Genomic DNA, 144,179 nt, shown 5'->3' with positions numbered 1-144,179 from the left:
AGAATTGAATTGTTCAATGAAAAAAGCGAGGTAATAATCTCTTGTCATTTTTTTTACAACTTTTCACATTTCCCATAGTAAATTGGGGGAGTAAATACCCACAGTAAATTCCCCATAGTAGATTTCCTGAGTAAATTGTTTGCCAATATGGTATATTCTAACCCGGTCTATTTTTAACAACCTTTCTTGCCTTCTGAAGCAAAGAAACAAAAAAGAAACCACTCTAGGACAATATATATATATATATATCTTGAAAGCATTTCCCTTTAGATGAATTACTTAAAATTCAGCCAAGGACAGACACTGTTTTTTAATTGCTATTTTAGAAAACATTTGGACCTACCTGGAAATATTAAATATAAGTCTCATTTATAACACTAACAATAGGTTTTATTTATAATCATGAATAGAGTGTCAACTCAAAGAATGGCTCACATTTACTCCATCTGAGTTTTGTTGTTTCTGTTACTCACCTCACACTTCTGTTAGTTTTTGCTTGCTGTTTTCCAATATAATAATATTAATAAATATCATATCCAAATAGTTCTTAATTATGCTAGCACATTCTTTACTGATGGAGTGTTTAGTCAGAATTTTGTGTGTTTTTTTAAATTTTTATTATTTATTTATTCATGAGAGACAGAGAGAGAGAGAGAGAGAGAGAGAGAGAGAGAGAGAGGCAGAGACATAAGCAGATGGAGATGCAGGAAGCCCAATGTGATAATCAATACCGGGATTTGGGGATCATGCCTTAAGCCAAAGGCAGACGCTCAACTGTTGAGTCACCAGGTGTCCCATAATTTTGTGTTTTTCTTTCCAATCTAGTGAGACACATCTTTCCCTATAGAACATGTTGGCAACAGTGCTATCACACATACAGAAATCTTATACTATTATTACCACATTATATGTTGGTATTACAGCAATGAATTTGTCTGGATAGCTGTAAAATATTTTTCTCTTATTACTATTTGTCATGTCCAGGGCAGAGTCACTGATGTTGGTGACACAGTGCTTAGATTCAGACTGCAAAATTTGGGGATTTTCTGAAAAGTGACTCTCACACTGACAGCTGAGACCCATTGCTAGGAATAGAGAACATCTCCCTGAAGGCTACATAGTTACAGTTGTTCTACATTAAGCCACCACTTACCGAGAATTACCCAATGTAAAGAACAAATCCTTCAAGTGTCTTGTTGTTGCTTCAAAAAGAATGCCAGGCTTTCCTTTACTCATCCACAATTAGTTTTGCTAACTTGAAAAGCATATGACAAGTCGACCGATCTATGAACCAGCTGCCATCTGATAGCTCACCTCTGCAAAATGACAAGGGAGTTGATACCAAGATGCAGATTCATGAAAGACACCCTGAGAAAAATCAATGTGAAATAAAATAAAAGTGGATAAATGAAGTCTGTAATTAAGGACTTAACAGGAAGCATTTACTAGATGGAAAGAGTTCCAAATGAAAAATACTTTGAAAAGATAAGTCACAAAACCTGTGCTTTAAAAAAATGGTAAAAGATAAAGAGGGCAAAGTACTTAGGAATTTCTATTTTACTACTGATAAGGCCACAAATGAGAATGTTCTGCCCAGAATTAATACAAAATTTAGGTGAATATGTTGGGTTACATCTCAGTCCTCTTGGACTCTTGTCTAAGTTTTTCTTTTTGGCAGACCAGGCTATCAAATTTTAGTAGATGAGTGAAAAATCAAATCATATTTCAGATAGTGAAATGATATCAAAGTTCCTGGCCTGTCTAGAATGGGAAAAGGATAAGACCATTAATTATAAAGTGAAACCACTTAGCAACTCAAGAATTGTATTTAGGATGCTGAATGTATAGTTGACAATAGTCATCCCTAAGAGCAGAGATCATATAATTTCATCTAGAAACAAGAAAGTAGATGTGCTTACTATACCTACTTACCATGCAATGTACCTACTTGATAACCTTCCATGTACTTATTTGCTTTTTAGCAGTTCAGTCAATTAGATAAATTTGTATTAAGTACAAATTGTAAAAAAAAAAAAAAAAAGAAAAAAACAAAAAACAAACAAACAAAAAAAAAAGTACAAATTGTGTTCAAGGTACCCTTGAATGTCATGAAAGTAGGTAAACATGGTCACAGTTGACATCACCTGTGTCAGTTGGCCTTAGGTTGCCAAATCTATTTTCTCTCTCCTTGAATCTGGGTTGCCCAGATTCCCCTTCAAGGGAATACTTACTGACTAGCTATGAGATATAGTCATTAGAGAGCTTACTGTGATCATTCTGCCTCAGTTAGAAAGAACCATTATTACCTAAAGTCATTCTTTTTCCTAATTTCAGTACCTGAGCAAGACAGGAGAATAAGAATCTAGTCTTTGTGGCCTAATGCAGGATACTCTGACAGATAAGCCTTACTCTGAAGCTTTCCACATTGGCTGAGACTGTTGGATCTACATGCAGATCAACTTCTTCCTCCACCCAATCCTATTTCCTCTCTTTTTCTTTTATAGATGTTAGTTCATAATAAATAACTTACACTCCAACTACCATCACCGTATCTGCTTCTATGATGCTTGTTCTAGCCAATAAAATGTGGCCACTGTACCAGCTCTGAGACTAGACTTCAAAAAATCTTGCAGACTTTCACTCTGGGAACCCTACCAAGGCATCCCATCAACATGTCATGAGAGGCCAATAAAACAGCAATGAACCATATCAGAGGTCTTCCAAAGCAACAAGAAACCAATCAACCCAGCAGCTCACTGTACACACATAAACAGACGCATTTTAAACTAGAAGAAGAGCCTAGCTGAGCCCAGCCCAAATTGCTAAATAGCAGAATCAGGAGCTAAATAAAAGATTGTTGTTTTAAACCATTAAATCTTTGGGATGATTTTTTATATAGCCAAAGCTATCTTATTATACAAGCATACTTAATATTTCTAAAAAGGCAATTTGTTTGAATTTTGATATTTTTATTATTTTTATAAAGGCCCTATAATAATGAACATGCAATTATCATTTAGTATAGAGTTATTTTCACCTCTAGTCACACAGCTCTGTGCTTATTTTGTGGATGCCTGGAAATCCGGCACTATCTTTCAGCAAAGAAAAAGGCATTTACCTTTAGGCATTTACTAATGATTTATCATGTGCTATTTAATACCTGAAACTCCCTTGTGGCTCTTAGGCCCATTTGGTTTATTGATAGCTTACACCTTGTGTAACCAGTTAGCCTGAATTAATTATGTAAACAGGGTCATGAAAGACCTCACTGGAAACTTTCCAGTTGCTCTCCCCAAATTAGTATTTGTTTTACAAATTTTGGTAATTCAATCTAGAAACAAAATACATCCTTGTGTTCATAGTAAGGCTTAAGGCAGGTGCTTCTGGAAGTTTTGGGGCCCCTAAATCTTGCCTGAACTCTTTTTTTCTGCTCTATAGTATCTTTTGCCCTTATTAAAAGATTTGCATTAATATGCTTTATGGTGACTCTATAAGTCTTTTCAATTAACCGATGTGTTGCACTCTGCAGGCTGTGTGTGAGTGTTTAGGTGCTCTTCAAAAATTAAGAACAAGATTTGTGAAATTTTTCTTAGTATAGATCTAGGGAAACCATAGCTGCACAAGATCAAGATCAAAGTTAAATTTGTTTTTTGTTTTTTTTTTTTGTTTGTTTTTTTTTGCTTTTTGATAAGGGTCTTTGTGTATGTGTGTTTATGTGGTTACATTTTGTTTCAAATTCTGGTTCTGGAGCAGTGTAAAGAAGTTCAATTACAAAAAAGGGAAAAGAGAAAACATGAAAGTCAGCTTCAAACACAAAAAGTAAACATATATTATTCACAAGTATAAGGACAAGAAAATAGAAAATGATTTAACATTATAATCCAATGACAAGTCAAAAGAAAAATAAAACATTTAATAGAATCAACTTCACACATGACAACAATAGAACATGATTAAAGGATATTAGGGCTGTAAACAGAACACATGCCCAAAGTAATATCTTTTAAATACTGGATATGTTGCCTGAATATCCCTTGATAAAAATTCCCTGAAGTTGATGATTTAAGGATTCCTGGTGAAATTCAAACATGTTACTAAAATATGGAAACAGCTTATTAATTAAGCAATATATGCCCCAAGACTATGAGCAAAAATATTATTTTTGTAAATTTCCTAGAGAAGAAAGTTCTTGATAAAGTTGATTGTAGCACAAAAGAGCTATGATTAAGTCAGCAAGAATATTTGAAGGTGTAGTGGAATAAAAGGACTAGAGGGTATGCTAGAGCAAAAAGTCCTAGAAACACAGGAGTAATGACTGAGAAGAGAAACACGGAAGATAATGGTTATTTCGACAAAGGAAGTAGTTACTTAATGTGGATCATGGTTTCTTCATAAATGTACAAGGGTTTACATTTACTCCATGGAGGTGTACTACAACCCCACAGATCTCTTAGAGTATACTACACCTAAAATACTGAGCTGAACACAGTGAAAATACTCAATTGTTTACTGTATCCAACATCCTCCAAGTGCAAAATACTACTAGAGAGTGGCTTAATTCCACTAATATTATGTTACTAAGTATTATGGGTTTATACACTATAAGTTTTAGTTCATGTTTATTGAATTAAATTAGTTCTGTCACCTAATAATGGAGCAGCAAAGGAAATTTTGTTTAAATGAAGGTCCCAGTAAAGTATATCTGAATCAAAGAATCATGGACTTGCAGGGCCACAAGCAGGCCTAAAAGTCATCTCGTCCAACACCTCTTCTAATGCGTGAATTTACGCATTACATTCTATTTGAACACTTAATGATGAGCAGCATATACCTTCTGGAATTAGCTTATTTCATTACCAGTAGGCTCAGAGTTTTAAACTTATAAAACTTTTAAAGCTTTAAAGTTCTACTTTCAGGTCAGCAAAAGCCTACTCTCCTTTAACTTCCACACAAAGCAAGTCTACTGATAGCTCTTTCATATCACAACCATTCAAATATTTCAAGATATAGTATCTTTTTATTTCAGAAAAAAAATATTCCAAGTCTTCCAAATTTGGCTCACCAGTATGGTTCCAACTTCTGTCTCCATTCTTCAGAGGTAGGCTGACCACCATAGAATTATGCGATACCATCAACCTCCCACCCCCTTCTCCCTGTCCTTCATCTTATATTTTACAGTTCACAAGTTTATTTTTTTAAAGATTTTATTTGTTTATTCATGAGAGATGAGAGAGAGAGAGAGAAAGAGAGAGAGAGAGAGAGGCAGAGACACAGGCAGAGGGAGAAGCAGGCTCCACACAGGGAGCCCAACGTGGGACTCGATCCTGGGTCTCCAGGATCATGCCCCGGGCTGAAGGCAGGCGCTAAACCCGCTGAGCCAGCAGGCATCCCCAGTTCACAAGTTTATGTCACAGTCACTGTGAGATTGCTTCAGCATATTGTGAACTAAATCTCCTAAGTCTTTTCAAACAATCTGCTACTAAGGCAAGACCCTTCACCTGCTATGTAGAGGGCATGTGTGAAGAGTTGGTTTATCTCTATTAAATTTCCTCTTGTTAGAGTTTTCCATTGCTCCAGGTATGACAAGACTTCTATGAATCTTGATTCTATCATTCACTGTGATTTCTGCCCTTCTCTGATTTGTGTTATAACCAAACTGAAGGCCTAATCTATATCAGCTCATATCAGAGTGAGCATCAAATAGCCTAAGCAGAGTGGCCTTTCTTGAAGTCTATTTCCTCAATCTTCTCAACGTAATACATACTGAGCCAAGGTAAGATGCCTTGATGTACTGGGCTTGTGACATGGGCGGGGGGTGGGGTGGGGTGGGTGGGGGTGGGACACCACTCTCCGACACAGGTCAAACAGAGTAGAAGGCCTAGTTTTCACTGCTACCACCTCCTGAGACATGGTGTTAGATATTGTTTTAATAAAATAAACCAATCCCAAATGTCTTAGTGTAATACATGAATTTTATTTCTTTCAAGCAAATCCATTGCAGATATTTTTGATCAGGTGTATGGTAGGCAAGCTTATTCTACACAGTGCCCTTAGAATCTAGGCTCTTTCCCTCACACAACTTTTTTCTCAGTCCTTCATGTCTAGGAGTGTGGGTAAGAGAACACCTGAGAGAGGGTGAGGGATTATATGGTGGAGCATGCATGTGGCACAAAGCATTTTCACCAACATTCCTCTGGGCAGAAATCACTTGCCAGGTCTCATCTGTAAACATAGGGATTGGGAAAAATAGTGGTTTTGCTTACAGATGTGGAAAATGGAAAAAAAAATTGAAACTACATCATGAGAGGGGGAACTGGTATTTGTAACTGGGGACACTTTGCTAAGAAATATCCCCTTGGTACCAGAAAGACAAAAATAAATTGATGTAAACAATAATTTAATATTTAAATAGTCATTCCTAAGAAACTTGGGCAGTGTGCCAAAATATTCTTTCCTTTCTCTCTCACATTGTTATTTCTCTTATTTTTCAAAATATTCTTTCCTTTCTATCTCACATTGTTATTTTTCTTATTTTTATTTTTTAACGATTTTATTTATTTATTCATGAGAGACAGAGAGAGAGAGGCAGAGACATAGGAAGAGGGAGAAGCAGGTTCCATGCAGCAAGCTTGATGTGGGAGTTGATTCCCAGACCTGGGATCACTCCCTGAGCTGAAGGCAGATGCTCAACCACTGAGCCACCAGGGGTCCCTCTTTCACATCATTAATGGAGCTGTCCTAACTGCCAACCATCTCAGTATGGCTGCCTGCAGGGCCCAGCGTAACACTCAAGAGAATAGCACCTGGAAAAGGCCATAGAAACTATGTATTGTTGACTGGAATTATTACTTAGTAATAAGCAATGCCAGTCAACACTGTGTCTGGTGACTCGTATTACAAACTTTCTCATTTAAATGGTAAATATTGCAAAGTTGGACCTCTACTTTTTGAATAACTCTTTTTGCCTTATCTCCCATCTTCTCATCCGCATTTAATAATATCTCTTCCATCTTAATATATAGGAAATTAAAAACACTTTTTTCTATAATGGTTTTATTTGTATAATATAAAACCACCAACTTAAGGAAAGTTTTATAAGGGGCATCCAGAATACTATTGCAAAACTAGCTAAAATAATCTAATCAAAAAGTTTAATATGCAAGATTTTAATATATGCACAAATTGCTTAAGTTTTGGTTTATTTCCCTAAACATTTTATTGAAAACTAAAATTATATCCTGCTTTACGAATACATAGTAATGGAGAGAGAAGTTAGCATAACTAAACTTTAGCAAAGATATACTCAATATATGAGATAGTCTAATAAAGTCACATTTTATATTGCATTTTAATAGAATCAGGAAAACTTAAAAAAGATGAATTAGAGCACATGGGAAAACAACAAGGTTTTGACATTTTAGTTATGGAAGCACGGTATTTAGCACTTTAAAATGAGAATCATGGTCTTTGTAACTGGTTGACTATAAGAGTACATAACTTATGAGATAAAGATAGAAGTAACACCGGAGGAGATGGTAGAGTTTATGAATAAAAACTGACAAACCGGGGCATCTGGGTGGCTCAGTCATTTAAGCCTCCAACTCTTGGTTTCAGCTCAGGTCATGATCTCAGAGTCATGAAATCAAGCCCCATATCAGGCTCCATTATGGGTGTGGAGACTGCTTAGAATTCTCTCCTTGTCTCTCTCTCACTCTCTCTCTTTGTCCCTCTCCCCCATTATACACTCTCTCTTAAACAAAACAAAACAAAACAAGACTGATTAATAAATACCATACTCTATTTGTAAAACATAAAAACACAAAGCAAAGATATGAGGTAGAGTAAAATATAAAAGGAAGGACAATCATTAAAATATAAATTCCTCAAGTTAGTATTAAAGACTTGGCCATTTTGAAAATTTCCATAGATAGTGTCAAAAAATTAAACTTACCTTTTCCTCATGTGGGTCATACTGCATGTAGAAAATTTACACAGAAATTTATGAATAACTTAATACTCAATTAATATGTACATTAATAAAATATCCACTGAAAAAACTCCAACATTCATCATCTTCTAATATGTATCATCTGATATCAACATCAATAACAAACGTAATTTTAGTGAAAAAATGAGATGGAAATAGGAATAAAAATTATTGCGCAAAAAATAGAAGAAAAAAAATAAAGAAATAAAAAAATAGAAGAAACAGAAAATGTTAGAGAAAACTACTTACATATTATCTACTTTTGAAAATATACTACAATGGAGTCATAGTCATATTTTCTACCTGGAGATGAAATACTACTGTTAGGGAAATAGGAGATGGAGACATAAGAGACCAAAATCTCTTTTGCAATGACATAGGCCAGTGGAAGAGACGGTGAAAGAGTAGTAGCAATGAGCCTAAAGAACATGCATATTTGTTGCATATTTTTCCCCCAACAGGAGAGACTTTGACATTATAAATAACTTGGTTTTCTTCAGGGACAAAAGCATAAAATCTTGAAAAAATAGCAAATCTCAAGGAAATAAGAAATTCGAGAGGACATGTGGTATTAAAAATAAAAAACTTATAATTCAAAATTTTGTGAATTTAATCTAGTTTCAACAATTTTAAACCATATGTGGTAAACTTACATACATCAGTAAGCAAGTCCACATTCCCAATATTGACATGTAAATTAGAGATGCGTCAATAAATGCTACATAATTTCACTGAAATTTTCCTTGATTTTCCAGCCAGATGAAAAGTAAAAATGATAGTTAGATGGTGAACTGGGCATCCAAAATACAAAAACATCATTAAAATAATTCTGCAAATTAGCACAACTTCTTGTATATCAGTTAACAATATGGTGTACAGAAACCAGGTTAAATAGCATCTTCAACATTTCATTATTAATGTCAAACGGTTAGTTTGCAGTATAACAAGACACCTATTCCAGTGATCTATCATTCATCCCAAGACTGCATTTTGCAATTTGAGTCTAGAAAACCTATTAGAAGAAGTACTGAGACTTTCCTCTCTCTTCATTCACTAAGAAAACAAAAAATCACATTTTTCCCTTCAAGCCAATAATAAATAATAAATTATGTCAATTTATGTGTGATAAGAAACTTCTAATTCTATACAGTAATTTCTATCACCACCACCCTAATTAAAGTGTCCTTTTGTTTTGACTCTATTTTAGTATTTATGTGCCTTACAAACATTACATTTTATGGCATTTTGAAGGAGAACATTACTCTTTATGTGGCACAACCTCTTATAAAAATATAATACCACAAAGAGGATTTAACAACAACAAAAACATGGTACAGAGCTTTTTTGTGGGTTTTCATCTACATAGTAAATGAACTCGTATACTATGGAAAATTTGGCTGTAAGTGTAGTTTTTTCTTTAAAGAATTCTGCTAAAAAACATCAACTTGACCTATTTTATGCTAGTTTTCTACTCTTTCTACAGAATACAGACAACATGCAATTAAGACATATTTAGTAGGTATACTTTAGATTTCACAGAGACTTTTGGAAAAAAATCTTTCCAATTTAGATATGGTAGGCCTTGTATAAGAATAAATCAAGAACTAAATAAAGCTCAGAAAAAATCCTTTATATCCTCTATATCCTCAATGTATCTACTCTTTTGGTGACCTGAATTTATCTATTGTAAAGGACTATGAAAAATAGGTTGGCGACTTTATCATTGGCCTTAAATTAATTGAAAAAAAAAAAAAAGGAAATCCTTGCCATGTTATTTTTCCAACATGACAAAATTTTAGTTTTCTAAATAGCTATCATAATTGAGATAAATACAATACTGTGGGTACAGAGGAGAAGAAATTAAAATTCAAGCAGTTATAGACAATATGCAGAAGTATTACTAAGAAGTTGCATCTAAGTCTGGTAAAGAATGAGTAGATGTCTGTAGAGTGAAAAAAGAAAGAAAGGCCATCCCAAATAGAAAGAAAAGACGTGAGAGGGTATTGTTGCAAAGGAACATAAAAATGCAAAATAACTCATAAGGGCAGAATATTATGTCGGTTTTTTTAAAAAGACTGATTTTGAGAGAGAGAGAGAGAACACTAGCAGGAGGGGCAGAGGGAGAGGGAGACAGACAATCTCATGTAAACTCCATGCTGAGCATGCCTGCGGTGGGGCTAGATCTCACAACCCGGAGAAAAGGACACTGAAATCAAGATCTAAGTGGAAACCAAGAGTTGCATGCTTAACCCATTGCACCACCCAGGCGCCTTGAAGATTATGTTGTAAGTAGAGATCAATACAGGAGTTGTGTGTCATGGTAAGCAGTCTGAGCTTTATTGTATAAGCAAGTTAAAATGCAATTACAAAAACAACTAAATAATTTCATTGTGCATTTACTATGGGCCAACTGGATGAGCAAGTACCTGTCCTTTTTTTTTTAAGTATTTATTTATTTATTTATTTATTTATTTATTTATTTATTTATACATGAGAGGAGAGAGAGAGAGAGAGAGAGAAAGGCAGAGACACAGGCAGAGGAGAAGCAGGCTCCATGTAGGGAACCTGACATGGGACTCAATCCCGGGTCTCCAGGACCACGCCCTGGGCTGAAGGCAGCGCTAAACCACTGAGCCACCCGGGTTGCCCCTACTTAATTTTTAAAACATCCTTTGAGCTAGGTACTGTGAATCTTCTATTCATTAAGAGGAAAAACTGAGGGATAGATAAATTCATTTGCTTGTTTGCAAAGCCCTAAGTTATACCTGAGCAAACAAAATCCAGAGCCTGTGTTCCTCAATGCTGCAATACTCTACCCATCTTAAGAAATCATATTTTTATATGATGATGTGGAAGTATCAATAGTCCAAAGACACTTCCTCATTATAATTACTCAGTAATGTTTAATTGTGTCAATCTAATTTTAGTTTGAAATCTAATGAACAGGATAGGGGAATCTTAAAAATATTGAAAATGCCTCATTAAGTATTCTTTCAAACTGTATTTCTTAGGTTGTTTTTTTTTTTTTTTTTTTTGACATCCTATAGCATTTTTCTGTTACCTTTTATGGTCTTATTTTTTCATATTAGTGTTTCAGATGTAATTGTTAGTCTGAGAGTTTCTATTCCTAGGCTTTGTTGTTTTGTTTTGTTTTGTTTTGTAAAAAAAAAAAAAAAAAATAGTACATCAGCTTTGGTTCAAATGTATGCCTAAAATAAAATGATAAAAGACTTACTATGCTCTGGCTTTTAAGACACTGGAGTCCACGATGTAAAACAAATAAATAGAAAAAGGCTTTGGAATCTTACTCAGCTGAGTTCAAATCCCAGATCTGCTATGTATTCATATCCTGACTAGGATTCCCTTGACTTGGCAAGATCACTAATTCTACTTGATGCCTTTTTCTCTTTTCTTCTTTTTCTTTCTTTTCTTTCCCTTTTCTCTTTCTTCTTTCTTTCTTTTTTTAAATATTTTATTTATTTATTCATGATAGTTACACAGAGAGAGAAAGAGAGAAGGCAGAGACACAGGCAGAGGGAGAAGCAGGCTCTGCTTCCCCTGACGTGGGATTTGATCCCGGGTCTCCAGGATCGCGCCCTGGGCCAAAGGTAGGCGCTAAGCCCCTGGGCCACCCAGGGATCCCTCTTCTTTCCTTTCTTTCTTTCCTTTTTTTCCTTTCTCTCTCTTTCTTTCTTTCTTTTTCTTTCTTTCTTTCTTCTTTTCTTTTTCACTGTAAATAATAATACTTAACTCATATGTTCCTGGTGGGAATTATATAATAGAATATTAAAATGCTTGTATATTGCTATATCTAATAGATCTAAAAATGGTGCTGCCAATGTTATTGTTATTCTTGTTGTTGTTTCTGTTGTTTGCTATCACTAAGAACTGGCCAGCTAGCCATCTTCCAAGGTCACGCATCTTGCTACCTTGGTTACTGATGTTCACTTACTGCCAGATTTCTTATGTGCAAAATCAATTATTTTTCTTTTTTTAAAAATCATCCTCTACTTAAGCTCTACTGTCAGTGAATCTCTATTAACTGGTACAGTCAACTGACCATAGGATATATGTCATCCCTAAATACCTCCAGAGGTGACTCTTATGAGGGATTCTTATGCTCCGTATTTAGTTTTCTTAGCATATTGATAAACTTGAAGCAAAAGATTCTTGAGACTTAAGGTAGAGAGCTTTCTTTCAACTACTCTAGCATACAAACAATACATTTAAGAAACCGCATGTTGAATCTACTTGTTTTTTGTTTTGTTTTGTTTTGTTTGTTGCCAAAGACTGACAAGCTAGAATATATAATGCTACACTATGTTTTCTCTGAAACACTTACTGGTTGTCAGACAGGGTTAATATTTCTCATTAAAATTGAGAAATAGAATTTTCCCTAAGATCAGATCAGATACTGATGACATATAAGGTTGAAAATGAGGAAAGACAAATACTATCCACTTTGCATCCTTACTAAAACTTTGAGCCCTATGATTTTCCTCAGAACATAGGTTTTAAAAGAACATCTAGAATCAACAAATGGAACAAAAAACATGTAAGTATAATTATTACACTTTTCTTTCCAATTTCAAATCTTTTCTTCTCAAAAACCTCCTTCACTTATTGTCATTACTAACCATGCTTAAAATCAATCAGACCTTCCTTGGAGGTCTGATCCTGGAATAAATTTACATATATAGATATTAAAGATATATAAAGGTATTAAACTTGTTCAAAACTTTTTAAAAGTTTTAAACTTTTTCAGGCAGCCCTGGTGGCCCAGCAGTTTAGTGCTGCCTTCAGCCCGGGGTGTGATCCTGGAGGCCCGGGATCGAGTCCCATGTCAGGCTCCCTGCACAGAGCCTGCTTCTCCCTCTGCCTGTGTTGTGTCTCTCTCTCTGTCTGTCATGAACAAATATATAAAATCTTAAAAAAAAGCTTTAAACTTTTCTAAAGTTTTAGGTTTCCTTATAATGTAATGCAAAATGTGTTTATTAATACTATACACACATATATGTTAGACACATGCACATGCATATTCACACAAAATGTGCAATTCTTAAAATCTAAGTTTTTGTTTTTAATTTACCTTTAACTTTATCCCAAATTCCACTTATTTATCTGGTTCTACTTAGCCTCACTTATCTAATTCTTGTCATATGTCTAGTTAATTATACTTACTGTTATTGCAACAATCTTAAACCTGTCAAGTAAATACTTATAACTGCCCTCATAGATTTTAAGAATCAGTAAATTCTTCCAAATGTCAGTTATATATTTCTTCTGTATTTAAGCTATCCTGATAATCATTGACATTCCCATTCTTAATTTGGTTCAACTGCATTTAGTTATACTGCATTATTCACAAGTTATATGTAATGTTCTATACTTTACATTCAAAGGTGCCAATATCCCTCCAGATCAATGGCATCTCCCAGAGTGAATGCTTAGATTTTAAATAAGAATTTAACCAATGCACTTATACACAGAAGGTATGATTCCTATGTCAGGCTAGCAAGATGGCTACCAGGAGCCCTCTGGGGTGGCATTCATTACTTTAGCAAATCTACTGCGGTCACAGCTCTGCCCTTCAGAACTACAGATACATAAACCTGATTTTGTCAGCACATACAGAGTGTGTCCTTCTCTCTGGACCAGATATTGACCAAGCTCATGGGACTGATGTATAAAAGCAGAAAGTCAATTGTTCTGTGGATAGAGTGCAATGGGTTCTTAAACCCTCCTTTTGGCTATTACTCTTTGGTGTTTGTTTTCCACGTTTAATCAAATGATGCCTTCTACCTTACTACAAGTGCAGTTCCTTTCACACCAGAGTCTGCTAGCTGTTATGAAATGGTGAATGGAATCAGAGCATTCCCCAATTTTAGTTTTCACCCTCTTTCAGAATGTTTTCAAAAGTTATGAGCAGAATTCTCTAGAACTTTTACCATATGCTCAATTTTATTTTGACAGAAAGGAAAGGAGACCAGCCCCTTATATTTAAAAACAATAAGAGGAATAAAGCAAACTATTCTTTAAAGTTCTCCAAACCCTAAAAGTTTAATGACTGGCTAAATCTTCACTGGCTTTACTCCTCCACTGAATACATGGTCTCTGCCTTCATAGGTCATTGAACAAAATGTTTCTAAAATACTGCTTTGCTATCCCTAAACTTGATCCCAAATGGTGTTTTCAGATAGCTTATTATCAATTACTTTAATAAGAACCAGGACATCAGATGCTTAATAGTAGATATTTCCCCTACCAGCCATGGTATTCAAACTGCATCTCCCATGATACTTATAAAAACAAAGGTATTGGCTGGCAAATGCCTATATAGGACTACACCAATTCACAAAAGTCTTTCCAAGGACAGAGAACATCTGTGATAAAACCTCAGTCAGTAGGAGATACACCAGATCCCTGATGCTCTGGTGCCAAATCAGAGAGACAAAATTCACCAGTGAATACAATGCCACTTACCTCCCCAGCAAAGAATGCAAACAATTTATACTTCCATTAATTAAAAAAAAAAAAAGCTGTTTATCTCAATTTAGAGACCATCCTTGGAATCTCCTATAGATGGAAAGATCATTTATCTCAGCTTGCCCAGGAAACTCTTATTTTTTTTTTCTGTAATCCTGCCATAATTCTTAATTATACTCAGTTCTTTTAAAATTGTCCCTTTTGGAAATATTTTCCCTGTAAAGTCAATTTCAGGTCATCTTTTCCAGATCTTGTACAATTCTTATCTTTACGCAAGCAGCTCCAGCCATAGTGGCTTTCTGGTAGTCTCTTCTAAGGCATGTTTACTCTCATCATATGGCCTTTGTAAATACTGCATTAAATGACTGTTGTTTCTTGCTCAAAAGTACACATTCTTTAGATCCCAGCTCAATGGTCATTTAGGAAGTCTTCCTTGACTTCACTGAATATCCACCTATTATTCACCTATCACCCAATCATATCTACCTATTATTCACCTCCATTGTGCAATGAACACAGTCATGTCTATTTACATTTTTACATATAGTTATGACCCTTATATATGCTTTTTTTTTATCTCTACTAAACTGAAAGCTCCATAAAAGCAAAAGCTGACAAGTTTTTGAAGACTGTAAGTCTCCAGAACCTACTACCATGTGGTGAATAGTATTATCCTTTAATAGTATCTATTGAATAAACAGGCAAACAAAAGTTTATGAAGAGACATAATGAATTTAGGAACACTTATTCAACCAATTACAAATTAGCTTTCTGCTTTTCATTTATTTTTATTCTACTACAAAAGCACCCAACTGCTTCTAAGAAAACTGAAAGATAAAACATATTAGGACTAATAATGGAGGTCCTTCCACTCTGATTTGTGGAAGGACTTTGTGCTGGTATTCTTTACACTTGTAAGTCCATCTCTGAGGAGAAGAAGAAAAAGCAAATATGGAATTTGAAGGGTGCATGGCACAGTACGCATTCTTCATGTCCTGCCAGCTTGTCCCACATATTCTAAAAGAGCCTGCTAGGAAAAGTTATACTATTCTGAGAACTGAATTTTATTAATAGATACCTATAGACTTATCCTACTTCTTTGCCAATTTCCACTTATGTATTTATACTTGGGATTAAAGTCACCTGGAAATGGTAATTTGAACTCTACAAAAATTCTCTTCTATTTCCATTACTTTTATAAAAAGAGAATATAGGTTTGTACAAGGACTTAGCATAATGACTTTCTTATCAAAAAGGATAATTTTAATTGCATTTCTTATATATATTGCCCAATTTGAAGAAGGAACTCAAAGACAGTTCATGTGTTGAGCCTCATCCAAGTATTCAAGCCCTCGCACTTAATCTGGGATTTCCATACAGGACATTGTAGTATACCTTCTTATTTTGTAATAAAAAATTAAATTTGTTATGAGACCCGAGATTCTCAAATCCATGTGATTTGTGTATTTCATGTTTTAATCAGCTTTACAAGAGAAAGCTAGATAAAAATTCGCTTGTTTTCAAGGAATCAAAACAAAAAGTTAGGTGTATCAAATATTCAGTGACAAGAAGCTTAAGAGAGTAATCATCCATCTCACATTTAAGACAGCTCATTAACAAAAAGGGCAGGCATAAAAGAAGTGGGAATGAGAATGTGGAAAAGGATATAGGCATACAAAGCCTTTACCCGTAAGAAATAGATAGATCCTGTCAAACATTATCCAACCAAAAGGTTGGAGCACTTCAGATGGCAGAAATCTTTTTTTTTTTTTTTTTTATTTATGATAGTCATACAGAGAGAGAGAGAGAGGCAGAGACACAGGCAGAGGGAGAAGCAGGCTCCATGCACCGGGAGCCCGACGTGGGATTCGATCCCGGGTCTCCAGGATCGCGCTCTGGGCCAAAGGCAGGCGCCAAACCGCTGCGCCACCCAGGGATCCCAGATGGCAGAAATCTTAATGCAGAAGTTACCTGATATTTTTAGTGTTTACTTCAGAAGAGAAGGTGTAATGCATCAAGTAAAACACTTAGCAGAATCAGAGTCTTTGTTGACAAGTCCACCAAAGGCATGTACGAATGGGTCAGGATCCCTGGGATCCACGACGTCAGTCAGCAGTGGAACAGCCACGGCCGCCACCAATGCTGCAGCTGACCTGGGGTCCCCCAGCTTGCAGCACAGCAGAGATGACTCTTTAGATCTGAGCCCTCAAGGTCGATTAAGTGATGTTCTAAAGAGAAAACGGCTGCCAAAACGAGGGCCAAGAAGGCCAAAGTATTCACCTCCAAGAGATGATGACAAAGTAGACAATCAAGCTAAAAGCCCTACCACTACTCAGTCACCTAAATCTTCTTTCCTGGCAAGCTTGAATCCAAAAACGTGGGGAAGGTTAAGCGCACAGTCCAACAGCAACAACATCGAACCAGCACGAACTGCGGGAGTCAGTGGTCTTGCCAGGGCCGCCTCCAAGGACACCATATCCAATAACAGAGAAAAAATTAAAGGTTGGATTAAGGAACAGGCGCATAAATTTGTAGAGCATTATTTCAGTTCTGAGAACATGGATGGAAGCAACCCTGCACTGAATGTCCTTCAGAGACTTTGTGCTGCAACTGAACAACTCAACCTCCAGGTGGATGGTGGAGCTGAGTGCCTTGTAGAAATCCGTAGCATAGTCTCAGAGTCCGATGTTTCATCATTTGAAATCCAACATAGTGGATTCGTGAAGCAGCTGTTGCTTTATTTGACATCTAAAAGTGAAAAAGATGCTGTGAGCCGAGAGATCAGATTAAAGAGATTCCTTCACGTATTTTTTTCTTCACCACTTCCTGGAGAAGAGCCCATTGGAAGAGTAGAACCAGTGGGTAATGCGCCTTTGTTGGCATTAGTTCACAAGATGAACAACTGCCTCAGCCAGATGGAACAGTTTCCAGTCAAAGTACATGACTTCCCCAGTGGGAACGGGACAGGAGGCAGCTTTTCTCTCAACAGAGGATCACAGGCTTTAAAATTTTTCAACACACATCAGTTAAAATGCCAGTTACAAAGACATCCAGACTGTGCAAATGTGAAGCAGTGGAAGGGCGGGCCGGTCAAGATTGATCCCCTGGCTTTGGTACAAGCTATTGAGTTAGAGGGTATGGAAGAGTAAGAGAAGATGATGAAGACAGTGATGATGATGGCTCTGATGAGGAAAAAGACGAGTCTCTGGCTGCTCAGTTCTTAAATTCCGGAAACGTAAGGCACAGGCTACAGTTTTATATTGGAGAACATTTGCTACCATATAACATGACTGTATATCAGGCAGTCCGGCAGTTCAGTATTCAGGCTGAGGATGAGCGGGAGTCCACAGATGATGAGAGCAACCCTTTGGGAAGAGCTGGTATTTGGACAAAGACTCATACAATATGGTACAAACCCGTGAGAGAGGATGAAGAAAGTAATAAAGATTGTGTTGGTGGTAAAAGAGGAAGAGCCCAAACAGCTCCAACAAAAACATCTCCTAGAAATGCAAAAAAGCACGATGAGTTATGGCATGATGGAGTATGCCCATCAGTATCCAATCCTTTAGAAGTTTACCTCATCTCCTCGCCACCTGAGAATATAACTTTTGAAGACCCGTCCTTAGATGTGATTCTTCTTCTAAGAGTTTTACACGCCATCAGCCGATACTGGTATTACTTGTATGATAATGCAATGTGCAAGGAGATTATTCCAACTAGTGAATTTATTAACAGTAAATTGACAGCAAAAGCAAATAGGCAGCTTCAAGATCCTTTAGTAATCATGACAGGAAATATCCCAACGTGGCTTACTGAACTAGGAAAAACCTGCCCATTTTTCTTCCCTTTTGATACCCGGCAAATGCTTTTTTCGTAACTGCATTTGATCGGGACTGAGCAATGCAAAGATTACTTGATACCAACCCAGAAATCAACCAGTCGGATTCTCAAGATAGCAGAGTTGCACCTAGATTGGATAGAAAAAAACGTACTGTGAACAGAGAGGAGCTGCTGAAACAAGCGGAGTCTGTAATGCAGGATCTCGGTAGCTCACGGGCCATGTTAGAAATCCAGTATGAAAATGAGGTTGGTACAGGTCTTGGGCCTACACTGGAGTTTTATGCACTTGTATCTCAGGAACTTCAGAGAGCTGACTTGGGTCTCTGGAGAGGTGAAGAAGTGACTCTCAGCAATCCAAAAGGAAGCCAAGAAGGGACCAAGTATATTCAAAACCTCCAGGGTCTGTTTGCGCTTCCTTTTGGTCGGACGGCTAAGCCAGCCCATATCGCAAAGGTTAAAATGAAGTTTCACTTCTTAGGAAAATTAATGGCCAAGGCTATCATGGGTTTCAGATTGGTGGACTTTCCCCTTGGCTTACCCTTTTATAAGTGGATGCTAAGGCAAGAAACTTCATTGACATCGCATGATTTGTTTGACATTGACCCAGTTGTAGCCAGATCAGTGTATCACCTAGAAGACATTGTCAGACAGAAGAAAAGACTTGAGCAAGATAAATCCCAGACCAAAGAGAGTCTACAATATGTGTTAGAAACCCTAACTATGAATGGCTGCTCAGTTGAAGATCTAGGATTGGATTTCACGCTGCCAGGGTTTCCCAACATTGAACTGAAGAAAGGAGGAAAGGACATACCAGTCACCATCCACAATTTAGAGGAGTACCTAAGACTGGTTATATTCTGGGCACTAAATGAAGGCGTTTCCAGGCAATTTGATTCCTTCAGAGATGGATTTGAATCCATCTTTCCACTTAGTCATCTTCAGTACTTCTACCCGGAAGAACTGGATCAGCTCTTGTGCGGCAGTAAAGCAGACACGTGGGATGCGAAGACACTGATGGAGTGCTGCAGGCCGGACCACGGTTATACTCATGACAGTCGGGCTGTGAAGTTCTTGTTTGAGATTCTCAGTAGTTTTGACAATGAGCAGCAGAGGTTGTTTCTCCAGTTTGTGACAGGTAGCCCAAGATTGCCTGTTGGAGGCTTCCGGAGTCTGAATCCACCTCTGACAATTGTCCGGAAGACCTTCGAGTCCACGGAGAACCCCGACGACTTCTTGCCCTCTGTAATGACTTGTGTGAACTACCTTAAGTTGCCGGACTACTCGAGCATTGACATCATGCGTGAGAAACTGTTGATTGCAGCGAGAGAAGGGCAGCAGTCATTCCATCTTTCCTGATCACAACGAGAACTACAGTGTCTGCCTGTTACAGCAAAAGAAAAAAATCATGATTTCTTTTCTAAATGTATCACCTGAGTCAAGGAAACATGTTACGCCTTCTTGTTCCCTCCTGACTACTTGCGTCTAGGTACCCTCCGTTCCCGCCTAGCACATGCCCCATGTGTAGCTCTGACCACCACAGCCACTCTCCAAGTCCAAGAGGATGTGTTTGCTGCCCTCCACCTGAAGCAACCAGTTGCCACCTTCAAGACTCCCTGCTTCTGGGCCAACCTCTTCTATGATGTGCAGTTCAAAGAACTGCTTTCTGATCCCTATGGGAACCTGAGGGACTTCTGCCTTAAGGCTCTTGGACAGAAGGCTGATAAAGGGTTGCTGTCTGGCTGTGGCATTGTTTACTGCAGGACCAGAGAGGCTTGTGAACAGCTGGCAACAGAGCTCAGTTACAGAGGTGTGAATGCCAAGGCTTACCACGCAGGGCTGAAGGCTTCTGAAAGAACACTGGTGCAGAATGAGTGGATGGAGGAGAAGGTGCCTGTCATTGTTGCAACCATTAGTTTTGGGATGGGAGTGGACAAAGCCAATGTCAGGTTTGTCGCCCACTGGAATATTGCCAAGTCTATGGCTGGGTACTATCAAGAGTCTGGCCGGGCAGGCAGAGATGGGAAGCCTTCCTGGTGCCATCTCTATTACTCCAGGAATGACCGGGACCAAGTCAGTTTCCTGATCAGGAAGGAAGTAGCAAAACTCCAGGAAAAGAGAGGGAACAAAGCATCTGATAAAGCTGCTATCTTGGCCTTTGATGCCCTGGTCACCTTCTGTGAAGAATTGGGGTGCCGCCATGCTGCCATTGCCAAGTACTTTGGGGATGCGCCCCCTGCCTGCACCAAGGGCTGTGACCACTGCCGGGACCCTGCAGCCCTGCGGAAGTGACTGGATGCCTTGGAGCACAGCAGCAGCTGGAATAAGACTTGCATCGGGCCTTCCCAGGGGAATGGCTTTGACCCTGAGCTGTATGAGGGAGGCCGTCGGGGCTATGGGGGCTTCAGCAGGTATGATGAAGGTTCTGGAGGCAGTGGGGACGAGGGCAGAGACGAGGCCCACAAGCGGGAATGGAATCTCTTCTACCAGAAACAGATGAGCCTACGCAAGGGCAAGGACCCCAAGATAGAAGAATTTGTACCCCCAGATGAGGACTGTCCCCTGAAAGAGGCTTCTAGCAGGAAGATCCCTAGACTCACTGTGAAGGCCCGTGAGCACTGCCTGGGGCTTCTGGAGGAGGCTCTGAGCAGTAACTGCCAGGCCACAAGTACCACCCATGGCCCTGATCTCCAGGCCAAGGCTGTGGAGCTGGAACATGAGATGTTCCGAAATGCCAAGATGGCCAACCTGTACAAGGCCAGCGTGCTGAAGAAGGTGGCTGAGATCCACAGAGCCTCCAAGGATGGGCAGCTCTACAATGTGGAAAGCAATACCAGGAGTTGCAGTATGCATGCCCAGCCCCCAGAGCCCACTGAGTATGACATCCGGCCAGCCTCCCAGGTGTACTCGCTCAAACCTAAGCGGGTGGGAGCTGGTTTCCCCAGGGGCTCCTGCCCATTTCAGACAGCCACTGAGCTGATGGAGAAGAGTCAGGCCGAGGAGCGAGCCCCCCAGCCTGTGCAGGGAGGTGAGCGAGAGTCCCCAGCCAGCCTTGTGGCCTCCAGGATGAGGACTGCAGCAAGGCCCTCCCTGGGCCCAGAGCAGAGGCTCCTGGAAGCAGTGTTCATTGTGGAGGATCCTCCCCTGAGAGGATGGGGAAAAGCCCCTCCAAGGGTGGTCCCCTTGCCAAGGCCCGGGCCAGTAAGAAGCAGCAACTCCTAGCTGCAGCGGCCCTCAAGGATTCTCAGAACATCACCCGCTTCTGCCTAAGGGCCAAGAGCCCGTCCCCCCTCACCTCAGCCCCAGGGGCGGAAGATGCCGGCCCTGGCCCTTCATGTGAGGGAATGCGGGGACCCCCAGCAGCCCCAGAGAAGTGCGCAGGGGAGGAGGATGGAGCCCTGGGGTGTTTGGCTACGCACCCCAAGACCAAGGAGTGTACCAGGGAGAGGCCAAGAGCCTGCACACTTGGAGACCAGGGGTCCCCTGAAGGCCAGCCCATCCCCACAGAGGAGACCCCCAGGGGCAAGCGGCCCAGACCCCAGCAGGAGAACCTAGAGAACCAGACTCAGAAGAGGCCTCGCCCCTCAGCCAATGCCTCCGTCTTAGCTGAGGCCAAGGACAGCGTCCCGGCCTGGAATCAGGACACCTTGAACCCCATGGCCCAAGGCTCCTGCCTTCTCCCAGCCCCTGGCATCTCTCTTAAGGAGGCTGCAAATGTTGTGGTCAAATGCCTGACCCCTTTCTACAAGGAGGGCAAGTTTGCATCCAAGGAATTGTTTAAAGCCTTCGCCCGCCACCTCTCACACTCGCTGACTCAGAAGGCCTCTCCTGGAAGGAGTGTGAAGGAAGAGGCCCAGACTTTCATCAAGCAGTTTTTTCACAGTCGGGCCCGGTGCGAGAGTGAAGCTGACTGGCATGGCCTGTGTGACCCACAGAGATGACCAGCTACTGCCCACCAGGGCCAGAGTGCTCCCCGAGCCTCAGCTGTAGGAAAGCCTGCAGCTGTCGGGGCATCATTTTCCTCAGGATCCATACCTTGCTTTGGAGATGGCGCTAGACTCTTTCCAGATTGAGGCGAGAGGCCAGCCACTCTGCCTGCAAGGTCTCGGGTCATCTTCTCCTTGCTTCCCTACCACTCTGGGCTGGGTTTTCTGAACCAGATCACCAGATTAGAAGGGGGTGGGGTGGGGTGGCCGCTGCCAGGGGAACAGGAGGAAGGAGTGGTCTGTGTACCGCTTGTACTTGACAAATTGTAGACCAAGCCAAGGCCCCCTGTCCAAGGCTTTGGGCTGTCTCAGGAAGAGCCCTGCTGGCCTCAGGTCCTTGACCCACGACCCCTTTCCCTGGTGATGCCAGCTTCCAGCCTGGCTCCAGGTGCAGAGCTCGGGAGGAGGGCAGCAGCCAGGCCTTGCTCTCTGCTCAGTTCCTGGGTCAGGAAGGCTGAGCCGGCCGAGATTTAGCAGAGAAATAAAATCCTGTTGGTTTTGACACACACACACACACACACACACACAAAAGGTCCCACCGGACCAACCTGCGGCGCTTCCCACCTGCGGTGTTCCCAGTACTGACCTCGTCTGTCCCCACCCCCTACCACTCCCCACTGCTTTTGCACCCCTCTCCTCCCCATACACACACGTACACCATTTTTATTTTTTGGGCCATTACCCCACACCCCTTATTACTGCCAAAACCACATGGGCTGGGGGCTGGGGCTGGATGGACAGACACCTCCCCCTACCCAAATCCCTCCTGTGTGTGGTTGGAAAACTTTTTTTTTTTTTTGGTTTTTTTTTTTTTTCTGAATAAAAAAGATTCTACTAACAAAAAAATACCGGGGTCCCCCAGGCCCACCTCCCTGCTCACCCAGAGGGGGGGTCGCCGCGCGCCTCCTGACGGCCTCCGCCTGGCGGCCTCCACCTGGCGGCCTCCACCTGGCCCGCAGGAGCAGACCCGGGCCGCCCTCCTGGAGACGCTCTACGAGGAGCTGCACATCCACAGCCGTCCATGATGGTTTTTTTTTTTTTTTTTTAAGATTTCTCAGTTTATTTGCATATATACATTGTCACACTAGGGAGCCAGCTCCACTTCAGGAGTCCCCAGCTCCCTTCACCCAGCCAACACCCAAAACCTGCACAGAAGACTGAGTCCTAAATAAACAATGCTTAGGACTCATATGCCAATCTTGCAGGTTACAACAATTCATTTAGCAAAAACAGAGGACTAGAGGCCAGTGCCCATGAGACATCCTTGCCCCATTGTAAACATTGACAACCAGGCCACTGGAGCCTGGAAAAGTGTGCAAACATGAGGGTACCACACTGTGCGACCAGAGGACTGGGGACACAGCTGGCAACCATACCCGTGAAGTCCTAAGGGCCTACACCCGCTGGAGCCTGGCAAGTGCCAGGGGCAGAATCAAGGCAGCTACCCAAAGCCTGAGGGCTCACATGAGCCGGCAGCGGCGCTCTTGCCCATAGGAATTCTCTACCCGGGCAATCTCCTGTATGACTTTGGTGAAGATGCCTCGGGTAAGCTGATTCTCTCGAGCAGATGACTCCATAAACGTTGCACCCCAGGACTCTGCCAGCTTCTTCCCTTCAACTGCCTGCACCTCCCTGTCTGTCCGTTTTGGGCCTGGGCGGTGACGAGGACAAGATGGAGAACGGCGGCGGCGGCGGCGGCGGCTTCTTCGAGTCCTTTAAGCGGGTCATCCGGAGCCGCAGCCAGTCCATGGATGCCATGGGACTAAGCAACAAGAAGCCCAACACCGTGTCCACCAGCCACAGCGGGAGCTTTGCCCCCAACAACCCCGACCTGGCCAAGGCAGCTGGAATATCACTGATCGTCCCTGGAAAGAGCCCCACGAGAAAGAAGTCGGGCCCGTTTGGCTCCCGCCGCAGCAGCGCCATCGGTATCGAGAATATACAGGAGGTGCAGGAGAAAAGGGAGAGTCCCCCCGCCGGCCAGAAGACCCCAGACAGCGGGCACGTCTCACAAGAGCCCAAGTCGGAGAACTCATCCACTCAGAGCTCCCCAGAGATGCCCACGACCAAGAACAGAGCGGAGACTGCGGCCCAGAGAGCGGAGGTGCTGAAGGACTTCTCCCGCTCCTCGTCCAGTGCCAGCAGCTTCGCCAGCGTGGTGGAGGAGACCGAGGGCGTGGACGCGGACGACACAGGCCTGGAGAGCGTCTCGTCCTCGGGGACGCCCCACAAGCGGGACTCCTTCATCTATAGCACGTGGCTGGAGGACAGTGTCAGCACCACAAGTGGGGGCAGCTCCCCAGGCCCCTCGCGGTCACCCCATCCCGACGCCGGCAAGTTGGGGGACCCTGCGTGTCCCGAGATCAAGATCCAGCTGGAAGCATCTGAACAGCACACACCCCAGCTGGGCTGTTAGCCAGGCCCCCTCTCTGAAGGAGAAACTGAGCAGATGAGGCCCCAGAAGCACAAGGTGAAGATGCCATGTCAAGTCCAGGTGGCTAGGACCTCTGCCCCCAAGGCCAGCGCCAGCCTGTGGGCTGCCCCCTGCCCCCACCTTGGCCACCCATCTGGGCTGTCTCTGCAGGGCGGAGCCATCCAGACCTGGGAGGGGGAAGCTGCTGGCATCATCCCCACCCCCGAGGCTGGGGCAGGCAGTGTTCCGTTGAAGCAGAACTCCAGCCTGGCTTGCCCCCACTCCGGGCCCTTCATCACACCCCGGTACCCCTCTGGACTCATGGGGAGCAAGGTGGGAGGGGAAGTTTGAGATATCTCAGTGCGTACAGAGCCTACGGTGGAGGCAGTGAGATGTGAAAATGGTGGAATGAGCACTGGGCTGGGAATCCTGAGTCCTGGCTTCCAATTTGGTTTCCGCTCTGTGACCGTTGGCAAGTCACTGTCCCTCTCTGGACACCTCTGCTGCAAATGGACGAGATTATTTCAGAGGTCACTGAAGACTGTGATTCCATGCACCTGCCCCAGAATGGGAGGTTTTCCTCCTAGGGGGCCCCCCTTGCCCACCCTTGCTTCTTGGGTTCCCTGGGGCTGGGCTGAGGGGCTGGGAGCTGGCTATGCCCGTTACCCCTCGTGGACCCTCAAGCTCACCACAGACCTGCCGATGCCCTGTCTACTGCCTCCACCTGACAGACAAGTGCCCCCCTTAGGGGGAAGGGGGCCTCCCTGGCTTCTCAGCCAGCACCCAGCTTAACCCCTGCCATCCCATGCTCTGGGCACTCCAGGTCGAGGGGTCTCAGCTGGCCTAGAGTTACGGGCCTCGCCGCTGCGCCCTCCCCCAACTCCCATGGAGGGGGCAGCCAGGCACAGCTGCTGTGAGTCCACATCCTTGTGTGTGTCTGTCCACACTTTTTAGGCACCATGCCAAAGGCCAGCCTTCCGGCCCCAACACCCATTTTGGAAGACCCCGTGGCTGTGTGTATGTTGGTAACAGTTGTACAAAATAAATTCTATTTATCGCTATTGTAAAAAAAAAAAAAAAAAACCTGTTATTCTCCTTTATCAAGTTTTTGCCACTGATCAACTCCCCATATGACCATCCATTCTTTTACCAGTTGTTAGTAATAATTTACTCAGGTCACAATTAGGTCACATAGACCTGGTAAGTATTCTTTCCCCTTCCAATGACCCGAATACTCCTGCTTTGCTCTATTGTGTTAATGTCACAGTTAATGTCTCAAAGAACTATTATACTTCACTTATTTCCAAATTTTTTAATAAAACCTAACTATAGTCCTAAGTAACAATATTTATGTTATGCTAAATATTTCTTATACACCAGAAGTTTTATTAGTCCCTACTCATATAATATATAGGATCTCTTTAAATCCAGTCATATTAGAAGAAAATACAATGCAGGATGCCTAAGTGGCTCAGTTGGTTAAGTGTCTGCCTTCTGCTCAGGTCATGATCCCAGCATTGAGCCCCATGTCCCCTCTATCCTCCTCCCCACCACTCATGCTTGCTCTCTTGCTCTCTCGCTTGCTCTCTCTGTCAAATAAATAAAATCTTTAAAAAAAGAAAAAAATACTTGCTTAAATGCTTAATTTAGACAAACTATTTCTTTTGTTTCATAGCACAGGTCTGTGAATTCTGGCAAAAGGGCCCAGTATGTCTTGGTTAACTTGAACAATCAATAAATGTAAATATAGAACTATAATTCAGTTAAATTTATTGAACGCATTATTTTTGGTTAGGTATCATAAGTGGAAAATTCTCATCATTCTTAACAAGAATCTTTGTATTAAGATCTTTCTATATTTAGTATCTTCATTAAATCAAATGACAAAGCAAAAAATACAAAAATCTTATATCTTAATAAGATGTAACAATATCCAACAATCACTTCATACTTAACATACCTATTAAAATGATTGTGTGACCTAAGAATAATTATGATTGTGAATAACTAAAAACATAAAATTTCAAAGCCTGTTCTGTCTCCCTGTCAAGTTTAGTTCTGCTGAGGTACTGCTAAAATTTATTTCTAATATGGCTGGAACCACTACCATGACTCTCTTAATGTTTACACTTTGCTTAAATATACTTGAAGTTGAAACCTGTGCCCATGTCTGACAGCTATTTTAATTATGCTGGTCAATTGCCTCCTAAATTCAAAATCTATCATCAGATTAACTCTACACTTTTTGCCTCTACTTTGTTATCTTGTTTTTGGTCTTGAAAAGTATAGACATGGGCATTTTCTCCATGCATGTACATTGCTTCTAGACTTTCAAAGGATGCCATCTCTAAAACTTTCTGAATTGAAGTCTAGAAGGAAGGATTCAGAATATATACTCCACATATCAGATCATGCAAAAGAAACATTTTTCTTGAAGTCTTAAGACAAAGAATAAAAAATACCTCTCTACTGTGGTCTCTGAACAATATTCTTGCCACCCAAAGCATGGTTTATGGAACATCAGTGGCATCAAGACCTAGGAGGCACCTTAGAAATGCAGACTATCAGGTCCTATCTCACACATTCTAAATTAGATTCTGTTTTTATCAAATTCTCCAGGCAAATCATATATGTACAATAAAGTTTGAGAAGCACTGGTGTAGGTAACCTTCACCAAAAATATAAATTATATTTCATGTGAATTTCTTAGAAATTTGTGCTAACTGTGCATTTATTTCAATGGATTTAGAAGTTATATTTGCATATTCTTTCCTAGTTACAAGCGCTAAGTTCAGTTCAATAAGATAATTCAAATGTTTGTACTAGGCAAACCCAAGACACATTCAAACTACGTATTACTCATATTAAATTTTAAACACAAATGTATTTCAAAGGGATTCAATCTATATATTTTGAACTTATTTACATTTAAATTTTTTAAAGCATACTTTTGATGTCTATAAAGTTTCAAGAGTTGTGTGTGTGTATGTTAATACCAGAAACTTTAGAATATTATTCATGCATCCTGAAATTTAAAACTAAAGTTTTAAAATGTATTTAACTCAGAAAACTGTGATTTACAATTCCAGTCCAAATTAACATTTCATAAAATAATTTATTGCACCAAAGTTCCAAGATAAAGAAAAATCCATTTAAAACAATCAATTTGCTATTTTTAACACTTTGGAGCAAAATATAGTGATAGGCTTCGATTATGCAATTTTAAGTAAAATGTTAAAACCATAGTGACATATATGGGTGAATATTTAACTTTTTCCTTATATTACCTCTCAAGTAATTTTCAAATATTAAGACTAAAAATGAGATTTTATTCATAGGCATGCTGTTTAGATATATGTGAAAGATTGATAGTAACACCCTAAAACAAAACAAATCAAAAACAAACAAATTTCCAAAAGTGCAATCGTACCAAATACCTAAGCAAAAAGTGTAGAAAAGAAAGGGAGACAATTAGTGGGGTACATAAAGTCTAAGAGAAGGCATAAATTATACAAGCAGATCTATCACATTTCCCATAAATAAGTAAGAGAGTTGCATTAGCTTCCCTTGTAAATGAGTCAGGAATTAGCCAGGCATACTACTCATTTGTCTCTCTTTCACTAACATATTTGTCTTCTTTCTCCCTAAATCAAATGAATGATCAATATGATGTAGCTATGGAGATATTGACTTGGTTTTCCTATGGTCTCCGAGAATAAATTTCACTGATATTTTGGTTGTATACAATTCTTACTTAAAACAAAACTAGTGAAGATGATAATCTATCATCTAATTTTAAGTACATGATAATTCTATTAAAAACAGATTTTAATGAGATTTGCTTTTTCTCTAAATTACCAGTACACTCTCCTAAGTTATTAAAACTTTATTGTGCAAGTAAACAATGCATTTTCTTATTAAGCTCATCACTAAATAACTAGAGAAGTCTATTCTTTATGCTGTGCTCAAAATTAAGCAGATGTACTTGGAGTATATTTTATCACCTGTCTTTTCTGCAAGCACAACCAACTTTCAGGTATATGTGAATACACCTCTTACTTGTTTTTAATTTTTTCCTTTCTTCTATTTCCTTCCCTTTCTTCCTCCCTCTCTCCTTTTCTTTTCTTCTTCCTCTTTTCTTTCTTTCCCTTTTTCTCCAATTTTTTGTCTTTTTGCTTTGTTTTTAAACAAGGCCAGAAACTTAGTGTCGAAATCCAATCAAGGAGCTACCAAGAACAAAGAAAAACCCAAATTTTTGAAAACTTGAGGTAAAGAACTATGCCTTTTCTCTTTTGAATCTCTTCAATTTACCATGCTTGTGAATGACAGGGCCTTACTATGCTGACTTGAGTTTATTTTTAGAACGGATATGCACAGAAATATTGAAATAGTAGTTTTACAAGCTAGAAAGCTAGAATCTCAGTTTCCTCAAGGATTTTGTTTGCTAGTTTTTTTTTCTTTTCTTTTCTTTCTTTCTTTTTTTTTTCATAGCAGTCCCTACAATTACAACCTAAATTTGTAACTTTAGGTAATATAAGAGTACCCTAATTAGACTGCCTTGTCATCATACATGAAGCCTCACCTAGTCCTGGGATCCCTCAAAGAGGTACCTCAAAGTTATATAGAAACAGAAGCTAATATTGATCTATAAGAAACCAAATCATTGCATAAAGCTGTGGTTTCTAAAGGTCAATCCACACCTGATCATCAAGTGAAAGCCTGGGGCCATCAGGGTACATTAAATTTAGGTAACAACAGAGGTAGTAAGAACTACTAACTGACCTTAACAGAGTATGCCTTTTAAGGGGAAGATAGCTCCTGAAATATGATGTTTATGAATATTTCAGTTTTTTACCATCCAGTTAACCTTTTCTAAGTGCAACACCAAAATCCCTTACACCCTACTTCTAATCTAAAAACACTAATTGGGATCCCTGGGTGGTGCAGCGGTTTAGCACCTGCCTTTGGTCCAGGGCCCAATCCTGGAGACCCGGGATCGAATCCCATGTCAGGCTCCCGGTGCATGGAGCCTCCTTCTCCCTCTGCCTATGTCTCTGCCTCTCTCTCTCTCTCTCTTTGTCTGACTCTCATAAATAAATAAATTTAAAAAAAATAAAAACACTAAATTTTTTTTTTTTACCAATATCATTCCCTAAAATCTATTCAAATTCTGGAAATATAAGATCAGAAGCCAAACTTTTTAGAATCTTTACATAATTCACATATGCAAGTATTTTACATTGTAGCCCAAAAGAGTCCTTCTCAGTCCTGACGAATGAACTTGAATATTGGAAACCTGCTTGGTAAAATTTGGACAAATTAACATCTTGTCAGGTTCTGACCTTCTGACCCATTCCTTTAAACTAATTTAGCTATTTATTATACAGTACAGAATACATGTAACACATAAAATATATGTAATTGACTGTTTATGTTATCAGTAAGGCTTCTAATCAACAGTTAAGTTTTTGGATAGTCAAAAGTTGTGAGCTTCTAACTGTGCAGGAGATTGGTGTCCCTAACTTCAATATGATTCAAGGGGCAACTGCATTAGCATTTTTAAGTAGTCAAAACCAACTTCAGAGACAGAAATAATACTTTATTTAAAAATAAATTACAGGGGGATCCCTGGGTGGCGCAGCGGTTTGGCGCCTGCCTTTGGCCCACGGCGCGATCCTGAAGACCCGGGATCGAATCCCACATCGGGCTCCCGGTGCATGGAGCCTGCTTCTCCCTCTGCCTGTGTCTCTGCCTCTCTCTCTCTCTGTGACTATCATAAATAAATAAAAAAAAAAATTAAAAAAAAAATAAATTACAGAAAGTTGTATTAAATAAATTTTCTTGACTACCTTAAGTCACTATTCTCAAACCATCTCAAATAGCAATAGGGTACTGAATGCTAAAACAAAAATAACTTATCAATGGACTCAGCAATTCTTCCTAAGAAAGTCAATAAGAAGGAGTACGGAAGAAATGAAGAAAGAAAGAGGCATAATTTTATCTCAAGGAAAAGCAATATCTGTTCTTTTCTCTTCTTCCAACATACATGAAAAAGAAAACTACAGTGAGAGAGTTTGAAGAGGCAAAAAGAGGTGCTTTGTCCTGAGTAATCTGTCTGCGAAGGCAGAGAGACAGTTACTAGCAATGGAAACAGTAAGAAATTATAAAAAATACTATAAAATGAGTGCCAAGCAGTCACTAAGAACCTTGATGTGAAGAAGTCTAAATGTTGAAAAAAATGAAAATACTTAAGTTAAAAGAAACAAATTATGTTTATTTCTATGGCAAGGGCCTATATTTATATGTAACAGAAGACCCAGAATTTCCAAATCAGTCCTACTTGGGACTGCATAGGAGTCAGACTGCCCGTATTTGAATCCAAATTCTGAATCATACTAGCTAAGCAAACTTGACCAAAATATAAATACGCCTTCCCCTCTGTCTCCATCCTCCTGGGACTATTTGTTAAAGATTAAGTTTGCAAGGCAACACACACACACACACACACATCAGTAAATATCATGCTCATAAAAAATTAAAGTAATAGTCATATTCACATTTTCAGGCTTGTAGAAACATCTTATCGACCTACCAGTTTTTCTTCTTCAGGAATTAACATGCAAAAATAAAGCACAAGAAGTTAGGGGATTCCTTGGTTTTAAGATTCGCTGCTCCAATTTAGCATTTCAAAGTGAGGCCTCTTTACCAAAACTCCAGTTACCTAAACACAATTAAAACTCATAATCACTGGAATCCCTTGGAGGAGCAACGGTTTGAAGCCTGCCTTTGGCCCAGGGCACAATCCCGGAGACCCGGAATCGAATCCCACTTCAGGATCCCAGTGCGTGGAGCCTGCTTCTCCCTCTGCCTGTGTCTCTGCCTCTCTCTCTCTCTCTGTGACTATTGTAAAGAAATAAAAATTAAAAAAAAAACTCATAATCACTGATCAAAACTTAACATAGTTTGTGTGAGAACATCACAACACATAAGACCTCTCTAGGAGCATCACCTGCAGAGGTGTTAATGAACAGGCACCTGAGAACATGCCTTGACATTGTTTCTATAGATAGAGGGGAAAAAGTACAACACAGGGAGGACAGAAGAAATAAGAAAGTAAGCTAGATTTAGAAAAGTTATATATAAATGCAACTTTCCAAGAAAGAATACATGAGAGGAAAAGGCTTGGGAAGACAGTTGAGTAGGAGGACTCTAAGCTCACCTCATCCCATGTTTACAACTAGCTGAGTAAATGAACCAGAGAGTGATGCTAAGACTGGCATAACAAACTTCTCAACTAGTGTAGAGAAGCCACATTGGAGAGGTTAGGAAGGGTAGAAATGGTGATCAGGAGCTGCCTGCAGGAGGGAGGGACCTGTGGGCACTGAAAAGGGAAAATGCCAGGGAGCCTACCAGGGGAAAATGAATCCCCGTAATGTCTGGCTTTGAAAACCAGAGGGGCCAAATCTTTGAGTTTGTATAACCAGGGGGCCTGGTTCTTTAAAAGTTAGCTGACTCAGGACTGAGAAAGCTGGGAAGACAAGTAATAATGAGTTCCTACCCTTAAAGAGAGAACAAGCCACAGACAGGCAACATATAAGCAACAGTTTGCATAAACCAGGGGCAAAGGGGAGGGAGATCTGTTTATACTCATTTCAGAGTGTATTGGAGGACTTCTCCAAGAACAAAGGAATTGGTAGGCACCATTTTGCTCCTCCTCCAACCAACATAAACACAGAGCCACCTGCAGGAGGTGCTGCAGCACAGACAGTTGCTACCTAACCTACTAGCAGTGTACCGCACCCACGAATTCTCCTGAAGATGCACCCACTCCAAGCCTTCTGGTTTCAACCTTCGACTCTGGGCAAATTTTGTTAATACTGTGTGCACCCTGCCCAATCACCACCCCAGTGCTTGGTACCACACTTCAGCCACCATACTTCAGATCTCCAACCCAGAAATAGTGGCTCAGAGCAAACTTTGCTAATCCCACACAGGCATCTTGCCCATTCACCTTGTATACAGACAGGGCATCCTCAGCCACCAGTACCACCACAGTGTGCTGTGCCCTGAGTGACCACTGGCCTACGGGGGGGGGGGGGGAGGATCTCACATAAGACTAGTGCTCACTACAATTTTGCTAACACTACCATCTCACTCCCTGCAATTCTTCAGTCATGCCCCCCCTGAACTGGCCTACCTGTGTCTCACTAACATCACAGAGAGCAAGCATAGCTCACAACAGGCAGAGAATCAGTAAAGACCTCTGGACTGAAAGGAAAAATGACTAAGATACAGCGCAAGGATGCAAGAAAACAACATAGAAGACTCCGCTAAAGTGCCAGTTTCAGGTGAACAGAAGACACTGGACTGCAGGGCACTGCAGGACCTCTTCTTCATAAAGCCACTACTTTCAAGAGCAGAAGATATAACTGACTTCCCTCACACAGAGAAAGAGACACAGAGAGGTAGAAAAATGAGGATACAAAGAAATATGACCCACATGAAAGAACAGGACAAAATCACAGCAGGAGATCTAAGCAAAATAGAATTAATATGCCATATAGAAAATTTAAAGCAATGATGATAAAGATACTCACTAGACTTCAGAGAACGATAGACAGCATCCATGGGACCCTTGAGAAAGGGATAAAAAATAACATATCAAAGATGAAGAACTCCATAAATGAAACTAAAAATACATTAGATGAAATAAATAGTAGGATACAGGAAATGGAGAAATGTATCAGTGACCTGGATGATAAAGTAATGCAAAGCATCAAGCTGACCACGTGAGCAACAAACAAATACTGCATAATGAGAATAGATGTAGAGAACTTAGTGACTCCATCAAGTGTATTAACATCCACTTTATAGGGATTCCAGAAGAAGAGAGAGAAAGGGAGGCAGAAAATGTGTTTGAAGAAATAACTGCTGGAAACTTTCCAAAGCTGGGGAAGGAAACAGAGATACAGATTCAGGAGGTACAGAGATCCCCAACAAATTCAATGTAAGGATGTCCACACCAAGACACAGTAACTAAAGTGGAAATAAAAGTGATAAAGAATGTTAAAGGTTGCAAGAGAAAAGAAGACAGTTGCATATAAAGGAAACCCTATAAGGCCATCAGCTGATATTTCATCAGAAACCTGGTAGGCCAGAAGAAAGTGGCCTGATATAGCCAAAGCGCTGAAAGGGAAAAATATGCAGCCAGGAATAGTCTTACTGGCAAAACTGTCATTCACAATAGAAGGAGAGATAAAGAGTTTTCCAGACAAATAAAAATTAAAAGAATTCATAACCATTAAACTAGTCCTCCACGAAATGTTATGGGGGACTCTGTGAGTGAAAAACAAAACTGTAAGTAAGACTAAGAAAAACAGAAGCTCGAAAGAAAAAGAAAGCAAAACTGTTATGTAAAAATACAAATAAAAGCACAAGATAAAAGGATGTAAAATATGATACCAACTATCTGAAATGTGGATCGGAGTAAAAATGAGTTCAAAATTAAGCGACAATCAGCTTAATAAAGACTGTTATATGCAGGATGTCATATATAAACCAAATGGCAACCACAAATCAAAAAAAAAATTAAAAGAGTAAGAAATCTGAATATATCACTAAAGAAAGAGCAACCCATGAAAGAGAGAAAGAGAGGAAAGGATCAGAGAAAAACTACAAACAGAAACGACCACAGACAAATAACAAAATGGCAAATAAATACACGTCTATCAATAATTACTTGGAAAGTAAATGGATGAAACACCCTAATCAAAAGACATAGAATGAAAAAACAGACATAGGGTGACAAAGTGGATAAAAAATAAGACTCATCCATATGATACCTAAAAGAGACTCATTTCAGATCTAACGACACCTGCAGATTAAAAGTGAGGGGATAGAGAAATATCTACCATGTGAAAAGATGTCCAAAGAAAGCTAGAGTAACAATATTTATATTGGACAAAATAGAATTTAAAATAGAGTGTGTAAAAAGGGATCAAGAAGAACACTATATAAAAATAAAGGGGACATTCCAATAAGAAGATATAATAATTATAAATATGAATGCACCCAATATGGAAACACCCACATACGTAAAACAGTAATAACAAACATAAAGGAACTGATAGTGATACAAAATAGTGGGAGACTTTAACAGCGTACGTACATCAATGGACAGATAATCCAAACAGAAAATCAATAAGGAAATAGTGAGTTTGAATGACACACTGGATCATTCCATACTGAAACAGCAGAATATACATTCTTTTCAAGTACACACAGAACATTCTCCAGAACAGATCGGAGAGTAGGCCATAAATAAACCCTCAACAAATTCAAAAAAATCAAAGTCATACCATGCATCTTTTCTGACCTTAAACTATGAAACCAGAAGTCAACTACAAGAAAAAAATTAGAAAAACCACAAATACTCTATGTTAAAGAACATGCTACCAAACAATGAATGGGTCAACCAAGAAACCAAACAAATAATTCAAAAGGACATGGAAACAAATGAAAATGAAACACAATGGTCCAAAACATTTGGGATGCAGCAAAAGCAATCCCAAGGTGACAGCTGATAGCTACCTCAAGAAGCAGGAACATTCTCAAGTAAACAATCTAACCTTACACCTAAATGAGCTAGAAAAAGAATAAGAGAAACCCCACAACCAGTAGGAGGAAGGAAATAATAGACATTAGAGCAGAAACAAAGGATATAGAAACCAAGAAACAATAGAACAGATTGATGAAACCAGGAGCTGGTTCTCCAAAAAGATCAACAAAATTAATGAGTCTTGCCAGACTCATTGAGGGGGGAAGGCCTCAAATAAACAAAATCACAAATAGGAGAAATAACCACCAACACCACAAAAATGAAAACAACTGTAAGAGAATATTATGAAAAACTCTATGCCAACAAATTTGACAACCTAGAAGACATAGATGAATGCCTAGAAACAAAACCTACCAAAGCAGGAAGAAATAGAAATTTTGAATGGGTCAATTACCAGCAGGGAGATGGAATCTGTAATCAAAAATCTCCCAACGAACAAAAGTCCAGGACCAAACAGCTTCACAGGCGAATTCTATCAAACTTTTAAAGAGTTAATTATCTATTCTTCTAAAACTATCCCCAAAAAAACAGAAAAAGAAAACTTCGAAATTCATTCCATGAGGCCACTATCATCCTGATACTAAAACCAGATAAAGACACACAGAAAAAAAGAACTACAGGACAATATCTCTGATGAATATAGATGTAAAAGTCTTCAACAAAATACTAACAGAATCCAGAAACACATTTAAAAAATCATTCAACATGATCAGGTAAGATTTATTCCCAGGCTGAAAGGGTGGTCCAAATATTCACAAATCAATCAACGTGATATGTCACATCAATATGAAAAAGGATAAAAACCATAGGATCATTTCATGAGACATGAAGTATTTGACAAAGTGAAACAACTAGTTATGATAAAAGCCCTTAACCAAGTCGGTTTAGATGGAACACACCTCAACATAATAAAGGCCATATATGAAAAACCTACAGCATAAATCATCTCAACTGGGAAAAACTGAGAGCTTTCCCCCTGAGGTCAGGAACAAGACAAAGATGTCCACTCTCACCACAGTTATTTAACATAGTACTGGAAGTCCCAGGCACAGCAATGAGACAACAAAAAGAAAAGCAAGGCATCAAAATTGGTAAGGAAGAAGAAAAACTCCCTCTATTTGCCAATGACACGAGACTATACATAGAAAACCTGAAAAACTCCACCAAAAACTACTAGAATTAATACACAAATTCAGTAAAGTTGGAGTCTACAAACTCAATGGGTGGAAATATGTTACATTTCCATGCACTAATGATGAAGCAGAAGAGAAATTAGTAAAAAATGCCATTTACGATTGCACCAGAATGGTAACTTACCCAGGAATAACCCTAACCAAAGAAGTGAAAGACCTGTACTTTGAAAACTATAAAATATTGATGAAAGAAATTGAAGAGACCACAAAGAAATGGAAAGACATCCCATGCTCATGGACTGAAAGAACAAATATTATTAAAATGTCTATATTACCCAAAACAATCTACATAGTTAATGCAAGGCCTATCAAAACACCAACAGCATTTTTCACAGAGCTAGAGCAAAAACATCATAAAATTTACATAGAATCACAAAAGACTCTTAATAGCCAGAGCAATTTTGAAAAAAGAAAAGCAAAGCTGGGACGCCTAGGTGGCTCAGTGGTTGAACATCTAACTTTGACCCAGGACCTGATCCCTGGGTCCTGGGATTGAGTTCTACATCAGGCTCACCGCCTGCTTCTCCCTCTGCCTATGTCTCTGCCTCTCTCTGTGTGTCTCTCATGAATAAATAAATAAAATCTTAAAAAGAAGGAAAAAAACCTGAAGGCATCACAATCCCAGGCTTCAGGTTATATTGCAGAGCTATAATAATCAAAACAATATGATAGTCACACAAAAATAGACACATAGATTAATAGAATAGAAAGACCAAAAATAAAACCACGATTATATGGTCAATTAATCTTTGACAGAGTAGGAAAGAATATCAAATGGTAAAAAAGAATATCTCTTCAAGGAATGGTGTTGGGAAAACTGGACAGCAGCATGCAAAACTATGAAACTGCATCACTCTCTTTTACCATACATAAAAGTAAACTCCAAATAGATTAAAGACCTAATTGTGAGTCCTGAAACCATCAAAATCCTAGAGGAGAGCACAGGCAATAATGTTTCTGACATTGACTGTAACAACATTTTTCTAGATATGTCTCCTGAGGCAAGAGAAACAAAATCAAAAATAAACTATTGATACTACATCAAAATAAAAAGCTTCTGCATGGCAAAGGAAACAATCAACAAAACTAAAAGGTAACCTACTGAATGTGAGAAGATATTTTGCAAATAACATGTCCAATAAAGGGTTAGTATTCAGAATATATACTTTCACAACTCAACACCCCAAAAATGAATAATCCAATTAAAAATGGGCAAATCACTTGAATGGACATTTCTCCAAAGAAAACAACCAGATGGTCAACAGACATATAAAACGATGCTCAGCATCACTGATCATCAGGGAAATGCAAATCAAAACCAAAATGAGATTCCACCCCATACCTATCAGAATGGCAAAAATAAAAAAACACAAGAAACAACAGGTGTTGGTTAGGATGTGGAGAAAAAGCAACACTCATGTACTGTTCATGGGAATGCAGCCACTGTGGAAAACAGTAAGGAGTTTCCTCAAAACTTTAAAATAGAACTACCCTATGATCCAGTAATCACTCTACTGGATTTTTACCCCTCAAAATACAAAAACACTAATTCAAAGGGATACAGGCACCCCAATGTGTGTAGGAGCATTATTTACAATAGCCAAACTATGAAAGCAGCCCAGTGTCCACTAATAATGAATAGATAAAAAAGTAGTGTGTGTGCATGCTTGCACGGGCACACACTGTGTGTAATGGAATATTATTCACCCATAAAAAAGAATGAAATCATGTTATTTGCAATGACATGGATAGATCTAGAGAGAAAAATGGTAAGTGAATTAAGTCAGTCAAAGACAAATACCATATAGATAACACATGATTTCACTCATCAGGGGAATTTAAGAAACAAAACAAATGAGCAAAGGAAAAAAAAAAAGAGAGTGGCAGAAACTAAGAAACAGATTTTTAACTAAATAGACAAATTGATAGCTACCAGAGTGGAGGTGGCTGGGGCAATGGGGAAACAGCAGATGGGGATTAAGGAATACACTTGTGATGAAGAGTGATGCATAGAATTGTTGAATCACTGTATTGTACACTTGAAACTAATATAACACTTTATGTGAACTATCCTGGAATTGAAATAAAATAAGGAAATGTATATTCACATAATACGATGACTTTGGTTAATAAGGTATTACATGATTGAAAATTGCAAAGATATCTGTTAAAAATTCTCAGCATAAGAAAAAAGATTGCAACTGTGTAAGAAGACAGATGTTAGCTAAACTTATTGTGGTAAACACTTCTAAATACACATATATACAAATAAAAAATAAGTACCTTTCTATAGTGTATTCTCTCTCTATATATTTATGTATTGTGTTACTAATAAATGCTATCACAAATTCTTACAACCTTTTCTTAATAAGTTCTTATAGCCAAGTGTTTTTTATTTTTCTTCATGTAAGAAGATTATGATATTATTACCCTGATATTTAAAGAATGTTCATTATGGGAATTTTAAGAGGGAAAGTGAGCAAGTAAATATTCTAATAAAAAAGGTGAAATAAATTCAATAGACCCAGAATATCAACCACAAATATGCATATAAAAAATAAAGCAACTAAATTTAATGATGTATCAATGGATAAACCTAGTTCTAAGAACATTTATATTTAATGGAAGAACTATTCTTGGGACATAGAATGTTAAAACATCTTAACTATTCCTCACCTGATATAAATTACCACCATTTTAGTTCAGAAAACTGTGATTTTGAACAAACTATGGATTTTCCTCCTTATGTTCACAGAATACCAATGATAGCAGACAGGAAAATTTATGCCATGTGTCCCTGTTAATTAAGCTCCCTTGCTTGTAAGCCATTTCAAGAATTGGAGAGAAATCTCAATTCAAAAGTCTCCAGATGTTAACTCATGGTTAAATCATTTCTATTACTTTAATAAATATGATTTTAATTTGCAAGAGCTCTTTTAAGAAATGGTTAACATACACAATAGATTCTCCTTTGAAACTGGTACCCCAACTAGGGCACTGATAATTTTGCATTTATATATTTATATTTATTTAATTTTGCCTTATTATACATATATAAAATGAAACTAACATAACACTGTGCTATATATATATACTAATATGAAAATGTATTATATATATACTACATAATACACACTCACACACCACACAGGCAAGCTTGGACTCAATAGTATTATCCCAATTCTTAAATGGATATATAATTAATTGTCATTAATAATGTGCATTTTGTTGTGCCAGAAAGAACGAGGTTATTAGAATTCTGAGTTCCATTGATTCCTAAATGTATTACATTTTATAGGTGGAAAATTGAGCTCATTGAATATTGTTTGAAATGAAGAGCCTCATTCTCAGGCCTCTGTTTCCTTCACTAGGAGGTGCTGAAGGGTTCTTGGGGCAAAACTGGATTTCGCAACCTTTGGAAGAAACAATGGCTATCTTCTTTGTGTCCCAGCCTGGTTTAAATGATTCAGGGAGGGATTCCTGGGTGGCACAGTGGTTTGGCGCCTGCCTTTGGCCCAGGGCGCGATCCTGGAGACCCGGGATCGAATCCCACGTCGGGCTCCCGGTGCATGGAGCCTGCTTCTCCCTCTGCCTGTGTCTCTGCCTCTCTATCTCTCTGTGACTATCATAAATAAAAATAAATAAATAAATATAAATAAATAAAAAAAATAAAATAAAATGATTCAGGGAGACTGTGCCTCTGAATGGTCATATCAAGGCCAAACTACAAATTAATCTGAAATTTGGTCACTGAGGCATGTACTCCAAAATATTAATTGGAAGCCTTCTGTGGATCTAGCTCCATCGTAGGCAAATTGGTTGGTTTGAGTATTCTTTTCCAAAGAATCTTTTCTTTACCTTTTAAAAAAAATATTTTATTTATTCACGAGAGAGAGAGAGGTAGAGACACAGGCAGAGGGAGAAGCAGACACCTCGCAAGGAGCCCAATGTGGGATTCGATCCCAGGGCTGGGGATCATGCACTGAGCCAAAGGCAAATGCTCATCTGCTGAGCCACCCAGGCGTCACTGGGGAATCTTTTCTTTTTTAAGAATTTATTTATTTTAGAGAGAGTGGGAGCAGCGGGAGGGGCAAAGGGAGAGGGACAAGCAGACTCCCACTGAGCAGGGATCCCGATGTGTGGCTCAATACCCAGACCTTGAGATCATAACCTGAGCCAAAGTCAGATGCCTAACCAACTGAGCCACTCAGGCGCTCCTGCATGTTATTTTCATAATGTCTCAGTGGCAGAAATTAATGCCAAGTTGTGGGTGGCACTAGGATCATATATACCAATAAAGTACCTTAAAGACTAAGAACCCCAGAATATCAGTTGCATTGTCAAGAGTTAGAACACAGTGAATAGATTTAAATTTCTTTTAAAAGAGCCAAGAGTGCTTAGTGGTTAAACAATCTTTAGATCAGACAGCCTGACTTTGTAATGTGATCTGCCACATATAATCCTGGACAATTTATGCAATCTCTCCACATATCACATCTCGAAAAGGAGGATGACAGAGTCACTATGTATAACAAAGTTAGGAAATAAATAGGTGCTGTCCTTGAAGCATTTTCTATTGCAATTGACAAATGACAAAGACTTCATAAATTTTAGCCATCATGATTAGGTTCCAGGTAGTGGAACTTGGGAGGATGAGAAGAATTAGCACAGATAGAGGAGCTAAGAAAAATCATTTCAGCTAATAGACTGTGAGTAAAGGCTTCATTAAAGAAATTCAATACACGACCTTCATCATCCTGTATAATCTAGTTGCTACCTACCTTTCTAAACTCCTTTCAAGACATCTCAACTACCTTCATTGTCATTTAGCTACACTGGCATTCACTCTGTTAAACATGCTCTGATTATTCCCGCCTTCAGATTGTCACACATACTCTTTACTTTTTATTTGCCTAGAAACTGTTCATTCTTCAAGTTTTAATTTAATGTCTCTTCTTCAGGAAAACCTTCACTGAAACAGACACTCATCCCAATTTTAATGATGTGGGAAACAAAGGCAGAAGAGAAATTATTAAACTTCCTTACCATCTACAGCACACTGACAAGTCCATGAAAAAGGCAGACCAACATTCCTCCAGGGACTCAACTGTTTCAATGTTGAAACTTTGCTAAAGGCAAAAGACAACCTTAGCCTGACCCCCAGGATCCTGTTAAGTCTACTTTAACACGTAAAAATTCCTTTATAAAATTTATCTCTAGGCCTCCCAAGATACATGTTGGCAATCATCCCCCAAGCATATGGCCCACCGATACACATCTGAAGGGCCTCATGACTAAGGTTTTAATAGATGACAATAAATCACCTTTTCTCAGTAATAGGCAGCCCCCTCAAGGTTCTGGAAACCTTGCTTCCAAAATTCTTTAGAGACTTACGCTCTCCCTTATCCCCTCCCATCTTGAAAGTATATAATGGGCCACTTCTCATGCCCCCAGTGCAACTTTTCCTGCCCACAAGACCTGTACCCATGTTTTAATTAAATCACCTTTTGCACCAAAGATGTCTCAAGAATTCTTTCTTAGCCATTGGCTTCAAATCCTAATGTTTTTTTTCCTACATCAATAGTAGCTTCTACTCATTTAAAATCTCACTGAATTCTGAAAAACATAATCACAATAACTTACCTGTGTAACCCGTGTAATATTTTGGTTCCCCTACTGATATGAATCCCATAGGAATAAGAACTGTATCTGTCTTCTACATCAATATAGCCCAAAAACATAAAATAGCACCTATCAGAGTCAACATTGTGTACTGCTGATACATAAATGAGTACGAGTATGCAATAAGTCTTCAATCTTTGCAGAAGTCATGTGGAAACTAACTTAGACAAAAGAAATAGTCAAGTTAGAAAATAGATTAGAAGGAGTCAGTTGACAGTTTGGCTTCTCTAACTTATTTGCATAGGCCCTTGGTTGTTACAGAAAAATCCTTAACTGTAATTGATGGTTGTTGCTGTAATAATATACAGCCTGTATTTCTACCTCTAGTAATGGGCTTCATGTGCTAGATTTTAATATCCTTGAGCCTGGGCAAGTGCACAAGTCTTTTTAAAAGAAACATGGTTTACTTGCACAAAACTGATCACTTCTGGGAGATTGTTAATGTCCTTGAAGTGATTTTGTGGGTGTGAAACAAATGGTGAGAATATGAATTGGTCCCTCTTATTGTAGAATTGAAATTAAGTCTACTTAATTTATCCAGTCATGTTCATGCCCTGATTTTATATGCTTGTATCTATCAATGAACATTGTGATACTTGAAAAAAAAATCAGGATGTGGTTAGGAAATGGGAATAATGTTTTCTGTTACTCCTGATGGTGCCATGAAAAGATTATGTAATAACATATTTTAAAATAAAAAAAGTAACAACTTTTTTGCAAAAAAAAGTAAAGGTTTAAGTTTTCTGTTTTTTTGTTTCTTAGCTCTCACATTCGATTCATATGCATTTATATGATAATGGTCACACAGTTTCTAGGAAACTTTTTTTTGGAAAGGATGACGATTGAACACCAAATAGGGTATTCTTAAAAACATACAAACATGATGAAGGAGGGGCAAGATGGTGGAAGAGGAGTGTCCCCAAATCACCTGTCACCACCAAATTACCTAGATAACCTTCAAATCATCCTGAAAATCTACGAATTCGGCCTGAGATTTAAAGAAAGACCAGCTGGAATGCTATAGTGAGAAGAGTTCACGCTTCTATCAAGGTAGGAAGACGGGGAAAAAGAAATAAAGAAACAAAAGGCCTCCAAGGGGGAGGGATCCACGAGGAGCCGGGCTGAGGCCAGGGCGAGTGTCCCCAGGACAGGAGAGCGCCATCCCAGAGAAGCAGGAGCTGCACCAACCTTCCCGGGCGGAAAGGGGCCCGCAGGGAGGTGGAGCAGGACCCAGGAGGGCGGGAATGCCCTCGGGCTCCCTGGGACACTAACAGGCACAGGCGCCCCCTGGAGACTGCGCCGAGCTCCCTAAGGGCTGCAGCGCGCATGGCGGGACCCGGAGCAGCTCGGAGGGGCTCGGGCGGTGGCTCCACAGAGGGGGCGGTGGGGCGCGAGCGAATCTAACAGCGCAGGCCCCGGAGCACAGGCCGCCGGGACACAGCCCAGGATCCGGCCTTCCCCGGGACAGGCAGAGGCCGGGAGGGCCCAGGACAGCCAGGATGCTCCTGCCCCGAGCTGAGCAGATCAGCAGCCTTGCCCTGGAGCCTCCAGGCCCTGCAGATGGAGAGCCCTGGTGCTACTGCGGGAGCTGACTCCAGGGCTGCAGAGCTTCCGCCAGCACTGCGGATGTTCCTCCTGGGGCCTCACGGGGTAAACAACCCCCACTGAGCCCTGCACCAGGCAGGGGGCAGAGCAGCCCCCCAAGTGCTAACACCTGAAAATGAGCACAACAGGCCCCTCCCCCAGAAGACCAGCGAGACGGACCAGTTCCAGGGGAGGTCAAGGGACTTAAAGTATACAGAATCAGAAGATACTCCCCGTGTTTTTTGTTATTTTGTTTGTTTTCTTTTTCTTCTTTTTGATTTCTGATTGCTTCCCCAACCCCTTTTTTTCACCTTTCTTTCTTTTTCTTTCTCTTTTTCTTCTTTTTTCCCTTTTTTTTGTTCTCTCTTTTTTCTTTTTCTGTTTTCTTTCCTTCTGTTTTTCTCCTTTTGCCAATACAACTTGTTTTTGGCCACTCTGCACTGAGCAAAATGACTAGAAGGAAAACCTCACCTCAAAAGAAAGAATCAGAAACAGTCCTCTCTCCCACAGAGTTACAAAATCTGGATTACAATTCAATGTCAGAAGGCCAATTCAGAACCACTATTATAAAGCTACTGGTGGCTCTAGAAAAAAACATAAAGGACTCAAGAGACTTCATGACTGAAGAATTTAGATCCAATCAGGCAGAAATTAAAAATCAATTGAATGAGATGCAATCCAAACTAGAAGTCCTAACGACCAGGGTTAAGAGGGTGGAAGAACGAGTGAGTGACATAGAAGACAAGTTGATGGCAAAGAGGGAAACTGAGGAAAAGAGAGAGACAATTAAGAGACCATGAAGACAGATTAAGGGAAATAAACAACAGCCTGAGGAAGAAAAACCTACATTTAATTGGGGTTCCCGAGGGCACCGATAGGGACAGAGGGCCAGAATATGTATTTGAACAAATCCTAGCAGAAAACTTTCCTAATCTGGGAAGGGAAACAGGCATTCAGAAACAGGAAATAGATAGATCCCGCCCCCCCCCCCCCCCCCCCGCGAAATCAATAAAAACCATTCAACACCTCGACATCTAATAGTTAAACTTGCAAATTCCAAAGATAAAGAGAAGATCCTTAAAGCAGCAAGAGACAAGAAATCCCTGGCCTTTATGGGGAGGAGGATTAGGGTAACAGCAGACCTCTCCACAGAGACCTGGCAGGCCAGAAAGGGCTGGCAGGATATCTTCAGGTTCCTAAATGAGTAGAACATGCAACCAAGAATACTTTATCCAGCAAGGCTCTCATTCAGAATGGAAGGAGAGATAAAGACCTTCCAAGGCAGGCAGGAACTTAAAGAATATGTGACCTCCAAACCAGCTCTGCAAGAAATTTTAAGGGGGACTCTTAAAATTCCCCTTTAAGAAGAAGTTCAGTGGAACAATCCACAAAAACAAGGACTGAATAGATATCATGATGACACTAAACTCATATCTGTCAATAGTAACTCTGAACATGAACGGGCTTAATGACCCAATCAAAAGGTGCAGGGTTTCAGACTGGATAAAAAAGCAGGACCCATCTATTTGCTGTCTACAAGAGACTCATATTAGACAGAAGGACACCTACAACCTGAGAATAAAAGGTTGGAGAACCATTTACCATTGAAATGGTGCTCAAAAGAAAGCAGGGGTAGCCATCCTCATATCATATAAATTAAAATTTACCCCGAAGACTATAGTGAGAGATGAAGAGGGACACTATCTCATACTCAAAGGATCTATCCAACAAGAGGACTTAACAATCCTCAATATATATGCCCAGAATTTGGGAGCTGCCAAATATTTAAACCAATTAATAACCAAACTGAAGAAATACTTTGATAATAATACACATATACTTGGTGACTTCAATCTAGCTCTCTCTATACTAGATAGGTCTTCTAAGCACAACATATCCAAAGAAACGAGAGCTTTAAACGACACACTGTACCAGATGGATTTCACAGATATCTACAGAACTTTACATCCAAACTCAACTGAATACACATTCTTCTCAAGTTGCACATGGAACTTTCTCCAGAATAGACCACATACTGGGTCACAAATCAGGTCTGAACCGATACCAAAAGATCGAGATAGTCCCCTGTATATTCTCAGAGCATAATGTCTTGAAATTAGAACTTAATCACAACAAGAAGTTTGGAAGGACCACAAACACGTGGAGGTTAAGGACCATCCTGCTAAAAGATGAAAAGGTCAACCAGGAAATTAAGGAAGAATTAAAAAGATTCATGGAAACTAATGAGAATGAAGATACAACCATTCAAAATCTTTGGGACGCAGCAAAAGCAGTCCTGAGGGGGAAATACATCGCAATACAAGCATCTATTCAAAAACTGGAAAGAACTCAAATACAAAAGCTAACCTTACACATAAAGGAGCTTGAGAAAAAACAGGAAAGGGACCCTACGCCCAGCAGTAGAAGAGGGTCAATTAAAATTTGAGCAGGACTCAACGAAATCAAGACCAGAAGAACTGTGGAACAGATCAACAGACCCAGGAGTTGGTTCTTTGAAAGAATTAATTGGATAGATAAACCATTAGCCAACCTTATTAAAAAGAAGAGAGAGAAGACTCAAATTAATAAAATCATGAATGAGAAAGGAGAGATCACTACCAACACCAAGGAAATACAAACGATTTTAAAAACATACTATAAACAGCTCTACGCCAATAAATTAGGCAATCTAGAAGAAATGGACGCATTCTTGGAAAGCCACAAACTACCAAAACTGGAGCAGGAAGAAATAGGAAACCTGAACAGGCCAATAACCAGGAAGGAAATTGAAGCAGTCATCAAAAACCTCCCAAGACACAAGAGTCCAGGGCCAGATGACTTTCCAGGGGAATTCTATCAAATATTTAAAGAAGAAAACATACCTATTCTACTAAAGCTGTTTGGAAAGATAGAAAGAGATGGAGTACTTTCAAATTCGTTCTATGAGGCCAGCATCACCTTAATTCCAAAACCAGTCAAAGACCCCACCAAAAAGGAGAATTACAGACCAATATCCCTGATGAACATGGATGCAAAAATTCTCAAGATACTAGCCAATAGGATCCAACAACACATTAAGAAGATTATTGACCATGATCAAGTAGGATTTATCCCCGGACACAAGGCTGGTTCAACACCCATAGAACAATCAATGTGGTTCATAATATCAGCAAGAGAAAAACCAAGAACCATATGACCCTCTCATTAGATGCAGAGAAAGCATTTGACAAAATACAGCATCCATTCCTGATCAAAACCCTTCAGAGTGTTGGGAAAGAGGGAACTTTCCTCGACATCTTAAAAGCCATCTACGAAAAGCCCACAGCAAATATCATTCTCCATGGGGAAGCACTGGGAGCCTTTCCCCTAAGATCAGGAACAAGACAGGGATGTCCACTCTCACCACTGCTATTCAACAGAGTACTGGAAGTCCTTGCCTCAGCAATCAGACAACAAAAAGACATCAAAGGTATTCAAATTGGCAAAGAAGAAGTGAAACTCTCCCTCTTCGCTGATGACATGATACTCTACATAGAAAACCCAAAAGCCTCCACTGCAAGATTGCTAGAACTCATAGAGCAATTTGGTAGCTAGCGTGGCAGGATACAAAATCAGTGCCCAGAAATCAATGGCATTTCTACACACGAACAATGAGACTGAAGAAAGAGAAATTAAGGAGTGAATCCCATTTACAATTGCACCCAAAAGCATAAGATACCTAGGAATAAACCTAACCAAAGACGTAAAGGATCTATACCCTAAAAACTACAGAACACTTCTGAAAGGAATTGAGGAAGACACAAAGAGATGGAAAAATATTCCATGCTCATGGATTGGCAGAATTAATATTGTGAAAATGTCAATGTTACCCAGGGTAATTTACACGTTTAATGCAATACTTATCAAAATACCATGGACTTTCTTCAGAGAGTTAGAACAAATTATTTTAAGAATGTGTGGAATCAGAAAAGACCCCGAATAGCCAGGGGAATTTTAAAAAAGAAAACCATAGCTGGGGGCATCACAATGCCAGATTTCAGGTTGTACTACAAAGCTGTGGTCATCAAGACAGTGTGGTCCTGGCACAAAAACAGACACATAGATCAATGGAACAGAATAGAGAACCCAGAAGTGGACCCTGAACTTTATGGTCAACTAATATTCGATAAAGGAGGAAAGACTATCCATTGGAAGAAAGACAGTCTCTTCATTAAATGGTGCTGGGAAAATTGGACATCCACATGCAGAAGAATGAAACTGAACCACTCCCTTGCGCCATACACAAAGATAAACTCAAAATGGATGAGAGATCTAAATGTGAGACAAGATTCCATCAAAATCCTAGAGGAGAACACAGGCCACACCCTTTTTGAACTCGGCCACAGTAACTTCTTGCAAGATACATCCACGAAGGCAAAAGAAACAAAAGCAAAAATGAACTATTGGGACTTCATCAAGATAAGAAGCTTTTGCACAGCAAAGGATACAGTCAACAAAACTAAAAGACAACCTACAGAATGGGAGAAGATATTTGCAAATGTCGTATAGATAAAGGGCTATTTTCCAAAATCTATAAAGAACTTATTAAACTCAACACCAAAGAAACCAACAATCCAATCACGAAATGGGCAAAAGACATGAAGAGAAATCTCACAGACGAAGACATAGACATGGCCAACATGCACATGATAAAATGCTCTGCATCGCTTGCCATCAGGGAAATACAAATCAAAACCACAATGAGATACCACCTCACACCAGTGAGAATGGGGAAAATTAACATGGCAGAAAATCACAAATGTTGGAGAGGATGCGGAATAAAGGGAGCCCTCTTACACTGTTGGTGGGAATGTGAACTGGTGCAGCCACTCTGGAAAACTGTGTGGAGGTTCCTCAAAGAGTTAAAAATAGACCTGCCCTACGACCCAGCAATTGCACTGTTGGGGATTTACCCCAAAGATTCAGATGCAATGAAACGCCAGGACACCTGCACCCCGATGTTTCTATCAGCAATGGCCACAATAGCCAAACTGTGGAAGGAGCCTCGGTGTCCATCGAAAGATGATGGATAAAGAAGATGTGGTTTATGTATCCAATGGAATATTACTCAGCCATTAGAAATGACAAGTACCCACTATTTGCTTCAACGTGGAAGGAACTGTAGGGTATTAGGCTGAGTGAAGTAAGTCAAACGTAGAAGGACAAACAGTGTATGTCCTCATTCATTTGTGGAATATAAATAATAGTGAAAGGGAATATAAGGGAAGGGAGAAGAAACGTGTGGGAAATATCAGAAAGGGAGACAGAACATAAAGACTCCTAACTCTGGGAAATGAACTAGGGGTGGTGGAAGGGGAGGAGGGCCGGGGGTGGGGGTGAATGGGTGATGGGCACTGAGGGAGACACTTGACGGGATGAGCACTGGGTGTTATTCTGTATGTTGGTAAATTGAACACCAATAAAAATTAATTTATTAAAAAAAAGAAAAACATACAAACATGAGGTGAAAATGAGCTAAATTGCTCTATTGGCAGATTCAGAGTAAATTATTATGTGAATTCTGCAATTTCCAAGAAAGTACACTTTTAAAATATGAAAAAAATCAGAATTTTAATCTCTGTACATTTATTCCATGTATCGGTTTGTTTGTTTGTTTATTTCTTTGGAATGATGCATCGGTAGCAGTGGTGGAGACATTGGTAAACTCTCTAAAGCCTTTTTAAAATGTAGTCTGAACTCATCAGCACCGAAAATTGCAAGTTCATTAGAAATGAAGAATTTCAGACCCACTCCAGACCCACTCCCATTATCATTTTCCCAGTATCTGCAGATCACTTAAATGAACAGTTAACTATAAGAAGCATTACTCTGAGGGTCTTAGTCTGGCCATAGTTGATGTTACTCTGAAATAGGGGAGAAACAAATAAACTAGCAAGTAGACTTGAATTAATAGATCTTGGAGACAATTTTATTTAGAAATGAAGTAGAGGCAATTGTCATGATTTTATTTTTTTCAATGGGAACAATTGATAAAAGTGACAGTGTATTTTTGAAAATAATAATAATCACAAAGAACAAAAATAGATAAACTTCGAGGGACAAAATACTCCTGTGAAGATATAATCCAGATATTTTAAAGCTGTTTCTGTAATGATAGCTGGACTCAAGATGTAAATTCCATGTAAAGATGAAGCTTCAGATTGTTGCCATTGTGACGCCCACTGATAATTTCCTGTTTTCTACCTGTCCTGAAGTATCTTACCAAATCCTTCCATTTGTGAGAACATCTTATTATTTTTGGGGAAAATGGAGTCAATATCTTCTGATTAAACATTCTCCAAACAGATGACACTCTGTGCAAGAGCTCTTTTAAGAAATGGTTAACAAACACAATAGATTCTCCTTTGAAACTGGTACCCCAACTAGGGCACTGATAATTTTGCATTTATATATTTATATTTATTTAATTTTGCCTTATTATACATATATAAAATGAAACTAACATAACCCTGTATTATATATATATACTAATATGAAACTATTATATATATACTACATAATACACACTCACACACCACACAGGCAAGCTTGGACTCAATAGTATTATCCCAATTCTTAAATGGATATATAATTAATGGTCATCAGTACTGTGCATTTTGTTATGCCAGAAAGATCCAGGTTATTAGAATTCTGAGTTCCATTGATTCCTAAATGTATTACATTTTCTAGGTGGAAAATTGAGCTCACTTGAATATTGTTTGAAATGAAGAGCCTCATTCTCAGACCTCTCTTTCCTTCACTAGGAGGTGCTGAAGGATTCTTGGGGCAAGACTGGATTTCACTACCTTTGGAAGAAACAATGGCTATCTTCTTTGTGTCCCAGCCTGGTCTAAAATGATTCAGGGAGACTGTGCCTCTGAATGGTCATATCGAGGCCAAACCACAAATTAATCTGAAATTTGGTCACTGAGGCATCTACTCCAAAATATTAATTGGAAGCCTTCTGTGGATCTAGCTCCATCGTAGGCAAATTGGTTGGTTTGAGTATTCTTTTCCAAAGAATCTTTTCTTTACCTTTAAAAAAAATATTTTATTTATTCACGAGAGAGAGAGAGGTAGAGACACAGGCAGAGGGAGAAGCAGACACCTCGCAAGGAGCCCAATGTGGGATTCGATCCCAGGGCTGGGGATCATGCACTGAGCCAAAGGCAAATGCTCATCTGCTGAGCCACCCAGGTGTCACTGGGGAATCTTTTCTTTTTTAAGAATTTATTTATTTTAGAGAGAGTGGGAGCAGTGGGAGGGGCAAAGGGAGAGGGACAAGCAGACTCCCACTGAGCAGGGATCCCGATGTGTGGCTCAATACCCAGACCTTGAGATCATAACCTGAGCCAAAGTCAGATGCTTAACCAACTGAGCCACTCAGGCGCTCCTGCATGTTATTTTCATAATGTCTCAGTGGCAGAAACTAATGCCAAGTTGTGGGTGGCACTAGGATCATATATACCAATAAAGTACCTTAAAGACTAAGAACCCCAGAATATCAGTTGCATTGTCAAGAGTTAGAACACAGTGAATAGATTTAAATTTCTTTTAAAAGAGCCAAGAGTGCTTAGTGGTTAAACAATCTTTAGATCAGACAGCCTGACTTTGTAATGTGATCTGCCACATATAATCCTGGACAATTTATGCAATCTCTCCACATATCACATCTCGAAAAGGAGGATGACAGAGTCACTATGTATAACAAAGTTAGGAAATAAATAGGTGCTGTCCTTGAAGCATTTTCTATTGCAGTTGACAAATGACAAAGACTTCATAAATTTTAGCCATCATGATTAGGTTCCAGGTAGTGGAACTTGGGAGGATGAGAAGAATTAGCACAGATAGAGGAGCTAAGAAAAATCATTTCAGCTAATAGAGTGTGAGTAAAGGCTTCATTAAAGAAATTCAATACACGACCTTCATCATCCTGTATAATCTAGTTGCTACCTACCTCTCTAAACTCCTTTCAAGACATCTCAACTACCTTCATTGTCATTTAGCTACACTGGCATTCACTCTGTTAAACATGCTCTGATTATCCCCACCTTCAGATTGTCACACATACTCTACTTTTTATTTGCCTAAAAACTGTTCATTCTTCAAGTTTTAATTTAATGTCTCTTCTTCAGGAAAACCTTCACTGAAACAGACACTCATCCCAATTTTAATGATGTGGGAAACAAAGACAGAAGAAAAATTATTAAATTTCCTTACCATCTACAGCACACTGACAATTCCATGAAAAAGGCAGACCAACATTCCTCCAGGGACTCAACTGTTTCAATGTTGAAACTTTGCTAAAGGCAAAAGACAACCTTAGCCTGACCCCCAGGATCCTGTTAAGTCTACTTTAACACGTAAAAATTCCTTTAGAAAATTTATCTCTAGGCCTCCCAAGATTCATGTTGGCAATCATCCCCCAAGCATATGGCCCACCGATACACATCTGAAGGGCCTCATGACTAAGGTTTTAATAGATGACAATAAATCACCTTTTCTCAGTAATAGGCAGCCTCCTCAAGGTTCTGGAAACCTTGCTTCCAAAATTCTTTAGAGACTTACGCTCTCCCTAATCCCCTCCCATCTTGAAAGTATATAATGGGCCACTTCTCATGCCCCCAGTGCAACTTTTCCTGCCCACAAGACCTGTACCCATGTTTTAATTAAATCACCTTTTGCACCAAAGATGTCTCAAGAATTCTTTCTTAGCCATTGGCTTCAAATCCTAATGTTTTTTCCTACATCAATAGTAGCTTCTACTCATTTAAAATCTCACTGAATTCTGAAAAACATAATCACAATAACTTACCTGTGTAACCCGTGTAATATTTTGGTTCCCCTACTGATATGAATCCCATAGGAATAAGAACTGTATCTGTCTTCTACATCAATATAGCCCAAAAACATAAAATAGCACCTATCAGAGTCAACATTGTGTACTGCTGATACATAAATGAGTACGAGTATGCAATAAGTCTTCAATCTTTGCAGAAGTCATGTGGAAACTAACTTAGACAAAAGAAATAGTCAAGTTAGAAAATAGATTAGAAGGAGTCAGTTGACAGTTTGGCTTCTCTAACTTATTTGCATAGGCCCTTGGTTGTTACAGAAAAATCCTTAACTGTAATTGATGGTTGTTGCTGTAATAATATACAGCCTGTATTTCTACCTCTAGTAATGGGCTTCATGTGCTAGATTTTAATATCCTTGAGCCTGGGCAAGTGCACAAGTCTTTTTAAAAGAAACATGGTTTACTTGCACAAAACTGATCACTTCTGGGAGATTGTTAATGTCCTTGAAGTGATTTTGTGGGTGTGAAACAAATGGTGAGAATATGAATTGGTCCCTCTTATTGTAGTATTGAAATTAAGTCTGCTTAATTTATCAAGTCATGTTCATGCCCCGATTTTATACGCTTGTATCTATCAATAAACATTGTGATACTTGAAAAAAAAATCAGGATGTGGTTAGGAACTGGGAATAATGTTTTCTGTTACTCCTGATGGTGCCATGAAAAGATTATATAATAAAATATTTTAAAATAAAAAAGTAACAACTTTTTTGCAACAAAAAGTAAAGGTGTAAGTTTTCTGTTTTTTTTTTGTTTCTTAGCTCTCACATTCGATTCATATGCATTTATATAATAATGGTCACACAGTACTTGGAAATTTTTTTTTTGAAAGGATAACGATTGAACACCAAATAGGGTATTCTTAAAAACATACAAACATGATGGAGGAGGGGCAAGATGGTGGAAGAGGAGGGTCCCCAAATCACCTGTCTCCACCAAATTACCTAGATAACCTTCAAATCATCCTGAAAATCTATGAATTCGACCTGAGATTTAAAGAGAGACCAGCTGGAATGCTACAGTGAGAAGAGTTCACGCTTCTATCAAGGTGGGAAGACGGGGAAAAAGAAATAAAGAAACAAAAGGCCTCCGAGGGGGAGGGGCCCGCGAGGAGCTGGGCTGAGGCCTGGGTGAGTTTCCCCAGGACAGGAGAGCCCGGTCCCGGAGAAGCAGGAGCTGCACCAACCTTCCCTGGCGGAAAGGGGCCCGCAGGGAGGTGCAGCAGGACCCAGGAGGGCGGGGATGCCCTCAGGATCCCTGGGACACCAACAGGCACCTGTGCCCCGGGAGAGTGTGCCGAGCTCCCTAAGGCTGCAGCGCGCATGGCGGGACCCGGAACAGCTAGGAGGGGCTCAGGCGGCGGCTCCACGGAGGGGGCTGCGGGGCAGGAGCGAATCAAACAGCGCAGGCCCCGGAGCACAGGGTGCCGGGACACAGCCCAGGATCCGGCCTCCCCCAGGACAGGCAGAGGCCGGGAGGGCCCAGGACAGTGAGGATGCTCCTGCCCCGAGCTGAGCAGATCAGCATCCCCGCCCCGGAGCCTCCAGGCCCTGCAGACAGAGAGCCCCGGAACTACTGCGGGAGCTGACTCCAGGGCTGCAGAGCTGGCCCCACCACTGGGGTTGTTCCTCCTGGGCCCTCACGGGATAAACAACCCCCACTGAGCCCTGCACCAGGCAGGGGGCAGAACAGCACCCCCAAGTGCTAACACCTGAAAATGAGCACAACAGGCCCCTCCCCCAGAAGACCAGCTAGACAGACCAGTTCCAGGGGAGGTCAAGGGACTTAAAGTATACAGAATCAGAAGATACTCCCCGTGTTTTTTGTTATTTTGTTTTGTTTTGTTTTTCTTCTTTCTTTTTGATTTCTGATTGCTTCCCCCACCCCTTTTTTTTCACCTTTCTTTCTTTCTTTCTCTTTCTCTATTTCTTCTCTTTTTTCCCTTTTCTTTTCTCTTTTTTCTTTTTCTCTTTTCTTTCCTTCTCTCTCTCTCTTTTTCTCCTTTTGCCAATACAACTTGTTTTTGGCCACTCTGCACTGAGCAAAATGACTAGAAGGAAAACCTCACCTCAAAAGAAAGAATCAGAAACAGTCCTCTCTCCCACAGAGTTACAAAATCTGGATTACAATTCAATGTCAGAAGGCCAATTCAGAAGCACTATTATACAGCTACTGGTGGCTCTAGAAAAAAGCATAAAGGACTCTAGAGACTACATTACTGCAGAATTTAGATCCAATCAGGCAGAAATTAAAAATCAATTGAATGTGGGATCCCTGGGTGGCGCAGCGGTTTGGCGCCTGCCTTTGGCCCAGGGCGCGATCTTGGAGACCCGGGATCGAATCCCACGTCAGGCACCCGGTGCATGGAGCCTGCTTCTCCCTCTGCCTGTGTCTCTGCCTCTCTCTCTCTCTCTCTCTGTGACTACCATAAATAAATTAAAAAATTAAAAAAAAATCAATTGAATGAGATGCAATGCAAACTACAAGTCCTAACGACCAGGGTTAATGAGATGGAAGAACGAGTGAGTGACATAGAAGACAAGTTGATGGCAAAGAGGGAAACTGAGGAAAAGAGAGAGACAATTAAGAGACCAAGAAGACAGATTAAGGGAAATAAACAACAGCCTGAGGAAGAAAAACCTACATTTAATTGGGGTTCCCGAGGGCACCGATAGGGACAGAGGGCCAGAATATGTATTTGAACAAATCCTAGCAGAAAACTTTCCTAATCTGGGAAGGGAAACAGGCATTCAGATCCAGGAAATAAATAGATCCCCCCACCTAAAATCAATAAAAACCGTTCAACACCTCGACATCTAATAGTTAAGCTTGCAAATTCCAAAGATAAAGAGAAGATCCTTAAAGCAGCAAGAGACAAGAAATCCCTGGCCTTTATGGGGAGGAGGATTAGGGTAACAGCAGACCTCTACACAGATACCTGGCTGGCCAGAAAGGGCTGGCAGGATATATTCAGGGTCCAAAATGAGAAGAACACGCAACCAAGAATACTTTATCCAGCAAGGCTCTCATTCAAAATGGAAGGAGAGATAAAGACCTTCCAAGACAGACAGGAACTGAGAGAATATGTGACCTCCAAACCAGCTCTGCAAGAAATTTTAAGGGGGACTCTTAAAATTTCCCTTTAAGAAGAAGTTCAGAGGAACAATCCACAAAAAAAGGACTGAATAGATATCATGATGACACTGGGCATGACACTATCTGTCAATAGTAACTCTGAACGTGAACGGGCTTAATGACCCCATCAAAAGGCGCAGGGTTTCCGACTGGATAAAAAAGCAGGACCCATGTATTTGCTGTCTAACTAAAATTTACCCGGAAGACTACAGTGAGAGAGGAAGAGGGACACTCTATCATACTTAAAGGATCTATCCAACAAGAGGACTTAACAATCCTCAATATATATTCCCCGAATGTGGGACCTGCCAAATATTTAAACCAATTAATAACCAAAGTGAAGAAATACTTAGATAATAATACACTTATACTTGGTGACTTCAATCTAGCTCTTTCTACCCTCGATAGGTCTTCTAAGCACAACATCTCCAAAGAAACGAGAGCTTTAAATGATACACTGGATCAGATGGATTTCACAGATATCTACAGAACTTTACATCCAAACTCAACTGAATACACATTCTTCTCTAGTGCACATGGAACTTTCTCCAGAATAGACCACATACTGGGTCACAAATCGGGTCTGAACCGATACCAAAAGATTGGGATCGTCCTCTGCATATTCTCAGACCATAATGCCTTGAAATTAGAACTAAGTCACAACAAGAAGTTTGGAAGGACCTCAAACACGTGGTGGTTAAGGACCATCCTTCCTGCTAAAAGATGAAAGGGTCAACCAGGAAATTAAGGAAGAATTAAAAAGATTCATGGAAACTAATGAGAATGAAGATACAACCATTCAAAATCTTTGGGACGCAGCAAAAGCAGTCCTGACGGGGAAATACATCGCAATACAAGCATCGACTCAAAAACTGGAAAGAACTCAAATACAAAAGCTAACCTTACACATAAAGGAGCTAGAGAAAAAACAGCAAATGGACCCTACACCCAGCAGAAGAAGAGAGTCAATTAAAATTTGAGCAGAACTCAACGAAATCAAGACCAGAAGAACTGTGGAACAGATCAACAGAACCAGGAGTTGGTTCTTTGAAAGAATTAATAAGATAGATAAACCATTAGCCAACCTTATTAAAAAGAAGAGAGAGAAGACTCAAATTAATAAAATCATGAAAGAGAAAGGAGAGATCACTACCAACACCAAGGAAATACAAACAATTTTAAAAACTTACTACGAACAGCTCTACGCCAATAAGGCAATCTAGAAGCAATGGACGCATTCCTGGAAAGCCACAAACTACCAAAACTGGAGCAGGAAGAAATAGAAAACCTGAACAGGCCAATAACCAGGGAGGAAATTGAAGCAGTCATCAAAAACCTCCCAAGACACAAGAGTCCAGGGCCAGATGACTTCCAAGGGGAATTCTATCAAATATTTATAGAAGAAAACATACCTATTCTACTAAAGCTGTTTGGAAAGATAGAAAGAGATGGAGTACTTCCAAATTCATTCTATCAGACCAGCATCACCTTAATTCCAAAACCAGACTAAGACCCCACCAAAAAGGAGAATTATAGTCCAATATCCCTGATGAACATGGATGCAAAAATTCTCAACAAGATACTAGCCAATAGGATCCAACAACACATTAAGAAGATTATTCACCATGACCAAGTAGGATTTATCCCCGGGACAAAAGGCTGGTTCAACACCCGTAGAACAATCAATGTGGTTCATCATATCAGCAAGAGAAAAACCAAGAACCATATGACCCTCTCATTAGATGCAGAGAAAGCATTTGACAAAATAAAGCATCCATTCCTGATCAAAACCCTTCAGAGTGTTGGCATAGAGGGAACTTTCCTCGACATCTTAAAAGCCATCTACGAAAAGCCCACAGCAAATATCATTCTCCATGGGGAAGCACTGGGAGCCTTTCCCCTAAGATCAGGAACAAGACAGGGATGTCCACTCTCACCACTGCTATTCAACATAGTACTGGAAGTCCTCGCCTCAGCAATCAGACAACAAAAAGACATTAAAGGCATTCAAATTGGCAAAGAAGAAGTGAAACTCTCCCTCTTCGCCGATGACATGATACTCTACATAGAAAACCCAAACGCCTCCACCCCAAGATTGCTAGATCTCATGCAGCATTTTGGTAGCGTGGCAGGATACAAAATCAATGCCCAGAAATCAATGGCATTTCTATACACTAACAATGAGACTGAAGAAAGAGAAATTAAGGAGTGAATCCCATTTACAATTGCCCCCAAAAGCATTAAACTCAACACCAAAGAAGCAAACAATCCAATCATGAAATGGGCAAAAGACATGAAGAGAAATCTCACAGAGGAAGACATAGACATGGCCAACATGCACATGAGAAAATGCTCTGCATCACTTGCCATCAGGGAAATACAAATCAAAACCACAATGAGATGCCACCTCACACCAGTGAGAATGGGGAAAATTAACAAGGCAGGAAACCACAAATGTTGGAGAGGATGCGGAGAAAAGGGAACCCTCTTACACTGTTGGTGGGAATGTGAACTGGTGCAGCCACTCTGGAAAACTGTGTGGAGGTTCCTCAAAGAGTTAAAAATAGACCTGCCCTACGACCCAGCAATTGCACTGTTGGGGATTTACCCCAAAGATTCAGACGCAATGAAAAGCCAGGACACCTGCACCCTGATGTTTCTAGCAGCAGTGTCCACAATAGCCAAACTGTGGAAGGAGCCTCCATCGAGGTGTCGAAGGAAGGTGTCCATCGAAAGATGAATGGATAAAGAAGATGTGGTTTATGTATCCAATGGAATATTACTCAGGCATTAGAAATGACAAATACCCACCATTTGCTTCAATGTGGATGGAACTGGAGGGTATTAGACTGAGTGAAGTAAGTCAATCGGAGAAGGACAAACAGTGTATGTTCTCATTCATTTGGGGAATATAAATAATAGTGAAAGGGAATATAAAGGAAGGGAGAAGAAACGTGTGGGAAATATCAGAAAGGGAGACAGAACATAAAGACTCCTATCTCTGGGAAATGAACTAGGGGTGGTGGAAGGGGAGGAGAGCCGGGGGTGGGGTGAATGGGTGACGGGCACTGAGGGAGACACTTGACGGGATGAGCACTGGGTGTTATTCTGTATGTTGGTAAATTGAACACCAATAAAAATTAATTTATTAAAAAAAAAGAAAAAAAAGAAAAACATACAAACATGAGGTGAAAATGAGCTAAATTGCTCTATAGGCAGATTCAGAGTAAATTATAATGTGAATTCTGCAATTTCCAATAAAATACATTTTTAAAATATGAAAAAAATCAGAATTTTAATCTCTGTACAGTTATTCCATGTATTGGTTTGTTTGTTTGTTTATTTGGAATGATGCATCTGTAGCAGTGGTGGGGACATTGGTAAACTCTCTAAAGCCTTTTTAAAATGTAGTCTGAACTCAGCAGCACCGACAATTGCAAGTTTATTAGAAATGAAGAATTTCAGGCTTTTTCGCAACGGGTTTGCCGCCAGAACACAGGTGTCATGAAAACCACCGCTAAACATAAACCAAAATGGGAAAGGAGAGGACTCACATTAACATCATCATCATTGGACACGTAGATTCGGGCAAATCTACCACTACTGGCCATCTAATCTACAAATGTGGTGGGATTGACAAAAGAACTATCGAGAAATTTGAGAAGGAGGCTGCTGAGATGGGAAAAGGCTCCTTCAAGTATGCCTGGGTCTTGGATAAACTGAAAGCTGAACGTGAACGTGGTATCACCATTGATATCTCCCTGTGGAAATTCGAGACCAGCAAGTATTATGTGACCATCATTGATGCCCCAGGACACAGACACTTTATCAAAAACATGATTACAGGCACATCTCAGGCTGACTGTGCTGTCCTGATTGTTGCTGCTGGTGTTGGTGAATTTGAAGCCGGTATCTCCAAGAATGGGCAGACCCGTGAGCATGCCCTTCTGGCTTACACACTGGGTGTAAAACAACTAATTGTTGGTGTTAACAAAACGGATTCCACTGAACCACCCTACAGCCAGAAGAGACACGAGGAAATCGTTAAGGAAGTCAGCACCTACATTAAGAAAATTGGCTACAACCCCGACACAGTAGCATTTGTGCCAATTTCTGGTTGGAATGGTGACAACATGCTGGAGCCAAGTGCTAACCTGCCTTGGTTCAAGGGATGGAAAGTCACCCGATAAGATGGGAATGCCAGCGGAACCACACTGCTTGAAGCCCTGGATTGCATTCTGCCACCAACTCGTCCAACTGATAAGCCCTTGCGTCTGCCTCTCCAAGACGTCTACCAAATTGGTGGTATTGGTACTGTCCCAGTGGGTCGAGTGGAGACTGGTGTTCTTAAGCCTGGTATGGTGGTCACCTTTGCTCCAGTCAATGTTACAACTGAAGTAAAGTCTGTTGAAATGCACCATGAAGCTTTGAGTGAGGCTCTTCCTGGGGACAATGTGGGCTTCAATGTCAAGAACGTATGTGTCAAAGATGTTCATCGTGGCAACGTGGCTGGTGACAGCAAAAATGACCCACCAATGGAAGCAGCTGGCTTCACAGCTCAGGTGATTATTCTGAACCATCCAGGCCAAATCAGTGCTGGATATGCACCTGTGCTGGATTGTCAGCTCACCTTGCTTGCAAGTTTGCTGAGCTGAAGGAAAAAATAGATCGTCGTTCTGGAAAGAAGCTGGAAGATGGTCCCAAGTTCTTGAAATCTGGGGATGCTGCCATTGTTGATATGGTTCCTGGAAAACCTATGTGTGTTGAGAGCTTCTCTGACTATCCTCCTCTGGGTCGTTTTGCTGTTCATGACATGACACAGACGGTTGCTGTGGGTGTCATCAAAGCAGTGGACAAGAAGGCAGCTGGAGCTGGCAAAGTCACCAAGTCTGCCCAGAAAGCTCAGAAGGCTAAATGAATATTATCCCCAACACCTGCCACCCCAGTCTTAATCAGTGGTGGAAGAACGGTCTCAGAACTGTTTTTGTCAATTGGCCATTTAAGTTTAATAGTAAAAGACTGGTTAATGATAACAATGCATCGTAAAACCTTCAGAAGGAAAGGAGAATGTTTTGTGGACCATTTTTTTTTTTTTTGTGCGTGTGGCAGTTTTAAGTTATTAGTTTTTAAAATCAGTACTTTTTAATGGAAACAACTTGACCAAAAATCTGTCACAGAATTTTGAGACCCATTAAAAGAAAAGTTTAATGAGAAAAAAAAAAAGAATTTCAGACCCACTCCCATTATCATTTTCCCAGTATCTGCAGATCACTTAAATGAACAGTTAACTATAAGAAGCATTACTCTGAGGGTCTTAGTCTGGCCATAGTTGATGTTACTCTGAAATAGGGGAGAAACAAATAAACTAGCAAGTAGAGTTGAATTGATAGATCTTGGAGACAATTTTATTTAGAAATGAAGTAGAGGCAATTGTCATGATTTTATTTTTTTTCAATGGGAACAATTGATAAAAGTGACAGTGTATTTTTGAAAATAATAATAATCACAAAGAACAAAAATAGATAAACTTCGAGGGACAAAATACTCCTGTGAAGATATAATCCAGATATTTTAAAGCTGTTTCTGTAATGATAGCTGGACTCAAGATGTAAATTCCATGTAAAGATGAAGCTTCAGATTGTTGCCATTGTGACGCCCACTGATAATTTCCTGTTTTCTACCTGTCCTGAAGTATCTTACCAAATCCTTCCATTTGTGAGAACATCTTATTATTTTTGGGGAAAATGGAGTCAATATCTTCTGATTAAACATTCTCCAAACAGATGACACTCTGTGCTGAAATTATCAGTGTTAAACTAATCTTATTTTTCCTGAAACACCAGCTGTACCTCAGGCCTACTTCGAAGTTGGCATCCCATCAATGAAGAGGCTGGGTCTTCTCAACTCAAAATGATCTAGGTATCATATTCCTCTTACCAGAGAAGATAACTTTAATGGTTTTAGAACAAAGAGCTACATATACTATTTTTAATTTCTTTTTTTAAGACATAGAAATGTTTCTATGTGTTTCCATTTTATAAGAGTTTATTTCCTTATTGGCTCACATTAACTAAACACCAATTTATCAAGTCTTTACAGATCCCATCATTTAGCAGACAAGGTTGGCATTAGAGATACAGAGAGAAGAAATCAATAGTATGTGTCTCTGTCAGACTTGTGACAGATAAAATGTCATTGATTTTATTTAAATATGATGGCTCTGAGAAAGGTTCACAAGCTACTATTTGTGTATATCTAACATCTCTGGGGAAACAGAAATAGTTTTAAAGTATTTTAATATAGATCATAGTCCATGGCTTGTGTTTTCTTATTTTCCTCAGTATTTTTCTGCCTCACGTTACCTTTTTTATTTTTATTTTTTTCCTGGCATAGAAATATAGTAGAGACTCAATAAACACTTCCTGAGTAACTGAAAACCAAATCATGTCCATATGCTCTATTAAGAATAGAAAAATAAAATTAATAAGATTATCTATTTGAGAATCATTATTTGTAAAATTAAAAGCATGTTGTTAAAAATGATCTTTATTTGCTGTATTACGTATTTAATAACAAACAGTGACTCAAGAAGGATCATTTACTATCTTAAATTTAGAATCTTGAAATAACCAATAAACAGTTGCATGAAAATGTGCTGTTTTATTTCAAGTCGGCAACTCACCTCAATCTTACACCTGGTAGCGATTTCTTTTGTACCTAGTTTTTTAGCACTGCATTTTCTTTTTTTAAATTAAATCTTCCTTACTTTAAATTCATCAAACTGAGTCTCAAGTGGTTTTGAATAAAGAGAGGTTGATCACAGACATCTGAACAAAAACACAACCTTCTCTAAAAGCTACTCAGAGAGGAGAATTGAACACAAACACTACCTTTGCGAAAAGCTACACTCTGCCTTTAGGTAGAGAAAGTTTAAAGTAGCCTGTGTCCTGATTCAGGAATTACTCTCTGTACAGATTAATTCAAACTGAGTATCCTTTACTTCCATGGTATTCCTGGGAATCCTCATCTTCCTTCTTCCTCCACTCTACAGCACATCCTACTTGCCACCTCAAATATTCTCACCAAATCGATGCCGCATCAAAATCTGGACTACCAGTAGCTATAACTAAAGGAGTAAGATCCTCCATGGTTGAAATGAGGTGATGGAGAATAACCAAAGGCACGACGGACCTGATCCTTTTTCACCTCATCCATGTGAGACCTTCCATTCATGGCCTAGTTTGGGGCTTCCTCTTTTGCCACTCTGAGTTTGTCAGTGACACTGAATGGGCAGTGTGGATTAAAAAGAAGCACACTGTTCAAGCCATTGCTCAACCAAATGAACCAGAAACCTCTGTTTCTCAAACCAGAAAATGTAGGAAATTGAGTAGAAAGGTTGATGCGGAGCCCAGTTTAAAAATATAATTGTGAATGCCAAATACTTAGCTTAATTTTAATTTATTACTGTTTGGTTTGGAGCCCACGCCACTCCGGGATATTTTAGGTGAATGGGTATTCTGACAATGGGGAATTTTTTTTTTTTTATGATAGGCACACAGTGAGAGAGAGAGAGAGAGGCAGAGACACAGGCAGAGGGAGAAGCAGGCTCCATGCACCGGGAGCCCGATGTGGGATTCGATCCCGGGTCTCCAGGATCGCGCCCCGGGCCAAAGGCAGGCGCCAAACCGCTGCGCCACCCAGGGATCCCCTGACAATGGGGAATTAAGCAAAGTAATAGCTCTGACAGTTACAGTGAAGCATACTACTCCCCCCCCCCCAATTTATATTTTGTAACTTCCCTTAAAGGGATACCTTACTGAAATTTAGTAGGATCCCCAAGGATAACTGAAATTTGAGCTTCAGTACAGATAAAGGCCATGAAATGTTTCAATTGGTGTATGTGAGCAGATGTTAAAATTAATTCAGTACCTGTGTTGTAAAGGCATAAAATTTAATTAGCACTCTTTTATCTGTTTGTTGTAGAAATTCTTTCAGTAAATTTGAATTTCCAGTGAAGTTTGGATCTCCAATTTAGTAAACTGCGGACCTTTGGTTTGGTTTTTGGGTTTATGTTTTGTTTTGTAGTTTCTGGATATACTTTGAGGGAATCCAGAATCTATACCCTGCTCACATAAGTTTCTTCCTCCAGAAAGTAACAAATCAGTGTCATAGAGTTAGAGGCTCTTCCATGGCAATATTAACTTTATTGGGTTTAAGAACCCTCGACTGAGATTGGTTTGGAATAGCCCCTTAGCTGTGTCATGAGGGCACTATGGGTATTATTACCTATATTCCAGACTATATGGATTTTTTTTTGCAACACAGACAAAGGCACTTTTAAAAGTTACAGTGTGTTATTTGTTTTAGGAGTGTGGTCTTCAGTATGCTACACAGTGACTACTCTTGCTCCCCATCAGCAACCACTGATGGGTCCACATTCATTTACAGTCTTTCTTTTAAGTGCATCCTATGATGGCAACCAGTGCCAGGTTGAGACGCACAATCCATGGTCCCAGGATGAAAGTCATTCCTTTGAGTTAGAGGCAGTTACGGCTTATGTTAGAATTAAGACAGAGGATTCTGCCTGAGACACCAGGATAGTTCCCAGACAACACACGTGAACTACAGCCGTGTTAAGGAGGCCCCTAATTGCATACTCCTGTCCTTAATTGTCAATTAACAGAACCTGCCCGTGTTGGTCAGCTGAACCTGTCAGGGAGATGCTGCAGTGCTCGGCAGATGCAGCCTGGTGCAACACAGTTCACGGCACAAACCGTCCTTCAGCAGCTCACGTGAAAGCCTGCCAGTAGGCAGCAGAACCAAGTTACCAAAAAAGGCATTAGAAGAAGGAACCGGCCGCCGCCAGAGCCTGTGGTAGTGGTCCCTCGCCAGCCTCCATACAGAGCCAGTTTCACTCACCCCGTGGGAGTGGGATGTACCCCCACACTGGTGCCACCTCAACTTTGGGTAGGATATTAAGCCCGATTATGCCACATTCAATTCAAGTAGTTTTTTATTTTTTTATTTTCCTCACAGTCTTCACCACATCCAACTTATTATTCCCATGGTACTACTGTAGCTGGGGGTGCTTATGGTGACCCCACACAGGAGTTTCTACCTTCTAACCTCTGTTTAAAGAACATGTGCACCTGCTTCATCCTCTTCCCATATGAGAAATGCATATGAGCTGTTCACACAGATAAACCTCTTGGTGCATTTAAAAAAGTAAAGGTGGAAAACAGAAAAGAGAAGAAAAGAAAAGAGAAGAAAAGGTGTTTGAGTTTCCCTCTGAAGAAATGAAAAGGAAAAAAGAAAACGAAGGAGAAGGGTTTGGTGCGCCGTCCCCTCCCCTCCCCCAATGCCCAAATCAGTACCTGCTGTGAAGGCCTTTGTAGCCTCTGACGTCCTGGAATTAGGATCCACCGCAGGACGTCGAGCTTGGGCAGAGGACACAGGGGCGACACCCCAGCCGCACCCTCAGCGCTCCGCGGTGGGCATCCGCGTGACCTCATTGCGCACGGCGTACCGGACGTCAGGCGCACGTCACACACGCACGTCACGCACGCTGGCCGCACGCAGCGCCCCTCCTCGGCGGTGTCCTAGACGTGAGCCGCCGCCTGTCCTGGGTTTCGTCGACACACGAGACGCTCCTGGCGGTCCGGGGGAGAGCGCCCGGGTCTGGGCCGTGGGCCGAAGACGCCAGATCTGGCGGGTCCTCGCGGCGTGTGCGTTCTCCTCAGGGAGGCCGCGCTGCTTGCGTGGGGAGGCCTGGGCAGGCAGAGCACATGCACCTGCCGGCCGGCTCCATGGCACAGGATGACGGGGCGGGTCCTGGATGTGGGGAGCCTCCTCCAGGGCTTCCAGCCAGATCTCCAGGGGCACCTCCCTGCCGTGACAGGACCGGCTCCCTCCATTGTCCAGGGATGCGCTGCACTGTGGGGTGACTGGGCCCCTAGTCAGACCCTCGACCAGTTGGGGCTGCCTGCCCAGATGCTTGGCCTCCACGACACGTTGGACAACTGACGCCCCGTCGAGCTTCCTCAGCTGGGGATGGGAGTGCTCCAAGGCGGCCGTCTTCACCGGGAACTAGTCAGCTCCCTCCAGGCCTACTACGTTTCTGCAAGGTACGTTCTCAAAGGATCATCATAAGGATGATTCCTGGGCTTGCTTCAGGGGCAGGTTCTCTTCCTTGGCAGGAGTGCGGTCAGGAGTCTGCATCATGATCATTTCATGATATATACAAATATTGAATCATTATGTGTGCACCTGAAAGCAACACGACGTTACATGTCATGGATACCTAAACAAAATGATTTTTTACAAACAAACAAAAAAAAACCCCACAAAACAGAGAGAGAGGATACAGAAAGGTTTATTACTCACATAATGAAGCCTTCTTAAAAAAAAAAAAAAAACGGTTATCTCACGAGCAGATGCAAAAGCAGAGCCTGGAGATAACAGATAAAAGAGACCACTTAGGCTTTTCCTGAAATTAGGGGATCTGCTTGAGTGAATGTTCCCATGAATGGGCCTGGGATTTGCATGGTTGGAACTTCCTACTCGTGCCAAAGGAGGGAGCACCCAGCCTTTCTTATCAGCTGAGCCAGTTGTGGGGCAGAAGACACAGGGCTTGAAAACTTTCAGCAGTTAAATGTCAAAGATGAAGTCAGAGTTTGTTAAGATGCCAGAAGAGAATGGCACTTAAGGGCCTTTGCAACCACTGCTTTCTCTCCGATGAATCATCTTTGATCCAGTGTAACAAAATGTGGGTGGTTTCTTGTATTCTGTACTTATGGTGTAAGCTGACGGGACCTTGTTTTAAGTACTTAACATTCTAAATTCAGAGACCCACCAGAAATTGGAATTGTTGAGAGGTGCCGGTTAGAGAAAGGACACACGTTAACCCTGCTCATTCATCCCTACCAATTACTATAGAATGAACATTGGAAAAAAATACTATGGTTGACATGTTGCAGAGATTCCTGTTCATGGAAAGCCTCCCCACTTTGGAGACATGGAAGGGGGCTCTATGAATTTTATTTTGAAAGTTTGGTAAAGGCTTCAAGAAGAGGAAACAGTTTTCATTCTTTGTTTATACATGTGCTTGGAACAAGGATTGCTGAAATTCTCCTGTGCTAAATGAACAGAAGGAAGGAGAATTGGAAAGAGAAAAGAAAGAGAGGGGGGAGAGAATGTGTGTATGTGTGCGTATGGGTAAGCTGCAGACACGAGAAGGAGCAGAAACACCTTCTCCAAGTATACAGGAGAAGCATTCTGCAGGGTCCCACGGGACCTCGAAGGGCAAATACAATTGGGGGATATAGCCTTGCCATTACACGTACAGATTTGAGGAATGAAGGGACAAAAGGGACATTAAACATTAAAGGAATTCATCAGCTAAGGGTCAGCTGAGAGATGGGGCCAAACCCACAAATGTAAAAATGCCTAGGGGAGCTGCACACAAATACTTTGTCATGGTTTGTTGGAGCTCATAGACAATGAATATAATAATTATATCAAGCAAAGAAAACACTACAATCCCACGCTAGTGAGTAAGAAAATATTGGAGTTCCCTTTCTTAACTCATGCCTCAGTACACAAAAGGAGGGAAGGGAAGTTTGGGAAAGACAGACCATAATTTTCCCTGCAACTCCATCTTTCATTAGCTCAAGGTAAGACTAATCTGTGCTACACAGTTGGGAAGGTGAGAGAGGAAATGTTACTGTTGAGTTTGAGAGTAAACTTTTAAATTGTAGCAAGTCAGCCTTAAATGGGAAAGTGAGGTCCTTCCAGAAACCAGGGGAGATCAGAGAAGCTTTTGAATCTGGTTTCTCATTTTGTTTTGTTTTGTTTTAATGAACCTTTAGCAGGAAATTTTATCAACATAGTACCACATGAAGATAGTTACTAAAAAATAGAACTTCAAGAAATTATTCCAGATACAGTCACATAACTGAATCATTCTGGAGCTTTCGACCTCAGTATAGGTGTTCTATCCCTGTGGGGCTACCTCTGACCATCATTGGTATGTGTTTTGTACCCTTCACTGTGGATGGTTGAGAAAGTACAGTAAACAAGTGGAATTTGAAGGTCACTGTCCTCTGTTGTGTATGTGTGTGCATGTCATTCACATACAGAATTATCCAAATATGTTTATTATGGGAAATATGATCACCACCATGGGGTGGTTTATACTAAGAATAGTAGGCTATAGAATAAAAATTAAGAACATCAATATTTGTTAAAGAACTGTTCACACAGAAGTGAGAGGAAGCACATTTAAAAGTTGCAGGTGTGACCAGAATAACATGGAGACAAACTCAGAGGAGAAAGGGAAGAGTAAAGAGTGTAAAACCTACCAAAAAAGATTACCCTAAGATAAATACTAAGATGTTGCACTGATGGTAGCATTTCAGATATCCGAGTGTCTTAAGCTATTTCTGTGACATTTATGGAGAAGGAGTTTGAATAATAAATGGCTGTGGAGAAAAGTTGTTGAACACTAGCCATAGGAAAGTGGAAATCCCTATATATATATATATCCTTTGCAATTGTCTTATAAACATTAACAGAAAACTAAACAAGTGGAAAATATTTCATCTACCTAATTTTAAAAAGTATCTCAGCCGGAAAAATGTAAAAAAATGGCTATCTATATAAAAGATAGTTCCTACCTGTTTTGCAATTTATGACATCATTTCATTATGACAACTGTGAGAGCAATAATGCAATGCTATCGGAGCCATTTTCCAGATTTGGGACCTGGGTGACTGACTGTACAACCTATGGAAGACATTTTTCTAGATCTTAGTTTATGAATTTAGTCAATTTTGACTAAAGCTCTAGACTTTACATTTTTATTTTACTCACATGTCCACAAGTAATTTCTATTCACACTCAGTGTAGGAAAAATAAACCACCTGTGTTTCCAACCCTGTTGTCCCACGTAAAAGCTGTGTAACTTTGGACAATTGACATATGCTCTTAGTGTCTCAGTTTCCTTGTTAAGTAAGTCAAAGTAATAATAATAGTCACTCTATAATGTAATGAGGACAAATAAAATATTATATACAAAAACTTTCACAGAGTGGTAAAAGGTGATTGCTTAGTAAATGCTGTCTATTATTATAATTGCTTGTAATTCTAAAATGGCATATGTTACATTTGTGTAAATGTATGTCTATATGAGTTTATATGTGATAGGCATATAGTGTATAAAGAGAGATAAATATACTCTCTCTCTCTCTCTGTGTGACTATCATAAATAAATAAAAATTAAAAAAAAAAAAGAGAGATAAATATATCTATAGTCCTTTTTTAGAGTGTATGAGCATACATTTCTTTTAAAATATTTAACAACTTTGAACTTTATAAAATCATTTCCACAAAATCCATATGCGTAGATATGAAACTTAAAACATAGAATTTCTAGCTCTCGAGGATTCCCACAAGAGGGGGAAAATATTCTTTTCATGACTGGAAAAATAGAAGCACTTTTAGACAAACATGTGCTTCAGACTATAATCCACTTTCCTTTCCTACCATGGCACTGACAGCATTATGAACCAGAAAATTGTTTGAGCAGCCACAGATAAGGAATTACAAATCTGGAGGTTCAAGAGTTGTATAAAGCAGATGTAAGGTTAATTTGCATGGTTTAGTTCCCTCCCAGATTTTTTCAATATATTTCAATGGCTTAAAACTCTGAAAAACTGATAGGAAATAAAAAGGTTTCTATAGGCTCTCTGATTTCTTGCTGACTCAGCTGTCTGAAGGCAAAGCCAGTTACTATGGCTTGCATTTTCTTGTGCAGAAACCAGAACATACTCATAGTTAAATAGAGTCATTAAATATTTAGGGGAGGGAGAAAAGTTTTATGAATTGAGATGATGACAGCAAAAAACTATGTATGGGTATTTTCCTCTTAAACAACAAGAAAACACTTTTCTGAGAGTAGCTTGAAAATCTCAAGCATGAAATATGATTTGATTTAATATCCATTTAATGATTTTTTTATTTTTTTATTTTATTTTTTTAATTTTTTTTAATTTTTATTTATTTATGATAGTCACAGAGAGAGAGAGAGAGAGAGAGATAGGCAGAGACACAGGCAGAGGGAGAAGCAGGCTCCATGCACCGGGAGCCTGATGTGGGATACGATCCCAGGTCTCCAGGATCGCACCCTGGGCAAAGGCAGGCACCAAACCACTGTGCCACCCAGGGATCCCCATTTAATAATTTTTTTAAATGTTGATTTTTTGGTTGGCATGTAAGAAGAAATATCCTCTGATATAAAGCTAAATTTTATCCTTGGGGTAATAAAAAAAACCAATATGGTCTTCTGAACAAAGAACTAGCTGAAGAATTGGGATTCTATTTTTGGCCTCACCAGTGACTTACTTGCTCAGTGACCTCGGACATATCCCTTAAATGGCTTTGTGCCTCAAGGTTCCCAGCTGTAATATAGAGATTATAATGCCTGCACCTACTTCATGGGACTGTAGAACTATTTCAGTTGAGTTTGTTTAAAACCCCAAAGGTTTTTGAAACTATCAGAAATAACAGTTAAATTCAAACAACGTTGTATTTTATTAATTTCTTTTTACTGTTTGATTTGGCTTTCTTGTAGTCTTATATAATCCTTTTCTTACTAAAATAAGTCACTAGGATGAAATTAATAGGTAAAGATTTTCATGGGATATTAAGGAACAATTTTAACAGTGAAGGGAATTTAAGAATATACTTCTGAGATCCACTGATATAACTTCTACTCCTTGGCATATTTAACTCATGATTCAAAAGAGAATTGTAATATGATCATGTAACTTAGAACTTCTCACTAAATCTATAATTGGCAATTTTCTTTTTTTAATATTTTATTTATTCATGAGAGACACACAGAGAGAGAGAGAGAGGCAGAGACACAGGCAGAGGGAGAAGAAGGCTCCCTGCAGGGAGCCCAATGTGGGACTCGATCCCGGGACTCCAGGATCACACCCTGGGCCAAAGGCAGGTGCTAAACTGCTGAGCCACCCAGGGATCCCCTCAATCAAGATTTTCTCATACTGTCTGTATAAATGCACTGATAATGCACCTTCATCTCTCCAAATCCAGAAGACCTATTAAAGCCCTGTTCAAATGCCATGTCCTTCTAGATTCCTTCCCTCTTTGTAACACTATGTGTCATCCAATAAGGAGTTCTGAATAGTAGGAGGACTTGAGTAAGAGAGATAGCTCATTTTTTATATTCCTGACGTTTCATGATTTCTTACAATTATAAATACATTTGCATACAAATATATATGTATACATTTATTATTTATTCAAAATTATTCTTGAAAAGAACTTTGAAAGTTCTTCTCGAACTCCAAACTAGAACTCACTACTCCAACCACAGAAATATCTTATTTGCTCTGTTCTCACAACACTTCTTAGAGTCTTAGACTTTTGCATTTTTACGAAACCTTAGAATCAAGGTACGGTCAACATTTCTCACGTGTAAGTGAAATAGTCTCAACTTAATAATCCTTCCTCCCCTTATCCCTTAGTCTATTTGGTGTCATACTTTGGTTTTTATTCTTTGTTTTGTTTTTACATATTTAAGCTTCTTTCGGTCTCCAATATCATGCTGAAGTGCTGTCTAGTCTTCCTATGTGCAAAAGTGTACAATGTGTCTTACAAAGAAAATACATGTGGTAAGCTCCATTCAGACAAGAGTGATAGTGCTATTTGCCATTAATTCAAAGTTAATCAATCAACAATATATATTAATATTAAAGAAAGTATTTTTAAACAGAAACATAAAACAAAGTTATATATTGATCAGTTGATAAAGATGTTGTGATCAGTTCTCAGGAATATATCCCTGCATTATCCTTAGGAAAAGTGGTTCTGTATTTGCTATTTTGGCATGTGTGGTCACTTTATAGAACATAACTACCCACCAATAATAAGAAATGGCTGTACCTATTTTGTTTGTGTACAAACACTGCCTTTGGCAATATTTTAAAATCTCCCTTCTAACTCCACAGTAGTACCTGTCTTGTGCACATTTCCAATTTTATGGTCATTTCAATTATAAACAAAAATTTGGCCAACTTTAAAGCTTCAGTTTCATTTTCATTTTAATGCTTGCCTCCTTCTTTCCCACAAAACTAGCCAGATAGCTATCCCAAGAATGAAACTGAGGCATACATCTTTTACTTTTTGTTATCTTGATATTCTGAGCCCCCTTCTGTTCCAAAATGGAATAGGACATGTAGTTACTCATATGAATATTGCTGTAGTTTTCTTTTCTTCACCCTGCTGCTCTTGTTAAGACTAACTGGTCATTGATACTGTTTCTGTGCAGCATCCAGATGCTGGCTCTCTTTTCACATCCAATATTGCACTCTGCACTCTGCATGTGATTATATCATTGTACTCCAAAACAAATAGCCACATGTCTTTCTTCCTCAAATCATGTCATTCTTTAGATCTGGTATATGTGATATTCTATTATTTCTTCTTTTAATAGCTACCATAGTAATCATTAATGCTATTGTAGATTTTTGCTTTCCCTCTTTTTGAGAAAATGATAGTATTATTCTTCGCCACTCCTCACATTATATAAAGTCATGTGCTTCTTAGAATAGAAACCTCTAAGAAGTAGGACATAGTTTGCAATGTCCCCTTTCACTACCACAGCAATCTACATCACTGCAGACAGTAGAGTCGTCACCAAATTACATTCTTGATGGAGTATAATGTTGAGACAAGGGATCCCTGGGTGGCGCAGCGGTTTGGCGCCTGCCTTTGGCCCAGGGCGCGATCCTGGAGACCCGGGATCGAATCCCACGTCGGGCTCCCGATGCATGGAGCCTGCTTCTCCCTCTGCCTGTGTCTCTGCCTCTCTCTCTCTGTATGACTCTCATAAATAAATAATAATAATAAAAATTAAAAAAAAATTTAAAAATAATGTTGAGACAAACCTCCCAGTTCATAGTATCAAAAGTAAAGTGCTGCCTTAAAAAATAAAGTATGTGGCATTGGCTTATAAATTCTCCAGATTATAAAAGACAACTTTAATCAGAAGTTAAAGACTGCATTGGTGAAATATTTGATAAAATTGTTTTTTTGAAGTAATTTACAAGGAAGACTGGATAACTAAGAAATGTTTAGATCTAAAGATTGGCATTGGTAGTATGTTTCAGTTTGGGGTGATTTCTTTAAGAAACACATTTAAAAAAAAAAGAGGCAAACTGAAAAAAAGTGGCCAGTTTGCAGGTAGGAATAAAAGATAAAATAGAGATTTCAGAAATTCAGTGATTTCAAATGTTGAAAAAATTTACCGAATTAAGACCCCAATACAAAGAGATAACATTGAGAAAACATTTTGACTCAGAAAGGCAGATCAATGTTCAGCCTTGGTAATTTTGGTCTAGCAACGACGATGTGATTTAGCTGAATGTGAAGTTTGTAAAAGATAACACATGATTGGCTCCTCCAAGTCAATAAGAGCTGGCTCTAGCATCCCCCCCTGTCTCTCATCTTCCAATAAGCTATCTTTGGCTTTCTCTAATAGTCATAGAAGGAGTTCCAGAAAATAGGCAGAGGTATTCAGTAACGCTTGAGGCCTAAATGCATAACTGATCCACTGTGATTTCCCTTATATTTTATTGCGCAGAGCACATCACAAGGATGTGAAAAATCATGAATGTGGAAAATGATTCCAAATCATAAATATGGAAAGTGATTCCAAACCATGATACGAGTTTCCATAAAGTCCTATTACAATGCATACACATTTGCTAAATCTAATAAATGTTACTTAAGGCTACTAATAAGAGAGAGAATTAAGAAAGAAATATTAAATGGTAATAGTTCTAGTTTTTATTTTTTTGTGATACTTCAATTACAACAATATATATTCCATCTAAGCTGTGAAAGATGAAAAAATTTACAAAATTTCATTTTACCCATTAATCATCTGCCAACCATTAAACTTAGTCTTGTAAAAGTTGTTACATTTTTAGTTTTAAAGACTGTTTTTAGATAGATTTGCTTTGGTAACAAATAACCCCCAAACTTCAGTGGCATGAAACATTACTTTTAGTAATTTTAAGTACATTTACTTTTAATCAGGAGCTATATGTGTATATGCTTTATATGCCTTTCCATTATGGACTGTGATTAAAGGAACAATCTCTGCTTGGGACATCTCTATTGGCAAAAAGACAAAGCAAGATAGCTGGTAGAAACTTAGAGTTATGTTTTCTACTCAGGTGGGTTAAGTCATATCTGCCTGCTCCCGATTAAATTGCCAGCTTGTTATTGAAAATAGTAACAGTGACAATAATACAATAAAAATGAACTTATTTCCTTAAACTAAAATATTATGGTGAATTTATATCAGATAGTCATAATAAGTAAGTATTTTAAGGAAGAGTAAGAATGATAAGCTTATAGCAGACAATGGCTCATAGAAATCCTGAAATATTTCTGGAAAACATAAGGGAGGGACTCAATATTGGGGTAGGGCATTTTTTCCTCCTTAGAAATAGCTCTCAGATCTTTTCTTCTTTATCCTTGTCTCCACTCTCTGGAAAGTCCTTCTTTTTGTACAGTAACCCTAGACGCATCTTAAAAGGGCAACAGAAAGCAAGGACCCCGAGTTTACATCTACATAAACCTAAAACTCTTCATACATTTTTCAAACACCATGACACTATATAATCTCACATTACCTAAACTTCATCACTAGGAAATAAGGATTCCATTAATTTGCTATTCTAATTTGTGAAAGAAACATATTCCAACAGGTCTGCAACTGAAGTTCCAAATTCAGCTGCAACCTTATGCATCTAAAGACTAAGGGGATTTTTATTAGTTTCTTAGGGCCACTGTAACAAACTACTAAAAATTGGGTAGCTTAAAACAACAAAAATTTATTTTCTCCTAATTCAGAAGATTGGAAGTTCAAATTAAAGTGTTGACAAGATTGGTGGTGACTGGAGGTTCTCTCCTTGTTCCTGGTGGTTGCTGGCCATTCTTGAAATTACTTGACTTGTCGATAGATCACTCCACTCTCTGCCTTTGTCTTTACATGGTGCTCTCCTTTTGGATCTGTTTCTAAATCTCTTTCTTCTTATGAGAACACCAGTCATATTGGATTTAAGCTCCACCTTAATCCACTATGTTTTCATCTTAACTTGATTGTATCTACAAAGACACCACTTTCAAATAAAGTCACCTGCATGGGTTCTGAGTGGATATATATTTTGGGAGATTACTATTCAAGCCAGTATAGGAGGCTCAACCAAATCTATTCAGGATAAACTCAAAGACCCATATCAAGACCCATTTTAATCAAACTGCCAAAAGCCAAAACCAGAGAATCTTGTAGGTAACAAAAGAGAAATGACTTATCACATATAAGGGATCTTCACTAAAATTATAAGCAGATTTCTCACCAGAAATTTTGGAGGCCATAAAAAACTGAGCTGATATATTCCAAGTTCTAAAGGAAGAAAAAGTATATCCAAGAATAATATATCCAGCAAAATTGTACTTCAAAAATGTCATAAATTAGGATTTTTGTCTTATAAAAATCTGAGGGAATTTGTTACCAGTACACATGCTCTGCAAGAAATACTAGAGTCTTGAATGTCAAAAGGAAAATATAATAGATGGTAACTGAAAGATGTATGAAGAAACAAGGATTTCAGGAAACATAAATATATAAGCAATTACAAAAGCTATTACTACTGTAACAATAGTTGGTAACTTTACTTTCTGTTTTTTATATGATTAAGAAATGAAAACTTTTTAAAATACAATTATTAGTCTAAAAGTATCATTGGAAGTTTGGTTTGTAATTCCACATTTTGTTTGCTACATAATTTAAAAAACTGGTGAATTCCAAAAAATATCAACTTACGGTTTTGGATATACAGCATATAAAGATGTAATTTTGTGACATCAGCACCTGAAAGGAATAGGGATAGAGCTATAAAGGAGCAGAGCTTTCATATAGTATTGACAAATTCAAATTAGCATATTATTATAGTTTCAGGTATAATTTTAAATATAATCCTCATAGTATTCACAAATAAAATAGCTTTAGAATACACACAAAAGGGGGTTAGACAGGACTTTAAATGTTTCACTAAAAGAATCAACTAAACCTGAAAGAATATGGTAATGCAAGAAATGAGGGACAAAAAAGGTATAAGACATATTTGATGTAAATCAAATAGCAAAATGACAGAAGTCTTTATCAGTAATTACATTAAATATAAATTGATTAAATTCTCCAATCCAAACATAGAGAATGGCTGAATGGGTTAAAACATGGTTAAACTATCTGCTGTCTATAAGAGACTCACTTTAGATCCAAGACACGAATGTGTGGAAAGTGAAAAGATGGAAAAAACCCTTGCAAATAGTAACCAAAAGAGGAGAGGGTGGCTATAGTAACACTAGAAAAAATAAACTTTAAATCAAATGTAATAAAAGTTAAGGGACATTATATATTAATGTTCATACATCATGATACAAAATTATAAACATTTATATACCTAATAACAATCAAAATATATAAACCAAGGTTGTCTTCCCTTGGTAATCTAATCTTTCTTCTTGGAAGAAACCTTAGAGAAATAGTTTTGCAATAATAGTTTGATGCTTTAATACTTCACTCTCAATGATGATTAGAAAAATCAGGAGAGATTTCTCTGGAGAGGGAAGAAGGAAATAGAGGCCTTCAACCACACAACTAAACCAGTTACATCTAACAAACATATATATAGAGTTCTCTACCCAACAACAATCATTCTTTTCAAGTGTACATGGGATATTTTCCAGGAAATTGGAACCCTTGTGCACTGTTGATCAGAATGCAAATTTGCACAGCCATTGTAGATAAACAGGGAGGTGTGTGTGTGTGTGTGTGTTTGTGTGTATGTGTGTGTGTTTTAAGATTTTATTTATTCATGACAGACACAGAGAGAGAGAGAGTGAGAGAGAGAGAGAGAGGCAGAGACACAGGCAGAGGGAGACGCAGGCTCCATGCAGGGAGCCCGATGCAGGACTAGATCCCAGGACTCCGAGATCTTGCCCTGGACCGAAGGCAGGCCCTAAACCACTGAGCCACCCAGGGATCCCCTCAAGATGGTCAATTTTAATATATCATGTATATTTTACCACAATCTTAAAAACTGGAAAAAATGCTTATTTACCGTTAAAGCAAAAATAATAACAATGTGGTGTGGAGTTTATAACATATGGGGAAATAAATGTATGACAACAATAACAAATGGCCATGAGGATAGAAATGGAAGTATACTATTATAAGGTTCTCACACTTTACATGAAATGGTTTAATATTCCTTGAAGTGTTGAAAAGTTAAACGTATTACCATCAACCTGCAATCACTAAAATAAGTATTTATAGTTAATTGGTGAACAAAAGTGATATGTGAATTCATAAAAATATCCAATTAATATAAATTAAAGAGAAGAAAAAGGCAACAAAGAACACATGGAAAAATGGAAACAAAAGTACTAAGATTTAAACCTTGAATGGTTAAACATAACACTACTGTATTATCTGAGACATGTACCTGAGAGGAAAAAAAAAAGGCAATACCTATACAAAGATTTATATGCAAATTGTTCGTAGTTTTATTCATAATATTCATAACATTATTATTCATAATATCTTAAAACTGAGGGGCACTTGGGTGGCTCAGTGGTTGAGCATCTGCCTTTGGGTGAGGTCGTGATCCTGGGTTCTTGGGATCAAGTCCCACATCAGGGTCCCCCCAGGGAATCTGCTTCTCCCTCTGCTCATGTCTCTGCCTCTCTCTCTCTCTCTCTCTCTGTGTCTCTCATGAATAAATAAAATCATAAAAAAATAAGACACACACAAAAAAGCATATACTATAGGATCTAACTAAAGAAAATTTTAGAAAATTCAAACCAATAAAAGATGTCAGAAATAAAATCAGTTATTGCCTAGGAAAGGTTGGGGGTAGTTGGTTAGGAACTGTGATTACCAAGGGAAGACACAAATTTTTGTAGGTTATGGAGATGGGTTCAATATCCTGATTGTATTAATTGTTTCACAGGTTTATATATTGTCACAACTTACCAAATTCTAACTATAAATTAGACTTTATTGTAGTTAATTACATCTCAAAAAATAAAACTAGCATAAAGGCTAAAACAGAGACATTAGCAATCCCATTTTAAACAACAAATATAAAGATTATAAGATAAACAAATATAAAGATTTTAATATAAGACATAGTTTACATATGTTTTCTCTAACTAGAATTCCTATATGCAAAATTCCAGAGAAGCTGTGTTAAAAGACACTGTGTTAAGAAGTAATGTCTAAAAATTTGTCAGTCTGTACCATCTGTACCCATTGTATAAACATCTTTCTGTTAGATAACTTGAAGATTTATTATGGAAGCAGCAAATATAGTGCATGTTCACCAAAAATGTATCACATACTGTAGGAGAAGACACAGGCCATTGTATATCAACTAATTGGTCATGGAAAAACTATATATATTAAAAACAAAAAACTTCAACACATTAAGTCAATCATACTTTTGGAACAAGACACATTATTGGTTTCATTTTAAAATTTAGGAGATCCGTGGGTGTAAAATTCATAGAATAGTGTTTCTTGTGATTCCTTTTAAAAATGCAAATATCGGGGATCCCTGGGTGGCGCAGTGGTTTGGTGCCTGCCCTGGGCCCAGGGCGCGATCCTGGAGACCCGGGATTGAGTCCCACGTCGGGCTCCCGGTGCATGGAGCCTGCTTCTCCCTCTGCCTGTGTCTCTGCCTCTCTCTCTCTCTCTCTCTCTGTGTGACTATCATAAATAAATAAAAATTTAAAAGAAAAAAATAAAAAAAAATAAAAATGCAAATATCTCCTAGGCCTGCAAATTTCCTGAAATTCAACACCTTCTGCTCTGTTGAAATACACAGATATGTTCATCTTTAATTAATAGCTCACTACAGAGTGAAATGTAGTACCCTTCAATTATTATGGTTTGATTTAGAGAAACAATACTTCATTTATTTTTTTATAGTCAAACTTATGGGCACCTGGGTGGCTCAGTCAGCTAAGCGACCTACTGTTGATCTCAGTTTAGGTTTTGATCTCAGGGTTGTGAGTTCCAGCCCTGTGTTGGGCTCCATGCTGGGTGTGGAGCCTACTTAAAAAGAAATAAAATAAAACAAAAATCAATCAATCAATAAACAGTCAAATGTATTATATTAGTGGTAAATGTTATTAAAACTACCGTTCAGAATGCATGGGTTGGAAAGATAATGAAAATGTTTCCCAGTTTGGGAATTACCTCCTTGTCATATGTCAAAAAGTTATTAGAATTAATTATTAATATTAATATTAATCAATTAATATTTACTTCCATCACTTTGTTCATATCTGCATAAGTCCCTATATTGCAGATACCTTATGTAGTCTTAATCTATATCTTTACCTGTATGTAACCAAGTGTGCTGGAAATCTGAGACAAAAGAATAGCTTAAAATGGATGAGCATATTTTAGTCTATATGAAATTTACTATTAATTGAGACGATAGGTCTTAATTGATTTTAGTTATGTGTTTATGGGGGAGAGTGCAGGTAAAGGAAACATTAATTGTATCTTTGCCTCAAATTCTGACGCAACATAAATTTGAATTTTTCATTTTAAATGTTAATTGTTTAACTATGTTTATTTTTACCTGAGAAACTTAGGAATCACAGAGACACAAAGATAGTAGTGATCACATTCTAAATAGAGTGTGGATATAAAATCTTTTCCTTATGGTGCTAGTTTGTACAGCTCAATTCCATGCCCTGTTACTCACTAATGCTATTATAGTTAAATTGGAATCTTTCTAGTGACAATCACACTACATGCAATGTTTCCTTCTAATTGTGATGTTAGAAGAAGATATGTTGTGAAAACTGTTAGCTTGACTAGTTAAAACTTGTAAAATGTATGTTATTCTTGCACTTAGCTACATATTTTTGAAAAAAAAAGTATATATAGTGTTCCTTGGCATTGGATAAAAATCTAGATTTTTTTTTTCACCAAAACAGATTAAAACATACCTGAAATATATAAATTATTTTCCTGAATATTCCATCCCTGGCCTCTTTTTTTTTTTTTTTTTTTGCCTTAGGACAGGAAAATACCTTCTTTATAAATAAGAAGGTGGTTTTAAAATAGTACCTCCTTTCATCTGATTGAAACAAACATTTTTTCTGACCTCCAGTTTGCATTTTGCCTTTGTACTGGAGAAACATTATTCAGGCTTTCAGGAGAGCAGTACTAGTGAACTTAGAAAATATCTTGCCAAGTGGGCAAAACACAACTAGGTCTTCATTCTTCTGGAATGATTTTCAAGTATTAGAGGTCAATCAACAAATTGCAATGCAGAGTGGTCTTTTAGTCATCATTAATTTTCTGGTATTTCTAGAGAATTTCTCCCTCTATTGTTTACTTCATTTAGCAATCCTCCATAGATTTTTGCATTATTAATATTACTGTATTCTCTCATCTATATACAGTACAAAGACAATAAGCAAACAAACACACTGGGAAAAAGTGGGTAAAACAAAGGTGTTTGGAGGGAAAGCGCATGTTTTTCCAGCTACTAAAAACCTGATATTACATGAAAAATTAAGTTTATAATTGGTATATATTTGACAAAAAGAAGTGACTTTTAAAACCATTGTCGTTACCATTTCTGGTCATAGCATATTCTAGTTGTGTTATCCCAGCAGTGCTCCTGAAGGAAAGGTTTAAGTGCAAGTAGTTTATTTGGGAAGTTATTTCAGGAAGCATTGCAGGGGTTGGGGGTGGGCAGAAAATGAGATAGGGAAGGGAAGGAAGTAAATAGACCATGCAGATATGAGCAGGTCATTGCTATAGGCAACTGGAGCTCAATTGTAACAGTAACTTCTGAAATATGGTGTACAACACAAATTAGGAAATTATAGCCCTCAGGTAAAACCTGCTACATCACCTATTTTGGTACCCCCTCCAGTCAGGGGCACCATTCCAGCAGTCTGGCAGTGTGAGCCACAGAAATCAAGTTTAGATGCCCTCCCTATGCTCCCAGCACCTGTCACCCTGGCCAATGGCTGCACCATAGTCCTGCATGGGGTCTGTGCCAGTGGCCACCTTCACATTTGGCAATTCTCCATGTTGACAACTTTTGGACACCTAGCTTTGGAATCTCAGGCTGAGTATCAGGAGCTCTGAATGTCACCTCATCTCTGTCCAACTGCCCAAATTGGGTTTGGAAAACTCTTTAGGAGAAGAGAAGGAAATGCAGGGATTCCTTGGATAGAGAATGAAACTGATGAGGAGATAGCCAGCATTTCCCACTACCAGGTACCCCTCTTGCCCAGTTCTTTTTCCGGAGAATTTTTCCACTTGAGCCAAAACAGGCCCACCATCTGGGATGGCTCATCCCAGGAAAATGAGGCAACACAAGTGTTTTCTATCTTGTTATATAAGTATCTACATAATATACTCAACCTTGCCTCTTGGCAGAAAATGCTAAAAATAATCATCACCTGGCCTATGATGGGCTGAATAATATCCTCCCCAAAGATGCATATGTCCTAATCCCCAGAAATTATGAATATGTTACCTTACCTGGCAAAAGGGGCCTTATAGATGTAACTAATTTAAGGATCTTGAGATTATCCTGATTATCCTGTGTACCCAATGTAATTACAAGGGTCCTTATAAGAGAGATGCAGGAAAGTCAAATAAAAGATGGCAATGTAACAAAAGAAATTGTCAGTGAAGGGAATATAATGTCACTGCACTTTTTAAAAATTAAATTCAATTTATTTAACAGATGGTGTATTATTAGTTTCAGAAGTAAAATTTAGTGATTCATCAATTGCTTATAACATCTTGTGCTCATTGCATCACATGCCCTCCTTAATGCCCATCACCTAGTTACCCCATTCCCCATATACCTCTCCTTCTGTATCTCTCAGTTTGTTTCCTATAGTTAGGCATCTCATAGTTTGCCTTCCTCTCTGTTTTTATCTTATTTTATTTTTCCTTCCCTTTCCCTATGTTCATCTCTTTTGTTTCTTAAATTCCACATGAGTGAAATCATATGGTATTTGAAAATAGAGAAGGGGACCACATTTCAAGAAAAATCGTATAGCCTCTAAGACTAACAAAGCCAAGGAAACAGGTTCTCTTGTAGAGCCTCCAAAAGGAACGAGTCCTACCAACACCTTGACTTTAGCCCAGTGAGACTGATGTTGAGCTTCTGACCTCTAGAACCATAAGATAATAAAATTTAATCATTTTAAACCACTTTAGTTTGTGATAAGTTGGCGAGGCAACATAAGAAACTAATACATGACCCTTTACAGGAAAAACTGTTTTCTTATTCCTGGTGTAAAATAACTCTTCTTAAATTTTAACAGATATAAGTACTACCTAAAAATCCAGTTAAAGCAGATTTTGAAGCTTGTCCCCAAAGATTCTGACATAGTAGTGCTTGGTTGGAGCCCTAGAATTTCCAACAGCCTCCTAGCTGATGCTGATGGTATAAAGACCTAAGATAACTGGATTAGAGTTATATGTATATGTTTTCCTACCCATGGCAGAGAAGATGCCAAAATTTTTTCCTACCATTGTCTGTCAATGGATGAGGGCTGCTCCTTGGGCATCTTGCCTGGCTTTTTCAGTTTGCTTTTGAGCTAAATACTTTTGGGAAAGTCATCAGGCGAAGAGTTGCGGAAGTTTGCATTAGCAAGACTTCTGAATGCCTGGCATGTTTTGTGCCAAGATAATATGGAATGGGACACCTGTAACATCTGCCACACACCTTACAACTGACTTTTATCAATTCAATTATATACAAATGGTATAGAATAGAAAAAATTTTCCCCATCTGAAGTATGATGCTTTATCAAATATTTTTGTTAATCCATGCATTTGGGGATGACAAAGTTTACCATCCTATTTCATAACTTTATTAACTAGTCTTCATACAACCAGTGGCATAGTTTTTCCAATACAATTCTGTTGTTTAATAGTTATTTTCCCAGATGATTTGAAAGGCCAATGTTATGAGAGGGGGGGTTTCATGTTCATTGTTTTATATATTGGTGGCCTAATGCTATAACTCTATACTGACTAAATGTGTTTTCCAGGAGCTATCTCTAATTAATTACTATTTTAAATGTATTATTATTGAAAAATACCATTACTTTCTCCCTCCCTCCCTCTTTCTCTATATAAAGACTAGCCTATATTTTAAAAATGAAAGAATATCTTTAAGTTATTCTTACCATTAGAGCAGCTATGATGTTTTCAAAGAGGAAAAAGCTTATGTCAATGAAGAAAAACAAAAAGGAAGTACAAGCATTGGGCATCAAAGAACATGATGGACAGAGATTGAACCTTGCAGCTGTGTGAATAGGATAAACAATAACAAGCTTTAGTGATAGCAGGACTAAACAGGATTCACTAAGGAAAAATAAAATCTGAACATTGTATGTCAGCAATACACAAAGCCTCAGAACAGATTATCCAAGATGTAACAAAGATGAAATTAGCAATAATGTCTCCAGAGTTTACAAACAACATCATAAAACCAAGATAAGGCATTTTGGCATGCATATAAACAATCAATGCTAAGACACTCCTTTCTTAATTTGGAAATTGAGATTTAGTTTAAAAGCTATATGAATTAAGTAAAGACAATTCTTTATTCTAATATAGCACATAGAAAATCATGATGAACATATAGCATATAAAATGAGAAAGGAATTAGTTTGTGAAAAAGTAAGACCTAAATCTAAAACTGTCTCTAGAATTAAAAAAAAAAAAACAGGGATCCCTGGGTGGCGCAGCGGTTTGGTGCCTGCCTTTGGCCCGGGGCGCGATCCTGAAGACCCGGGATCAAATCCCACATCAGGCTCCCGATGCATGGAGCCTGCTTCTCCCTCTGCCTATGTCTCTGCCTCTCTCTCTCTCTCTCTGTGACTATCATAAATAAAAAAAAAAAAAAGAAACTCATAGGGTAAAAAAAAAAATAAAACATAAAAAATAAAAAAAACAGTTTTTATCAGTAAGATAGCTATAATTTTATATTTATATGATAAGTATCTTTAATTTGATGTATGTTTGAGATAGTTTTTAAAATTGTGTGCCAATATTAGAAATAAAGCCTTTTTGGTTTTCAAATTTAACTTTAAAGATCACATTCAGTTTTGTAGAACAATAAGGTATAGCATTATGAACAGTATAATATCAGTACATTCATTCTTATGATCGCTAATGTTAAGTTTATAAATGTAGTACTAAAAGTTAATATCCTGAAATCAGTTTTGTTTTGTTTTTCCATTTTGACAAATTTAAAATTATAAATCTATTGTATCATAGTCAAAAGAAGATAAGCAAAATCTAGTACAAATGTTGGAAAATATTTATATCCTCCAAATATGGTAGAAACATTTTTATTAGAAAAATATATACAGGGATCCCTGGGTAGCGCAGCAGTTTAGCGCCTGTCTTTGGCCCAGGGCGCGATCCTGGAGACCCGGGATCGAATCCCACGTCGGGCTCCCGGTGCATGGAGCCTGCTTCTTCCTCTGCCTGTGTCTCTGCCTCTCTCTCTCTCTGTGACTATCATAAATAAATAAAAAAAAAATTAAAAAAAAAGAAAAAAGAAAAATATATACATATGCTTATTTACATGATTCTTATAGATGATAAAAAAGGACCCAAAACACAATTCCATTGTCCCATTAAATAGATTTAGCTTAAAACTACTGCACCCCCATGAGTATTAAAAACTTGATTAACTTAAATAATAAATATTATTTTGACAGTATATTCTTTTTTAAAAAGATTTTATTTATTTATTCATGAAAGACAGAGAAGCAGAGACATAGGGAGAGGGAGAAGCAGGCTCCATGCAGGAGCCCGATGGGGAACTTGATCCCAGGACTCCAGGATCATGTCCTGAGCCGAAGGCAGACGTTCAACCATCATTGAATGAAGCTGAGTCACCCAGGCGTCCCGACAGTATATTCTTAAAAAGTGATTTATTGAAGCACAACTATAACGGGTCGAATACTGTCTCCCTAAAATCTATATAGACCCAGAATATCAGAATGTGACCTTATTTGGAAATAGGGTCTTTGCTAATTAAATTAAGGATCAAGATGAGTTTGTACTGAATTAAGGTGGGCTTTAAGTTCAATGACTTTTCTTACAAGAGACAGAGAAGGACACAGAAACAGAGAAGAGGACAATGTGAAGATAGAGCCAAAGATTGGAGTAATGGACCTACAAACCAAGAAAGGTCAAATATTGCTGATAGCTGCCCAAAGCCAGGAGACAGGTATGAAATAGATTCTCCTATAGAACTTCCAAAAGGAACTAATCCTGGCAACACCATGATTTTGGAATTGTAGCTTTCTAAACTGTGAAAGAATAAATTTCTGTTGTTTTAAGCTTCCCAATTTCTGGTTGTTACAGCAGACTAGGAAATTAATACATAGCTAATAAAGAAGAGTGCAGAGGCCCTAACTTCTGCAATTTGATGAATTTTTAAATAATCAGCACCAGAATAAAAAATTAGAATCTTACCAGAATTTTCAGGGATACCACTTTGTAATGTTAACTACTACTATCTTGGTTTCTATTAATTTTGTCTAATAAATTTGTATCATCTTTTTTGAAATCCGACATTATATGTGTGGGATTGATTGATTTTTGCATGTCTGGCTTCTTTTATTCAGCATTACATTTGCAAATTTTATCCATGTTGTATTTAGAAACACTTCTTTTTTTCTTATTGTTTAATATTTCATCATATGATAATATCAGTATCTCTCATTCTATAGTTGATGAGTACTTGGATTGTTTCCAATTTTTTGGCCAAGGATAATGTTGCTAAATATATCCTTTATTGGCACACCTATGTGCACATTTTTGTTTGGTGTACTTATGTACACATATGTATAAAATCTTTATAGGGTAATGTATGTACATTTGTAAACTAAGTTTCCCAAAGTGATTGAAGTAAATTATGCTCTCACTGATGCAAAACAATAGTAATATGTGAGTTTCAGTTGTTTATATCTTCACCAATACTCGATATTTTTTGCATTTTTTATAATCAGTCATTCTAGAGGAACAGTGACATCTAATTTTGATTTTAATTTGTTCATGATTCTAATGAAGTTGAGCACTTTATTGTAAGTTTATTAATAATAAGTATTATTGCTTTTATGAAGTGCTTATTCAAGTAATTTGTGCTTTTTTTCTTTTGGCCTTTCATTTATCTTACTGATTTAAAAAAAATTCTTCATATGTTTTATATGGGAATAATTTTTAAGATAAATATATTTCAAATATCTTTTCCCACTGTGGATCGAGTTTTGCTCTCAATATGGTGCCTTTTAATAAACAGAATTCTAATTTTAATGAAGTTAAATTATCAATATTTTCCTTATGCTTTGTTCCTGATCTCTCCCTGATTAAATGAATCTTTGCCTACTCTTATGTCATGTATACCTTTACATGTAGAATTTTACTATTTACCTTTGACTTGTAGATATACAATCCATCAGTAATCAATTTTTGTGTATAAGGGCAGATAAAAATTCATTTTTAAAAACAGGGTTATTTAGTTGATCCAACATCATTTTGAAAAGTTCCTCACTTCTTTTCTACACGAAAGAATAAGCATTTTCATAATCAAAGGGCTATATAAATGTGTTTCTAAAATTGTATTTCCATGTACCAGTATCACATGGTCTTAAACACTCGCTTGATAATAAGGTTTTATATTTTAAGCCTCCATTTTGTTGTTCTTCCTTCAAATTGTCTTGGCTACACTTTCCCTTTGATTTTCTACATAAAATTGAGAACTGGCCTGTTAGTTCCCAAAAAATAACAGAAAGACAAAGAAAAGAAAGGAAAGGAAAGGAAAGGGAAAGGGAAAGGGAAAGGGAAAGGGAAAGGGAGGGAAAGGGAAAAGAAAGTAGAAAGGTAGGGAAAGGAAAGGAAGGGGAAAAGGGAAACACAAGGGAAGGAAAGGGGTGAGGGAAGATTAAAGGAAGGGAAGGGAAGGAAAAGGAAAGAAAGGGAAGGGAAAGAGTGAAAAGGGAAAAACAAACCTGTCATATTTTAACAGGAGTTGCACTGGGTCAGAAGTTAAATATGGAGAATATTAGTATCTTTTGAAAATGGAATCTTCCAGTCCATAAATGTAATAATAAGTCCCTCCATTTATTTAGATCTTCTTTAATGTTTTGTAGTAATATTACATATATTTTCTGATACATAGAATTCATGTATGTTATTCATTAGATTATGTCATAAGTGATAATCTTGCTGCAATGAAGAATTGTATCTTTTCATTTTTTTTAAAAAAATTCTTTGTGGTCCTTAGTATATAGAAAGCTAATTAAATATTTATATAGACATTGAATCAATCAATTTTGTAAAATTTTCTTTTAAAATCTGATAATTAGCCTTTAGATTAAATTGAATTTCCTAGGATTTTCTCATGTCATCTGAAAATAGAGGCAGTTATATTTTATCTTCACTCTTGCTTTTCTTGCTGTTTTGCTCAAAATATAGTATAAATAGAAGCAGTAATTGTAGACACCCTTGTCTCATTGCCAGTTTCAAAGGAAAGTTTGTCATATTTCTTCATAAAGTATCAAATTGGCTGTAAATGTACCTTGTTTAAGGGATAAGACAGTCGCATTGTCTTTAATATCATCTTTGTAATCCGATTTCCCTATCCCTTCCCTTCTATTTCAGGGAGAATTGCTACAGTGAATTTTGCATGTATTTTTTATTTCCTTTAGAAAGATGTGGTGGGTGGGGCAAGATGGCAGAGCAAGAGGGTCCCCAAGTCACCTGTCCCCACCAACTTAACTAGATAACTTACAAATCATCCTGAATACCTATGAATTCAACCTGAGATTTAAAGAGAGGACAGCTGCAATGCTATAGAGAGAAGAGTTTGCACTTCTAACAAGTAAAACTCATTTTTAGCCACTCTGCATTGAGTGAAATGACTAGAAAGAAGAACTCACCACAAAAGAAAGAGTCAGAAACAGTACCCTCTGCCACAGAGTTACAGAATTTGGATTACAATTCAGTGTCAGAAAGCCAATTCAGAAGCACAATTATAAAGCTACTGGTGGCTTTAGAAAAAAGCATAAAGGATTCAAGAGACTTCATGACTGCATAATTTAGATCTAATCCAGCCAAAATTTAAAATCAATTAAATGAGATGCAATCCAAACTGGAGGTCCTAACAATGAGGACTAATGAAGTAGAAGAAAGAGTGAGTGACATAGAAGACAAGTTGATGGCAAAGAAGGAAGCAGAGGAAAAAAGAGAAAAACAATTAAAAGACCATGAGGAAAGATTAAGGGAAATAAATGACAGCCTCAGAAGGAAAAATCTACATTTAACAGGGGTTCCAGAAGATGCCAAAAGGGACAGAGGACCAGAAAGTGTATTTGAACAAATCATAGCTGAGAACTTCCCTAACCTGTGGAGGGAAAGAGGCATTCAGATCCGGGAGATAGAGAGATCCCCCCTAAAATCAATAAAAACTGTACAACAGCTCAACATTTAAGTGTGAAACTTGCAAATTCCAAAGATAAAGAGAAAATCCTTAAAGCAGCAAGAGACAAGAGATCGCTAACTTATATGGGGAGAAATATTAGATTAACAGCAGACCTCTCCACAGAGACCTGGCAGGCCAGAAAGGGCTGGCAGGATATATTCAGGGTCCTAAATGAGAAGAACTTGCAGCCAAGAATACTTTATCCATCAAGGCTCTCATTCAGAATAGAAGGGGAGATAAGGAGCTTCCAAGACATGCAGAAACTGAAAGAATATGTGACCACCAAACCAGTTTTGCAAGAAATATGAAGGGGGACTCTGTAAAAGAAAGAGGAAGTCCAAAGAAATAATCCACAAAAACAGGGACTGAATAGGTATTATGATGACACTAAATTCACATCTTTCAATAGTAACTCTGAACATGAATGGGCTTAATGATCCCAACAAAAGGTGCAGGGTTTCAGACTGGGTAAAAAAGCAAGACCCATATATTTGCTGTCTATATGAGACTCATTTTAGACCTAAGGACACCTACAGCCTGAAAATGAAAGGTTGGAGAATTATTTATCATTCAAATGGTCCTCAAAAGAAAGCAGGAATAGCCATCCTTATATCAGATAAATTAGAGTGTATCCTAAAGACTGTATAAGAGATGAAGAGGGACACTATATCATACTTAAAGGATCCATCCAGCAAGAGGACCTAACAATCATTAATATTTATGCCCTTAATGTGGGAGCTGCCAAGTATATCAATTAATTAATAACCAAAGTAAAGACATAGTTAGATAATAATACACTAATACTGGGAGACTGCAACACAGTGCTTTCTGCAAATGACAGATTTTTCTAAGCACATCTCCAAAGAAAAAAGAGCTTTAAGATACTATTTCACAGATATTTACAGATCTTTCCATCCCAATACAACTGAATACACATTCTTCTCAAGTGCACATGGAACTGTCTCCAGAACAGACCACATACTGGGTCACAAATGAAGTCTCAACAGATACCCAAAGACTGGGATTGTCCCCTGCATATTTTCAGATCATAATGCTTTAAAACTTGAACTCAATCAAAAGAAGAAATCTGGAAGAAATTCAAACACGTGGAGGTTAAAGAGCATCCTCCTAAAGATGAATGGATCAACTAGTAAATTAGAAAAGAATCAAAAAGATTTGTGGAAACTAATGAGAATAAAGATACAACCATTCAAAATCTTTGGGATACAGCAAAAGCAGTCCTGAGAGTGAAATACAAGCATCCCTCAAAAAATTAGAAAAAAAAATCAAATACACAAGATAAACTTGCACCTAAAGGAACTGGAGAAAGAATAGCAAATAAAACCTACACCAAGTAGAAGAAGAGAGTTAATAAATTTTCCAGCAGAACTCAATTAAATAAAGACCAAAAGAACTGCACAACAGATCAACAAAACCAGGAGTTGGTACTTTGAAAGAATTAATAAGATAGATAAGCCATTAGCCAGCCTTATTAAAAAGAAAAGACTCTAATTAATAAAATCACGGATGAAAAAGGAGAGATCACAACCAATACCAAAGAAATACAAACGATTTTAAAAAATATATTATGAGCAGCTATACACCAATATTTTAGGCAATCTAGAAGAAATGGAAGCATTTCTGGAAAAACACAAATTACCAAAACTGGAATGGGAAGAAATAGAAAACCTGCACAGGCCAATAACCAGGGAGGAAATTGAAGCAGTCATCAACAACCTCTCAAGACAGAAAAGTCCAGGCCCAGATGGCTTCCCAGGGGAATTCTATCAAATGTTTCGAGAAGAAACAATACCTATTCTGCTGAAGTTGTTCTGAAAGAAAGGGATGGAATACTTCCAAACTTGTTCTATGAGGCCAGCATCACCTTAATTCCAAAACAAGAAAATACCATCAAAAAGCAGAATTATAGACCAATATCCCTGATGAACACAGATGCAAAAATTCTCAACAAGATACTAGCCAATAGGATCTAACACTACACTAAGAAGATTATTCACCATGACCAAGTGGGATTTATGCCTGGGGTTCAATGCTGTTTCAACACTCGTAAAACAATCAATGTGATAAATCATATCAACAAGAGAAAAAACGAGAACCATATGATCCTTTCAATAGATGCAGAGAAAGCATTTGACAAAATAAAGCATCCATTCCTGATCAAAACTCCTCAGAGTGTAGGGATAGAGGGAACATTCCTCCGCATCTTAAAAGCCATTTATGAGAAGCCCACAGCAAATATCATTCTCAATAGGGAAACACTGAGAGCTTTTCCCCTAAGATCAGGAACACGACAGGGATGTCCACTCTCACCACTGCTATTCAACATAGTACTGGAAGTCCTCGCCTCAGCAATCAGGCAACAGAAAGAAATAAAAGGCATTCAAATTGGCAAAGAAGAAGTCAAACACTCTCTCTTTGCAAATGACATGATACTGTACATAGAAAATCCAAAAGACTCCACCCCAAGATTTCTAGAACTCATTCAGCAATTCGGCAGTGTGGCAGGATACATAATCAATGCCCAGAAATACATAATCAATGCCATTTCTCTACACTAACAATGAAACTTAAGAAAGAGAAATTAAGGAGTTAATCCCAATTACAATTGCATCCAAAAGATACCTAAGAATAAACCTAACCAAAGAGATAAAGGATTTGTACCCTAAAACTACAGAACACTTCTGAAAGAAATTGAGGAAGACACAAAGAAATGGAAAAATATTCCATGCTCATGGATTGGAAGAATTAATAGTGTGAAAATATCCATGCTACCCAGGGCAATTTACACATTTAATGCAATCCCTATCAAAATACCATGGTCTTTCTTCAGTGAGTTGGAACAAATCATCTTAATATTTGTGTGGAATCAGAAAAGACCACACATATCCGGAGGAATATTGAAAAAGAAAACCAGAGCTGAGGGCATCACAATGCCGGATTTCAAGCTGTACTACAAACCTGTGATCCTCAAGACAGTGTGGTACTGGCACAAAAACAGACACATAGATCAATGGAACAGAATAGAGAATCCAGAAATGGGCTCTCCACTCTATGGGCAACTAATATTCGACAAAGCAGGAAAGACTATCCACTGGAAAAAGACAGTCTCTTCAATAAATGGTGCTGGGAAAATTGCACAGCCATGTGCAGAAGAATGAAACTAGACTATTCTCTTCCACCATACAGAAAGATACAAGAATCCATCAAAATCCTAGAGTAGAAAACAGACAATACCCTGGTGAACTTGGCCACAGCAACTTCTTGCAAGATATATCTATGAATACAAGGGAAACAAAAGCAATAATGAACTATTGGGACTTAATCAAGACCAAAAGCTTCTGCACAGCAAAAGAAACAGTCAACAAAACTAAAAGTCAACCTACAGATTGGGAGAAGAGATTTGCAAATGACATATTAGATAAAGGGCTAGTATCCAAGATCTATAAAGAACTTATTAAACTCAACACTCAAGAAACAAACAATCCAATCATGAAATGGGCAAAAGACATGAGCAGAAATTTTACCATATAATACATAGACATGGCCAAAAGGCACATTAGAAAATACTCCGCATCACTTGCCATCAGGGAAATACAAATCAAAACCACAATGAGATCCCACCTCACACCTGTGAGAATGGGGAAAATTAACAAGACGGGAAACAAATGTTGGAGAGGATTGGAGAAAGGGGAACCCTCTTGCACTCTTGGTGGGAATGTGAACTAGTGCAGCCATTCTGGAGAACTGTGTGGAGGTTCCTCAAAGAGTTAAAAATAGAACTTCCCTATGACCCAGCAATTGCCCTGCTGGGGATTTACCCCAACGATACAGATGCAGTGAAAGGGCAGGACACCTGCACCCTGATGTTTCTAGCAGCAATGTCCACAATAGACAAACTGTGGAAGGAGCCTCGGTGTCCATCGAAAAATGAATGGATAAAGAAGATGTGGTTTATGTATACAATGGAATATTACTCAGCCATTATAAACGACAAATACCCACCATTTGCTTCAACGTGGATGGAACTGGAGGGTGTTGTGTTGAGTGAAGTAAGTCAATCAGAGAAGGACAAACATCATATGGTCTCATTTTGGGGGGGAATATAAAAAATAGTGAAAGGGAATAAAGGGGAAAGGGGAGAAAATGAGTGGGAAATATCAGTGAAGGTGATGAAGAACATGAGAGACTCCTAACTCTGGGAAATGAACAAGGGGCAGTGGAAAGGGAGGTGCGTGTGGGGGTTGGGGTGACTGGGTGACAGGCACTGAGGGGGGCACTTGATGGGATGAGCACTGGATGTTATGCTATATGTTGGCAATTCGAACTCCAATAAAAAAATACCAAAAATAAATAAATTAATTAATTTGTAAAAAGTCATTCATTTTGAATTTTTAAATTATTTATGGTTTATTTCACATACTTTTAAACTTTATTAAAAAATAATTAAATTGCATATATTTACCTGAAACTTGCTTTTTTAGCACAACTGGAGGCCCTTGAATTTTTGGTTTTCCCCTCTATGTTATTGCAGGTAATTGGAGTTCATTTATGTATATGGGTGTTTAATATTGCACTTTATGGAATAACATGACTTATTTATGTATTCAACTGTTGATAGACATTTCATCTCCTACGAAGGTATATATGCCTCTTGGAGTATGTATACAGGAGGGTCTTCCAGATAAATATTGCAGAATAGAATTTCTAGTCATTGTACATATATAATGTCATCAGTTTATTTTGATAATGCCAAATAATTTTCCAAAGTGTTTATTTCAGCTATTACCATAGCAGGATCAGAAAAACTAACATCTTTCACATTGCATTATAGAACCTCTATTTTCCCTTGTGTGTGTATATATACATATATATTTAAAAAAATCTATCAGCTCCTCTCATTTTTCCAGGGATCTTTTTGGTAATACAGCTATAAGTGTGTGTATGTAAGTTAGCATCATTTGATCTCATATTGAAGATTGGCTTACACTTTGATTTTATTGCCAAGTATTTTGGAGTCAGAAAAACCTCAAACACTAGCCCCTTTTGAACTGCATGATTCCATGACTCAATTTTATCTTGGAGAAATGGAGATTTTATTAAGTGTAGTTTTTATTTACTGTTGTGACTTGTACTGAAGTATTTTTACATGTGAAATTCTTGGCATGATACTTAAACCCCTGACCTTTAATTTCCTTATCTTGAAAATGAAAATAATGCATCATTTGCAGAAATGGGTTATATATTAGCAATAATGATTGTAAAGTACCTGATACTCAATAATTGCCAGTAATGATCACCATTGCTATTATCATAATTCACTTTTTAAAGTTTATCTGTCCCTATAACATTATTTTCTAAGATAGGTAAAATTATCTCCAAGTATCAGTTCTTTTTTTAACATGGTGAGTTAATAATAATGTGGCTTAAAAATATTTGTATTTGTTTCAAATGGGAGGTAAAGTTACTTTAATTTATAATGTTTATTTTTCTCTCTCCATTCCTCATTTCCAATCATACATTCCACAGTTTGAAGGTCATGTCTGGTATATTTGTAATATCCACTTCAACATGGACAGACCAGGGCACAGAACCCTGAATAGAGACGCTTAACCTTCTATGCATCCACCTTCATAAATGCGATGTTGAATTTTTGGACTAATATATACAGATTTTTTTAAATTCCAATTTCCACAACGTTTTTTCTTCTTCTATGTGACATTTACTGAGTGCCCTAAGCATGGCAGGCAATATGCTAACCCTGGGGAATACAAAGTTGAAGATAATATCCTTACTCAAATGATTTCATAAACCAGTGAAGGGTACACCCACGTGAAACACATCATTACAGTACAAAGTGATTTTATTGTATTTTTTGAGAATCTCTTTGATCTCCTACTTTTCATTCTACTTTAGTTCTTCTCAAGTCTATCTTTTAACTCCTTTTCAAATCTGATGTTTTTACTTTTTTCTAAGATTGTATTAAAATTAAAAGGAGCCTTAATTTTCTCCTCCCCTGCTCTGCTTTAATTTATAACAGAAATCTTTACTTTTTACCCAGTAGATGATCTTTAAAAGTACTATAAACTTTTCAAAAAAAGATATGCAGAGTATGATTCAAAAACTCTCATATATGCACAAAACAAATCTAATATTTATAATAAGTTAGATATGCTTCATTAATCCATATCCTAAATATAAAAACAGTTTACCTTTAAGTAAAGTTTTTGGTTTTTCCAATAAAAAGTATATTTTCAACACCCTAGTCCCATTACCCACCTAAAAAGTTAACAACTGTTAATCATTCCCGTCATATACTCTTTGTTAAAAAATCCTTTCTTTGATGTATTATTGGTAGAAAACAACAGCCAAGTCATTATGTTCATGCATTTCTGGATCAAGAAATTGAGCAGTGCTTAGCTAAGCGATTCTTTTGCTCCATGTGATTACTCAGCGCTAAGCCTACCCATATCGGGGGAGGGGACATACACCCTAATTCTCAATGGGAAGAATTTCCAATAAACTTGAGGACATGTTTTGAAACCACAATAGTCTTTAGTATTATATATAACACTAGTTCCATATTTCAAATTTTCTCAATTGTCTAAAAAGTGTCCTTTTACACTCAATGTTCAAATCAGGCTGCTTATATCTGTATCACATTTGGTTATTATTTTCTTTAATATCTTTTATTTTTTTAAAAAAGGCTCTTTTTTTATAGTGTTGACTTGACAAGACCAGATCAATTATTTTATAAAATTACCTACCTTACTTCTTTGTGGTGTCACTTAATTTTATTGCTCCAACTCCTATATCTCCTGAAAACTAGAAATGAAATCTGAAGGTATATTAAATTTACATTCAGCATTTTGTCAGGGTGTCTACTGCATCCTATCTAGACAAACATAATGTCTGGTCAGCCATTATTAGTGGTTGATAAATTGCTTCAGGAAGTGACAATTTGTTCTCTCCTTTGCAAATTTATGATTTTTTTTTTCATCTTCAAATCAACAAATAACACGTGGGGTGATGATTTTAACTTTAGGAATAACTTTAGGAATAAATACACCTATCAAGCTCTCACAAGATGTTTTTTAAATACATTGATAATTCTTGCTTGATATAATCATTAGAGTATTAGAGTAGTGGTTGCAAAGTGATGAATTCTAATTCTATCTATCTATCTATCTATCTATCATCTATCTATCTATATATAACTATTCTAATAACTATTTTAATAATATATTCTATTAACTAGAATTCATACGTAAATATTTTTCTTATCACTTAAGATTATTTAGTAATATCAAGTACATTCTCTAAAGAAAGGAAAATATTTTTTCTTTATTTTTACTGATTTTTTAGAAAAATTATTGATGCACTCAATATCCTCAATAATGAAAAAGGTGTTTTTTCTTGTTTTGGCTTCTTAGCTTTTTGAAAAGCATTTTTAACACTATGAGTATAAAATATATATTTAATATTTTAAATTAATTGTGTTATTATTTCTCTGGTCTTTAAATTGCCCCCTCTTTTACAGTGCGATCTTCTTAAGGTTGTCAACTCTGACTTTTGGGAATGACTACATTGCTCTTTGATAGCTTCCTTGATTTCTAGCATAGCAAACTATTATATGTTAGTTTTGTACATTTTCTTCTGTAAACCTAAAAAAAAAGCTATTTTTTTCTAAACAGCTCTAACTTAGTTGCCATGCTATGTACATAAGGTTTTCAGAGTCATTGAGTTGATGTAGCTTCTAGGCCTTTTCAGTGGACAGACCTAGGAATTTTTTTTTTAACAAAAATACTATGAATTCATACTTTACACCAAATTTAATACTATGTATTTTTAACTTTATGAAATTTTATATTTATACCCTCCTCTCTTACACTGAAAATTCTAAAATTACCTTTTCATTTGCTTTATTCTATAATATACTTAATGCAAATTTTAAGTAACCATACTGATATTCTAACTAGAGCCATACAAGTGAAAAAAGTTAAAGTACTTTAGGTTTTCTTTGTGTGTAAACATTTCCTTTAAGAATATATGGCCAAAATACAATGTTTTGAACCTTATTGAAATGATTTGTTTTGTCTGTGTGATTATATCACTGGTATATGTCCATTCTTTTAATTTGTCTTCAATTTTTCAGACCTGCATTTTTATGTACATTTATTTGTAACATATAATAAGTTTGTATGTTTTAAGTCAGAATTAATAACAATATTCTCTCAGAAAATCTTTCATTATAATTCCCTCCCTCTGTTCTCTGTCTTCCTACATAAATATTATTAGTTTTTATTTTGACTTTTCACTATTTTGTTTGTTTGGTTTTTTGGTTTTTGTTTTTGTTTTTTACAAATAAAAATATACGTATTATATTATATGCAATATTTTGCTTGTTTCCCCCTTGTAGAATTAAGACAAAGCTGTACATTTATTCATTCAGGAAATCTTTGTTAAAGACTTAAAACTATTCACTTTCCAGAGAAACAAAGTACACAAATACATAATGGTTAATATAATCATGAATTTAATAAGTTCAAGACAGAAATCACTTGAGGTTGTAACTGAGAAGAATGGATGGTGGGAAAATTAAATAGGATGTTCTAAGAAGCTATCCATAGCCATGTGACGTTAATCTTGTAAGCTGAAGAATGAGAAGAATCCAATTGTGTAAGACCAGAAAATAGGATGAGTGTGGTACATGCTAGAAATTAAAACCAGGCCAGGGAATTTGGAAATTAGTAGCATTAGAAATGATTTTAAGTTGGAGGTTGGAAAAATATGAAGAGAGCTTGCATGCCAAGAAAATGAACCTTTATTTTATTTAAAATACAACAGAAAGCCACATAATGGTTAGGGCAGAGAAGTGACATGATCTCATTGATATTTTAAAATAATCACTTCCAGGATGCCTTGGTGGCTCAGCTGATTAAGCATCCAACTCTTGGTTTCAGCTCATGTCATAATCTCCAAGTTCTGAAATGAGCACTGTGTAGGACTCCATGCTCATTGTGGAGTCTGCTTGAGATTCTCCCTCTTTCTGTCCTTCCCCCTCTGCCCATTCTCCTGCCCATATGTTCTCTCTCTCTCTCTCTCTCAAATAGATAGATAGATAGATAGATAGATAGATAGATAGATAGAAAGAAAGATAAAAGCTTAAAACATATTTGGAGATGCATTTTGGAGAATGAATTAGAAGAAATCAAAAATTAAAACTGCATTCTATTATTACCTGTTTCAACCTCCCTTTTACCCATGACTTGCTAATTTCTGTATTCTTCCTATTTTGATTTGCCAGAATATTTCTTACAAAGTGCATTTGTCCTCTGAATGCTTCAACCTCTTTGAAATTTTTTTGATGTAAAGGCATAGACACTCCCTTCTTTGATGTGTCTCTATATTATTTACCATTATTACAGCATCTACCATTTCTTTCTGTATTATGTTTATATAGCAGTTTTCCTATGAATCTATAAGTTATCTGAGGGGATGCTATAGTATTATCTTTGAATCCAAAATGGCTAACAAAGTATAACACATCCGGAAATTTTTGAAATAAATAAATAAATGGAGATATTAAAATGAATCTCCACAGACATTCAGGTTTTTTAATTTTTTTATTTTTTCAAAGATTCTATTTATTTGAGAGAGAGCAAGAGCAAGAGTGGCAGAGGAAGAGGGAAAAGCAGACCCCTTGCTGAGCAGAGAGCCCAATGTGGGGCTCAATCTCAAGACCTTGGGATCATGACCTGAGCCAAAGGCAGATACTTAACAGAACTCACCCCTAGGGAGCCTTGACATTTTTAAATTGTATTTTAAAAATTGTATTCCCATAAAAATTTTTACTGGGAAGTAAATCAGTTCTTTTGGATGCTATACTCTGTTTTTTCACCAAATTCTAATTAATTTTCATATTTTTTTATCCACCCACCTTCATGAAATCATTCTGAAAGCCATTATCCCTTTGGCTTCTATAACACTTTTGAGAATAATCCTTATTCCATTTTGCCTTACTGTAAAGTTATTAGTGTGTGTGAGTGTGTGTGTATCATAGTCCTACTAGTAAGTAAACTCCCTGAAGATAAGAACTGGTTCTCTTTTATCCTATTATATTTTACTACGCATGATAATGAGTCTGTTCTTCTCTTTAGCTCTTATATCACTTTCCTTGTTTTCTTCTATTATGTCCATATTAATTGAACAAATCCTATTATCTGATCAAGATAGCCTTAGTGTGCTTCTTAGCTTGCCTGAACTTTTGACATATTTCTTCCTCGTTTCAGACATTAGATCTCCCTTTTCTTAGAGCATTTACTTGATAAAACTTTCGACTGAAAATTGTACCTGTGCCCCTTTAAGATGTAAATATTTTCTCAGCCTCATGCTAGGTATATTTGGTAAAACCCAGAAATGTCTTTCTCAAGGATCTAGGAGCCATCCTTTTAAAATGTAATCATCCAGAAAGATTGCACTCCAAATCCCCCCTTTGCTGTGGGAGGGTAGGAGCTTAACCTTACTTAGCACAGTATAGCTTTGCATTGACCAGTGTCCCTCTTAAAATCCTTCAGTACTCATTCACTAAATCACATCAATGCTTAAATTTAACCTCCCGTCTTTTGTTTCAATAGAGTGGAATTCAGGCTATCTCTCTATTTACAATAGTTTTGAATAAAGTCTTCCTTGCCTGTTTATCTCTGATGCAATTATCTTTTGACATATTCCTCTTTCAATTGTTCACTTGCAGATGACTATCTTCTTCTTGGTGACTGATGCTGGGATAGGCAGACATAGTGTGCAAAATTGAATCAAGTGCATTCAAACTCCCGAAAGTCTCCAATTGTTTTTTTAGTTTACCAAGTTTTTATGATCAAGCTGATTTTGAATGATTTTACCTATACTATGGGTATAATGGTTCCTTTTTCTCTCCCATGTATGCTTTTGACAGATTTACTGAAGTTTACTTGGTCACCAAGTTTTGCCAAAAAATTTGCTCTACATCATTTGTAGAATGGTGTTTCTTTCAACTCCTACACTTGTGTATTTAACACCATGAATTTGGGTCATCTAATATAGTAAAGTAGACACTTCTGGTGGCCGTATGGACTCCATTCCAGATGTACCACATACTTCTTTGAGAATTTTACACAATGTTAAGATGGAGATGGCAAACTTTATATCTTTATTTATTTTAAAGACTTTATTTATTTATTCATGAAAGACACAGAAAGAGAGGCAGAGACATAGGCAGAGGGAGAAGCAGGCTCCATGCAGGGAGCCTGACATGGGACTCGATCCCAGGTCTCTAGGATCACGCCCTAGGCCAAAGGCAACACTAAACTGCTGAGCCACTTGGGCTGCCCTATATCTTTATTTAGTAAATGAATATGCAATAAAGATAACCTATGTAAATGACTTGGCCAAAGTAGAACTAGGATTAATCTTGTGTGTTCCATTCTATATCTTTCAACCGTAGTAATTCCCTGTATCTTCTGATAGATTCATGACTGACAACACAGCTTCCTATAGCCCAACATGATTTCAGGAGAAAATTTTTTCAAACCTCCTTCAGGAAAAACACATTTCTAAGGCTAAAAACACTGTAATGATATTTAATGACATTGATGCAAATAACTGATTTTTTTTAAATCCAATATATGTGCTTTAAAATACTGAAAATCAAGATACCTTTGAAATAGATCTAGCATTTACTTAATCCTTAATAAAGATTAATAAGAACGCAGTGGAAGAAAAATAACACAAAATTGCCTGAAAACTGCAGGGTGCCTCCATTGTTCTCACTTTGTTTTTAAAGATTTTTATTTATTTATTCATAAAGACACAGATTGAGAGAGAGAGAGGCAGAGACACAGGCAGAGGGAGAAGCAGGCTCCATGCAGGGAGCCTGATGTGGGACTGGATCCTGAGACTCCAGGATCACGCCCTGGGCTGAAGGCAGGCGCTAAACTGCTGAGCCACCCGGGCTGCCCCTTGCTTTGTTTTTGACTGCAAACAGAATAGGAGCAAAAAATGCAGATTTGAGCAGCAGAATAATGTCCAACCAGAGCAACTCAAAATAAATAAACAGCCCCCACACACACACACACAAACAAGCTGGAAACTATTTTAATAATAAATTATATGCTAAAAATAATAACAAAAATTATTCTGTAACTGTGTATTATTGAAAGTAAATTGCCTATGTAAGATTAGAGTAAGAGATAGTGGGTCTTGAAAGTTAAAACATCCTCTTTTAAAATTTCCTCCTTAGGTCGACTTAGCTACTTAGATAATCTCAATATATGATGAGCCTTTCAAATGAAGTGCTTTTGCCATCTCTGGAAAAACTATGCTTATTCTGCTTATTCTGAAACTTGCTTACTGCTTATTCAAATGCTTATTCTGAAACTTGTACCGTTAGGGATGTTTCTCTGCTGTGGTTGGACTAAAGGCACACATTTTTTCTACTATTTTTGCTTTGTTTTCTTCTTGTTTCTGAGTATATATAAATACGTATTTAAAATAGGTAATCCATTCATAGACATAGTAAATGAGATAATTTTAAGGCTATAACAATTCCTTTTACCACCTACATGGAAGTGGGAGTATACTTCTTTCCACTAGTACTGGTTTTGACCATGGTCAGTGGACTGAATTTCTTTTCTCTAGATTTTGGCTTGGCCATATCACATGCCTTGGCCAGTGAAATAATAACTGATGTAACATAAGCAAAAACTGAAAACACACATGCATGGTAAAGTACTCATTTTTCTAGGTCTGGTATCATCATGGACAACAAATGTTTTGTGTGACCCGCTAATCCAAGGATAAGAAATAGGTGAAACATACCTGAACCCAATATGTAGCTTAGACTCAAGTCCAGCTTAGCTCAATCTAAATTAATTGAATTTCAACCAATCCAGTACCTGAAATAGAAAAAAATGATAATCATTTAAAGCTGTTAGGTTTTGGGGTTGTTTATATGCAGGTGACTAATACAAAATTGTACAAAAATCAAATGCTACAATGAAAAGTAATTCTCCTCCCTACTCCATTTACTAATCACCCAAGTCCTTGCCCAATTGTTTATATATCCTTCAGATATCCTACACATAATTAGCTACAATATGTTTTTATAGACACATATTTCAAAAAAATCCATTTTTACTCTCACTATTCTATATCTTGACTTTTTAAACTAAGTAAACCTTTAGGACTTCATCAATGATAATAATTAATTGCCATTTGTGAAGTGCCTAGTAAATGCCAAGAAATTTTTATGGACTATTTACTTAATATTAATAATATTTTTGAGATTTTTTTTATTACTCTGATTTTGCAATTAACAAAATGAGATTCAGAAACAATTTTTATATTTTCCAAGCTTGCTCAATGACAGAACCAAAAATAGAACACTAATCTGGACGATCTCAAATCTTTGTATGTAATCACATATACACTAGTTCTATAACGAAGTACAAAATGCAATGACAAAAATTCCTAAGTGAAACATGAGGATCCCTCCATTTTTGTTTTTTTTATATAGAAGGTAGGTTATTTAGGTGTCCTGCTTTTGGCCTATGAAGTAATGTGACCCTATGTGTGTCAATATGATGGAGTAGGATGTGTTTAAGGAGGATGACTCTTTTCTCTGACTATTTAAAATTGTTTTTTATGGGGCACCTGAGTGGCTCAGTTGGTTAAGCATTCAACTCTTGTTTTTGGCTCAGGTCATTATCTCAGGGTCACAGGATCAGGCCTCACATGGGGCTCCATGCTAAGCATGGAGTCTGCTTGTCCCTCTCCCTCTGCTCCTTCCTCTGTTCACATTCTCTCAAATAAATAAAATCATTTAAAAAATAAAATAAAATTGTTTTTATGGAGCTGAAGGAAACCCCAACTCCCCCTATTCTTTTGCCACCACACTTAGATGATTAACCAAATACCATTGCATAAAACATTGATATACTGATATATGTATTTGTAATCAAGCACAAAGACACATGCACACACAAATTTACAATACTCAGGTGTTTCAGAGTCTAAGATTGCTACCCAGTTAGATATAATAAAATAAAAAATACAATATTTATGCTCAAAACTTTAACAGCAGGAAACATAAAAATATCTCAGTTACTAGTCAAGAACAATAGGAGTCTTCTTATCTTATAAAATAAAGAACTTTAAAATTTTTTCTAAATCTTTTTATTTTCCAAATAAACAACTTCTGTTTGCTTTCAAATTTTAATTATTGCCAAGTCAAAATAAATGGGAGAAGATTTAAATTCAAACACGTTTACATGATCTTTGCATAAATAATTAACAAAATGGAAGAGAAGCTAACAAACACAAAGGATGGATATAATGTGCCGACACCATGGAATAAAATGATATTTAAAAACAATACAGTTTGGAGGTATTCTAAAATATGTGTGAATATATTAGGCTAAGTAAACTTAGAACAAAATTAAAAATCTTTCTAAATCTACTTCCCCCAGAATGGAGATTTTATAACAACTGCTTAATTACATACATGTTCACAGCTTGTTAATATTATTAAATATTTAAAAAGCATATGATATTTAACACCTGAAAAGTCTTTTTTTATTTTTAAGAGCATACTTCCACTTTTAAGAATACTTAATCAATAGTTTGATTTTTTAAATACAGTGTAATAATTAATTTTAAGTGTAAAACACTTAAGAGTTTAAAGTTCATGAAACAATGGGTAGGGAAATTTTCTAGGAAGTAAATATTTGACAATTACGCATTTAATTCATTAAAGTGTCACATTATTATGGGGTTTATTTATTTATGACACTATGATTTAATGCTGATATCACATTATTTTTCTTAGGAAGACAGTATTGAGATTTCATAAAAATTCAAAATATTATACAGTAATTTATGTTTGGCTATATATCAAAAGGAAATGAAATCACTATGTTGAAAAAATACCTGCACTCCTATGTTCACTGAAGCATTATTTACAATAGTCAAGACATAGAAACAAGCTAAGTGCCCATCAATGGATGAATGAAGAAAGTGTAGTGTACTTTCTTAAGCGGTAAAAAAAGGAAATTCTACCATTTGCAACAACATTGATGGACCTGCTTAGGAAAACATTACTCTGAGTGAAATAAGTCAGACAAAGACAATCTCACCTGTATGTGGATTCTAAAACAAACAAAAAACATAGAAACAGAAGCTAGATTAGTGACTGCCCAGTGGTGGAGAGTGGTAGAAATGAAGGAAATGGCTGAAGACAGTCAAAACACACAAGAGGAATAAAGGCTGAAGACGCAATTTACAGCACTGTGGCTATCATTAACCATACTGTATTATATATTTGAAAGTTACTAAAAGAGTAGATTTTTAAACTTCTCACACACACAAAAAGAAAAAAAGTTGTAACTATGTGAGATAACAGATGGGTTAGCTAAGCTTATTGTGGAAATCATGTCGCAGCTTATTCATATATAAAATCACTCTATTGTATAGCTTATACCTGCACAATGTTATATCAATTAATGTCTCAATAAAGCTGAAAAAGATTTTCTTTCTTGGATTTCCTCTCTGAGACACGGGGTAAAATTTATTTTATTCAAACCAACTAACTAAAGTTGTATATATACTATTTGATAGGTTTGGGGAAATTAACTGTTAAAGAATTAAAATGATGTAAAGGAAGCAACATTTAAATAATGGACTGTAACATATGTAAACAAAATGTAAGCTGAAGCAGCCCTGTCTATTAAGATGTATAAAATGTCTGAAAGTTCTATGCCACTAATTATGAGAGTTTAATCTTTTCCCAGTATTTTATAAATTCATAGATAACTTAGGTTCTCATTGTCATCAATGCTTCAGAGAACACTCTCCTAAATTTTTCACTTTATGGATTGAGTTACCTTCATTAATGTGTGCTTTCTTTTTCGTGTCATATTAAACTAGATATGATAATTAGTCACTTCTTATTTGTATACCTTAATGCATTGCCTCTGCATTTGCATACATGGATTGTCAGATCTAATGAAGCATAGTCATGTGATGGGTCCACCAAAGGTAGTCAGATGCCAAATATTTTTTCAAAAATGAATTGACTTTCTAAATAGAATCATTTAGCATTGTATATCTGAAAATTGCCAAAAACAATGATTTAAGTTTTGATACAGATGGCATTAGCTTGAGATTGGGAATGTAAAAAAATAGAATTTTACTTGGCAAGTAGGCAGTTTTGTTTCTTGATGTCCCTAGTATTTCCTGACTATATTTAGACACCATCAAGTACATTTCATTGATCTAATTACATATTTGAGTGAATTCAAGATTCACAACCCAGTATCAGTTGAGTGTGCAAACATATCTAATATTTTTGGTAGGTCCTCATAAATACAAATATTTGACGGTAACTAGGTAATGGGGAGCAGTAACTTACTATGATGAAGCTCCTGTTGAAGATGAAGAATTAGAGAGTAGAGCTTAGATTTGTGTTCCTGCTGGCTTCAGCTGCCCATGTCCTTCTTATCTATTCTCTTTGGCATAGGTCATTCATTCCTAGTGGTAGTTCTCATGGTGGTACATTTGCTTGTATAGAGAATGAATGGTATAGAAATACAGTTTTACTTTTCTTATCATGATTGACCTTTTCTGCCCTCTCAGTTGGATTCCTGATACTTTTCTGACTCTAGTTTTTTAAGTTATCAATGAATATGTTGCTCTAAGAATCAGAAATTTGTAAATACTTTTCATGATTCACAAGACGATGGTATTCTTGATGAGCTCAAGGGTCCTGTTTCTAAGTGTTGTGTGCCAGCAGCAATCTTGCTCTAATGTATGCACTTGTGAGAGATCTGAAGCAGCAGTTAAAGAATTAATTGAAAAAAAAAAGAATTAATTGTTTGCAAATTGGACTAGAAATGTTTTGTGAATGTTGAATTAAGCAAACATAATTAAATATAGAAAAAGTGATGTGAATTTACTTGAAAATATCTAGATTATCTGTGTCAGGATTAGTAGTTCAAAAACATAAACATAGGTTTAATACAAAAACAAAATCTACTTAAAATTTTTTTAAATATTTTATTTACTGAAAGAGAAGGGAGAGAACAGGCAGAGAGAAAAGGTGAGGGAGAAGCAGACTGTCTGCTGAGTGGGGAACCCAATGCAGGGGTGTATCACAGGACCCTGAGATCATGACCTGAGACCAACTTAGATGCCTGACTGGCTGAACCATCTAGATGACTCAAAATCTACTTTTTAAATTCTTACTTTCTGGGGCACCTGTGTGGCCCAGTTGGTCAAATATCTGCTTTGGCTCAGGTCATGATCCCAAGGTCCTGGGATCCAGCCCGACCTATCTCTGCTCAGCAAGGAGGCTGCTTCTCCCTCTCCATCTGCCTGCCACTCCACTTGCTTGTGCTCTTTGTCAGATAAATAAATAATTTTAAAAATTAAAAAATAAATTCTTAATTTGTTATTAGCATCATCTGTTAAAACCTAAACATTTATTTTTGGCATAATTTATAAAGTTACTGAAGTTAAACTTCAGTCCCAAGATAACACATTAGTGTCTCTTTATCTAAGTGTCCCCAAACTTCTTCAGTCATGTGACACTCCTTTTGAACTCCTAAGACATAGTTACCAAGTGAGTAGTGTGTCTTCTTCTTCAGGTTTTCCATTCAATCTCTGTAGAGTTTTTACCAGAAGCCTTACCAGAACCAAACTTTGCAGGAGTCTGGGTTCTACATTCATGAGGTCTTCCCTCCACACTTCTCTATTTTTAACAATATTGGTATCTTCCTTTTTCATTCTGTGGCTTTAGGGATGGTAAGTGCTTTTCATAGCTATCTCCATGATAAATAAAAGTTTCCTTTTGCTTTTTAACTAATAAATTTGTTTCTAATAGTTCTTGAGATTAATTCCTATTAAAACATCTGTTAAAATAACTGGTATGAATTACGTTTACTGACTAAACTTGGATTTACATTCCATTGGCCAAAGCAAATCACATCACAAGCCACACCCAATGTCTGGGGAGTGGGTTTATGTACCCTTCCTCTGCTAAGGAATTCAAGCTGTCACATTGTAATCGATTCGCTGATTTATTTTCTTCTACCGTTATTTTTTTCACCTTTGCATATGCACAGAGAAGAAAGTAATTGAAAATATTTTTATGTATTGTCTAAGAAAATAATTCAGCATATCCACTGTTTTTTTTTTTAACCAGGCATTTATATTTTTTCAGTTTTTTCATTTGTGCAAACTCATTAGGATAGTAACAATAGTTTACATTTATTAAAGGCTTACCAAGTGTGGCACTAATGTCTAATCCTTATTACAATCTTATAAAGTAGGTACTCTTACTTATCTTTATTTTAAAATTAAGAAAACTGAGTTGAGAGATCATAATTAGACCAGGGTTCCATACTTTATTTTAATTTTTTCAAGGTCCCACATTTTAAAATGTGGTATAGCCAGGATTCAGAACCAACTATCTGTTGGTAGAACCTATAAAACACTACTTCAAAATGAAGCCTATTGGAATGAATAGTCACTTGGTTTTAAACATCCATCTAATTTTTAATGTAATTGCATGTTAATAACCATTTAGAAATTTTTTAATAAAAATTATCTGCACTGAAACCATTCTTTTTTCTGTGTACCAGAAAGTACAAAAGAACATGTGCTGACTTATTTACTGAATTCTCATAGTGATGTGCGTGTGTGTATGTGTGTGCATGCAGCTAATCATCTTAAAATAGATTATTTCAAGCATGTATGGTTTAAAGGATCTTTGAAAGTCACATAATATTTCTCAACATTATGATTTTAGACAACTTTGGAAAGTTTCAACTTAGGCAATATTTAAAATAGAAATATGTTGCAAATTTCCATTTTGGTAAAAGAATCATGACACAAATACAATTCAAGAAAGTCTTGGGGAGTGGATTAGTTATAAGCCTTATAAGCAATCTGATCATTAACTCTTTTCTTTTTACACTGATTATATTTTTGCTTTTCTTTCTTCTTAAGGTTAATATGTCTTGATTATCATTGTGTGGGTGCCTGTGCATGTGTGTGATGTGCGTGATGTGTGTGCATGCGTGTGTGTGCCATATGTGTGTGTGATCACCAGTGGTTTGCTTTTTGTCATTTTGGAATGTCAGGTGAAAGGGAAATGACAGTGGCAGACAAACTATTATATGTGTACCAGAAAGTACACAGAACTGGCATTGACTTATTCACTGAATCCTCACAGTGAACGACATAAATCAAAACTCCCCATGACAGTAGAGAAAGGCCAGTAAGTTTTGGCAGAAAAATGATATAGGTATGGTTTTCAGAGAAAAAGAAGAGCTTCTTTCCATGCTGCCATCTACAGTAACTACAAGGAGCTTGCAAGTCGAATGTTCCATAATGGGAATTTTTGAGTTAGAGGAATCTTTTACAGTGCTAATAGAGCTGATGATGAGAACTGAATACCTAAGATTGACTGATGAACAGATTGGTTTACATACCCTTCTTTGGGTAGTAATAAGATGTGACATAATTTTTACTGTAAAAATTACTGCTGTAAGAATCCAAGATACTTTTTTTAAGATTTTATTTATTTATTCATGAAAGACACAGAGAGAGGCAGAGACACAGGCAGAGGGAGAAGCAGGCCCCATGCAGGGAGCCCAACATGGGACTCGATCCCGGGTCTCCAGTATCACACCCAGGGCTGAAAGTGGCGCCAAACTGCTGAGCCACAAAGGCTGCCGAATACTCATTTCTTATAGGGAAACAATAATGAAGTCTGCTTCTTGCCAAAAATGTATCCTATCAATTAGTACAAATGGAACTTCTTTTGTGGACTTATTATGCAGAGCATGTGCATAAAGTGTTATGGAGGATATAGTTATAAATAAGATATATTCTTCCCCTCATGGTAAAAAAATTCAAAAAATTATTTGCTTAAAATTATAGAGAGTAGATTAGAATTCTAAATAAGCATAAAATGCTATAAAAATTCAGAACATAGGGAAGTTACATTTGTTTGGTTATAATTCCGGATAAAGATTTTCTACCTCTATTCGGGCACACAGAGGCAACTAGAAATAGCATAATTGTGTCTGACGAGGTATCACAACATCACAAGTCTTTAGTCAGTCTGACCAATCTCATATACTGGTACTTGCAATACTATAGGCCTCATGCTCATTTCAAACACACACACACAGCATTATCAAGAAACTCACACTTATTTTAAGTCATTCTTGTATAACATCTAATAATAGAGAAGAACAGTGAGTAATATATTTAGAGGTAAATTGAATGAATGAGTTCTAGACATTTTTGGAAAGCTTCAATGGAGCAGTATTACAATTTACTCTGTTTTGACTTACTCTCAAATTCCTACGTATTCATGTGGTAATCTTAAAGGAGTTTTGGTATCACCCTATGACTCACAAAGGACTCGCCTCCTCTAAAGTATATTCAGCTCCAAATTGGATTTCTGCTGTAGCATTGAGTGGGGTCATGTGCCCAAAACCACACTGCTGGATCACTCTGATTTCCAGTAGTTTTCTGTCATAGAAATCTAAACTCTGCTAACTTTCTACCATAGTGACTGGGTAGTACTAAACAAACTAGCTACTTAAAAATAAATAAATAATAAATGAAAAAATATGTAAAAAATATATTTTGCCTGGTTCAGCCCATATCCTATTATTTTGGAGTTGAAACCTTATGTGTACTTGATTGTTAGAGTGGGTCTGAGAGTAATATCATACCCCATAATCCTCTTTTCCTTTAATCATAGGTTATTGTTTCAAATATGACCATTTGATCCAAGGGGAATTATTTAATTTCTATTCAAAAACCAACAGAGGGGATCCCTGGGTGGCGCAGCGGTTTGGCGCCTGCCTTTGGCCCAGGGCGCGATCCTGGAGACCCGGGATTGAGTCCCACATCGAGCTCCCGGTGCATGGAGCCTGCTGTATCAATCTGTATCAATCTGATACATTGAATGCCCAAATCTTACTGATCTTTTTTTACCATTTCCTTTTCTCTATGCAAGGAGACTAAATTCCTTTTATTTTAAGAGTCTGGACTGTGTTCATCCATAACAATCATTATTCTTCGTAATATCCAGTTTATTAACTATTATTATTTCCAGAATTATTATTAGTCAGTTTTTAAAATTCCTGAAGGGAATGACTCCAAAGTCTGAACATGAAGGAGACAGCATTTGTACAAAAACAAGAGCAATATTTTGATATTTTATATCAGACAAAATATGGAGCAACATGTATGGAAATTAATTCTTAATGCCAAAAAACAGTCAAGAAGGAAAATGAATTTAAAGTGGGTTGAATTTAAGAATATAGGTAGATGGGATGTCTGTGTGCCTCAGTGGTCTAGTGCCTGCCTTCGGCCAGGGTGTGATCCTGGAGTCCCGAGATTGAGTCCCACGTCGGGCTCCCTGCACGGAGCCTGCTTCTCCCTCTGCCTGTGTCTCTGCCTCTCTCTCTCTCTCTCTGTGTCTCTCATGAATGAATAAATAAAACCTTAAAAAAAAAGAATATAGGTAGATATACCAGAGATTCTGGATTTAATGTGTTAGTTATCCCATGGTGCTTTGGTGGATAACCAAAACCTAATCCAAATGGCATCTATTTTAAATGAATTTGGAGTTCTGTGACTGTTTTGATATAATGTCCTTACATAAATCCCAAATCTAAAAGATACAAGGATGTTTAAGGGATTTATTTGTGGTAATATCTCTTGGGAGGTCTTCAAAGGACCTTCTTACATTTATGTCACCAAAACATCGAAAATTTATTTGTGAGGGAAGCACTAGTGCTCTTGACAGGTTCTGAATTGGATGTCTTCTTGAGGCAGGGGATAACAAAAAGAACAGGACTCTTGACATTAATAGTCATGCCAGTATTCCAGATTGGGAGATGCCAAAATATAGCCCTTAGTATAGTGATTTTACACCCAATGTGGTCCCTGAAATGGGCAGCAAAGTAGGTACAATAATAATAATACTTTTCATTGTAGGCACCTCTGGTAGTAGCAAATTGACATGGACATTCTAGCAGTGAAATAAATGGACATCATTCAGTGTTATGTGATATTTTAAAATCAAAACCAAAACAAGACAGAAAAGGCACCACCTCATTTGAGCTATCATATTACAAAGTGAAGGTCTTTATCACATTGGAGAGGGAAGACCCAGGTTTTACAAAGTAGGCCGAATCCCTACATAGAATACCAGGTAACAGAGACACAAGTTTACATTATAACTTATAAAAAAAAGAAAAAAAAATGTATACTGCTCTGACATATTCTCTCAGGTTGCTGGTTTTGACTGAGTACAGACAAAATAAGATTAAGGCTCCCTTCTCTTCCACTTGGCCTATAATTTAGTAACTCCAACAACACATAAAATTCCTATACAAATTAGGATATTGTATAAACCCTCTAATAATTTATGCAGGGAGAAAAACAGACAAACTTGAAGTTAGGGAGAAAAACTATCACTTTTTCCATCAAATAACAGCTCTCATTTTTAAAGAGCTTCAACTTTGTTACTAAACCCTCAGTAGAGACTGAAAGGGACATCTTACCTATAATCATGTAGTCTCAGTTATGCAACATGATTAGCTGTTATAAGATTCATTACTCTCTAGAGTCAGGCTCCTACAGATTCTAATACCATGTATGAGTTACATAATCACGTAGCTCAGACTCTCGTGGGATCTAATTCTACTGAATTACCACCGCTACTTCCATTCTTATCTATAGCCTGTTAGGGAATTCTACAGAATCAATTGACTGGGAGAAAAAAAAAAATATATATATATATATAATTATAACTGTGCACACACACACACACACACACGCAAGATTTATTAACTTGTTAGAAAGAATGATCTCCTTTTGGCAGCTGAGAAGTCTATTTTTGGCAAACTTGAGATCCAGAAGAACTGATGGTGTAGTTCCAGATTGAGAGCTGGTAAACTAGAGACCCTAAAAGAGATGAATTTTCCATTGCAGTCTGGAGACAGGAATATAATGATGTTCCTATTCACATAAGCAAGAGGAGTTCTATTTATTCATGGGAGGGTTCAGCTTTCTTATTCCTCCAGACCTTTATTTTCTATTTATTTATTTATTTACTTTTAAAGATTTTATTTATTTCTTCATGAGAGACACAGAGACGCTGAGAGATAGGCAGGGGGAGAAGCAGGCTTCCCGTGGGAAGCCTGATGTGGGACTTGATTCCAAGACTCTGAGATCACACCTGAGCCAAAGGCAGATATTCAACCACTGAGCCACCCAGGCACCCTCCTCCAGACCTTTAATAGATTAGATGAAGCCCACTCACATTAGGGGAGGAGTTCTGCTTTATTCTGTATATTGATTAAAATGTTAATATCATCTACAACCACCCTCACAGAAATACCAAGAATAATGTTTGACAAATATCTTGGTGTCCTATGGTCCAGTTAAGTTGATGTCTAAAATTAATTATCATAGGCCTGAAAGATAATTGTGTAGGAAAATCCTTTCAGGGGTAGAATTTTGAGCATGGCCTCTGGTTGTTCACTTTGCATAAGAAAATAATTGGTTGAAGGTACAGATACGCATCAATTCATTGATATTAACAATCAGGTGTGCTGACGAATAATTTTTCCAATAACACTAACTTTAGAAACCCTACAATCAAAAAATTAGGGAATAATTTGGTTAAGAAGGAAGATTAATGATGAACTTCTAAAAATTGGCAAAAAACATAGATATTTGTTATTTATATAAATGTTTTCAAACACATACTGATATATAAGAGACTTGCAGTACCAGGTCAGATAAGATTTCTTTTTTTTTTTTTAATTTTTATTTATTTATGATAGTCACACAGAGAGCGAGAGAGAGGCAGAGACACAGGTAGAGGGAGAAGCAGGCTCCATGCACCGGGAGCCCGACGTGGGATTCGATCCTGGGTCTCCAGGATCGCGCCCTGGGTGAAAGGCAGGCGCCAAACCGCTGCGCCACCCAGGGATCCCTCAGATAAGATTTCTTATTGTGTGGATGTCAGTCAGGCTCTTTATGTGCCACCTAGTGTTTACTCTGTAGACTCGTTAACAAACTGACAATGGATGCTGGTATAGAATTTGCTTAGCCTCAAATACGTAAGATTCTCATAAAGGTAAATCTGGCTACCTCAGCTGCTCAATTACCAAATGTCTATAGTGAAGATCAACTAGGAATCCTACGTATATGTTCCCAGAGGGAAGGGTGGAAGTAAGTTCTGGTGGCAGTTTAATGAATGTTTACCCTTTTGAATCAAAGAGTAGTAATCCTTCCCCCTTTGATATTATCACTTACTATAGGTAAGCATTTCCATTCTGTGTCTCTAATTTTCCTGCCCTCAGTCTTACCCACTGATTTATAGAATACATTATTTGCTACAATTATCATCCCATACAATGTTGCTTCTGACCAAGGCATTCACTTTACAACAAAAGAGTAAAGCAATGGACTCATACCCAAGGGAATCACTCACCTTGTTGGGTGCCTCGTTACCCAGAAGCAGTTGGTCCAGTTATATAGTGGAATGGCTTATAGAAAATATCTGGTAGAATTGAAGAAATCTTCTAAATTTTTTTTTAATTTATGACCACAAATGTTTTTTTCTGTCTTAGAAAACAGATTGGAAACTCAATGGTTGAAAGTGAGAATGACTCCTTTCATTATAATCCCTCAGAACACCCTCAAAAATGATTTTGTCTCCCCTCCCTATAATTTACTGCTTTGATGGTTTACAGGTGTTTGTTTCCAAAGGCAGAATTGTTTTACAAGGGCACAGTGATGGTTTCAATGAACTCGAAATTAAAAACAAAACAAAACAAAACTTACTCTTATTGAGTTTCTAATGCAACCAAATTAATAGGTAAAGGCCAACTGTTTGTAGTTACAATCTTAATAGTAAGGTGCAATATAATTTCTGCTACACAGTAGAAGCAGAGAGGATTATGTTTGTCTAACTCATGGGTTCTCAAGGCCACAGCAATCAAATATCAAACATAGCATGATATTTAAGGAATAAAGGTTTGAGTCACCTTACTAAGCAGAGTATCACAAACTTTTGAGGCACTGACTGAGTATAAATGGAACATAGCATGGAAAGTGAAAGAAAGAAGTTTTTAATAGCAACTAAATACCAGTTGTTAAACAAAGACTAGACAAATAATCATATTGTCTTTATTGTTCTGTATCGTATCAGTTGCCTTTTTAAAAGCTTTTCTTTGGGATCCCTGGGTGGCGCAGCGGTTTGGCACCTGCCTTTGGCCCAGGGCGCGATCCTGGAGACCCGGGATCGAATCCCACGTCAGGCTCCTGGTGCATGGAGCCTGCTTCTCCCTCTGCCTGTGTCTCTGCCTCTCTCTCTCTCTCTGTGACTATCATAAATAAATAAAAACTTAAAAAAAAAAATAAAAGCTTTTCTTTTCTCAGCACACCATGACTACATCAGTCAGTAGAACTTGCGATTCTTGATCTCAGGATTGTGAGTTCAAGCTCCATACTGGGTATGGAGTATACAATAAATAAATAAACAAGTAAATAATATGAATTTAAAAAGTGAAGACTTTCTTTTTTTCTGCACAATTTTTATAAAGGGTTGATGGAATGACTTATTAATCAGTCTTTACAGGTTACAGGTTCTACAAATTAGAAGGGGGTTTGTGATTACACTAGAAAAGAAATAAAGACTATCTAATGCTATATATCGTATAGCATATGATGAGGATTTCAGGAAAAGAGCAAACACATTGTTACTTGCACATTATCTTTGTCAGTCACATGATCTTGTTGCCATTGTTTGGGAGATAAGCTTGAATAGAAGGCTGTGTACTGGCACTGAGGAAAAGGATTGTTGGTACTCAGAACCATTCTCACCACCTTCCGTGCTCTCTCCTATAGCTTAGAAGCATGTCTAGAAAACAAATTTCCCAGGGTGCTTTGTGGCAGTGCTTTGGTTTAGATTATAATAATATGAGTGACTGTTAGATCTGGAAGGCAGAAGTGAAACAGTTCTATTCTTCCTTTTGCAGCAGAAAGCAAAAGCATGGATATGGTGAATGTGAGAATTTTTAGTGTCTGCTGGCCATTAAGAATCATTCTCTTCAGTGTTACAGCCTGCCCTGCAGCAACCAACAGCAGTGACTTCCCGTACCTTTTGAGCAGGGTTGGAAATAGGAACTTCATAATTCCCCCAAAGCTATCAACAAACCTGAGATCTATTGGTGGTATGCTGTGACCTTTTACTTCTCAGTCCTTTCAACAGATATGTAAGCACTTAATTTGCTGTGCTAAACTCTAAATTGCTTGCAATATTTAAAGAGGTTTATGTTATCCTAATAGAACCATCAATGACAAAAGGTTATAATAAAGTGAATGAGGATTTATAAAGATTTATAAAATAATACTACATGGGCTTCTATGCTCATTTAAATAACACTATGCATGTAACAAAATAATTTCTAGTAAATAAAGGGCTCTTAATATCAGTAATCAAATAATATCAATAAATAAAAGGCAAACATCTACAGAGAAATTAGACAAAAGTTGTTAAGAACCAGTACTTAAGAATGCGGTCATTGCTATCCCCTGCTAATTTCTTCTCTGAAAATCCAACTCAACAAAAATATGCTAAAAAGCAAACCAAAAAAAAAAAAAAAAACAAACAACAACAACAACAACAAAAACCTCACAGAAAGAAACAACAACAACAAAACCAACAAAGGGGAATAGATAAAGCATCCATGTAATGTTACTTTAAGAAAAGGGGTAATAAAAAAAAAGAAAAGGGGTAATAGGAAAACTTCCCAACAGAGAAAAAACATGGAAGAAAACCGAGACATTAAAGCAGATAAAATTTGAATCCAACACTCCCAACATTAACACAAAAATATTAAATATGTAATCACAACTTTTAGAAAAAAAACACTAAGAACACAGGAAAGAATGGCCAGTAAAGAGGAAGATAAATAGGAAGAAAAGAAACAGAACAGTAGGATACATAGAAAAGTGAAGTGAGAAAACTTAACAAAAGGAAACTAAATTCAAATAAGTAGTGAACAAGTAGTAAAGAAAAGACAGGAACCAAATATATAACATGTGCAAAACTGAATATGTGAAGGAGAAAATCAAATAAACAAATGTTCCGTTGAGTTTATTAGGAAAGATCCATTTGGCTTCTTGGTGAAAAAGAGTATGGCACTTATAAAGGAAAGGAAATAAGATAGATAAATTGAAAATGAAGGTCCAGGTAATCACTTTGGCTGCAATATTCATTGATAGAAGATCAACACTTGCAAAGAGCCTCAAGGAAAGAAAATATGATACAAGGATCTTATATCCAGCAAAGTCATCTTCCAAGTATAAAGTATATAGACAAAACAGTTTTTACCGTAAAATAGCAGCATACATTTTTCATACAAGCCTTTCTGGAAGAAAGGCTATAGTTAGGTAAGAAGTGAATGGAAAGATCCTGGCAAAAGACTATTAGGGAGAATTTATTTATTTGCTTATTTTTAAAGAATTTATTTATTTATTTATTTATTCATGGGAGACACAGAGAGAGAGACAGAGGGAGAAGCAGGCTCTGTGCAGGGAGCCCGATAAGGAACTCCAGGATAGTGCCCTGGGCGGAAGGCAGGCGCTAAACCGCTGAGTCACCCAGGGATCCTCCAGTGGAATTAATTTAATATATTCAACTAAAAATTGAAATCATAAAAACCAAGGCAGGAATAGGAATAACAGGATAGAATATAAATATTAGATATTCTGATAATATCAAATGAATAAATGAAAACAAAATAATTTGGATATTAAAATAATTCTCTTTATTACCTTATGCACAATAGCTTGCAGTCGAAGGACATCTTTTATTTTTTTTTTAATTTTTATTTATTTATGATAGTCACACACAGAGAGAGAGAGGCAGAGACACAGGCAGAGGGAGAAGCAGGCTCCATGCACCGGGAGCCCAATGTGGGATTCGATCCCGGGTCTCCAGGATCGCGCCCTGGGCCAAAGGCAGGCGCCAAACCGCTGCGCCACCCAGGGATCCCCAAAGGACATCTTTTAAAACGATAAATTCGGGCAGCCCTGGTGGCACAGCGGTTTAGTGCAGCCTGCAGCTCGGAGTGTGATCCTGGAGACCTGGAATCGAGTCCCACGTCGGGCTCCCTCCGTGAAGCCTGCTTCTTCCTCTGCCTGTGTCTGTGCCTCTCTCTCTCTCTCTCTGTGTCTCTATGAATAAATAAATTTTAAAAATAAAATGATAAATTCAGGGACAAAAGCATACAGATTTCATACAAAGATAAACACACAAGGAAGATAATATTAAGTGACGGAGGAGAGGAAGGTATGAGGGAGGAAGAGAATGCAAGATTTTTTTCTCATAATGAATACAAAGGGATGGCTAAATATTTTATTCAAAAGTCTCATTATAAAAATAATCACTTAAAAACTTACTAAATATTAGAGTAGTCATATATGTATATTGTGTATGTAGATTATATATGTATAATATATCAGAAGTTATATATATTTATACTCAAACATAAGCACAAATATATACAAAATCTGATATAGCACAACACTTTAGAGTCACAGGAAAGAAGGAGGGAAAGGAGGAGGAAGAAAAAAGGGGGAAGAAGGAGGAAAGGGAGAGGAGAAAAACGGGGAAGAAGAGGAGAAAGAAAACAGAATAATTCCATAAATATTCTTCTTTATAATTGAGCTTTAATGAATAGTAGGAAACAATTCAGCATTGCTTCCACTCTCCAAGGGTAGGTTTTCTTTGTTATAAACATTGTTAAATGTTTCCCCAGGCAAGTGAAATATTTTAATGTAGAACTATAGACAAAATATAAATGAATATTGGAGGATATGTATCAATGATGAGTTTGAGAACTTGAAAATCTTTTACCTTAATATTGTCTCTCTGAATTAATTATTTAATGAATATTTTATTGTTATCATAAAGAAAAAGAATTGTGTTGGAAAGGGACAGGGAAGGCAATTAGCTGCATGTGATTATTTAAAAAAGAGCAAGTGGTAGGAACATGTGAAGGTATCTTTTTATTTTGATTATTTTCACATATCTGGTTACAGAATCTATCATCTTTTCAGTGCTTCAAAATGCACTAGAATATTAGTTACTGTATACAGGCAGGATTATGTTTTTACTTGTTTGTCTTGTTTTTATAGTTTTCTGCCTTATTCCTAGCACCTAACACCATACCTGATCTGATATATGGTAGATGCTCATTGATAGTTGTTGAATGAGAGATCATTTTTGGAGAAGTGTTCTTGTATTGATTCTTGTTCGCAAAGCTAATGGAAAAGAAACTATCAGGTTAAAAACTGTTTGCGCCTAATAATTATTTTCATCAAATGAAAACACTTCCAGTCATGAGCAAGCAATCAATGCGTCTTTTACCCCTTAGACGTGAAGGGATAAAGAAGGGAACGGCTATCAGAACGCTCAGTCGATTAAGTGACCAATTCTTGGTTTGGCTCAAGTCATAATCACATAGGTAGTGAGGTAGAATGGGAGCCTGGCATTCCTTCCCCACACTGAGCCCCACCTCAGGGTCTGAGCTCAGGAAGGAGTCTTCTTGAGGATTCTCTTCCTTTGCTCCTACCCCCACTCATGCTTCCCATGCATCTTCTTTCACTCTCTTTCTTTCTAAAATAAATAAATAAATCTTGTAAATAAAAAAGAGTTCTTTGTATATTTTGGATAATGGTTTTTTATCAGGTGCATTTTTTGGAAAAAAATATTACCCATTCTGTGGCTTATCTTCTAATTCTCTTGATATTGATTTTCATTGAGCAAAAGCTTTTAAATTTAATGAAATTCAGCTTATCTTTTTTTGTTTTCATGGATCTTGCCTTTGGTGGAGTGGTAAAAAGACCTTATGATAGCCAAGGTAATCTAGGTTTTCTCATATACTCTCTTCATGGAGTTTTATACTGTTCTTTTTCACATGTAGGTGAGTTATTTTTTATAAAGGGTACAAGATTTGTGTCTAGGCCTGTGTTTTTGCAGATGATTGCCCAATTTTTCAGCACCATTTGTTGCAGAATCTATCTTTATTGTATTACCTTTTCTCCTTTGTCAAAGATCAGTTGACTGTATTTATGGAGATCTATTTCTGGGATCTCTGTTTTGGCCCATTACTCTATTTGTCTGTTCTTTTGTCAATGCCACACTGCCTTGATTACTATAGCTGAGTAGTAAGTCTTAAAACCAAGTAGCATCTGCCCTCCAACTCTGTTGTTCTCCCTCAATAGTGTGTTGGCTATTCTAGATATTCTGTCACTCCATATAAATTTTAGAATTAATTTTTGATACACATAAAATAACCTGATGGGATTTTAATTGGTATTACATGGACAGCTCCCTCTATCCACCCTTTATATATATATTTTTTACATTTTCATAATATTGAATCATCTTGTCCATAAAAATAGAATATATCTCCATTTATTTAGTTTTTGTTTGTTTTTTTTTTGTTCATCTAAGTATTTCATTTTTTTACTTATTTATTTGTTTATTTATTTATTCAGAGAGAGAGAGAGAGAGAGAGGCAGAGACACAGGTAGAGGGAGAATCAGGCTCCATGCAGGGAGCCTGATGTGGGACTCGATGTCGGGTCTCCAGGATCAGGCCCTGGGCCGAAGTCGGTGCTAAACCACTGAGCCACCTTGGCTGCCCTAAGTATTTCATTTTTGAGACTGTTAATGTAAATGGTATTGTGGGTCTTTTTTTCCAATTTTTTATGTAAATTACAGTTAACCATTCAATATTAGTTTCAGGTGCAGAACCCAGTGATTCATCACTTACATACAATACCCCATGCTCATCAAAAGTGGTCTCCTTAATACCCATCCCCTATGTAATGCATCCCCTGCTCACCTGGGAAGAGTGATCATCAGTTCCTTCTATGTAGCTAAGAGTCTGTTTCCTGGTTTGCCTCTCTTTTACCCCCTGTTCATCTGTTCTGCTTCTTAAGTTCCATATATGAGTGCAATCGTAAGGCATTTATCTTACTTGACTGACTTACTTTGCTTAGCATAATACTCCATAGCTCCATCCACGTTGTTGCAAATGGAAAGATTTCATTCTTTTTATGGCTGAGTAATATCCCATTTATTTATATATACACATTTGCTTATCTATTCATCAGTCGATGGCATTTGGGCTCTTTCCATAATTTGGCTATTGTTGATAATGTTGCTATAAACACTGGGGTGAATGTATCCCTTCGAATTAGTATTTTTATATCCTTTGGGTTAATACACAGTAGTGCAATTCCTTGATCATAAGGTAGTTCTATTTTTAACTTTTTCAGGAAATTCTGTACTATTTTTCAGAGTGGCTACACCGGTTTTCATTTCCACCAACAGTGTGAGAGGTTTCCCCTTAAAATGCAACATCCATTCATAATAAAAACCCTCAGCAAAGTAGGGATAGAGGGAATCTATATCAACATTACAAAGGTCTTATGTGAAAAACCCACAGCTAATATCATTGTCTATGGGGAAAACAGAGCTTTTCCTCTATGGTCAAAAACAAGACAGTGTGGTCCACTCTCACCCATTGTTATTTAACATAGCAGTGGAAGTCCTACCCTCAACAGTCAGACAGCAAAAAGAAATAAAACACATCCAAATTGGCAAGGGAGAAGTCAAACTTTCACTATTTACAGATGACATCATACTCTATACGGAAAACCTAAAAGACTCTACCAAAAAGTTGCTAGAACTGGCACGCAAATTCGGTACAGTCACAGGTTAGAAAATCAACATACAGATATCTGTTGCATTTCTATACATCAATAGTGGAACAGCAGAAAGAGGAATTAAAGAATTGATTCATTTACAATTACACTCAAATCCATAAGATATTTGGGAGTAAACTCAACGAAAGAGGTGAAAGTCCTGTATTCTGAAAACTATAATATACTGATGAAAGAAACTAAAGAGGATGCAAAGAAATGGAAAAACATTCCATGCTCATGGATCAAAAGAACATATATTGTTAACATATCTATACTACTGAAAGCAATCTACATATTTAATACAATTCCTATCAAAATACCACCAGGATTTTTCACAGTGCTAGAACACACAATCCTACAATTTGTATGGAACTGTAAAAGACCTTGAATAGCCAAAGGAATCTTGAAAAAGAAAAACAAAGCTGCAGGCATCACAATCTGGACTTCAAGCTGTATTACAGAGCTGTAGTGATTAAGACAGTGTGGTACTGGCACAAAAACAGACGAAAATCAGTGGAACAGAGTAGAGAACCCAGAAATGGATTCTGACAACTATATGGTCAGCTGATCAACAAAGCAGGAAAGAATATCCACTGGAAAAAAGTCACTTTAACAAAAAATAGTGGTGGGAAAAGTGGACAGCAACATGCAGAAGAATGAAACTGGACCACTTTCTTAAGTTCAAATGGATTAAAGATCTAAATGTGAGATCTGAAACCATCAAAATGCAAGAGGAGAACACAGGCAGCAACCTTTTTGACACCAACTGTAGCAACTTCTTATTACATATGTCTCCTGAAGGGAAAGAAAAACAAAAAAAGACTATTGGGATTCATCAGTGTAAAAAGCTTTTGCACAGTGAAGGAAACAATCAACAAAACTAAAAGGCAACCTTGTAGAATAGGAGAAGATATTTGTTAATGACATATCTGATAAAGGGTTAGTATCCAAAATCTATAAAGAACTTATCAAACTCAACACCCAAAAAATGAATCATCCAGTTAAGAAATGAGGAGAAGACATGAATGGACATTTTTCCAAAGAAGACATAGAGATGGCTAACAGACTCAACATCAATGAAAACATGCTCAACATCAATCATCAGGGAATTACAAATCAAAACTACAAAAGATCTCATTTCACACCTGTCAGAATGGCTAAAATTAACAACATAGGAGACAAGTGTTGGCTAGGCATTGTGTTTTCAATTTCAAATTCCACTTGTTCATTGCTGGCACGTAGGAAATCAGTTGACCTTTGTATATTAACCTGTCATTCTGTAGCCTCGCTATACTCATTTAATAGTTCCAGAAATATTTTTGTTGAATTTTCAGACTTCTACATAGATAGGTGTGGAGTGAAGAGAAATTAAGAAAAATGGAGTGCTTTGGCATGTTTCAAAATGGTTTCTCTTCCCCTTCCCTGCTGTAAGCCCCAGGGAATTTTTTTAATGGTATTTATTGTGGGAATCTGATGGAGCTCCTAGAAGTGAATCTAACAGTATTGTGGGAGTTTCTTCTATGACTAGATCCACTTGGAGTTTTTATTTTATTTTATTTTATTTTTTATTTTTAAATGATTTTTTTTAAGATTTATTTATTTATTCATGATAGACATAGAGAGAGAGAGAGAGAGAGAGAGAGAGAGAGAGAGAAGCAGGCTCCATGCCGGGAGCCCGACGTGGGACCCGATCCCGGGACTCCAGGATCGCGCCCTGGGCCAAAGGCAGGTGCTAAACCACTGAGCCACCCAGGGATCCCCCCCCCCCCGCTGGAGTTTTTAATCCCCAGAGTTGTTTGCTCTGAGACTCCAGAAATTCAAGTTTTCAAGTACAAGTACAGTTCAAATTTTCATCTCAGGCCTGGTTCCTACAGGTGTTTCCGCTTGTGAGTGTCTGCTCCAGGTAAGCTATGACTCCCTCCTGTTATTCATTCACCTTTCTATATATCCAATCTTGGGATCAGTGATTTTTCCTGTGTCTTCCCCCTCTTAAAGATCTGAGAAGAGTTGATTTTTAAGTCTATTCAGCTTGTTTACTTGTTGTTAGGACAGAGAGTTGACTTCTCAGCTTCCTATGTGCAGAACTGGAAATCACAGTTCCAGTAAGGAAATGTTCTAAAATCGTGGAGATGGTTGTACATATCTCTGATTAGAGAAAGACCAATGAATTGTACATTTTAAATGGGTGAATAGTGTGGTATGTGAGATATAGCTCAACAAAGTTGTTAAACAATATTTGGATTCTAAACAATATGAATGTTTTGTATGCCTGTGTCCCTGAGGTGTTATACCAGTCTTTGTAGAGAATATGTGCAAACTTTGTGATTTATGATGAACACCTGTTCTCCTGGGTTTCTGGAGCCTCAGAAACTGGTCTTGTAGGCAATGGCTAAATACCTACGTGGTGGACCACCAATAAAAGCCATGGCGTTGTAGGCTCAGGTGACTTCACTGGTAGACAATACTTCAAACAGGTTTCCTCATCTTGTTGCTAGAGAAATTAACCATGTCCTCTACTGAGGGAGAACTTTTGGGAGCTTACACCTGGTTTCCTTCAGACTTTGCCGCATGTACTATTTTCCTTTAATCATTTTGCTTTAAAAAAATCACTTTGCTTTTGGTCCATTTGCTGTAATAAGCCATAATTATGTGTACAATAACTTCTGAGCTCTGTGGGTTCTAACAAATCACTGAATCTGGTGATAGTCTTGGAAACGTCTGACATAGCTGCTTAGGGAAAGTCTTATGTAGAGATCAGCAGCACTCTTCCTTATCTGGAACATCTAAGTGCAAAGATTGTAAAGATGTGAAAAGGGAGTGTGTAGAAAACTCATGCCTATCTTTAATCCTCACTTGAAAGTGACACAGAGATTGGAAATTATATGGTTCCTAACTGCTGGACAGGGCATGTTGGCAATGTAAGGTAAAATATGAACTCTGGTGAGTGATGCTGTCAAGAAGAGCAAATGTTTTTACGATTCGAAAAAATATTAAAGTAGGGGATCCCTGGGTGGCTCAGTGGATTAGCGCCTGCCTTCGGCCCAGGTTGCGGTCCTGGAGAACCAGGATCAGTCCCGCATCAGGCTCTCTGCATGGAGCCTGCTCCTCCCTCTGCCTGTGTCTCTGCCTCTCTCTGTGACTATCATAAAAAAAAAAAAGACCAGGACACTCCCCAGTGGGAAATCCGGCTCAGCGGACCAGCGTGACTGTGCAACTTTCTGCATATCCCATGGGCCACTGGCCCCTATAAAGCTGCTGCGCCTCTTAGCCTCGGGGCCCAAGCCCTGCTCCGCTGCGTCGGGTGCACTTGGACCAGGCTCGAGCGTGTAAATAAACCCTCGTGTGATTGCATTGCTGTCGGCTCCTTGGCCGTGTCTTGGATTCGCAATCTTGGGCACAACATAAAGGTGTAGATTAAAAAAAAAAAAACAAAAACAAAAAAAAAACTTACAAAGATACACAAAATAGGACAGTACAGGCAATATAACAATAGGAGGAGGGCGGGTGTTGGAGGGGAATGGGTGACGGGCACTGAGGTGGACACTTGACGGGATGAGCACTGGGTGTTTTTCTGTATGTTGGTAAATTGAACACCAATAAAAATTAATTAAAAAAAAAGGAGGTAATTAAATAAATGTATATATTTAAATATATGTAATATTATAGATGTATATATGCATCTACATATATACAATATGTATAGTAAGTATATAAAATAAATATATGTATATATATATACAAATAAAATGTATGTATGCATTCAAATGTATAAATATATATCTAAATACATGCATATATTTATATATGATTTTATATATTTATATATAATTACTTATATATAAGTGAGTAACTCAAAGCAAAAAGATAACTTGAGAAAGAAATATACATCAATTGTAGCAAACCAGCCTGTTCTTGTCACAGCTAAAGGAAGCAGGAAAAAATCGTAATTTAAGCTTAGGCAACTTTAATAAAATGCTGAATGGGGATGTAGAAAATAGCTGAAAATTGTTCAAATGTCTTAAATGCTATTTTAAAGAAATGAAGATACAATTATATAGTTTTTTAATTTCAAAGAGAATAATTGGGAAAACAAAAGTTAAAGAAATTTCTGATAAAACAAACTGCAAATCGGCAAAGCTCTCTAGAAAGCCATTTGCTGTGAAATGTTACAACTTTGAAATGAGCATAATGATCATTAAAGATTAACAATTTAAAGAAACCCATTTTTCCCCTAATCCAGAGGGGAAAATCCTAAAATTCCCCTAATCCTAATAATAAAAAGCAAAAGCTTAATGGAAATGATATAGAAATAAATGTCAACACAAGTTTAGGAACTTTAAGAAGAAAACATTGTAAAATAAACTCAAGATTCAGAAAAGCAGCTCATATTATTTTTTAACAGTTATTATCTTAATGAAGTGGCTTTCCCATTCAGGGTATGGTGTATGTGTGGAGTGGGAAGAGAGAAGGTATTTGAACATGTGTGCATACAAGAGTGTGTAGTACAAGTTCTGATATATTCTTTTAAGATGAGCATAATTACAGTTAAGGTGAATTTTTTTTTAAGATTTTATTTATTTATTCATGAGAGACATAGAGAGAGAGGCAGAGACACAGGCAGAGGGAGAAGCAGGCTCCATGCACCGGGAGCCCAACGTGGGACATGGGACCTGATTCCAGGTCTCCAGGATCACGTCCTGGGCCTAAGGCAGGCTTAAGATGGAATTGAAACTTCTCCTTTTTTCATAGAAGTCTATGTGACAAAATTATGAAAACAGATCTGGATTTTCATTAATGGAAAATATTTGTAATTAAAGATTCTTTGGTGAATGCATTTTAACTAAGACACTATATAAAGTTATAGCTAAGGAAAGATTTAGAAAACTCAGAATCTGAGTGGTAGTGTTTGGTATTCTGTTTTTATTTGTCTATTTTTAGTATATCAAGTAGTACTCTAATTTGCAAAATTACCTGTGAATACCACACAAATTTCAAAAGCTGTTGTAGTGTTGCCATCTGATATAATTGTTATAATGACTGCTATAGAATTCCCTTTCTGAAATGGTCTGAAGTAATATTCTTTCTGCTAATGTATACTTTGTTACATGGTCCTGGATAAAATTTAATGTTATAATATGCAATTTAATAGAAATCTTTTGTTGCAGCCATAACTTCCCTATTTCTGGCAAGTAAGTAAACTGCCCAATAAAACAGCCCTATGAAATTCTTCCCTTTTCTACTAAACAGTTCTCCACCTTCAATCTCCATATTGAAGACATTGTTGACTATACTTCTCCAACATGAAGACTAATTCAGGAGATAGAGGCAAGTAAAGAAGATAATGAAAATACTGGGGGAAAAATATGCTTTCTTTCCTTTGAAACCACCATCCAGATACTCAACACTACCAATTTTCTTAAATAAAACTAACTGTGCATATAGGGAAGAAAAGTCCATCCTGATAGTGTTAAGATACTCTTGACTCTCCTTTCTTTCCCACCATCCCCTGTGATATTAGAAGACCTAAAAGAAAGAAAAGCGATATCCTTAGGAGAGGAAATGAAAGGAACTGATATGACCAGTACTCCACAACCCACCATATTTATTCTCCTCAATGAAAAGCCTTATTCCTCTCCTACTTGATTTCTTTCCTATTCCATTGACTTATTAGGCCAGAATCACCAAATGAGTCTTAACTCCTATTCCCTAAGCCACTGCTTCCCCTTCCCACCTTATGTCTTTTTTTTTTTTTTTTTTACAAGATAACCAGCCCTTGGGCATAGGTGTTATGCATAATCACCAGAAGCTCAGGGCAACCCCTCCAGAATATTAGAGCTACAGTAAAGAAAAATGGATTTTGTGCTATATACAAAGCACTTTAGAATATATTACTTTTAAATAAGGTTGTGGGGGATCCCTGGGTGGCGCAGCGGTTTGGCGCCTGCCTTTGGCCCAGGGCGCGATCCTGGAGAACCAGGATCGAATCCCACATCGGGCTCCTGGAGCATGGAGCCTGCTTCTCCCTCTGCCTGTGCCTCTGCCTCTCTCTCTCTGTGTGTGACTATCATAAATAAATAAAAATTTAAAAAAAATAAATAAATAAATAAATAAGGTTGTGGTATATGACAGTTTCTCTAGTGCTTTCAATTACCTTATTGTGCTCCAGACACATTTTTTTTTTACTTAAAAGAGTTAAAATGGGCCAACCTGTGAGATTAACTGTTGTATATGGCACTTTTTGTAGGAAAAATGTCCATATCCCTGGAAGAAATATTTTCAAATTTCCTTGTTTTTGGTATGCTTCCACTGCATTTCAAATGTTTCCTTGTTGTTAACAGGATCTCAATTGCTATGACATTCCCGCATTTTCCACCCCTTTCTTCCTGCACTCTAGTGTAATTTAGGGAGACTAAATTGGACATTCTCAACTATGTCAAATCTTTACATATACTATATAAATAAAATAGAGATGCCGTTAGGGCCCTGCTTCCCCATATACTAACTAATAGCTAATCATAGCCTCCTACACACACGCATGGGCACACACACACTCCTAATCAAACTACCTCCTTCAACTTATATCAGGGTTCATTACTATTTTTGCTTCCAAATGCTTTACTGATTATCTTATTTCTGTATAAAAACTTAGAATGAAAAGAATACATTAATTAATAATAAACAGAATAAATAAAAATAAAATAAAGTGAGTAGGATAAATAAGCAGTTTAGAATCAAACTGAAAAATAAAAGTGATAATTATTGAGCTCCTCAAAGATCCCCAAAATAGGTTCAGAGTTGGGGAATACTAAGATACAAAACATAAGACAACAACTGAGGGAAAATATATAGGGAATGTAGTTGATGGAGCTAGGACATGTGGCTTTGAGTCTTGTGGTCCAAGGCACCCCGACCTTAGTGTGTATAGGGGCTTATAATGGGGCCAGAGGACATTTACAATGGTGTAATTGGCTTTTAACTTCTGAGGGCGGAGTAGGAGGTGTTAGTGCACAAGCAATCATAGAAGACAATTTCTACAAGGGAAGATTAGCAAGCAAGGTCATGGACTGGATGGGCCTCAACAAAAATAGGGGTGGTCTTGGCCAATTTCAGGGACTTTAGGAAGCAGGCTGCTGCAGCTTAATCTTAAACTATACTTAGAGTATATATATACTGGCAGCCAGGGCTTTAGCAGATGATTTGGCAGATGCTGGCAAATCACAGAGGCCTGAGTAAGCAGGCACAGCTGAGGCAAATATACAATTACAGGGAAAAGTCTTCACAGGCCATTCAGGCCCTGGCCAACAGAACAGTATTTGCTACTTCAAAACTATGCAGCAGCTGTGTTCCACATGTGCTGACAACACTAGGAAGGTTCTAGCTTTAAACTATGAGTACCAAGCTTTAAACTTAGGTGCCAGGCCTAAGACAGTAGTTCTGGATTAGTTAAATAGCAGCCCCTTATGTCAATTGTGTTTTCCAGAATAAAAAACCAAAATAAGATAGTGGAAAAATACTAAAAAAGTCAAACAAGAAACGAAATACCAGACTCTCAGCCTGCTGTTGCAGAAAACACAACAATGAGATGCTATCAAAGTTTGTAACGGTAAAGCAAAGGAAAAGACTCTGCTCACACACTGATTTTTATTTAGCCCCTTGGGGCTCAGCTTCAGAAATATCAACAGTACATTTGGCTGTAGAGAGTATCCTTTCAGTTGAAACCCAAGTGGGAGGGTAAACATTTTCTAGGAGGCAGGTTTCTTAGGCCTTAGGATAGTGCCTTGTAAGAAATAGTGGAAATGACCTAGAAATGAAAATGCCTGTCTATTATGAGAATGTGGCTTCTATGTCACCAGATGGAACCTGTACTCAAGTCAGTATTGGAGTGCTAGAAACAGGGCTTGAAGGGGAGATGGCAATTAATATGGTAATGACAGCTCTATGATTAATCACCTTATAGCAATGAGTTTGAATTCAGAGGATTTTGCTTTCAGAGTTCTGGTCGTAGCTACCAAATGAAGGAATAAAACTCAGGCATTAAAATTTACTTCTCTAATATTGAAAACAATATGAAGTTGAGGAGGGTAAAATTTTACATTAATTTATTTGAAATATAGTATTTCAAGACAGACAATTTCATTTTGGACTTCAATTTCTCTTAGTTTTAACATTTTAGGGCTTTAATTTGCAAGGGGATTTGATGCTTGTGATTTTAATTTTCCTTTATAAATTCATAATAGGAGGGAGATTATATTCAAATTTGGGTCATCTTCTCGTTACTGGGTTTTATTACAGTATCTATGTACTTTTGTTCTTGGACTATGTTGTTTTCAATTTTATTGTAGGGCTTAGATAGGCTATATTGGACTAAGTGAATGTACAATATTTGCAATGGGAAATAGAATAAAGAATGGCTATTTTGTCATAGGATACTGAAGACTTACAATTGATCAAATTAATGTCTTTTTATCTATTTACATCCTTCAGTGATCCCAGACCTATAACAAAAGTATAGTGGTACTGACTGGAAACCTGGCATCATGAAGGGAGGAGCAGAACTGTCCTAAAGTACTGTTCATATTCAAAGGGAGATGGCCAAAACTGTGGCATATTCAGGTACTGATATTACTGAGAACACATTTTCTCTTTCCAAAATTCCCCTCCTATGAGGGGGCCTCAATAACTAAAACTCTTGGCTTCTCCCTATCTCAAGGGAGATGCCATGACTGTTTGATGAGTAATTTTTGAAATAATAATTTTGGCACAATTGGCTTGTCTGTTTTTACTTTTGGAATTGAAATGCTCACAAAGAAAAGACATTCCATTTTGTTAAGAACTTTGTCATAAGTCTAATTTAGGCTGACTACTATTTTCGCCCCATCCCAAGTCCTGCTCTGAAAGGAGGAGCCTCTAATACTTCAGTGCATTTGATAACATGGATAAATCTATGAAAATCTGGGGTTCAATTATCAGGCTCTCTTGGTCAGCAGGCTAACAAAAAAGCTTCCATTTATCATTTACTGTCTATATAGCTAATATTCTGGTCTCTAACTCCTTATTCTTTGTCTTATTTATCAAACTTTACAGAACTGAGATAAGATAAAAGTATTATTTATTAATTCCTTTAAAAAACACAAATAAACTTTTATAATATAAGCCATTATTAAGTTTAGGTCGATGAGAATAAGCTATAGTTCTGCAATTTGCCCTCTATGTAAAGCCAGCAGGAAAGGCCACTTTAGCTGCAGGCTGTTTCTTCCAAAACACACAGCAGCTGTGAGCAAAATTCACTTTCATTTAAATCAGTGTATCTCAGAATCTAGGAAATGATGTGATCAGAATTATGCAGACATGGAAAGATATTAGTCAATATTTAAATAGATACAAATAATCCTGATTTTAGATACTAAGTTATACTGATTCTGATACTGTTTTTATTTATGTTATGCAAAGAAAGGTGACTACTTTCATGGAGGAAAAAGTGGTTAGAACTATCAAATTAGAATTTTTTAAAAATATGTTATCTGTAATTTGTTTATGTAATTATTTAACACATAAATATTTTTTACATGTTATTAAATGATGTTTTGAAAGAGCCAAAGGAGGAGTGTAAAACTTTTTTTTCTTTGTAAATGATGCAAAGTAGAATATATGTTACAGTAAAATCTCTGTAGGGTTTTGGAATGCAGACCAGTAATGAAAGTATGGAACCTCGTTTATGAGTTAGAGGATAATATGTACCATAGGAGTAATAGGAGCACAATTGGGAAAATGAAAAAAATAGAAGCCTTGAGTGCCTAAGGAAAGGCATTGACATTTTCAAGTGATGTTTGATAATGCCATTTCTGTAAATATGTTTTAAGTACGGAAACCTTTTGCATGAAAAACCTGTGGAAATGTTTCCCTGGGAAGTCTGTAGAGAAAAATAAGAAATCTTTAACAAATAATAATTCTAGTTTTCACCTTATGGAATGGATATCCAGATAATCTAACGTATGCTGAGATAAAATATCACTTTGGTGTTCCGAAAACTTCTACACTTTCCCATTTCTTTCTTATCTACCAGGGCTCAAGTTTTTATAAAGGGGTGCGGATCTGACCATGGTGCTGAAATGTGTTAGTAGGACTTCTACATTGTGGATTCAGTGTTTATGGAAGAAAGCACATTTTGTAGTAATAATCTTATATCTCTCTTTGTGTTTGATAAAAGATAAGAGAAGTAATGGAGATACCCAAGATTTAAAATCAAATTGGTCTGGCGTTTACTACCCTTATAACTTGATCAAGTTATTTAAACTTTCTGAGTTCAGATTTTTCATTTATCTGATGGTTGTCATACTAGATATATTTTATAGGATTGTTAAGGATTGCACATAGTACTATAAAAGCATCTTATATAAAAAGGATGCCAATACACACATTAGATCTTTTTCTCTTTCCCCATAATCCTTTATTGAAGAAGTAATGTCTAATTCCTTACCAACTTGTACAGTTCTAGATAACTTCATTTATATGATGGCACTTGCTAGGATAGTCAGTTATATAAACTTGATTTATCATGAATGGGACATTTTTGTACTGAACAATATTAAAACTGTGTAAATGTATTGGTGTAATCCACAAGTGATTTCAACTTCCAGAGGGATTTCACATGATAGACACATTTTTGGAGATAGCTAGTTTATCATTTTTGCTGAAACTATTGAGTGAGTAAATAATACCTGATAACACTGTAGCAAAGATGCTGTGGAATTCTGCCACTTTTAACATTTGACTGTGCATCAAGATACATTTTGTACTACTATTCTCTTTTTATTTAAAAATCTCTGGAAACTTAGATGAGTAATTAAACTATGTTTCATTTGTAATAAACTGTGTCTTTTTATTCTATGAAGATGGTTGGTTAAAATGATATATATGCATTTATTTAGTTCAAATACGGAACAAAGTGAAGAAACCAAAGAAAGAATTCAACTATGGCTTTAGAATTTCTTAGATTCCCCAACCCCTTTACCTACATTCTGAATAGTGGTACTTAATGCCATCCACCTAAGAACTTAGGATCACCAAAATTCCCCCTTTTTTTCTTGAAAAAATGTTTTACTCTGACCAAGAAGTGAACTGGAATCCAAACATAATATTTATGTATTATTAGGTTCTTATGCTTTTGTCTTGAACTTGGGATCTTTTTCTAAGCATTGTATTCTCAAGTTTCTGTTTTCATGTTGCTCAGAACTTCTCTTTGGATCTCCAAGTATGCATTTCCTTTTCTCTGATCCTAGATTTCAGAATGATGGTCACCCTACAATCATACTTATATGACTACACAGACACAACATATATCTGCCTTCCTTCTTGAACTGAATATTATTTTTCGGTAAGCAGTCCCATACAATGTAGAGAACTTGCAAGCTAGCTCTGTTTCAACTAACTCTAAATTCCTGTACAAATCCTAAAAAAACCTGATAAACTCTTTTCTGTAAAACCAAATAGTGCAGTTTATGATTGGAATTCACATGACGTGTGTGTGTATGTGGAGAGGGGGTTAAAGACATAGATAATGGAACTAAGAACACACCCAGTGTGATATTGAGTTGGGTCAAATTGCTTTGATCTTAGACATCTAAACTAGAATTTAACATGACCTTGACAAATTAGAGAAGTCCTCCAACAAAAACGGTATGATATGAAATTCAATAGTGATGAGTACAGGGTGGTCCACGGGAGAAAACAACTAAGGATGCATGCAATAAGCACTGAAGTGACTCTAAGCAATTTTTGAAAAAAAAAATATGTAGAAACTATAGGGAAGAAAAGCTGGAAATTAAACAGCATTAAACTGTTGTTAATTTTCAAGGGCTGATATGACACTTAGATACATAGTATTATGAGCTATCATAGAAAAGCAGAGAAGTAATCTTTTGGCTCTGTAAAATCTGAGGATAATCCTCTTCTAAATTGTGCTAGTAGTGAAAACTTTATTACTGCAATATGTTTATTTGTTGCCTAAATATTTGTTGAGATCCTACTGTGTAGAGTGTGAAGTGCTACAGATTATCCTTTGATAATTCATTCTAATTACCATAGGTAGCAAAATAACATTCTTGTCAAGGTAAATGTATTTTTGTATCACATTATATAATTTTACTATATTCTGTAGTGGACATCTGTTAGATTTTGTCTGTCAGCATCTCCTCACTTTAGGAGTGATTTCTTCCCCATTTGATGAGTTAGTTTACTTAGTTACACAGCCATACTTTCACTGCTCCTGGCACATCAGGCAGAGTGACTGACTGAAAAATGGGTAGGTGATCAAAGACAAGCTGTTTCTAAGTCATTTCAGGACTCATTATGGTTATGAGAAAACAGATCTTTTTGTTTGTTTGTTTTCTGCAATCTCTCAGTGCAGTTATGGGTTAATACTAGAAAGCTGTTGACCCTCTTGGCTTCTCTGGGTGGAGATCCAGTTTAAGCTTCAACTAATCTGAAGGAATTAAGAGTTCAGAGTTGGGTGAAATGAGACACAATCCTAATGATATTACTTAAGGCATTGAAAGGAAGTGAACTAAAGTAACCTCCAACCTTGGACTTTTAAGTTAAAGTAACTACTAGTATTTTTGTTGTTTTGTCTTACTCTTAAGCTAATTTTCTTGGATTTATGTCACTTGGAGCCAAAAACTTTAGACTAATACCTATTAATTCTTGGTTCCCTTAAAAGAGCTAAAGTATAGGATAATACTCTGGGTATCAAGGTTCTTCCTCATTCATTACCAAAAGAAAGGATGGTTTTACTACCAATGTTATGAGAAAGAGGCATATCTATGGCAATATAAATAAGATACATTAGGTAGAATTTTGGCATATCTGAGTGGTAAATCTTATTTTCTAAGCAATTTAACATCTGGAATTTAGACCTAACGTTGTAGAAATAATCATGTCAATGAAGATGAATGCCGAATGATAGCTATCAAATGAAAAATATGTTGGTTAATTTCACAAGTCAACCTGTCTGGGATACAAGGAACCCAGATATTCAGTTAGACATTATTTCTGGGTGGGTCTTGAGGGGTGATTATTGATGAGACTAACATTTTAATCTCTAGGCTGAGTAAAGCATACTGCCCTCTGTGTTAGTTAATTTTATATGTCAGGTTGATTGGTCAGATTATCTTGGATATGTTTATGAGGATGCTTCTGGATGAGATTATCATTTGAATCAGGAGAATGATAAAATAGATTTCCCTCCCCAGTATGGACAAGTACCATCCAATCCCTTGAGGGCCTGAATAGAATAAATAGCAGAGAAAGGGAGAATGCTTCCCCATTCTGCCTGTATGCATGAACTAAGACATCAGTCTTCTCCTGCCCTTGAACTGGGACTTACACCATCAGCACCTCAGTTTCCAGGCCTTCAGGCTTGGACTGGAATCATATCACTTGTTTTCCTGGGTCTCCAGCTTGCAGACAGCATATTGTGGGACTTCTGAGCCTCCATAATTCAAAGCTAATTCCTAGTAATCTCTGTCTGACTCTGTTTTTCTCTCTCTTCTCTCTCTTTCTCTGTCCTTCTATCCCTGTGTGTGTGTGTGTGTGTGTGTGTGTGTGTGTTTGGTTCTATTTCTCTGAGAACCCTAATACACTCTCCTCAATGTGAATAGAGTGGGTCTCATGCATCCAGTGAAGGTCTGAATAGACTCAAAGGTGAAATAAAGAATTCTCTCTGCCTGACCATTAGCTTTTCTGGTTCATAGGAATTTGGACGTGGACTGGAACTCTGCTCTCAGCTCTCCTGGGTTTCCAGCTTACTGCCTGCAGATCTAGGGACTTCTTAGTTACCATTACTGCATCTTTCTTTCACAAAAGAAAGAAAGAGAGAAAGAGAGAAAGAAAGCAATTGATCATAAGGAACTAAGTCATGCAATTGCTTTCTTTCTCTTTTTCTTCTTCCCTCCCTCCCTCCTTTCTTTCTTTCTTTCTTTTTTTCTTTCTTTCTTTCTTTCTTTCTTTCTTTCTTTCTTTCTTTTCTTTCTTCTTTCTCTTTCCTTCTCTTTCTTCTTTTTCTTTCTCTTTCTCTCTTTCCCTCTTTCTCTCTTTCTCTCTTTCTTTCTTTTTTTCTTCTCCTGAAGAGATTTCAGAAGACCTCTATTTCTCTAGAGATCCTAGACTAATACAGATCTAGTGCCAAGATCAGTGCTGTCTAGTAGAACCTGATGAGATCATGGAAATGTTCCCTGTCTGCATTGTCTAAGAGAGTAGTCACCAGTTATAAGTTGTTATTGAGGTCTTAAGAGATGATTAGTATGACTAAAATGCTGTTTTAAATTTTATTTTATTTCAGGATGCCTGGGTGGCTCAGGGGTTGGTTGCCTGCCTTCAGCTCAGGTGGTGATCCTGGGATTTAGGATTGAGTCTCGCATGGGGCTCCCTGCGAGGAGCCTGCCTCTCTCTCTGGCTATGTCTCTGCCTCTCTCTATCAGTCTGTGTCTCTCATGAATAAATAAATAAATCTTAAAAAATAATACATTTTATTTTATTTTAATTAATTTAAATTTAAATAGTCACTATGATTAGCATTTACCTTTTAGACACCACAGCTCTAAGAGGAAAACCCATATTTTTATTTTTAATTTTTAGTTTTTTGAAACAATGTATTTTTTAAAAGATTTATTTATTTATTCATGAGAGACACAGAGAGACAGAGAGGCAGAGACATAGGCAGAGGGAGAGGGGGAAGCAGGCTCTCTGCATGGAACTCAGTGTGGCACTTGACCCTGGATCCTGGGATCATGCCCTGAGCCTAAGGCAGATGCTCAATCTGCTGAGCGTGTCCCTGAAACCATATTTTTAAAGCCATGCTATTCCTTTATGTATAACTTTCCAGTCTCATTTCCTCTTCTTCTTCTGTCCTTTTAGTAATTGTTTGTTTTTCTACTTCAAGATGCTTTATCATTATTATTTTCTTTGTTTTATTAAGTAACAAATTAAAAGTTCCCTAGAGATGTAGATCAACGTAGTTGCTTAAACAGTAGAATTATAAAGTAGCTTAGTTTATACCCTGGATTCCTCAGGAATCAAGTAACACTATAGAGTTCTCCAGAATTCTTTATTTCTACCATTGAGTCACTAACACAGCTCCTTTTATTTGGTCAGTCTGGATCAAGAATGGAGTCAGTTGGTTTCCATATTATTAAACTGGCCTGGCTCATTTCATAGAAGAATCATGTAATATTTCTAATAGAAACTACATTAAATACTAGTACAAATAAAAAAGCTTTCTCAAAACGAGGGTATAAAGAGATGACTGAAAAACGATCAGGTACATTTAAAGAAGTGATTATAGTTATTCCTATCTATATATTTCAAACTGATTGTTGTTGAAAGAATCAGGAATAGTGAGCAGTGGTTATATATGGGTAATGAAAGTACTTTCACTGGGTATGTATTTTATTTATTCCTACATAGTTTGTATTTTACCAACTCATATGTACTTTTTTTTCTTTCTTTTTAAGTTTGTATTTTTTTTACCTGAAGTATAGTTGATATACAATGCTATCCTAGTTTCAGGTGTACAACCCTTGATTCAACAGTTTTATACATTACACAATGCTTATCACAAAAGTGTAGTCATCTGCTATCTACAAAGTTATTACAATATTATTGAATATATTCTCTATGCTGTATTTTTAATTCCTGTGATTTATTTATTTTATAACTGGATGTTTGTACCTCTTAATCCCCTTCACCTCCATCCCCTCCAGCAGCCACCAGTTTGTTCTCTGTATTTATGAGCAAACAAACAAACAAACAAATCAGATTCATATGTATTTCTTTTTAAAATAAAAATCTAAGTGGGGTTTTTTTTATAAGTGCTAAAATTTATTTTGAGTGGTTCTACTTAATGAATGCTTAGATTTATTTATTAAGAAAAAAAATGATGCCTCAAAAAAAGACAGAAAGAGGGAGGGCAAGTGAATCAATTTTTATATAATTTAAACCAGAAGATAGTCACCATTGAATAGATACACTCATTCCTTCAGCAAATATATATTGAGTGATTATTTTGTTTTAGCCCTTTTCTAATTGCCGAAAATCCAGTCAACAAGACAAAGTCCCTTCATTCTTACAGCTAACATTCTAGTTGAGGAGAAAACCAATATACAAGTAAACAAAGAAACTGAATAATATAAGTTCAGGTTTATAAAGGGCATGAGGAAAAAATAAAACAAGGTAGATGTGTAAAGAGAGACTAGATGAGTTGGGGATGGAGGGGGTAAAGGATTATTAGTAAATGACTCTCAGAGAATGTCACATTTGACAGACCTGTTTATAAAGAAAGGAAATGACTTATATAATGATCTTCAATAAAAGTGTCCATGTAGAAAAAACTCTACATACAAAAGGCATGTGGCAGGTATGAGATTGACTTGAATGAATGTAGAATCATTTTCTTCAGAGGATTTTTGTTTGTTTTTTTTTAAGTAGTGCCATCTTCAGTATCACTGTCCAAGATTTAAGAATTATCTCCAGGATATATGCCCTGGGTCATTTGTAAAACTATTTATACATTAGCAGCTATTAAACTCCAGGATCAAATGATCTTCTATAAAGTAGAGTAAACATTTTCTTGTTTTAAGGGAAATAGAAGGAAAGGAATTATCCCTCTTGATGTGTTTAAGAAAGTGTGTGATGGTCACATATCATTTAGATTCAGTCATTGTAGAGATAAAAGTTATACTCTACAACATCACCAGGTCATTTTTACTCTCTATATTGTGATTTCATACTTTAAAATGATACAATGTATAAGTGTTGGTCATATTACCATTTAGTTTATGTTAAAATACAAGGATAGCTCATCTTGAGATTGTAAATCCTTGAATATCTGTGAATTTCTTTTCAACAAAATTTTATATACTAGCATTAATATAAATTGAAATGAATGAATGACATAATAGGTCATAATTCTGACAAAAGACAGTTAAATGTTTTGTAAACAGCAAAATGTAAAAATTCATTTAAAGGCAGTTAAAATTGCTTATACACTATTATGTGTATCTTAAATGTAGGTACTATTATATACCGTGCAGTGTACGATATGTATGATATACTATATAGAAAGATTCTTAACATCTCTGCAACAAAGGCACCTGACCTCATATTTAAAATGCTGGTGAGCATGGAGAATGACAATCAATGCTTCCAGTACTCAATAAGCTAATTTTCTTCCACAATGGTCTACATTTTCACCAAGCCATGAGATTTCTTTTTCTAGGTCAATTTACTGCTAGAGTCAGTTTGCTATGAGAGTCAATTTAGCATGGATTTTTAGATTTTTAGTCCTGGAGATCAATAATGACTATATATTTAAAGTGTTTAGGTATTCCACTAAAATTTAATATTTTAAAAGAAAAATATAAATATCCTAACTAGCCATGTGAAATCCCAGGAAATGTGTCCATAGTGGTAAAAAGTGACACAGTAATTTTCCCATTCTGATTTCAAAAAATTTTGCCACAATTTAAAGAAGGCAGATTTTCTTGTATTTATCTTTTCAGCTTTATTGAGGTGTGGTTGACAAATAAAATTGTAAGATATTTACAGTGCACACTGTGATAATTTGATACACATATACATTGTGAAAGGATTTCCCTCATCTAGTTAATTGTCAAATCCATCACGTTAAAACTGTCAGGAAATTACTTTGCTCCTAGTAGAATAGAAAAGGCATAAACATCGCATCATTATAAATCCCAATTCTTTCAATCTGGTATAGGAACAGTCATAAAGTACAAACTAAGTGCAGTTTTCCCTGTGAAATAGATCTTAAAAGAACTCTAATATCTATGGTAGTAATGTGGAAGTAAAGACATCATCCTATTCTGTGACCGTATAAACATAGAGGACATCATGTCCAAGGCAAGGAAAATGTACTGTCTTTACATAACTCTTTAAATGCATATTAAAAAGATGGCTTACATTTAAAGCATTCATTTCTCTAGATGTTAAAATTCATTTCAGGAGGGGAGGTGGGGGGGGCTGGGTCAAATGGGTGATGGGGATTAAAGAGTGCACTTGTGATGAGCACTGGGTGTTATATGTAAATAATAAATCACTAAATTTTGCACGTGAAACTAATCTTACACTGTGTGTTTACTAACTGCAATTTTAAAAAACTTGAAAAAAATAAAATTCATTTTAAAAGATGAAATTAAATATTGAAAAATATTTTGCCACAAAGTGAAGGGTAATACGATGCTTAATGCAAAAGAAAATAAAGAAAATCTCCCAAATAAGTTTAATATTTTAGACTATTGCATATAGGGATGCATGGATAGATGCCATCTCTTGGCAATTTATGAAATTAATTCATCGTCTAATGATTCATAAGAGGTCAGTTAATTTGCACATTTACTGAGACACTGATAATATATATAGATAATAATAGCCTTAAAACTATGAAATGAAGGTATTTAAAGATATTTAATTGCATCCTAAGAAATATTTTAAGTTTTTAAGTGACTTTATTCATGAAATGATAGCTTATAACATTTTGACCATTGCCACACTTTAAAATATTTAAAGTTCTTACAACCATTAAGCATTTGATATTTTTTAAGTTAATTGATTAATAGACTATTTAGAAGATACAGTATTATATATCCCTTATACTTGAAGATTGTGTTATTTATCCAAATGGCCAGAGCTTCTAATCTTAGTAGGATTCTAGCAGCAAAATTATGCTGGCTGTATAGAATAATTTTGGAAGAAAACACTTTTAAATAATACCTATAGTTATTTCAAACATTTCAGTAATTGAAACAAAAGAAAATCATTTACTCTTATACCATGATCCATTTAATCTAATCATTCCATTTTTATTTTACTCATATAATTCTGGGAAGTGGGGAAGGACCAAATAAAAACAAAAAATCTTATTGTTGCATAAAGGAAAGTTTCGATTATTCATTTTTTTACGTCGAATGTACATTTAAATTAAGGCTCATTAAGACCTCTATCAGAGGGCAGCCCAGGTGCCTCAATGGTTTAGCGCTGCCTGCAGCGCAGGGAGTGATCCTGGAGACCCGGATTGACTCCTGCATCAGCCTCCCTACATGGAGCCTGCCTCTCCCTCTGCCAGTGTCTCTGCCTCTCTCTCTCTCTCTCTCTCTGTGTCTCTCATAAATAAATAAAATATTTTTAAAAAGGACCTCTATAACAACAAATTTATAATTTTATATATATATATTATAATGTTTATCTCACTTGGAGGTAAGAAAAATTATTAGCAACAAATTAGTTTCCTACATTCCATTAGATTCTTAATCTCATAAAAATTGTGAGTTATATTTATCCATTAATCTATTTTTCATTAATCCAATCATTCATTCATATTTGTGGTGCCAGGATATATTGTAACTGTGAGATTTTCAATAGACTTATCAATTACATAAAGTAGGTAAACATAATCTGATTTATCTGAGGTACCAACAAAATAAGTTGTGATCTATTTTAAAATCCAACCATACATGAAAGGAATAATTTAAAATTAATGAGAGATTTCAAAGAAATATGTCATATCTAAGCCATCAGAAGAGTATAAAGTGGTACAAATTAACAATTGCTGTAATAAAATTTAAAATAAACAAAGGTAAATAAAAGTGCTGTCTTTTGTCTTAAAAAGCAATATTTTATGAATATTATTTATTGCTGATTTGGCTGTTTTCCAGTTTACTCTTTTATCCATTTTAACTGGTTAGAGAAATTAAATATACAATCATATATTAGAGGATAGCATTTGGTATAATAAATAATGGTCCATATGAGACTTCACTACAAAGATCTAGAGAAAACTCTTGTACAAGTGTGGCTCTAAAAAACAAAATTGTGGCTTATGTTTTTTTTCCGCCCACTCTTTTCAAACCTGTCACAATCCTGGGCTCTGCTTTTAAACTTAATGGGTAGCTTGATGCCTATTTTTTAAAAGATCCACCCCATTTCTGGTTCCTGCCATCCCATCTGGTTGTTCTGCTGCTCCTAACTTTGCTAACAGTCAAAATATCTGCTACAGTCCCTCAGGTTATTTGCTGAGATTTTTGTGTAATTGCTTTTGATTGTGGTCTGATGCCTTCAGCTACCTGCAGAAGCATTTACATCCTTCAAGACCCTTGCCCTTTATCACCCTCAAGCCTTGTCTTCAGGTATTATGCTATTGTGATTTTCACTCACCTTCCTTCTTTTCATCTAAATCTTATTTGTTTCCCATGACCCAGATTAGGTCCAATCTACCTAATTGTAGCTTTCATTTGATTGCTTTAGCTGACCCTGACTCTTACTTTCTTTTTCTTCTATTTTATATGTAATTCAGTTTCATAAGTTATCTTACAAATATTCTGTAATTACTTCATATGTTTCCTTCTATTATTATAGATACATTATTGGCCTCTTGAAGGTAAGGATCATGCTCTATATTATTATTATTACTCATATTCACACATTATGTGTGCACAAAGAAATGAAAAAAATGATTTACTGGTTGCTTATATATCAAGCACTACAACACTTTGAACAGTTTTGCAGCAATTTTTAACACAAAGTGCTGTATAAATGTCATTATACTAAGATTTTAATACTCTAGACACATGCTAGAGTAATCCCCTTTTCTTTTCTTTTTTTGTTTTTGTATACCTACAGGCTAGGGATTATAACATCACATTTTAGACCAAAGTCCCAAATAATTCTAGTGTCTTAATACTTATCGTTCTCAAAGTGCTCTGTGCAATGTGATATCTAAATAATATATCGTGGACAGCTCATAAAAGCAACTAATAACTCTTTTGAAGGTACTTCTCTTTACCCAGGTGCAATTTTGTTGGTTAGAATGAGCTCCATTTCCAATGCTATAAAATGTAGGAGATAATGCTCCAGCTACTCTCACACTTCTTTACTCTCAATGTCTTACATTTGACCAACAGTTTAGTGATGACCAGGTTTTTCCCTTCAGGATCTCCTGATCTATCATATAGCCTTTTCTCCTACATGCTCACCCCAATTCCCCCTCAAAATACCACTGAAACCTTTATATGTAAAGTTTTTAAATTTTGTGCCCCTTCCCAACAACCAATTGATTATATCCACCCTCAATATGTTCCTTTTTCTTTTACTCTAAGACTGTTTTATGCCATCCTTACTTAACATTATGTGGCCAATTAAACTGCCCAAGATTTTGTATTATCAATTGACTTTCTCCTTTCAAAATCTGACAGAAGGACGCCTGGGTTGCTCAGTGGTTGAGCTTCTGCCTGTGGCTCAGGAAGTGATCCCGAGATCGGGGATCAAGTTCCGAATCGGGACTCCCTGCAAGGAGCCTGTTTCTCCCTCTGCCTGTGTCTCTACCTCTCTCTGTGTGTCTCTCATTAATAAATAAATAAAACCTTTAAAATAATCTACTGACAGAACTGAAGTGCCTCTTAGTTTTATATATATGTTCTATAATAATATATTATATATATTATATATATAATGTAGTCTCTCCAAATAAGCTCAATACAGTATTCTTTTATTCTCTTCTTAAAACTCTCAAACGTAGAGTATCTTCTCACTCCAAACACTATTTCCCATTTACTCCCCAATGCAATAAAATTGGGCTTATTAAAAGCATGGTGTTTACATGGTTGACATGGAGTTGAATCCTAATGTCAACACTTTTCACTAAGGAAACAACTTCATCTGCCCTCCTTTGTTTAATGTTTAGAATTGAGATGGAAATAATAACTCCATAGTGTCCTCTTGAGGATTAAGTCAGGAAATGCATGAAAAGCAATTAATACAGTACTCAAATCACAGTAAATAATTTCTCCCTATTATTGGTAATCCATATGCAATTTTCATGATAAACTGTCCAATAATATCCAGTTTTTTGTTTGTGAATTCAGTGGAAATTTTTCTTTTCCTATCTTCCTGTCTACTGTAATATCAAATATCATTCAAGAAATATTATTGAGCAACTAGCTTGTTTCAGGAACAGAGCTAAATTCATAATAGGTATTGATTAATAAAGAACCCCCCTTTCTCCATTGCTCTTCATTCTAAAGGTAAAAACAATGAACAAATAAATAAGAATGAACAAATAAGTAAATATATGAATATGAAGATCATTGTGATAAAAAAGACTTACTTAAATAAAAGAATCAGTTATTATGAAAAAGGATAACAGGTGGGGACTTACGGAAACTGAGTGGCTCAGGAAAGTCTTTCTGAGAAGATTACACCATATTTCTGAAAGAAGTCAGTTCTCTTTGTGAATGGTCTATAGTCATCATTTGCAGAACCATCTATTCAGACACCCAAACTGCATATCTAAGAGTCAGCCCTGCCCTGACCCATTTTTCTCTTCTGTTAGTCAAATTGTTTTCTTTTCTGCATGTCTTGTATATATTTTTTCTAGTTGCCATCACATAAGTATTTTCTAGTTCAGATCCATCTTAATTTATATCTGGTCTTCCAAATGTAGGGTTTTCCAAGTGGACTCTTTCCAGTTTGTCTTGAAGCAAGTCCAAGGCCCCTATAACGTGGTCTGACCCATATTGCTACCCTTAAAACTTGTCATCTTTATCTGCATCCAGTAAATATGAATGTTCTGTTGTTTTTTACACAGCATCATTCTGTTTCTTGATCATATGCCTTTTCTAGTTAGTATTTTAGTCCCTTTTCCTAATTAAATCTTAATTATACTTTAAGAAATCTCATCAATCCCTCCCATTGGAAATCTTTACTAATTCTTTCTAGAATTGCCTCAAAACAAAACAAAACAGCAAAAACAAAGATTTACTTGTTCAACAATAAAGGAAGCACATAGCAACCACACAAGTCTACTGTTTTAGTATAAAGAGTCAGTAAGCTAGTCTATTTGAAGAATAAGTGGCTTGAAATAGATTGAAGTAAAAAAACTACTGACCTTTGAAGAAACAGATAAAGAGGCTGGAGAAAATATATTTTAAATTCTGCACATTATTTCCAGGATTTTTTGAGAATATAAAGTGAAGATAGAAGATATTGTTATCTTAATTAAGAGGAGTAAATATCAGAAAATAAGAATAAACATTTGGAATTTAAAATACGAAAAATGTTCCATAATGAGAAAGCAGAACAAAAGATGAAAGAGAAATAATGATCAATGAAATACTAGACAACAGACTTTTTTTAAAAAAGATTGTATTTACTTATTTGAGAGAGAGAGAGAGAACATGAGCTGGGAAGAGGGGCAGAGGGAGAGGGACAAGCAGACTACCCACTGAGTGCAGTGCTCTGATGGGAGGCTCTATAGGGGGTGCTCAATGAGGGGGGACTTGATAGGAGGGCTCGATGTGGGGTCTTGACACTGGACTTGAGGGGGGATTTAAGGCAGGGCTCAGTCTCAGGACCATGAGATCGTGACCTGAGCTGAAGTCAGACACTTAACCGATTGAGCCACCCAGATGCCCCCAACAGTTTTAGGAGTAGAGACAGCATGAAAGCTTTAGTCTCATAAAATTTTTGAAATCTAGGCCTAAATATAGTATCTTAAGTTTTTATAAATCAGAGAAAAGCCCACTATAAAGTACTTCAGATTAACCATAGGAATTATTGATGCAAGAACACAACAGAGAAATGTGTTGATGGCTATGAAAGAAAATTTGGAGTGTAGAAAGATGAATATAAACCAATTTGTCAGAGTGAATAAAGCCACATTCAAATATTGATGAACTCAAAAAAGTTTCAGGTACACCCATCCTTAATTCTGGATATTCTTCACCAAAATGAAACAAAAATCAATAAGTAGAAAGTCACAA

The 144,179-nt window shown here is 37.3% G+C and overlaps 1 long non-coding RNA gene and 3 pseudogenes across 1 annotated transcript; 3 read left to right on the top strand and 1 right to left on the bottom strand.

Moving 5' to 3' along the window:
- Positions 1-16,254: 16,254 nt before the first annotated feature.
- Positions 16,255-19,770, top strand: LOC140596347 (E3 ubiquitin-protein ligase TRIP12 pseudogene; annotated as a pseudogene).
- Positions 19,760-22,316, top strand: LOC140596346 (ATP-dependent DNA helicase Q5 pseudogene; annotated as a pseudogene).
- Positions 22,317-23,947: 1,631 nt separating this feature from the next.
- LOC140596385 (rap1 GTPase-activating protein 1 pseudogene) lies at positions 23,948-25,770 on the top strand (annotated as a pseudogene).
- A 49,525-nt stretch (positions 25,771-75,295) lies between these two features.
- On the bottom strand, positions 75,296-116,429 carry LOC140596380 (uncharacterized). Its single transcript, XR_011998378.1, has 3 exons — positions 116,411-116,429; positions 75,736-75,783; positions 75,296-75,315 (listed from the first exon to the last, which is right to left on the bottom strand). It is a non-coding gene; the product is annotated as an uncharacterized lncRNA (long non-coding RNA).
- Positions 116,430-144,179: the final 27,750 nt, after the last annotated feature.

Source organism: Vulpes vulpes, unplaced genomic scaffold (genome assembly GCF_048418805.1).
Source record: "Vulpes vulpes isolate BD-2025 unplaced genomic scaffold, VulVul3 Bu000000627, whole genome shotgun sequence".
NCBI classification, from domain to species: Eukaryota; Metazoa; Chordata; class Mammalia; order Carnivora; family Canidae; genus Vulpes; species Vulpes vulpes.
This window is presented reverse-complemented; position numbering and strand designations above follow the sequence as displayed.